The sequence below is a fragment of the Sciurus vulgaris genome, assembly GCF_902686455.1.
Source record: "Sciurus vulgaris genome assembly, chromosome: 15".
NCBI lineage: Eukaryota > Metazoa > Chordata > Mammalia > Rodentia > Sciuridae > Sciurus > Sciurus vulgaris.
Genome location: NC_136476.1, coordinates 82,283,760 through 82,417,220, shown reverse-complemented (window position 1 = coordinate 82,417,220; position 133,461 = coordinate 82,283,760). Strand labels below are relative to the sequence as shown.

General features: G+C 52.8%; 1 protein-coding gene and 1 pseudogene across 3 annotated transcripts; both read right to left on the bottom strand.

Moving 5' to 3' along the window:
* Positions 1-13,408: 13,408 nt before the first annotated feature.
* On the bottom strand, positions 13,409-16,917 carry LOC306645585 (large ribosomal subunit protein eL21-like; annotated as a pseudogene). Its single transcript has 3 exons — positions 16,912-16,917; positions 13,969-14,028; positions 13,409-13,839 (listed from the first exon to the last, which is right to left on the bottom strand). The product of its transcript is annotated as a large ribosomal subunit protein eL21-like (transcript).
* Positions 16,918-44,064: 27,147 nt separating this feature from the next.
* On the bottom strand, positions 44,065-116,614 carry LMX1B (LIM homeobox transcription factor 1 beta). Of its 2 annotated transcripts, none has more exons than XM_079112946.1 (8): positions 115,946-116,614; positions 114,954-115,140; positions 48,414-48,646; positions 46,897-47,078; positions 46,644-46,721; positions 46,432-46,498; positions 45,459-45,623; positions 44,065-45,189 (listed from the first exon to the last, which is right to left on the bottom strand). In XM_079112946.1, exons 1-8 carry the CDS (start codon positions 116,082-116,084, stop codon positions 45,032-45,034), a joined length of 1,209 nt encoding a protein of 402 aa, XP_078969072.1. In that variant the 5' UTR covers positions 116,085-116,614; the 3' UTR covers positions 44,065-45,031. The 2 variants fall into 2 exon arrangements, with proteins under 2 accessions (XP_078969072.1, XP_078969073.1); XM_079112947.1 differs by having other exon boundaries at positions 45,480-45,623.
* Positions 116,615-133,461: the final 16,847 nt, after the last annotated feature.

The window sequence follows — 133,461 nt, the reverse complement described above, 5'->3', positions numbered from 1 at the left end:
ATAAGCCAGACACAGAAGGAGAAAAATCTGTATGGTTACCCTTAGATACGTATGTGTGGCGTAGTTAGATACGTAGATAAGTGGGATTCATGGAGAACGTAGAATGGGGGTTGCCAGCGGGGGTATGGGGTGTTTGTGTGTGATGGGGACCAAGTTTCAGTTTTGCAAGATTAAAAGGGTTCTGGAGGTGGATGGTGGTGATGGCAGACAACACTGTGAATGTCCATTTAATACCACTGGCCTGTACAATTGAACATGGCTAAGATGGTTACATGGCTAAAATCCATGTTATATTATTTTATTATTTTAGTTACAAAGAAATTAATTAGGAAAAAATGCAAACCTAGAGGGGCTAAAGCATAAATAAATGAGCTGGAAATCAAGCTGCAGGATTTTCCCAGAACATAGCACAAAGAGAAGAAAAGTTGGAAAGAAAAGTTAAGATATAAAGAGACTGGATTTCAAAATGCAAACATCTATCTACTGGAGTTAATAGAAATCTTAAAAGTGACGCCTCCACCAAAAGAAAGAAATTCCCTACAAAGAAAGGAGACTAGCGGGCATCAGATCTCTCATCATCTGCACTGGATGCAAGAAAAAAGTCGAACTATGTCTTTAAAGTGCTGCTGGGAAACAGCTTGGAACATAGGGTTCTACAGCATCATTCAGACTTGAAGTTCATCTGAAGGCATAGCTGACATCCAAGAAAGCAGAGTGTGCCACTCACAGGCCAGCTGAGAGCTGATAAAAGGGAAGGAAGAACAACGAAGCCACCAGGAAGTAGTGGGCCACGTAAGCAAGGAAAGGCTAACACTCATTGGTGATTTTTAACAACTAGAGGTAGTTTTAAAAAAGTATTTAAATAAGCTGATATCACAATTTGAACCTGAAAGTGTCTGTGTGTGTGTGTGTGCAAGAAAGAATGAAAAAATGTCAATTTTCTTTTTTTTTTTAAGGTGAATCACATAAGTTCTAAGTACCTTTTTAGTAGAGCTATGTTTGGTAATGGGTACCCAAAATCTAAGAGCAAAAATATCCTTAATGATAACCGTTAGAAGACCAGATATAGAATGTGTGAGTCTCAAATTTCTAGAGGACAAAGAAAGAATTTTTTTGATCAATCATCAGAAGAAAAAAAAAAAAAAAAAAAGAGAGAGGGAAAACCAATGTGTGTGAGAGGAGTAATGAAGAAGCCATAGTTAGCAGTTATCTTTTGCTGAGTAGAAAAGTACCCCCAAATTTAGTGACTCACATCAACATCAATATGCAGAGGAGCCTCAGGGCATAGGGGGGCAGGCCTACAATCCCAGCCACTCTGGAGGCTGAGGCAGGAGGATCCCAAGTTAATAAAAAGGGCTGGGGTGTAGCTCAGTGGTAGAGTGCTTGCCAAACCAAAACTAAAGACCATGGGTGAGCTTGAGGACTTTATACTAAGGGAAATAAGTGAGTTGCAAAAGACAGACGCTGCAAGGGACCTACAGGAGTCAAATTTATACAGAGAAAGTAACATGGTGGTTGCTGGGAGTTGGGGAGGGAACATGGGGGCTTGTTTAATGGGTACAGAATTTGCCAGATGTAAAGGTTCTGGAGATTTGTGACACAACCATGTGAATCCACCTCACACTACTGAACTGGACATTTAAAAATGGGTTAAGTTTGTTTTAAAAAATTAAAATGGGCCTTTCCCTCCAACCACACTAGCGCTCGCTCACACGTTCCCTCCGTTCTGCGGTTTCCATGGAGCCAGTTTCCTACTTTCTTGCCATCTCCTCGGAATGAGCCTGGGAGCTGATGCGCACTCTTAAGATGAGAGAGAGAGGATGAGACCATCAAAATACTAACGTTCCTCTACATTGAAAAATACTACCCATCAAATGAGCATGGCTATTCTAAGGTCCTACAGTATCCAGATGAGAGACAACAAGAGAAGGCATAAACTCTAGAGTCCAAAGATCAAGATTGTAATGTCAGCATGTCACATGTTGGCTATGTAATCTCAAAACACTTTCTGAAGATTCCACTGCGTGCAAAAATAAATGTAGGTCCTTTTCGTTGGACATAGCCTGTCTACTCCTGCATACTTTGCCCTAAATCCCAGTGTTGCCATGGGCAATGTCAACATGCTGAAACCTTCCACCCCAAACAGTGTTCCTGGAACCTGTGATGAGCCAAGCCAGATTGCAGTCTGTGCACAAACAGAGAACACCTCCCTTTTGTTGTGGTGTGGGCCATATGAGCATCAAGATAGTATAATGTTGCATTCTAAGTTCTTACAGACATTTTAGTCAGCACAATTCTTTTAGGTTTTGCTCACAATCCCTTTTCCCCTAAGGTAGTTGTGTATTTACAGAAAACTGGAGAACAAAATCTTGAAAAAAAGAACAACACAGAACCATTGTTCTAGTTGATGACTGAAACATTGTTAAGAGCATTGTTGCTGGGTCTGACTCTTTCTCCCCTGGAGATGACTTTATTTTCAACCAGCATTTCTATCTTGAATCCTACATTCTAGTAGACACTAGATATTCCCACCAGTAAGCCAGACCTGCCCAGCCAGGTCTGATCCCACATTGATAATGGTCAAGTACTGAGAAACAGGCATCCTCCCAGAGGTTTCTAGAGTTACAACGAGGTTCACTGATGTGTAACTGATTACAATTCAATACTTTGTGAATCAAAGTTATCATTATGAATAACATTCCATATTGTTTAATAGTTACTCTCGAGAGCTATTTAAGTGTGAATAGAAAATAGAATCCTAGAGTTGCTTCAGAACAAATTTCTCTTTGAGAAACCCTTGTAATTACCTCTGTGGAATTCCAAATTTTCTTTAAATACTTTAATAATGAGTATCTCAATAATATAGTACATTCAGCTGTCATCTCAATTTTTCAGACTTTCTAACTTTTTCCCATGGAGGACTTTGCTTCTAGATTGGTGAAATTTAATAGGATATTATATTCCTAACTTTTAACAAAGAATTTTTATATCAGAATGTTATTTTTCTTACAATATCTTGCTTATACTACCCTTGAGTATGTTCATAAGTTAGAATTCTTTGAAATATTCTTTGTGAACTTGTTATTTTTTATTGTTAGTTTCTTTAAAGTTTGCTTTTATTGTAAGGTACAGTAAGCTGTATACTGTACGTTACCTTTTGGCAAAAAATAGTGGGGAAAATATATATAGTTTTAGAGGAGTTTCCCCTCTGTGGCTTTTCTCCCCTGGTTTCAGTTTTCTATGGTCATCCATGGTCTAAAAATAGTTAATGGAAAATTACAGAAATAAACAATTTGTAAGTTTTAAATTGCAAAAAAAAAAAATTAAAATGGGACAGCAAGATGCTGCTGAAAGTGAACATGATAAAATTAGTGCAGAGACTTTGGTCCCTGGCGCTCCTGGGCTCCACCTGGACCCCCTGACTGTGGAAGCTCTGGGCCTGGAGCTGCCCTTGACATGCCAGGAGCTCCTGTGGTCACGCCCACCTCCTTGCTGGTGTCCACTGGCTGCTACGCTCTGGGCACTGTGGTTATCGTGCAGCCACTTTTTATGACTGCAGAGATGCCACTGGTGAGCTCCAGAGCCAGGAACGAGTCCACGAGGACTTGCACTTCTGACACCCTCATCCCATTCCTGCCCAGGCAGCTCCCCTCCCAATTCCCATTAAAAAGCAAGTTTATTTTCTTTAAAAAAAAAAAAAATATTGAAAATGGCAGTTGTTGTTGGCTTAAGATTCCACAGGTCACTTTAGACTGGGCTTGGTGGGGTGGTTCTGCTGACCTGGGTTAGCCTCTATCGCTGTCTGCAGTCGCTGCCTGCCTGGCCTGGGGCTGGCTGGCCTGGGATGGCTCAGCTGGGACAGGTAGTATCTGCTCACTGGCCTCTCATCCTTCAGCAGGTTAGCCAGGCTTGTTTTCATGGCAAAGGCAGGAGAGAAGGTCAAGTTCAGAAGTGACACCCTGCTGTATCCCATTGGTCCTAGCCCGTCACAGACCAGGCCAGATTAAAAAGATGGAGAAATAGGCTCCACCTCTGGATGGGAAGAGCTGAAACGTCACTTGTAAAATGTTTCTGCCATCCTATTTCTGCTTTCCATTCATTGTGCCCATGTTCGATCACTAAATGTGCAAAAATTAATTACCTCCCCCTTTTACAGATAGGAAAACTGGCCATGATTTACTCCAAGTTCCACAGCAGGGTAGAAGTGGGTAAGGGTGTGGAATTGGAAGGTGGTCTAATTCCAAAGCCTTTCCTCAACACTGGGAGAGGGCCCTATGTGGATAATGACCCCCATCCCCACAGCCCAGCATGTGCCCCAAAGGTCTTCCTGGCCCCATGTGGAAAGGAAATGGGATATCAAGGGGGAACTCCACACTTTCTAGACAGCTATATTTTCTTAGTGGCCATTTATTTTCCAAATCAAGTGTAGAAAAGCCCAGCTTTGTCTTGGATGTACAAAAGGACAAGGAGCTTTGAATTCATACAAAGAATGTACGTAGAAATTTGTGAGATACAGCTCTGAAGGCATGGAGAGGCAGAAAGGTCAGGGACAGAGAAGTAGGAATGGAAACCAAGATGTACAAGGGTGACAGAGAGTTAGCTAAAGACCATATTTATGTATAATATGTAGATAATATATACAATACATGCATACATGTACATAGTGACATACACACATATAAACTTGCATACACATGCAACCTACACATATACAGTCAAGTAACATATGATATTTTGATCAATAATAGACCACATATACAACAATGGTCCCATAAGATTCTGTCTCCTAGTGACGTCTCAGGGGGCTGGGTTTGGGGAAGTGTACTCTATGATGTCCACATAAGGTCAAGGCATTTCCCAGAAGGTTAAGCAGCGCACATATCGGATGGACAGCAGAAATGTAGGGAGACACAGAAGAGCCTCTAGGTGCAGATAGAGAAACTGAGGAAGGGTCAGAATGTTGAATGAGAGATGGAAAAACAAAACTGAGGAAGAGACGTGGAAACATGGAGGCAGCTGCAGAGAGAAGCGCTATAGAGGTCCAGATCAAGGGAGAAAGGCAGAGTCGGCACCAGGAACCAGAGTGGACCAGATGGGAACAGAAAGCCACCTGAGGCAGGAGAAGGGCGTGTCGGCGGGAAGTGGTAGCAGAGAACCAGGGAAGAGGCAAGAGGGGGACAGAGGAAGCAGAGAGGGGCAGGCCTGGGGGTTGCTGGGCTCTGTGGTCTGCCGGGAGCCTGACACCCCAGCGTGACTGGCACCTGGCGGTGGCTGACACCCCATCACTGGGACGACCCCTGCTGCTACTGCAGCCAAGAAGCCCACTCATCTCCTTCCCACCCTGGCACCTTGCAGCCATCAGGCACAGGACGGAGGGACGTGGGTGCAAATATCCCTCATTCAGAACAGAACCATTAATGTATTCTAAAAAGCTTTTTAGCTGTGGCCTGCTCTGCATGTTATTAATTTCTTTATTACAGATCTTGTTATTTTCAGAGGTCCCTGGGGACCCATTAACAACGGGTTTTTATGGGAAAGAAGTCGGTTAAAGTGGTGGGAATAACTGCTTCTCAGCCCTGAGTCAGTAAGCAGAGTTGCACCGAGGATAATGTAGGCTGTTTTAATTTCCAAAATAGCAACAGTTCAGACATTTAATTGCAATTTTATGCCCTTTTTTCATGCTGCCGAGTGTAAAATATGTGACCAGTAATATATAACAGCTAACCACTGAGCCTCAGACTGCTCCCGCTTCCTCATCTCTCCGGGAGAGGGGAGCAGGGAGGGAGGAAGGAAGGGAAGACAGAAAGAAAGGAGAGGAGGGAGAGACAGGGGAAAGAAGACCCTGGAGTGTTCTGCTGAGCTGGAACCCGGGGAGCGCTCCTGTGTTCCTGCCCCTCCCTCACCTTTACATCTCCTTACTCTTTCTCCATCTCTGCATTGCGAATTTCTTAAACTTCATATTTTTTCCACCTGATTACTTCAATGTCCCCACAAACAGGCTATGAGCACCCTGCCAGGTGACCAGGTATGCCCATGTGTTAAGGTGTTAAGGTGGGCCCCTGCCACCTTCCCCTTCCTGCCCTCTCACCACGACCTAGTGACACTCATACCTAGTGAAATCCCCAGTGCCTTTTCTTGCGCACTTTACTCTGGCCCTTCCCCAGGGGCCCCTGGCACTGCTTCCATCTTGGTGTTCAGTGACTGTCTCTTCCAGGAGAATAATAAACTTTGCTTGCCTGAGCCTCTCCTGTCTGTCCCCTCTGATGGCCACACCTGACCAACATCAACTGAAAGAACATAGATGAATCTCTTAGCATGGCAGTGAACACTGTTTAAGAAATCCGAATGGACATTGGAACTTCCAAGGGAAAGGTGCAGGGGCCAAGGTGGTCTCAGTGACAAGCACATGTGGGGGTCCCATCTCCTGGGCACCACCAGGTTCCCTGTTCTTTTTTCTGGATCCCTTCTTTCTTTGGGTGCAGGCCCCAACTATTTAAAACCTTCTCATTTGCAATTTCTACGAGAGCGTTGTATTAGTTCCAAAATCTAATGCAGTGCCTGGCATGTGAGGAAAAACCCTTGGATTATGACAGGATTTCCATTTTCCCTTGCTTCCTGCTGTCCTGGCACCCAAAACTGGAGTGTGCACTCCTGTGTGGACCCAGCTCTCCTTTCTCTTGTGAACGGGGTACTTCTCATTAGTAATAAGCAATTCTCCAAGGTTCTCGATTTCACACAGCACCAACTGAGGGCTTGGAGCCAACTCTCTTCTCTGAAAACTGTATCTGATTCCCAGGAGAGGGCCCTTGGGCCATTTTACTACATTACTCATGTCCCTTGATCCTAGATAATTGGATCACGTCTGGACACAGGATCCAAGTTGAGTTGATCATTTTCTCTCTCCAAGCTGTTTGGAGCCTTCCTTGATGGAGCAGATTGGTCTCAATCACATCTGAAATTATAACTTGTAAATTTATGAGCTGTAGAGCCATTATATTCCAGGCTGCAATGTTCTATTGTTAGCTTAGTTAATCTGAATGCTACTGATCCCAGAATTTCCTTTGAGGGTAAACTTGATCAAAAAAAGGAATCAAGAGGCAGGAAATGGGAGGTGCAAGTGAAGGAATTGAGATTATTCTCTGATGGTCTTTCTGGTCATGTATGGTCATGATGCTGAGGTGCTGGGTGGGTCCCTGTTTGTCTTCCTTCTTCTCTGCTCCACAACCTGCTCATCTTCCTGTTCACCAGGAGCAGCTTGGGTCCAACATGAGCTGCTTTGCAGTGGAGTCACAGGGGAGTTACCTACCAAGAGGGAGCAGCATCCTGTGGACTTCTCTACAAGGCCCCCTTTGCAGTCCCACTTCAGTGGCTTCAAGTGCTTGGCTTCTTAGATCCCACTCAAGTCAGTGCCTCAGGAGGACCACTTAGTGACTTTGCCTCAGAGCCTCCAATTCCCTCTCCAGATCTTCACTACCTTACCTTCACCCACAATTATCAGGCCTACTTCCTATAATAAACCCACAACCTATAACATTCACAGTAGCTTTGCTTTCCTGACAGAACCCTAAATGATACAGTTATTGGTACTGATGATGCTTCCAGGGCAAGAGAGTCTGAAGGATGAGAATCTGGCATGGTTCTCCAATCTGAGTAGACTTAGAGGCATTAAGGATGCTGTTCTCAGTGATAAAGGGGACCCTGCTGGAGCCTGACATGTACTGGTGAAGAGCTGCTTGAATTACAACCTTTAAATCCTGTAGTCAAGGCTACAGATGGCAAGACTTTGGTTGAGCAGTTAGCTACTTCCACATAATATTGCAGTGGAAATCAAAAGTACAAGGACCAAGAGATTGGTTGGTTGCTTTTTAGTATGCTGGAAATTCTGGAGAAGATAATGAGTTCAGGGCTTTAAATTCTCAGCTCAAGAAATAGGTAAAGAACCTGAAGGCATTTATGAGTACTGTGAAAAAAACCTCAGCTCTTGGAGCTGCCAGTTGAGAGTTCTGAAAATCAAACCAAAATCTGATCTTGTAGGCAGCTAATTACAATGCCAACTGAATTCACAACCCCGGAGGGTTGTAGGTTAAAGTCAGACACCATTTATTGAGAAGGAGTGGGACTCTAAAACTTGGGATGAGGACATTCAGGCAGATTTTCATTAAGACGGGGAACTTGAATCTCTAATTCTGTCAATTTTTTGCCTGTAGATGCATCATCCTTTGCTCTCATTCTGAGATTACTCACTTCTTGCCTGGAGGATTTGTGGTGGCCTCCACTGAGATAATATCCTTGTAGGGGAATGGCGATCTTCCTCAACTCACCCTCATACCTCTTGTTGCTTCTAGATTTATAACCAGACTCAAGAACCAGCTAGCTTTGGTGATCAGGTACAAAGCGTGACTCATAAAGAGGCACTGCATACACACACACACAAAAAAAAAAAAAAAAAAAAAAAAAAGGCAAGATATCTCCAACTTATATCAACATAGGAATGGGCCCTAATGGTGTCAGATCATGGTGGATGACTGTAATGTTGAAGTTGGCTGAATTTATTGGCATGCATGTATAGGTAAAGATTCTAAATTTATTGTAGTCCTTTGAGTGTCTGGCCCACTCAATATTCAATATGCCCCTTACTGAATAAGGTTGAGGTTTTATAACTTTTTCAATCTACTATAGAGGGAGGTATCCAAGTACTTAGGGAAGCCAGAATACTGGGATGGATTATTATTTAAGACCTGCTTACCCACCTTCTCTCTCTGTCCCCCAGGAGGGCCCAGGATACATGCTCACCAAGGTGTTAAGAAATACATTAGTAAACCAGGTGTGGTGACATGCACCTGTCACCCCAGATACTCAGAAGGCTGGAGCAGGAGGATTGCTTGAGCCCAGGAATTTGAGGCTAGCCTGGGCAACATACATAGCAAGACCCCCATCTCAAAATAAATAAATAAGAAAGAGAAGGAAGAATACACTGATGAAGGGAGTCCCGGAAACTCTTAAGAGCAGTGTAGTGTCCATTTCTTGCAAGAGTGGGAAATGATGTCATAAAATTACACTCTCTGAATTCAGTGGGGACAGTAAGATCCTGGGGTAGCAGGGACCAAGTGATGGTATTTAGAAAGAAACAAAGTTAGGCATGTTTACTATAATGGAAGCCAAAGCAGCACTCAGAGTGGTCTGACCTGGAGGACACTTTAGCATTGGCTAGTGGACTGTGGCATTCTTAGGACTGAAGCAGATGGGCAGCCTGCTAATGTCTTACTTGACTTATTTAAGGAAAAAACTCTCCATCCAGTGAACCGAAGTCAGACCTGAATCAACACAACAGAGAGCCATATTCTCCAAACTAATTTCAACTTAGGTCCATTCAGAGACCCAGAACCTTTTGAATGATGGGGAGGCTTTTGAGAAAGGAACACTACACTGTCAATAAAGGTATTCTAGAACTTTTTTTAATGTGCTATAACTCTTTGTCCTAATCTTTTCTAAAGGGACCTATAGCCATTTACCAGAGTGACTGTGCATTTGGGAAAAAATAGATTGGGGGGGGGGCGTCACTGTATACTTAGGGACCCAAAATGACACTGTGATCCACCAATTAGAGAAGAGGATAACTGGTAATTAATTGAGTTTTGGCATGTGTCTGTCTCACTGTGGGCTCACTGGGCCCCAAAACGATTCTGTGGTCATTCACATCATCATATCACACCCCTCCATCATCAGGTGGAAGTGATTGTTGAGTGGATCTAGCAGGACATGTAAGTTGGATCAGCAAGTGGTTCCTACTTCTGCTGCCTTGCCTCTTGCTTTCAGCAAGTGGTTCCTACTTCTGCTGCCTTGCCTCTTGCTTTCAATCTTCAACTATAAGGACCAGTTACGGTTGGTCCCATGACCAGTTAACTAAGAACGAAACTATTCAGATTGGAAAATAAATGGTTCTGCATTCTGGAACCACCTGTAGCTGAACCACTGCAGTACTAACGCCTCACTGTGGGGTGGTTCTGAAGAGCAGTGGGGAGGGAATCCTCCCAGTGGACAGCTGGGCCGTGCACCTCATTGTCTGTTTTGCTTGGAAAGAAAGATGGCTTTCAGCCACTCATACTGGTTGATTGACTGATCACTCCCATAGATCTAGGGATTTATAAAAATTAGTTGCAGATAGTAGCTAATGTTTTGGTTGATGGTTAGGGACTTGGAAAGAACAAGATTGGAAATTGGTAACAAAGAGATCTGGGGAAAAGATATGTGAATACACTTCAAAGTGTAACATAGTGTGAAGATATTTGTGTCCTGTGAAACTGTCTTCAAAGAGAAACCTTAGCAGAGAAGGATCTTAATACTCAGGTGACAAGGTGACCAGTTTTCTGGGTCCCAGCCAACCAATCCTGTCCTTCCTCATGGGATGTTGAACAAAGTGGCTGTGCAGGTAGAGAGGGAGATTATGTGTGGGCACGCTCAGCTTCATGAATTTCCACTCACCAAAACTGATTTGGCTGCGATTACTGCTGAGTGTCTACCTGGTAACAGCAGAGAGCAATACTGAGCCCTGAGGGGTAACATTCCTCAGGTGTACCAACACCTCGTAGGGCTAAGGCAGAGTCCTCCAGAGTATGATGTGTGTTCTGAATCATTGAGACCAATATGCAGTGTAATTTATGCCATAAGCAGGATTTGAAGTCCTGGGATCAAAAGGTGGGAATGGGAACGACTCCTCTCACTATTACCCCAATGGTTCACTAACAGAATTTTTGCTTCATGTACCTGACACTTTGGACTATACTGATAAAGACCGTGGTTCCAACGGGAGGAATGCTCCCTCTTGTGGGCACACTGTGTTTCCATTAAACTGGAAGCCGAGTCAGCCACCCGGCCACACAGAGTTCCCATGCCAATGAGCCAACAGGCAATGAAGATTTACCACAATGGTTGATTGAACGATCCTGGAATTGATCAGGAGTATGGGTTTCTATTATGGGGGCAGGGAGGAATGTTTCTGAAACACAGTAAGTTTTCTGGGGATACTTCTCTCATATCTTGAAATAAAGGTTAATGAAGAATTACAACATCCCAATGCAGGTTCCATGATTTGTATGTGGTTGAATTGTATTCCCCAAGGGTCCACCATCATTGGAGGAATAATGGTATTGGGTGAAATCTTTAAGAGGGGAAGTCAGTGGGAGATCCTCAAATCCATGGGGATATGCCCTCAGAAGGGATTGTGGGACCACGATTCCTCTCCTGACTTTCTGTTTGGCTATATAAGTTTTGTGTGCAGTGTACATGTCTCTGCCATGATATGTCACAGCTGAGAGACAGGGCCCTCACCAGAACCAAGCCAATGCCAGCACCATGCCCTTGAACCACCTGAGAGTGAGTTAAATAAACCTCTTCTTCCTAAGTAGCCTATGTCAGATATTTTGTTACAGTGATGAAAAACTGACTCATACTAGGCAATAGGCAATATTGCTACTGGCATAGAGAGATGCTTGAGAAATGAAGGCGAGGGTCGTCCTGCAAGCAAGGAGACACGACCAGTTGCGTGTTTGCTGAGAACAAAGGGAATATGACATATGGAGTGGAAGAAGAAAGTTACAAATACTGACTACAGCCAGTGGTACCCATGGTAGAATTGAGAGCTGTGGTAGCTTCGAGTTTCTTCCATATTTTGATATGATTATATTGACCAATTCTTCAGAAGAGTTGTTCTGAATATGAAGAAGTTTTAGGAATATGATAATTAATTAAATTTACTTGTATTTTTCTTTTATACTTTCCTAAGAGTAATAAATGATTAACATCTATATCCAAAAAAAAAAAAAGTCCTCTAATAGGTGTTTTTAAAACGTTTTCAGTAATATCAGTGGAATAGAGGAAGGGAATTGGGGGCGAGGGAGGAAGGACTGGATAAGAATGGTGGAATGACTCTAACCTACTCTTCCTCGGTGCATTTATGAACATACCTCAGTGAATCTCACCACTATGCAGAGCCACAAGACACTAATTAAAAAAAAAAAAAAACTATAAAAAATCTATTTCAAATGAAAGCATTGCATCAGAATCTCTCAACCTTATTCTTTCTTGGCAAATGTTTTCTATACTTACCGATGACATGGCTTTTGTCTTTTATTCTATTAATATGGTATGTTACATAGATTGATTTTTATATATTAAACCAATCTTGCATTCCTGTGAGAAATCCCATTTGATCATGGCGTATTATCCTTTTAAAATGTTGTTGGTTTGTGGGTATTTTTTTTATTGATTTGGGGTTTATTAGAGTTGCAAACAATCCAAACAAGAAAATCCTAATAGTTAACTATTTTCTCAGTGAAACAATAAAATCTGGGGTAAATGAAATACATGGTTTTTCTTCTGTGAGGTGGGTGGAGTGAAGTAGGTGGATAATACACATGAACCCATGTTGTAAAATATTTGTCCCAGTGTTCATGTGGATTAGAGACAAGTTCATTACTCAGAGGGTTCAAAATGTTGGTTTTTCCTTCTTGTCTCTGACAGCTCTTTATTGCTATTCTGTCTGTAGAGTTAGCCAGTCATCCTCTTGTGTGAAGGACTCCTATGTGTACTTTTCTTTCTGTAGAATGCCTTGGTATCAGGTTAATGCTGGATTTATAGAACGCCTGGGATGTTTCCTCTTCTATTTTTTGAAAGGATTTGTGTGAATTCTCCTTTAACATCTGGCAAGATTCAGCAGTAGAGCCATCTGGTCCTAGAATTTTCTTTGTGGAAATTTTTAAATTACTGATTTGACCTCTTTCATTATTATAAATCTCGTCAGTTAATTCAATATATATATTTTTTGTACCCAGAACTGAATCAAGGGGCTCTTTACCACTGAGCCATTTCCCCAGCCTGAGATTGCTTTGGGCCTCGCTAAGTTGCTGAAGCTGGTTTTGAACCTGTCAAAGCCTCAACCTCCTAAGCTGCTGGAATTAAGGGCATGTGCCACCATTCCCAGCTAATTAAATTTTTTTAAAAAAATATTTTTTTAGTTGCCAATGGACCTTTATTTTATTTATTTATATGTGGTGCTGAGAATTGAACCCAGCGCCTCACAAATGCTGAGCAAGTGCTCTGCCACTGAGCCACAACCCCAACCCCAGCTAATTCAATTTTTAATTTGCGTTCAGTGGTTTGTGTCTTTCTAGGAATTTATCCATTTCATATAACTTATTTAATTTGTTCATGGTATTCCCTTATAATCCTTTTTATATCTGAAATGTCAGTAGTACTCTGTTTCATTTCTGATTTTAGTAATTTGAGTCTTCTCTCTTTTTTCTTCTTTTCTTCTTTTTATTAAAAAAAGTTCATAGGCATGTATTTATTTATTTTTAGATTTATTATTTATTTTTATTATTTATTATTATTATTATTATTATTATTATTTATTTTTAGATTTATTGTGCCATGAATTCTAGGGAATAGTTTCCAGCAGCTCAGGCTCCTTTCCATTCGTTCTTACAAAACGTGCTTCTCTGGGTGGAGCAGACTGGCGCTTCAGCTGAACGCAGGTAGCTTTCTCTTTGGCTTCCTTCTTTTTCTGATCATTTTCCTTCACCAGTGTCAGGAAGCTGTCTCGGCTCTTAGAATGTTAATATGCTCAATACGCACATTAATTCTCCTGGCAAGAATGGTGCCCTTAACTTGCTTATTCACAACAATGCCAGCAGCATGCTGGGTAACATTGTAGACTCTCCAGTCTTGCCATGATAACCTGTGTGGGGCATTCCTTTTTGTGAACAGTACCCATTCCCTAATGTCTACAATGTTGCCCTTCTTGAAGATTCACATATATGTGGCTAAAGTAACAACTCCATGGTTTTTTAAAATATTTTATTTTAGTCGTAGGTGGACACAATCCCTTTATTTTATTTTTATGTGGTGCCAGGGCCCCACGCATGCCAGGCGAGCACACTACCACTGAGCCACAACCCCAGACCCTCCAAGTTCTCTAAAAGGCCTAGAGAACATACATCGGTTCCTCTCCTCTTTCCCTTTTGTGTTCGTCTTTTTGGAGAATTATTGGAAGATGGCAGTTCTGGAGGAAAGGCCTTTCTTTTTTTCTTGAGCAGACATGCTAAAGACTGTTAATGTTATCAATCTTTTCAAAAAGTCAATTTTCCTTTGTATTTTTTCTACTGTTTTTATTGTTTACTGCATTTATTTCTATTTTAATATTTATTTATTTTTCTTTCTGCTTTATTTTAGTTTCTTTCTTTTAGTCTTCTTTTTCTAGCTTCTTAAGACTTCTCTAGTCTTCTTTTTCTATTTTCTTTTTTTTTTTTTTCTAGTTTCTTAAGATGAAAATTTAGGTTGCTGTTCTGATAGCTTTCTATTTTAATATAGGTATTGATAATAATACATTTCCCAAGTTTAGTATTCTGTGTTTTCATTTTAATCCATCTCAAAGTATTTTCTAACGTCCCCTGTGATTTCTTTTTTGACCCATAGAATCGTTTGTCAAATTTCCACATATCTGTGAATTTCCCCCAGGGCCTAACACATGCTAGGCAGGTGCTCTACCATTAAGCAATATCCCTAGCCCCTTTGAATTTCGTTCGATTGTGGTTAGAAAAGACACTTTGATTCCAATATTTTTAATTTGTTGAGACTTGTTTGGTGGCCTAACAAACGGCCTACCCTGGAGAATATTCCATGTGCACTTGGCAAGGGTGTGTGTTCTGCTATTGTTGAACAAGAGTGTTCTGTTGGTGTCTATTTATCGAATGGCATTTTTCAAGTCTTATATTTCTTTGTTATTCTTCTGGGTATATGTTCCAATCATGATTGAAATTGGGTACTTAAAGTCTCCAATTACAAATGTTGGATTGTCCATTTCTCCTTTCAATTCTGTCAGTTTTTACTTCATTATTTTGGGATTCTGTTATTAAATTCATTTATATTTATAATTGTCATATCTCCTTCAAGAATAGCTCCTTTTATTATTATAAAATGACCTTCTTTGTCTCTAATAACACTTTCTATCTAAAAGTCTGTTTTGTCCAATAGGATAACCACTCCAGATCTCTTTTGTTTACTGTTAATATAGTGTATCGATTTCTATTCTTTTACTTTCAACCTATTTGTATGTTTGAATCTGAAGTACAAGAGATAGTACATGGGTTAGATTGTTTTTTTTTTAACCCATTCTCCCAATCTCTGTATTTTTATTGGAGTGTCCAATCCACTTACATTTAATGTAGTCACCAATAAGGTAGTATTTACATCTGAAAATTTGCTGCTTGTTTTCTATATGCCCTTTGACCTTTTTCTTCCTCTATTACTGTCTAATTTGTATACTATTTTCATTCCCTTGTTGTGTCTTTTATTTGTTTATTTGAGTTATTTTTTAGTGGTTGCCTGAAGGATTAGAATTAATTATTTATAATAATCTAATTCATTTTAATGCCAATTTAATTATAGTAGTAGAAATTTTTCATCCTACATAGCTCTGTTCCCACTCCCTTCTTTCAGATGTTACTGTCATAGAAATTACATCTTTATACATCGAATGTATAAATACATGAATTTATAATTATTGATCTATTCAGGTATATTTTTTCCTTTAAATCATATAGGAGAAAAAGTTACAAACAAAAAATATGTTTATACTCCTTTTTATAGTTGCCTCCCTTTAATAGTGACCGTTATTTCTTCATGTGCATTGGAATAACTGTTTGGCATTCCTGTCGTTTTGGTCCTTTCACTGGAAAATCCCTTTAACCACTTCTTGTAGGGCAGGGTAGAGCTAATACTGATACATTTTCTTAGTTTTTCTTTATGTGGGAATGTCTTATTTTCTCCTTCATTTTTGAAGGACAGGTTTGCTAGATACGTAAGTCTTATTTGACTTGGGTTTTTATTCTTTCAGTACTTGGATATGCCATCTCACTATTACCTGGCCTCCTTGGAGTCTAGCGAGAAATCAGCTATTAATCTTGTTGGAGGATCCCTTGTGTGTGATGAGTTATTTTTTTGTTGTGTCTGGGTGTGGATCTCTTTGATTTTACCTGGTTTGGAGTTTCCTGAGTTTCTTGGAGGTGCATATTAGTGTTATTTGTCAAATTTGGGAAGTTTCTGGCCATTTCTTCTTCAAATATTCTTCATTTCTCTTTCTATCTCTTCTTCTGGAACATTCTCTTTACACATTTATATACTGTGACATCTCAGAGGTCTCTATATTTCTGTCTATATTTCTTCATTTTCTTTTCATTTGGTTTTCCATAGTGGAGAACCTCAATTGATCTATCTTCAAGTTTGCTTATTCTTTCTTCCACTTATTCAGATCCACTGTTGAGTCCCCATAGTGAATTTTTCACTTCAGTTATTTTAATTTTTGAACTCTAAAATTTCCATTTGATTATTTTCTATAACTTCTATCTCTTTATTGATATTCTCTATTTGACATTATTCTCATACTTCCCTTTAGTGTTTTAGATGTCATTTCTTTTAGTTCTTTGAACACACTTGAAATAGCTGATGTAGAGCCTTTTTCTCATAAGTACAACATCTGGGTTTTCATAGGAACAGTTGCAATTGACGGCTTTTTTCCTGTTTGTGGGCCCATATTTCCTCGTTTCTTTGCATGTCTCATTTTTGTGTTGAGAATTGGACAATTCAAATAATTTAATGTGGCAGGTCAGTAAATCCAATTCCTCCTTCTTCTTCCCCTGGGATTTGTTGTCATGATAGTTTTTGGCTGTTTGTTTTGTGAGTTTTCTGAACTACTTCTGAAAAATCTATGTTCTTTCTCACATGTGACCACTGAAGTCTCTGGTTAGTGGTGAGCTAATAATTCGACAAATATTTCCCTAAATGCCTGGAACCATCAAGTCTTTAAGTCTTTCTGAGTGAGTGTGAGTGCGCATGCACGCTTGGGCTGGAGCAAACCTTCATCGTTCAGACGGGCAGTATACAGCTCCACCTTCCCTTACACAATACAATGTGCACAGAGTCTCAAGGTTAGCCAGAGGCGAGAGCTTAAGTCCTTGTCACGTTTTTCCTGAGCACGTGCACACTCCTGTGCACGTGTGTGGCCTTCTTGATTTCCTGGGGTATGTCAGAACTTTTCCAAAACCCCCAATAGTCATTCCATTCCCCCATATTTTCCTTTTAAGCTTTTTGGTCAGCTTCTTTTTGTCCCATTATTGTAGCCTAAGGGACCTAATGTTCAACAATTGCCTCTAATTTTTTTTTTCTTTTTTTTCTTTTTCTTTTTTTGGCATGAGCCCCTGAAGGAAGGTTATTTGAGCTGAGTTGGGTCAAATAAAGCCAACTTTGTATGTGGGATCTTCTATGGAACCGCCAAATAGGTCAAATAATGACTATTTTCTGGGAAGGGGGCTTTGAAGATGCTCCAACTCATTCTGCCCCTTCTAATGGCTACCAGGCTGCTGGTTTTCACTGTAATTGCAGTAAGTAAAAAGGCTACTGCAGAGTTGGGCAGGGCAGATGGAAACAGGGAAGTTTAAAAGGCAATAAAGCTTACTGTTCTGACTGAGATTCAGCTATAGGACTCTTTTTTTTTTTTTTTCTTTTAAAATAAACACTCCCCAGATTGCTGCAAGCCTTTGGTTAATTTCCAGAGTTCTGAAAAAGTTGTTTCTGACAATTTTTGCTAGTGTTTTCATGGCTTTTATGGAGGAAGGAATTTTCCCGACATCCTTACTCTGCCATTTTTGCTGACGTCACCCTTTTTATTTCTTAGAGGTGCATAAAATAATAGTGTTCCTTCAATTGATGACATCTTAAATTTGATAAAATATGGTAAGCCTCAGCTATAAAACATAACTGGCCGACTAATGGAAGAGTCAAAAATGAGGTGACACTAAGTGCTAGACAATAAAAATATGGGAGACAAGGGTGACATGTGAACTAAAAGTCTTTGTCCTTATATTATTATGAAATATGTATAATGTATATTATATGTATATGTATATGTTGGCATTAGCTCAACTTCGTTGTGTTAATTACATTCAATTTTAAGAATAACTACCCAAATAATGTGAATAGATATATAACTTATAAACCCATTGAGGAAAAAAAGGAAAAATGATTGATTTGATGGAAGGTAAAAAAGAAAGAAATAAGGAACAAAGAAATACATAGTTGAGACCCACACAAACACAGAATAAGAAGTTGTAAATAATTGCAAATAAAATAACAGTCACATCAAATGTAAACAAATTAAATTCACTTATTAAAAGCTGTTCATGTTGGGTGTGGTGACACACACCTGTAATCCCAGCAGCTTGGGAGTCTGAGGCAGGAGGATCACAAGTTCAAAGCCAGCCTCAACAAAAGCTGAGCAACTCAGTGAGACCCTGTCTCTAAATAAAATACAAAATAGGTCTGGGGATGTGGCTCAGTGGTTGAGTGTCCCAGAGTTCAATCCCCAGTACCAAAAAAAAAAAAAAAAGATTGGTTTTAGAATTTAGTTATAAATGCTCTTTTCAAAGACACATCTAAAAAATGACATGGGCTGTGGCAAATGGATGGGAAGAGACACATGGTAATGAGGAGACACTAATGAAAAGAGAACCAGTGCAGCAATGTTAGCTAAACTAAACTGCAGGGCAAAAGCAACCCTAAGAAAAGAGAGTGACAAGGAATGATGAAAAGAACTTCCTCAGAACATCTGATCCTACCTGGAGTGCCCAGCATGAAGTAAGCAAAAATGAACAAATCCTTGATTCTACTGGAAGATTTTAACACATTCAAAAGCAATGGAATGGGCAGGGGTTGTGGCTCAGGGGTAGAGCGCTTGCCTCGCATGTATGAGGCACTGACTTTGACCCTCAGCACCACATAAAAATAACTAAATAAAGGTATTGTGTCCATCTGCAACTAAAAAAATAAGACATTTTTAAAAAGCAATGGAATAAGAAAAATAAATGAGTAAGAATAAAGAAGATGGGAGTCTAAACAACAGAATTAATAAGCTAATGTATCTGGGCATGGTAATGCCCATCTGTAATCCAACTCAGGAGGCTGAAACAGGAGCACCACAAGTTCAAGGCCAGCTTCTGCAACTTAGCAAGACCCTGTCTTAAAATTAAACAAGCTAATGTAAAGAACTCATGTAAAATTCTGAATGTAGCAAATGGAGAATAAACAGTCTCTTCATGCAGGTGTGGGATGTCTATAACCATCAACCCATTCTAACACATTAAAGAAGACTCAAAAAGTAAACAAGCAGGACATGGTGACAAATGCCTGTAATATAGCAACTTGGGAGGCTGAGGCAGGAGGATCACAAGTTCGAAGCCAGCCTCAGCAACTTAGGGAGACCCTAACAAACTAAGCAAGACTTTGTCTCAAAACTAAAAATAAAAAGGGTTGGGGATGTGGTTTAGTGGTTAAGTGCCCCAGGTTCAATCCCCAGTACCAAAACCAAACCAAACCAAACCAAAACAAAACAAAAAAGCCCCAAATGACTTAAAATAATTGAACTGAATTTTCAATCAAGAGGAAAGAAAAATGAATCAAAAAAAAAAAAAAGAAGTAACAGAAATTATCAACACCACCAAAAATTAGTTCTTTGAAAAAATAATTCTGATAAAAGAGACAGACTCTAGCAAGGCTAATGAAGGAAAAGAGAAAATTTTAAAGAAGGACAACAATTCAGAGACAATAGAGATAAAAGGATCATTTGGGGGTACTTTGCTACTATGCCAATACATTTATAAATTCTTATGAAATAGACATCTGAAGAATGATCAATATTAGCTTCAGAAAAAAAAATGGCAAATTTAAGTAGACCTATATCCACTTAAGAATTTAACCACAATGAAAATATCAGAACTTGGATTTTTTAAAGGTGAGTTATATTAAAACTCCAAGAAATAGATAACTCCTTTCTAAATTAAAACTGTTTCATGGACAGAACTGGAAGGGATGACCACCTCTACCTTCTTTTCTGTGGCCAAGATAACATTGCAACCAGATCTGAAAAAAACTGAGAAAACGAAAACGATAGGCCGATCTCACTTATGAACATAGACGCAAAAATTCTTTTAAAATGTTGGCAAAAGGAATCTTTAAATTTATACTAAAAATATACTAAGATTAAATTAAATTTATCCCAGGAACATAATACTGCTTTAATATTAGTAAATCTATTGGAACAATTCACCATATTAACAGATGAAAACTAAAAACAGTTTTTAATTTCAAAAGATGGAGAAAAACCATGTGAAATCATAATAAAATATTTAAACTCTTAGAAAACCCTATGTCCATGGAAAATTATATTCATGGAAAACCTTACATTTAAGTAAAACTTTTTAACTTGATCAAGTGAACCTACCAAAACCTACTTTAAAGATTTCAATGGTGAAATATTAGAAGCAATCCTTTTGCTTTTGTGTTGAAAAGAAATAAGAGGAAAGGGATAGGAAAGAAAAAAATTGATATTATTTGTGGTTTCACTTACTTCGGTTTCTCATGATGCTTAAATCAATGTATGATTTTTAAAAAATAAATAATGTCAAATTTATTCTTTCATATCTCCTTCTGCTTATTTCTTTTCAGCACAAAGTCAAAGGGATTTTTGCTTTCCTGGAGCTTACCTTCTGGCAGAGAAGGCAGATGGAAATAAACCAATAACTTAGGTCAGTTCTAAGAAGAACAAAAGCAAAGGTCAAGAGAGGAGAGCCAGGCATGTGCATCAGCTATATAGAAGGTCAGGGGAGGGCTGCTAACCAATGACATTGGAACATAGACCTGGAGGTCACACAGGAGGGAGCCATACACATCTTGGGTAACCGAGTCCTCGGCAGATGAAATCAGCCACTGGAGACATCTTTGACATGATTTTCTTCATTGAACCCCTCCACCCAAATATACATTGTTACAACTAAGGGAAGAATTTAGCAAGGTTACCAGATACAAGATAAATATTCAAAAACCAGTGGGATCCCTGTACAGTAGCCCCAACTAATTAGGACACAGAATACAAAAAGGAAAAATATTCGCTGTGGCAACAAAACCAACTAAACATAACAGAAGACATGAAGACCTATGTGAAAGATAAATCATAAATCATAAAGCTTCACTGACTTAGTAAAATCTAATCAAATTATATCTAATGAATAATATAAAAATAAATGAACTATGTTTATGAATGGAAAGACTCAGGATTGTAAAGAGAGTAAATCTCCAGCAATTAAAATTGAAATTAATTAGAATTCAAACCAAAGACCCAGAAAGGTTTTTTTTTTTTGTTTTTTTTTTGTTTTGTTTTGTTTTGTTTTAAAGGAACCCAGCCAATGATCTGAAAATTCCTATGAGGATAAAACCCAAGAATAGCCAAGACAATTTTATTTTATTTAGTGAGTTAATTGCAGTGCTGGTGATGGAATCCAAGGCCTTGCACATGCTAAGCAAGTGCTCTACAATCGAGTTACACCCCCATCCTGGCCATGAGAGTTTTAAAGTGGAGGAACAAGGGGCAAGGGAGACACTAGGCCATACTGTATTAGAGTGACACTAGCTGCTGAAACAAACCAACCCCAACATGTCTGAGGGTCAAATAGGATAAAAGTTTATTTCTGGCTTATGTAAAATCCAAAATGGATTTCTCTGATAGTGATCAGATCTCCTTTTTTTAAAAAATAGTTTTAGTTGTAGATGGATGCAATACCTTTATTTTATTTATTTATTTTTTATGTGGTGCTGAGAATTGAACATAGTGCCTCACACATGACAGACAAGTGCTCTACCACTGAGCCACAACCTCAGCCCTGGTCAGCTCTCCTTTAAGAGGCAATTCAGAGACCCAAGTTTCTTACAGTTTGGGCTTCCACCTTTCCAGGTCACCGTGCTGGTTTGTAGCAAAGGTGATGATGGGTTATGAATGGGAGGTTTTATAAGCAGTGCCTAGAAAAAGCACATGGCTTCTTTCACATCCTTGGCCAGAACTCATGTATGTGGCCACACCAACTTAGGGGGAGTCTGTGAGATAGAGCCCAGCAGTGTCCCAGGAACAAGAGGAAACAGCTGTAATGAGAAGCAAGCTAGTCTCTGTCATATCTGCCATCCATCAAGATCTCTTTTATGGATATGAGCATCGAAACAGGGATAAACAAACAGATCTCATGTCTATGGAGCACAAAGCAGAGACCAGAAACCGAGTTACCCATATGGGAAGTCTGTATATGACATGACAGCTTCATGAATCAGTGGGGAAGAGGGAGCCATGTATTAATTATATAGTGCTGGAACAATTGGCTAACAATATGAAAACAAATATAAAATAATAAATAATATATGGACGGCCATGTGCAAAAATAAATTCTAGGTGATTAAAAGCCCAAATGGAAAAAGAAAAAAAAAAAAAAGACTTTAATTAGAAGAAGGTATTAAAGGACTATTTCATGTTGTTGGATAGGGAAGATTTATTTATTTATTTGCCCACCCTTCCTTCCTTCCTTCCTTCCTTCCTTCCTTCCTTCCTTCCTTCCTTCCTTCCTTCCTTCCTTGATTGAACCCAAAGGCACTTAACTGCTGAGCCACATCCCCAGCTTTTTTTTTTTTTGAAACGGGGTCTCTGTTGCTTAGGACCTTGCTACATTGCTTAGGCTGACTTTGAACCTGTGATCCTCCTGCCTCAGCCTCCCAAGTCGCTGGGATTACAGGTGTGTGCCTCCACACCCAGTCTAGGGAAAGATTTCTTAAGCATAGGAAAGAGATAAGAGGTAGTGGTGGTGGGGAGGAAACAAGAAGAGGAAGAAGGAGGAGAAGAAGAAGAGGAAAAGAAGAGGAAGTGGGGATGTAGCTCAGTTGGTAGAGTGTCTCCCTTGAAAGCATAAGGCCCTGGGTTCAATCCCCAGCACCCACAAAAAAAAAGGTGGGGGGGGGAGGGGGGAAGACAGAAGGAAGGAAGGGAGGGAGGAAAGAAAACACCAACCATGAAGACAGATAAATTTGACTTTCCTCTCGATTTAATCATTCCACAATGTATATTTAATCATTCCACAAACATATCAAAACATAAGCTGTAGCTCCTAAATTCATAACATATACAATTAATATTTGTCATTTGAAAGTAAAATAAAATTAGAAGATAACACTTCACAAAAGTTTTTTTAAAATCACAAAGTGGGAAAAATATTTCTAAACTAAAATCTATAAAAGGTTAATATTCAGATTACATAAGGAACTTTTTCAACCCACTAAGATAAAGGCAAAAAAGTAGAAAGATGGACAAAGGGTACAAACAGTTAACATACAAAGGAGAAAATGGGAAATTTCCCATAAAAAAGAAAAGATGCTTAATTTCACTAATAATTGAAAAAGAAAAAAAAAATTAACAAACAGTGCCCCCCATCACATCCTTCGAATGTGCAGAAAATTTTAAAGTCCAGCAGTACCAAGTAGTAGCAAGGATGTGGGAAGGAAGATTCCGGAACACTGCTGGTAGATTAGTGCAATGGATTTGGAGAGTAGTTTAGAAATACTGCAACTTGGCAATGTATACATTCATAGACCCAGCAATTTCTCTTTTTAATAAATACACCTGGAATTTTTTACTATTACACACAAAGAGACATGTACAAAAATGTTCATTGCAGGATCATTTGCAATTGCAACAAAATCAGAACAGTGTGTATATCTCTCTGTAGTGGAGTACACGATGAGATTGCGGTATTTTCATACAGAGGGCTGGCTATTCATCGTAAAATCAATTAACATCAATTAACCAGGGCTACACGTATCAACATGGGCAAATCTCAGAAAATAAATGTTGAGGGAACTCAAGTTGAGAATGATTCATTCATATAAATATGCACACAAGAGGACTGTTGGCCCTCAGTATCAGCGGGTTCCACACCCAAGGATTCAGCCTAGGGAGGATCAAAAGTATTCTAACCCATATTGGTTCCTCCTGGGTGTGGGTGAGGAGGAAGGTTGGGGAAGAGAGGAACGTGAGCTCCCCTAGAGGCAAAAAGAGTTAATGTTGGTGATTCTCCAAAGCTCTCATGCGTGGGAGCAAAATAACAAAAAGAAAAACAATGACTCCCAAAGCACTTTTTCTTAGTCTTTTATTGGTGCATTATAATTATGCACAATGGCATTTGTTGTTACATATTTGTACGTGCACATAATAGAATAATATAATTTGGTCAGTTTCATTTTCAAGGACAACTGTGAAGAAATGGTGTGCTTCAAGTCCTAAATTGGGGGCAGGGTCAGGACTCAAACCCAAGTCTGTCAGATTCCCAGAGCACTGTTCTTCACTACATGCCATGGACAACCACGGGTCATTAAAGAACCCTCAGAGTGTAATCCCAAGTGGCCCCCCTTACTGCCTGCCTCTGACCTCAGCGTGTACATTTCTCCAAGCACCCAGAGCCCCGCATGGTGATCACGATGCTGGTGATGGCTTCGTGCCTTTTTTCTCACCGTTGCCCTCCCTGCCCTGCTTCCTGCCCTACCATCCACAGGCTCTGTAGAATGTGTCATACTGCTGGTTGCTTACCTCTCTGGTTCCCCCCTCAGCTACGTGTTCCCAAAGGTTCCCAACTTACTCATCTCTGTATCCTTAACTGATGAATAAATTGAGGGGGTGAGTGCATACCCAGAGTGAATGAATGAATGGTAATGGTGATGGGAATCAAATGGTAGCAATGCAGTGAAGAGAGATGGGGCGCCTGTAACCATAGTAACAGCAATGTTGCTGAGTGATAGTGCTAAGATGGTAACCATGGTAACATTGATGGTGAGGACTGTTTGGACCTTACTGGCCTCACAGCTGCCCCAGTCCAATGCCAAGCCAGACCTGTTTAATGGACCAATAAGATGGTGATCACATCTGGCAGCTATTGTAAAACTCCTGTTCCAAGACCCCTGCCCACGGCTGAGTTTCACAATGGTCGCACCCTCCTCTTGCATGACCCAGAAAGTTCAAGAGCTCATTTTGGTGGGAAGGTGTGCAGTCTGCCTGGATGTGTGAACGTGGCAGGGAGGAGGCAGTGTTATGGACAAATGAGTAAGGTGTGGTTTGCCTAAGAACAGTCTTGCTCCTGTGAGTGCTAGAGTGCTAGGAGGTGTGAAGAGGGACAGTGCGTGAGGGGCACAGCCAGATATGTGCGGGACAGTGTGTGTGAGTGTGTGTGTGTGTAGAGAGTTGAGAATGCCTCGTGTGTGACCGCAGTGCGGAGTTTCTGGGAGGGGCGCCGCTGGGGGTGGGGGTGGTGTGTGTGTGTGTGTGTGTGTGTGTGTGTGTGTGTGTTTGTGCGCGCGCGTGTGCATGAGTGTGTGTGTGCGCGCGCGCGGGGGCGGGGTTCCGGGGCGGGGTCCCTCCGTCTGTCGGTGCCCGGAGGGGGGAGCTCCGCCCCATCCATCACCCCGAGCGCAGCGAGCGGGGCGGATATCACGGTGTCACGGGCGGCTCGCCTCGCAGATCTTATCCTCTTCATTTCCGCCCGAGCCGAGCCCGCCCGCGCTGGTTCCCTGAAGGCTCCATCCATCACGGGGGGACAGACGGGGCGGGGAGGGGGGCTCGCAGACGGCGCGCGGAGGGAGGGGCGGCAGGAACCAGACCCACCAGCGGACACCCGAGAAAGGCACGGGGACAAGTCGGGGGCGATTTCTGGGTCCGTTTTCCACGTGGGGGAGGGGACGCTGTCTGCCCTGGAAGGGGACAAGCACCGGGTCCAGCCTCGGTCCCGCGGGGACTGCGCGGCTGGCGGAGGTCCACATCCCGGCGTGGACCTGGCTCTCCGGGGCTGGGGACAGCGGAGGGCAGCGTCTCTCCCCCGCCAGGGGAGGGTGTGGAGCGCGGGCCGGCACCTGGACCCTCCGGGCGCCCCGGGGCGGGCGGCGCGGGCGGGGGAGGCGCCCCGGGGGGAGGCCTTATTTCATTTCCCCGCGCTGCTGAGGTTTCTGCGAAGTGTCTCTCTCACCTCTTTAAATTTTACGGCGCTTGGCCCGTGGCCGCCGGCCCCGCCCCGGGGAGGAAGCGGGTGCCGGGTCTGGGAGCCTCCCCGGTCGAGGGTGGCCCCGCCAGGCAGGGCGCGGGTCAGGCCCGGGGCGCCCGGCCTCCGCGGGGCGCCAAGCCTGTGACCCCGCTGGTTCCCGGCCCTTCCCGAGGGCTCCCAGCGTCCGGGCCCCAAGGGCGGGGCTTGCCTCGCCGCGGCTCGGTCAGGCCCCGCCCCTTCCCCCTTCTCGGGCCACACCTCCCTCCGCCCACCCCCGGGGGAGTGTTGGGGCGTGGGGTGGGAGAGGGGCCGTGGACGAGGGAGTAAGAGGAACAGAAATAGAGACCAGCCTTGGAACCCCAGGTGACAGTCCTCAGGCTTCCCCTGAGAATGTCCCTGAGTCTGAGTCAGGGTCAAGTGTACCGGGCCGGCCAGGCAACGTCTCTGGTCCCTGGTGCTCGAACTGGCACCTGCCTGGAAACCAGGTTGGGGCTGGAGAAGAAGGGGAGAGTCGGAAGGCCTCTGAGTCCCCGGCGCTATTTCCTCGGGGGCCTGCAGTGACTCCTTCGCAGTATCAATCTGCAGAACTGGGGAACCGGACTTGGGTGTGGGCAGGAGAGGAGTGTGGCCTGGGGCAGGGGGTGATGAGGGAGAAGGGGAGCGTGAACAGGAGACAAGTGTGAACAGCGGAGAAGGCTGAGGGAGAGGGGTGTGTGGACCGAGGGCTTGAGGGAGGGGTGTGAGCTGCAGAGGGGCTGTGGGAGGAGGGGGCGTGAGCAGAGGGCTGAATGTCTGAGTGCGGTTGAGCAGGAGAGGTTCCGCCCCAGGCCAGCAGCCAGCCAGGGCAGAGTGAGGGTTTGAACACACTGACTCCAGAGCCGCCGTTCTTAGATTTCTAGTCACCAACTGGATTCCACCACAATTCCCTTCGCATTAATTCAGCCCCAGGCTGCACAACCTAAGAGCCACAGGCATGACTTTGTGACATGCATGTACCAAACAAGGAAACAGGCCTGGGAATGAAGTGTGGCTCCACTGGCCTGGGGAGAGGGCCGGTGGCGACTCAGCGGTGGTGACTCAGCGGCTCCGCAGTGGGAGACACCAGCCACCTGGGATGCCCGCTCACAGGCTGTGGGACTCTGGGACTGGTGCAGTTCAGGATAGGGGGCAGAGGGCAAGCCTGCAGCCGGCTGCAGCCTGCTAGAAGCCCTAGGGCTGAAGAAGGCTCTGGAATATTCTTTTTGTCTATTGACTGGAAAAATAATGCCCTGGATATCACACTCGGGGGAACTCAACCGCTGATGTCTTATGAGGAAAACTGGTCACCTCCACATGACCTGGTGAGGGCAGTTCTGATGGCCCCCTCTGCCTGCCCTCCCTGCCCTGCTCCTCGCTTCCCTCTCCGGTCCACGCCCCCCGTCCTTCTCACAGGCAATCCCTCACCAAGTCCTTTCCATCTGACCTTCTAAACATCCCTCAAATCTGACCCCTTCCTTCTTATCCCTGCCGACATAGCCATTGTCTTCTAGTTCCCGTGTCTCTCTTCTGTGTCATTAAAACAGGTTCCTTGCCAGGGACAACAGTGCCTTGTCATACCCTCAATACAACCACCTAAGCACTGCCCACTATTCCCTGGTTAAAGCCCAAATTCGCAGCATCTTGTTCAAAGGCCCTGACAAACCTCCCTTCTTTGGCAATTTTCCTGCTTTCCTTACCTTGTTTTTCTAGAGGGAATGTGTTTTCATGCCTCTGAGCCTACCACACTGTGGTTCCCACTGCATGGAATGCCCTTCCCTCCCTTCTCTAGGCTAAGTCCTCATCACCCTTCCAGGCTCAGCTCAAATATCCCTCTGCTGGGAAGTTTTGTAGGGGGCATTCACTCAACTGTGATCTCATGGCCTCTGTGTCCTCTTTGTCCCCTGGTGTCATAGACTGTTAAGATAATCTTGCAAATGGAGTATGGTGGCCTGTCATCCCATCTACTCTGAAGGCTGAGGCAGGAGGATCACAAGTTTGAGGCCAGCCTGGGCAACTGTCTCAAAGTAAAAAAAAAATTTAAAAAGGGCGAGGATGTGCCTTAGTGATAGAACTGCACCAGACTGATAGCTTCCTGAGGGTGGGGACCTGGCTGGAGAAAGGAACTGTTGTTGAATGAAACAGGAAAACCTAGTTTTGTGTAGGACCTAGTGCCAACCCAGTCTGTTTCTGGACTTGCCTGGACCGGGGACTCTGCAGCCACCCTAACTGTGGCGTGGATGAGGAGAAAGGGGCCAATGGTGGCATTGTGGCCAGCTTGAATGTCACTCCCGCACAGACATTCTCTTTCCTCTGAGCCCCCCTCACACTGTCCCCGAGGCTGCAGAAGACCCACCTGTAATGAGGATCAGGATTCAGGAATGTTCCACTCACTGCTTGTGGCTTTTGCATCTCCTGGCAGAGGGTGCCTGGTTGTCATGGAAACCAGAGTGCAGGAAGCTCCTGCTGGCTCCTTCCCAGGATGGGAGGAGTGGGCTGTTGCACAGTCTGCTGAGCTGGTGCTGAACGGGCAGGCAGCTGTGCTGCAGGGCTCTGGGCTGGACGGTCTCCTTCCTTCCCCACCAGGAGCTTGTGCGCACATCCCAGGGCGCTGGCCAGCAGTGACCCCTCCTGTGTTAGTCAGCTTTTCTTTGTTGCTACAACCAAGATACCTGACTAGAACAACCTGGAAAGTTTATTTTGGGCTCAGGGTTTCAGAAGTTCCGTCCATGGCCTGCTGACTCCATTGCTCTGGCCCTGAGTTGAGGCAGAACATCATGGCTGAAGGGCGGGACAGAGGAAAATCGCTAAGTTCAGGGCAGCCAGGAAACAGAGGAGCCAGTGAGGAGCCGCGGGCAGAATAGAGCTCCCAAGGGCAGGCCCCAGAGGCCTCCTTCCTCCAGTCATGCCCCACTCCCTGTTGCTGCCACCCAGTGACCTAGTCAGATTGTTGATCCATCAAATGTATAGTCCACTGGTTAGGTCACAACTCTCATAATCGAATCGTTTCACCTCTGAACATCCTGCGTTCTCTGAACACTGCCTGACACATGAACTTTTCAGGAGGTAGCACATATCCAGACCATAATGCCTCCAAAAGCATTGCTCCTTTGTGGGCAGCAAACCTCTGTTAAATACTTAGGCTCTGGAGCCAGAGAGCCTGGGTTCTAGTCCTGACTGCCACTGCTCAGCTGTGTAGTCTCAAGCAAGACATTAAATTCCCTGTGCCTCAGTTTACTTATCTATAAAGTGGATAATAAAAGCATCATGGGATTTCCACTTTGGGCAAGATCAGGGAAAGTGATCTCCCTTTAAAATATAACTAGCTGCCGGCCAGGGTTGTGGCTCGGTGGTAGAGCGCTTGCCTGGCATGTGTGAGGGACTGGGTTCAATTCTCAGCACCACATAGAAATAAATAAGTAAAACAAAGGTATTGTGTCCATCTACAACTACAAAATTTTTAAAAATACAACTAGATGCTGCATGAATTACAAAAGCAAAGCAAAATAAACCATTATTCTTTATCCATTGCTGGGCTTGCTCGAAAGTAGGAGAAAACTCGAAGGATTAAATGCCCTCTGCCAAGAAAAACATGGCAAGACAGCTTAAGCATGGAGTAGTGAAACAGGTAAACAGAAAAGTCAGGCTAAGTGTTATAAGAAACACTGTGATAAACCCGGAGAGTCTGAGCCAGAGGCAAGATGAGAGTATTGAACTAGAGGCTCCCATATTGAGCAGGAGTCTCTTGAAAATGGTTAAAGTAATCCCAGGTAATAGCAGACCCTTGGTCCAGGCAGGAGCAAATGCAAATGCATTCAGTAATGTACCTCCAATTTAGGCCTCCAGGATTCCCACAGATTAGCTTTAACAAAATATGAGCTTGCAATCAGTGATCACCAAACTACAAAGAAACAAATCAAGATGAACGACAGTTGGCAATAAAACAATACTTCAGCAATTGGAATTACTGAATACCAAATATAAAATAATCATGTAGAAAAGGTTTGAAGGAATGCAAGAATGATTGGAAAGATTTGAAAATAAACCAAATAGAAATCATGCAAATGAACATTATAATTGACAGCACAAGTATCTCATCAGATAGATTAAATAGCAGAGTGTATGCAACTGAAGAGATGTTCATGAATTAGAAAACAGATCTGCAGAAAGTACCCAGGATACAAAACAGAGAGAAAAGGAGATGTAATATGTGTGTGAAGATTAAGAAAGCAGAGGCATTGAGAAAGTTGATTATATAACCCAGACCCAATAAAGAACAGAGGCAGCAAAGGTGAGCTGATATTTGACGAGAGTTTGGCTGAGAACTTTTCACAGCTTAGAAGAGACTTGAATTTACACACAGACATATTGTAATAGACTTACAGGAGACCAAAAATCAAGAGCACTTAGCATCAATGAGAAAAAAAAAATTCTATTATAGCCATTGAGGGTAACTGCGACTTATCAACAGCCACAATAGAAATCCATAAGAAATGGGAAAATATCTTTAAAGACATTTAAGTTATTAAAATAATAATTTAAATGGCTTTAAATTATATATTTAAATAAAATTTAACTATTTAAATGACTAAATTAGACAAAATAATTATCAATATCAAATAATGAGGCAAGATAATTATCAACCTAGATATATATACTCAGTATAACTATTGTTTGAGAATAAGATAAAGTCATCTTTGCAGGGACCCAATCTGAGAGAATTTCCCACTGTTAAAAGTTTCATAAAGTACAGGAAAGTGACTCCCAAATATGATGCTGATATGTAAGAAGAAATAGTGATGAAAGGAGTTGGCAAATATGTAGATTAAAAAAAAAAGCAAACTGTAAAATAATAATACAATAATGTTTATACTATAATAATAATAATGTTGGCAAAAGGGAAAGTTTAAATACTGGATGTCAGTCGTATGCAAGTCAGAATGGTGATTGGAGTTGACATAGCTGAAGAGCTTTGCATTCTTCAGGAATTTTAGAGTCCTTAAAATTTACAAGGTCAGGGCTGGGGTTGTGGCTCAGCGGTAAAGCGCTTGCCTAGCATGTGTGAGGCACTGGGTTCCATCCTCAGCATCGCATATAAATATGTAAACAAAATAAAGGACAACTAACAAATACATTATTACAACTAATAAAAACATTTTTAAAAAATTTGCAAGGTCAGGTTTCCAGGGTAACTGTTGGAAGAACAGCAAAGGTGTGTGGCACTGACAGTTCTGAAGAGGAACAGAAAGTGGATGAAAGAGGGAAAGGCTTCAGCTTAAAACACTGTAACAGGAGAGACAAAAACCATGAAAGAGAGGAGCGGATCGAAGGGAAAAAGCACAAAGTTAGGTGGCAGATAAAAGTCTCCAAGATTTAGAAATTTAAAAATTTTAAAAGCTCAGTAGTAGTGCACCCCTGTGTTCAAAACCCACGAATGAAAATAAATAAAATAGATAAATATATGGGAAAACGTATTAAAAATGAAAAGATAAAAGACATAAATGATTGATATTAAGAATGGGAAAATAAAATTGCTATAGAGATTATAAAAAGAGAATAACCTCTATAGATTTGCATTAATATATCCAAAAACAGGCAAAATGGACAAATTCCTTGAAACATATAACTTCTTAAAGCTGATTCAAAAGAAAAAAATTAAAATAAATAAAAAATACAGAAAGGGGAAAATCTGACTCAAGAAAAAATAAAAATCCTGACTAGTCCCATAATTGCTAAACATAACTGAAGTGGTTGTTAAAATATTTCCTCATGGAAAACACCAAGCCCAGATTATGTCAAACATTCAGAGAACAGATATTAAAATTTATACCAACTCATCCAGCGAATATGAAAGAGGGGACCCTCTACAGCTGACTTTGTGAAACCATATAACCTTATTACCCACACCAGGAAAACCTCAGCCATGTGCTTAGATAAAAATCAAGAACAGGTAGCAGGATTAGGGTTGTGACTCAGTGGTAGAGTGCTTGCCGAGCATGTGTGAGGCTCTCGGTTCTGTCCGCAGGAAGGCAGGAAAAAAATAAAAGTAGAAAGCTGAATCAACAAGTATTTTTAAAAACATGACCAAATGTGTTTATATCATGAGTGTTTAGCAATAGTACATATTATATATTAATAAAGATTATTGGTAATAATACATATTATATACATAATTAGGTAATTAAAAGCATGTAAAAAATAAATGTAAAGTGCATGCATATATCCAGTAACATTAACAGATTAAAGGAGAAAAATCTATGCAAAAAAAGCATTTACTAAAAATCAGTATCATTTGTGTGGTGGCACAAACCTGAATCTCAGCCACTTGGAAGGCTGTAGCAGGAAGTTTGCAAGTTCAAGGCCAGCCTAAGCAATTTAGGAGGTCCGGACTCAAAATAAAATTTACGAAAGGACTGGAGATATTGCTCAGCAGTAGGCAATCATGGGTTCAATTCCTAGTACCAAAAAGAAAAAAAAATCAATATCTTTCAAGATTAAAATTCTTAACTGGGTGTGGTGGCACATACCTGTGATCTCAGCTGCTTGGGTTCCTGAGAGAGAAGGATCATAATCCCAAGGTTAGCCTGGGCAACTTAGCTAGACTCTGTCTCAAATTATTAAAAAAGGGTTTGGGATGTGGCTCAGTGGTAAAGTGCCTCTGAATTCAATCCCCAGTACTGGAAAAAAAATTCTTATCGTAGTAGGAATATGAGGAAATTTTCTTAACTTGCAAAATTTAGCGAAATCATACTTAGTAGAAAAGAGTAAGAAAAAAAGCATTTTCCTTAACAGAACAAGACAAGGATCTCCAGTTTTAGCCTACTGATCAACATTTTATTGAAAGTTCTAGCTAGGGTGTTTAAGACCAAAAAAAAAAAAAAAAAAAAAAAAAAAGTAAAATGATTAGAAAGAAATAAAACTACCATTACTTCCAGATGATATAATTATACACATGTATACACATATACAAATTCAAAACAATCTAGGTGATTAGCATTAGTGAGTTTATCAAAGTGGCAGGATATAAGATCAATATTCAAAATTAAATTGCTTTTCTCTACGCTCACTTATAAAAGTAAACAGCTCAGGAAAAGACACTATTTAGAACAGCAACAGAAAGAAAGCAATCTAAAAATAAGTCTGATAAAAGAGGTGCAAGACCTGATATGGAAAATGATATAACTTTATTGAAAAACGTGAAGGAAGACTTAACTACACAGGGAAATTTATCCTACTCAAGAAGGGAAAGAGTCATTAACTGCAATCTTATCAGCTCTCCCTAAATTATCTAAAGAGTGATGGTGATTCTAAACAAAATCCAAACAGGAATTTTTTTTGGTGCTGGGAATTGAACCTAGAGCCTTGTGCAAGGCAAGAACTCTACAACTGAGCAATAGCCCCAGCCCCCAAACAGAATTTTTAAAGGTGCTTTACTAACTGACTTGAAAACTGTGTGTGTGTGTATACACATGTATATAGTTAGAGTTATATTTGGAAGAACCTATCTTGGAAGATGGAAGAAACTGCCCCAAATGCATTCAGGACATTATAAAGTGTTAGTATTAAAATATTGTGGTGTTGGCCCAGGATGGACAATAGACCGATGTGACAGTAGTAGACACTCACATACATGGACGTGTCCTGGCACATGACAGGCCTGGCACTTTCAGATGACTGAAAATGATCTGAAAGTGCACTGTGAGTGCCAGGGTCATTAATTACCACATGGGAAAATGTGAAAGTGGGTCCTAAATTCATCTGTCCCTCAAAAATCAATTCTTAATGGATTAAGCATGTAAATATGAAATTCAAAACTGTAAAATTTAAGAAAATATAACAGATTGTCTTACTGACTCAAGTAGGGAAAGTTTCTGCAAATAAGACAAAAAATTAAAAGCACTAGCCATAAAAAGTAATGCTAACCTAGGCGACATTACAGCGAAGAACTTGTATTCCTCCCAAGGAAAGAAGGGTGAGGGGCGCACACTGCAGCCGGAACTGTTTGTAACATATATATATATATAGCAAAGGATCTGTATTCAGAATATTAAAAAAAAAAAAAAACCTCCTAGTAGTAAATGAGAAAAAGACAGATAACCCAAAGGAAAACTGAACAAAAGACACAAATAGGCTTTTCATGAGAAAGAAAACAGACAGAGAATATACAAATGAAAAGCTGCTCAGACTCAGTGAAGGAGCAGCAGATGAGAATTATTTAAGGAAGATCAAAATCGAGAGGCGTTGTCAAGGTTGGGCGATGATGGGAATGCTTATTAATTGCTGGTGGAATGTAAGTTAGAAAAATCACTTTGGAAAACCCTGGTTTTTGTCTGTACAGAGTTGAGCCTGTGTATAGCCTGGCCACTGAATCAGGTTATATGTTGGAAATATCCTGGCACATACTCACTGTTCGCTCCAGTAAAGAACCAGAGATGACCCAGATAGCTGTGACGGGTGATTAATGAATAATAGTGAATAATGACTAATGCAACAGTGTGGGCAAATGCTGGAAATAATCGTGAGTTAAGAAGAAAAAAAAAAGAACTGGCAGAAGACTGCACATAGTATGACCTCACTTGTATAAAACTCAAAAACAAGCAAAATTGAACAGTATAGAGTTTTAGGGAATCAGGAATTTGTTTTTAAAAACCAAGGTGATGATAAACACACAACGTAAGATATTGATTATCACCAGGTGCAGTGGTGCATGCCTTGTAACCCCATCAACCTGGGGGGCTGAGGCAGGAGGATCACAAATTTGAGACCAATCTTGCAACTTAGTGAAAATCAAAAAACAAAAAAATTAAAAGGACTTGGGGTGTACTTCAATGATAGAGCATTCCTGAGTTCAATCCTCAATACCGCAAACAATAACAATAAAAAAGATAGTGATCATCTTAGGGGACAGGGTAAGGAGACGGGAGGGATGAACTACACAGGAAGGCTCAATGATTTTGACAATGTTCTAGTAAGGTTGATGAGTTCCTACATGTTTATTTTATTATGCTTCATAACTCACACCGATTGTGCATTTTGAGTATGTACCAAATATAATAAAAATTATAAGTTAATTCCAGTTATATACTCCTTAAAAACAACAACAACAACAAAGAAACATCTAAAAAGGACAAAGAAGATTGTGAAAAAAAAAAAAAAAACTCTGGAAAAGATGAACATATAGCTGATTAAAGTAAAAAAAAAAAAAGAGGCACACCAACATTATGGTCAAAGTGGAATTGAAGGTCAAACGGCAGGAAAGAGACATCATTTAATAAATAACTGTGCATTCCCTGAGAAAGAGAAAGCAGTAAATAACCTTGTTGTACCAAACAACAAAGCAGCCAACTCTTTAAAACAAACACTCCAGGAAAAGCGACTCTCAACAGTGTGCCTTGCTATTTTTCCTGCTCAGCCCTCCTGTAGGTGATGTTGCTGGCCAGGACCCACCTGAGCAGTGCCCTGACCGTGAGGTGCTCCCACCTTCTCCAGTGATGTGGAAAGGGACATGGAATGTGGCCAGGCTCCCAGGCTGGCAGTGTGGCCTGTCCCACCCTCAGCCCCAGTTCTGCCTCTGCCTGATCCCACCTCTCGTGGGTGAGCCCCACTCTCTTCTGCCTGATGTCCCCAACTAGGATACTCTATACCCAATGCCCTTTCCTGGGAGAAGGGGGCTTTAATCTGTGACAGTGAACTGCCGTCCTCCCTTCTCTTCCAGCCATATAAAGCATCTCTCCATCTTGGGCTGCTGGCAGTGTGACCCCAGAAAGTCTTCACCACTCTGAGCTCTGCCTCTTCCCTCTGAACAGCATAGCAAGGGGGTATATACTGTGTCCATGGAGGTTGGGTTGGGCCAAGACAAGAAGGGTGTCTCTCTGGCCATCGATCCCCTCTCCTGGCTTCTCTTGTCTTGTCACGTCTGAACCGACTCCCTGGCCAGTGCCCAGGAAGCAGCTTAGTTTGGACCACACCTCTCAGCCCTCTGCTGAGTGCTCACGCTAGTTCCTCTGGGAAGAAATCTCCTCGCCTGTCCCTAAGGCCACTCCAAGGCACTCCCTGGCTTGGAGCCTGGGGTGCTGAAGCCTGCCCCGCCTCTCGGAAGGGCAGAGTTGCAGAAGTTTCCGGGCTTTTCCTGGCTTTCCTTCTAGGCAGAGTTGCTTGTTTGAACTGGTAACCCGCTCTCGGGAACTACCGCTCACTGGTTCTATGGCCTTAAACAAGCTCCTTCATCCCTCAGAACATGAGTGTCTTCCTCTCTAAGATGGGGATAATGCTACTGCCTTAAGTAAAAATTAAAGGAGATCGTGCCTGAAATCACCAGCCCCAGGTAAGTACTTGGCACATAGTGTGTTCATCACCATTTTATTACTAGGCACGGGCATTTAAATAAGCAAAAAGATCGATGCACTAAGCTGCCTTCTTGCACGCTTGAGCCTTGCTAAGTTTTTGCAGCGCATGATTCCAGTTTTCTGCCATTTTTTTGTGATGGGTAGGACCAGATTATTTGCTTTTCAGGAACAGCTCAGTGATTCCCCTTTGCCATGAAATCTGTTGCATGAGAAAACCCTTCTGCCTGTCCCTGTGGCACAGCCACCCAGTTCCAGCTGTGGGTAGCCAGAGGGGTTTCCTCCATACGTGTGGGGCCAGAGGGACCCCACGCGGGCAGATGCTCATGGCCACCGGAGTGGAGATGGCAGGGACTGTTTTTCAGTGATGATACATGTTGTCCATTGTACTGAAGATGTATTTTACATCATTAATCATTATTTTCATTTGTTCTTAGGAAATCCCTGACCACTGTCGTGTTGGGGGCAATCGTCAGAGAAAATGCCCCAACAATGCCAACTCTTAAGTACTCACTCAAAATCTGTACATTAGGTAGAATTTCCACAATCCCTACAGAGTGGGGGGCTTGCTAATCTTTGGATATGGTTTGAGCATGTCCCCCAAGGGGTCATGTGTTCAAATTTAGTTGGAAGATGATGGAACCTTCAAGAGGAGGGGCCTAATGGGAAGTACTTAGGTCATAGAGGGTGCTCCCTTGGAAGGAACTCATGTAATCCTGGAATGACCCTGGTTAGTTCTCACAAGAGTGTTTTTATAAGAGTGAGACTGACCCTCCCTGAGCTCTGGCTTCCTGTCTCATCATGTGATCTCTTTCTCCCACACACTCTTGCTATGATGCCGTCTTCCATGAGACCCTTGCCATGCTGTTTAGACTTACAGTCTCCCAAAGTGTGAGTTAGATAAACTTCTTTCTTTAAAGTATCCAGCCTCAGGTGTTTTGTTATAGTAACAGCAAAAACAGGACTAATACAGAGGGAGAATATACGTAGGCCATTAGTGTGCTCTGTTGAGAATCATCTTGGCTACAGAAATTTGGAAATATTATCACATTTATTTACTCAGTAACTGCAGTGGTGTGGGGTTTTGTCAGGACTCTGGTGACAAGTGAGAGACTCAAAATAGCTTAAGCAATAAAAGGTTTTAGTGGCCATTTATTTATCACCTCCTTAATGCCTCCATAAACTGAAGTCTTCCAGACTGCCTCTGTCCCTCTTTCCTCTTATCCTCTGCCTCTAGACTGACCACAGTCCCTAGGGCTCCCTCTCTGTGCAGGAACATTGCTGTGAGCATCTACATAACTTGTGATCCAAGAAGGTACCCAAGCTTTGCCCTGAGCAGAACACCACAGGGCAGGTATTCTGACCACAGACTCAAGCCTGGCCCACCTGGAAGGACAAGCTCTCAACTGTCCAAGATTTGATGTTTCCCTGACATAGCCCCTGTGGGGCCCCTGTCCACCTATCCACTGTCGACCTCAGAGAATGGGAGGGCTGGGGTCACAGGAAACACGGTTCCCGGAAGCTTTCCAGGCCAAAAAGCGCGTGGGAGGAGTCGCCAGAGCCGAGTCCGTTGCCCTACGGTTGTGAATCCCAGCGACTGAAAAGATCAGAATGAAACACTGACCCTGGGTCAGAGGCTCCCAGCAGTGCCCTGCTCTGGGACGTTACTTACCATCTCTAAGCCCACTCTCCTGTCCTGCAAAATGGGAAGGCTTGCATCTACTTCCCAGGGTGGGGAACGAACAGTATCACCCGTGTTAACATCCCCATGGTGTCAGCAGCCACATGGTGCCAGCATCCACATGGTGCCCTGCCGCGCCTCTCCTCGCCTCTGGCCTTTATGGGAAACCTCCGCCACGCCCCCATCTCCAGCGTCTCCTAGCGAGCGCAGCCGCCTGGGCTCTCACCTGCCTGACTCCCGATCGCCACCTTGTGGTCCTGTGGGTGACTGCAGGTTTAGTGCCGAAATTCAAAATTCAAACCAACTTCTGGTCTGTCTTGAGGATTTTGTAAGGCAGCGCGCCCTAAGGTTTGAAAAGGACGTGAGAAACCTGCCCATGAAAACGCTGCCCATGAAAAGTCATCTGGATGTTGTGTCACAGAGGGGAGATGCACCAGGGGCTGCCTGTCAGATTCTGTGCTAAGAGCTTTTTGTGCATCGCGGTTGCTGATCAGAGTTTTCCAAATGAAGAAATAGCAGCTCTTGGGAACCGGATGGGGCACACTAAAGGTTCTAAGAATTGAAATGTACGTTTTCTTTATCTGGAGAGTGGGTACCAAAGTTTTCGTTTGATTATTCCTCTTCAGATCATGTACTTTCAAGGACACATAGACTCGTGTATTATTCGATATTTCCTAGTGCGCTGACTTGATTCCCAGCTGAACTGGAGAACAGAATGTGTCAGGCTTCCCTCCCTGCCTGACTGACACGGATGTACCCTGCATGGGCACGGGCAGCGCCAGGGACCTCACCTCCTGCCATGCCAGACCTTCGGATTCTGAATTCATCCTGGGCGTGCCCCTCCCCCACTCCTGCAGCTCCCACTCTGACGCTTTCTTCCAGCTATTCCTTCTTCCTGGATGACCGTCCCATCTCTGTTTGTCCCACCTTGACTTAGCTTCGGAGGCTGAGCCCAAGTGCTCCCTCCTCCAGGAGGCATTCCCCGATCTCCTAAACATGGCTGATGAGCCCACCTGCGCTGAGCCCTTTCTGCCTTTATAGCGGCCCCCCATTCTCCACCCGGGTGGACATGGGTCATGGGGTATAGAGCAAAGAGGGTGAGCAATCCAGGGCTGCCTCCCTTCTCCAGTCAAGCTCTAGGAGTTAGGAGAGTCATGAGATTGCCTGAGACTTGTCATGAAAGTCTAACCTTTCCTGAGGTCAAAGCCAGGAACAGAATCCCTCTGCCTGTCAGTGTCTGGGGTTAAGATCTGCCTGCTGACTGGGCACAGTGGCACACACCAGTAATTCCAGCAACTCTGGAGGCTGAGACAGGAGGATCAAAAGGTCAAGGGCAGCCTTGGCATCTTAGTGAGGTCAGCCTAAACAAGTTAGTGAGACCCTGTCTCAAAATAAAAAATAAAAAGGACCAGGGATGTGACTCAGTGGTAAAGTCCCCTTGGGTATAATTCCCAGTTTAAAAAAACAAAAACAAAAAACAAAAAACAAAAAAAACTGCCTTGCAGAGAGTCTGGGGACACTGAGAAGCAAAATCTGGCCCAGATAGGGGGACTCTGAGGAGTCCTCCTCCCATGTCCTCTCTTGTACCCAGGGACTCAGCCTGTATTTCTTACCCCATCCATGCCTTCACCTGGGCTGGGGGCAGGGGGAGAAGGTGGGCAGGGGGCAGGGGAAATGGATTAGCAAGCCCCCACCCCAAGCATACTTCAGTGACAGGCTTTTAAATGGTTGCTGTAGGCAAGAGAGTCTCCACCCCGGTGAGGGCTGAAGAGTGGAGGCCCCTCTCTGTGAACCAGGCCTGGGGCGCGGACAGCACAAGGTTCAGTCAGCCTCTGCTGCGCCGTCTGAGCTGGGCCACTGAGCTGGTTTCTCTGAGTCTCAGTGAGGAACTCTGAAGATAGGAGAGCTTCCTCGTCCCCAGGTCCCTGGGCCTGACCTGGGGACAGCTTGAGGGGGTGGCAAGGCCAAGGATGTGCAGACAAACTGTGCTTCCAGCCCTGGTTCTTCCACCCTGGTTGGTTTCATCATATTGAGCTGCTCACCTTCTCCTTTGACTCTTGGCTTTCCCTACTGAGGCATGGGGTCCTGCCTCTCAGGGCTGTTAAGGGTACAAGTGAGGAAATAAACCCAAGTCCCTGGAGTCAAGCGGCTGCCTGAAGCACCCAGACTGAATAGGGAGCTCGGAAGAGGCTGAGCGTGAAGCCGCCTCTGGGGGGCGCTGGCGCTCACTGGCAGAGAGAGACTGAGGGTGGTTTGAGGAGGTTCCCACCACAGGAAAGGGGACGACTCCCCAGGAGCGGCCAGAAGGAGGGTGAGCGCGATGGAGTAGAGTATCAGGTCGGTGGACACGAGGTCCCCAGGCCTCTGGATGCACTGACATAGATACACAATGAGCTACCCATATGCAGATATACAAACATCACCAACTCGCGGACACCTTGGGGACACCTGCCTCTTCTTGCGCCCCGTCTCAGTGACCAGTGACCTGGATGTTACCTTGACTCCTCCCCTCTCACCAGTACCTCTGGGAGCTGGTGTCTTACTGCTCCACGCTGGTACCACCCCGTCCAAGCTGTGTTGCCGCTGGCCTTACCAGTTGGCCTCCCTGCCTCCACCCAGTCTGCCTCATCTCGTGCCCTCCGTGCTGACTCAGCAGCAAGCCCTGCACCTCCAGGCCTATTGCTGCTCCCCAAATTTAACTATCCTTCCAGGTTAGGGGAGTCGTGGGACTTGCCTGCCTCTGAGTTCTGTACTTGCCTGAAACACTCTCAGACATCCTTGCCACCCGTGCCCGCCATGCCAGGTGACTGCAGATCTCAGCCCAACCTGCAGCTTCTCCCAGGAAGATGCTCCTGATGCTCCACCCTTGTAACAAGGCTGGCATCAGCTGTCCCTGTCCTTGGGGCAGGCACCACCAATCCCTGGTTCTCAGCTTACCAGGCCGTTCTCAAAAATTGGTTAGTCGAATGACAGAATGAATGAATGAGTGTCAGGGGGTGGAACAGAGCCAGATGGGGAGAGTGCACCTGTCCCAAGACCCAGATGACTCAGCAATGGGCTAGGACTGGATGGAGGCCATGAGGATTGTGGGATGAGGTTGGGAGGACCAGGGACCCCAAGCCCCTCTTCTGTGACCCGCTGTCCCTGGCTAATGCCACAGGCAGGACTGGCTCAACACCCGCTCCCCAAGCAGAGGCACCACAGGTGTGTACAGGTTGGTTTATTTACAAATATACGGATGTCTCATCTTTTCTTGTTGTTTCCATTTCCTGCTTTGTGGGAGGAGGCAGAAGGTGAGAGTGGAAGGCGGGGTGGTGGCGTGGTGAACGCTAATAAATAATTTAACAATGACAAGTTATTAAATAAAATGTGTGTGGGGATGGCGGGTGGGCAGCGAGAGTCTGTACAAGGAAAACGAGGAGTGCCCGTGGCCTGCTCCCACGCCTGGCTGTGCTGCGTCCCTGCCACCCTGGGTTGGGACAGGGGCCCGGCTGAGGGGCTCGTTGGCAATGGCACCTTCCAGGGGCCACACAGAGTGCCACACCTTCCCGCTCCCCTGATCCGGGCCGCATGTGCCTGCGAGCCGTGAGCACTGGGCATGAGTGTGTGCGCATGTGACCCCCCCACAGGGCAGTCAGCCCAGGCTTCAGGCTCCGCACCCCCGCTGGGCAAGGCGGGGGGGGGGGTTGGGGGGCAGTCCTCAAGGCTCCCTGCGTGTGCAGTGAGGGGACATCCAGATGAGTGGGCAGGGCAGCTGCATTGCCAGGGGCCGCGGGGCTCCCTAAAGGAAAAGAGGCTGCCCCGCTCCCTGTGCTGGGGACTGACCCTGGGGACCTGCTCACCTGGGCATGAACTCTTCCCGTTCACCCCCGGGCCCCTCCAGGCGCCTGCCCCACAGCCTTCTCCTCTAGGTTCTGCTCGTCCCTTGGTCTGACCCTTGCAACCAGCGTCCCCTTCTCTGTGGCCCCCTTTTGTCTCCCTGGATAGCAGAGCCGCCGGGAGGTTTCCCGGGGCAGGCAGACAGGGCTCTGCTAGGTGAAGCAGGCTTCCTGTCCCTCCTGTGCACCGACTCTGTCCTCCTGAGCCTCGACTCCCAGCAGAGAAGTGGAACTTGGCTTCTCTCCAAGACTCCCCCTGTCCACCCCTCACTTTTTGCCCCTTCCCCCAGGAGACCAGAAAGTTCTTCCCTCTTCCCTTGGGCTTCCTGCCCTAGCCCTATAGTGCTCAGGAATGCACACCAGGTGGGTCTGGGGTGGTCCTGGCCACTCCCCACCCCTCCCCATGGGGGCTGCACTCCTCCATGGTGTGGGTGAACCTGCTCATCTCACCTTGCGCCAAGCCCCAGAGTGACTTCCTTCTCTGAGAAATGGGTTCCTAGCATCTGAGCACCTGTGTTTCTCCTGTTTTGCCATCTGTGTCCACACCAGTCCAGGTCTGGGCGTGGCAAGCTTGGTGTCTGGGGAGCCCTCAGGCAGCGAAGCACAGCTACAGTGAAGGAGAAGCTCAGCATGGCTGTCGGGGTGTCTGGTGAACGGGGCTCAGGTCCCTTCTGGCTCTGACAACCTGCGGGTCATGGTATGGATGTTCCAATAGCAGTTCCTAGCTAGGGGCACCAGCGTGAAGGCAGAGGAGGCCAGGGTGGAAAGAGGTGACTCTCAGGGCCAGAAGTTTACTAAGACAAGTCGGGACCCTGGTCTAGGGCCATTCCCCCGCAGGGAGGACGAGGGGCTGGCCACGTTCCCGCTTTCGTCTCTGGCTCTGATGCTCGCTTGCTGTGAGGCCCGGGGCAGGTGCCCCTCTCTCTTGGTTCAGGTTTCCAGCTATAACATGAGGGGGTGGGCTACCTGACCCATTGCTGATGATCCCTCCAATCTAAAGGGTGTGGGGAGGGCCAGGCCTGGGCACGAGTCAACTTGTGCACCTGCCAGAGGAGAAAGGGGTGGGAAAGGGGCGCATCTGCCTGGGCATCAGTGCTGGCCCAGACCTAGGTGGGCAGAGGCTGCAGGAGGACTGAGAACATCAGCTGAGGTCCCTGGGGAGGTTCTCTTTGTAACAAGAAGAGCACAGGAGGGCCGGGCCGGCTGCCTCAGCCTGAGCAGTGATGTCGAGCCACTTCATTCCCTCTGAAAACTCTGTCTGATGACAAGCAGCATGGGACTAGCCAGCAGGTTGGTAGACGTGGAGGACCCCGGGGGAGCCAGGTAGAGGGGCTGGAAGGCAGGGGGTGGGGAGACCCTGCCATTCTCATTTGCTCAAAAGTTGGACCTGGTGACATCAGGGTGGTAGCCTCAGCTGGACTTCAGATTTAAAGGCAGGGTTGTGAGCACCTGGACAAGGACACAGAGGTCGCTAGGGGCCAGCAGAGGCTCATTGAGGACCATCAGCTTGCCCTCACTTCCTCCTCTGACAGGATGGAGTTGAGGAAACCAGGGGCTGGGGAGGCCAGTGTGCCTGGATTCCATCACCCCAGGAGGACTGGTTAGGGAGCCAATGCCTCAGGGGGACAGGTTCCCCCGGCCCCCATGCCTCTGGTGAGACACACAGGTCACTCCTCTGGGTGGCAGAAGTGTCTGGGTGGGAGGGAAAGTCAGTGGTCACAGAGTTGGGTCGCAGAGAAACCCCACAGGTTGTCTGAATCAAGTAAGATCAACTGTAACCAGAAACAAGCTGTGGTCCTTCAGGTGTCTAGACGATGACTGTCTCCTCCCATCCTACCTGCTCATGGAGAACAGGTGTGGCTTAGTCATTGCATTGGTGCACAGCCGGGGAATATGTGGCAGAAGGGCAGTGTGAGTTTCCAAGGTCAAGTGGCCCAAACCACTTGCTGGATCTCAGGCCACATTAACCAGAAGGGTACCTGAAGTAGGGAAGGCCATGGGCCTGCCCAGGTGGGCAGTCTCACGTCGGCGAGAAAGTTATGGCTGCCCACACCTTCAGAGGGGACACGGGAGCCCAGTTAGGGCACAGCTCTAGGAGGCAGAGCTGGAGAGCTGGGGAAGTCTGGCACGGAGGAGCAGGGACTAGGGACAGACACACACAGGCCAACCAGCAGGAGAGGCTACTGGCATGTGAGCAGGGAGAAGGCTGGGCGGGAGCCAGATACCAGCTGGCATGCCAAATAGGCAACTTGGAGTCCCTTCCGCCTGAGGCTCTGCTGTTTGGCCTGATTCTCCCTGGTTCCAGGGACTCCAACTCTGACCTTAGAGTTGGCTGGGTCTTGGGCTGCCTCACCTGGGCCAGGTTAGGAAACACCTGGGTCTACACGTTTCAAACTCAACCGGCCTCTCCTCTTCCTCCCTCTCCCTGCCCCTCATGGCCACCTTTCCCTTTCCTGACAAGGCTAGGCTGACCCACAGAGCATCCCTCCTCCTCTTTCAGCGGTTCTGAGGGTGTGCGCATGTGCACAAGAGCATGTATTTTGCATGGAGGGGGCCTGTATATATGCATGTGTCTGTCCCTTTGGGTCTGCCTGTCACACCTGCTGGGTTCCTCCCTGCTTCCACTCCATGCTCAGGCTGGGAGGAGTGGTTCTGGGCTACCCAGGCCCTCAGAAGTGGCCCCTGTGCTCACTGGAGGGAAAGATGGGCACAGTGCTGGGCACTGGTACCCACGGCTCTCAGGTGCCAGGCACTGACTGTCACAACATCATCATCCTGGGGCTGACGTGGGGGGAGGGGGCCATGGAGGTTGGCTGGACACACAGAGGACGTTTAAAAAAATAGAGAGAATTTAAGCTTCCCAAAAAAGGGGTGGGGAGGGAGAAGGCGATGGAGTCGAGTGGGGCTGGAGGCGAGTGGCTGTCGGGAGCTCTGGGTCCCTGGGGGTGACAAGGTCTCTGTGGGCAGGACACAGCTCCTGCCCAGGCTGTGCCCATCTGCCTGTCTGGCTGTGCCCAGCAGACACTTGTGCCAGGCCCGGCTGGCCGAGGGGAGGGCACCGTATGGCTGTCTGTAGAGTCCGTGCGGGCAGCAGGCGGGGCAGCGTGGCGGCTGAGGCCAGCGTTCTCACCCCGGCCCTGTGCCCAAGCGTCCCTGGGGCCCAGCCGGCTCTCAGGAAGCGAAGTAGGAACTCTGCATGGAGTAGAGCCGGTCGATGGGGTTCCCCACACGGGCTTGCAGGGAGCCCACGTCTGAGGAGCCCAGGAAGCAGTCGCTGAGGCTGGTTAGGGAGGTATCGCTGTCGATGTCATGGAAGATGGAGTCGTTCCCTGGGGACGGAAGGGGCGTCAGGACCAGGTGCAGGCTGGGGCTCCCGGGGGCCCCATCAGCCCTGCAGGCTCTATGGCCAGAGGCCAGGGAAGATAGGGTGGCCTACCGGCCAGTGTGGAACCAAAGAGGCTGGGGCCCTGGCTGTCAGAGGGAGCAGGTGGCTGCGCTGGCCTGGGCCCCTGGGCAGGTGACTGTCATGGCCCCAAGCCTACCTGGCCAGACCGGGACAGGGGTAGTGCTGGGACAGGTGGGAGGTTGGGTGGCTTACCATAGGGGTTCATGTGGTCACCTGGCATTTGGGGTGGCGTGAGGCCCTGCTGGAAAGGGTCGCTGCTGCCGTAGGGGCTCTGCTCCATGGCCACGATCTGCTGCTGCGGCGGGGCCAGTGGCGTGTAGGAGGCCATCATGCCCTCCATGCGGCTTGACAGGACCTCTGGGGACAGTGCATTCCTTCACCAGCTGGCCTGGCGGCCTCCACAGATGTTCCCATGGGTCTCTTCTGACCTCCTCAGGGCTGCCCTGGGACCCCTCTCTGGCTCAGACCACCCGCATAGCTCCTCTTCCAGAATCAGTGTTGCAAAGCCAAAGGTCTCCCTCCCCTCCTCCCTCCCCACCTGCTCTGCCGCCCCACCCCCACTCAAGGTCCTCAGGGAGGCAGAGCCCCCGCAGACGACAGCAATCCAACGCAGCCCTGCGTCTGGGAGCTCCAGAATGCCCAAGACACACAGAAGGCCTCTGGAGGAGGGACCCAGCCCAGAGTGACCTAAAGAATCAGTGGGAAGGGGCATGCCGGGCTGGGGAGGGGAGAAACCGCCAGGTGCAGGATCCCAAAGTCCAGTCTGTGGGGCGCAGCACAGGGAGACAGAAGGCCAGTGTGGGAGACAGAGGAGAGATGGCCCACTGGGGGGGACGTGGGGGCTGAGCTGAGTGGGCCTCCCCTGGGGACATCCGGAGTCAGGAGGGTCTCAGCCGGGGAGGGACTGTGGGGAAAGGCTGGGGTGCAGCAGAACACAGACAGGGTCCAGGGCAGTCAGGGGAGGTCCTGAGACCGTCTCTCAAGGTCACTGTGGGAAAGGCAGCTCCTGGAGGGACATGAAGGACAAGACACTACCCCCTGACTGGTGACAAGCAGAGGCAGCAGGGTAGGAAGGGCTGTGGAGGGGCCTGAAGGTGCAGCCATGTGGAAGACCACGGGGAGGAGCGGGGCGGGGAACGCGTGGGGGCCGTGGCGACCCGCTCACCTTGGCCCAGCCGCTGGGAGTTCTGCTGCTCCTGCTGCTGCTGGTGCCGCCGCGCCAGCTTCTTCATCTGCAGGGAAGCGGGGTTCAGGCCTGCCCCACCCCGCTCCCCACGTGCCCCCCCCGGCCCCGCACCCCAGCCTCCCTGACCCACTCACTCCCAGCCCCCCACGTCTAGACCCCAGGAGCACCAGGGGCAGGAAGTGGCCTCTCACCTTTGCTCTTTGGTTCTGAAACCAGACCTGGACCACGCGGACGCTGAGGCCCGTCTCAGCCGCCAGCGTCTCTCGGACCTGCTCCAGAGAGAGGGAGACAGGTCAGGCCTGTGGGGACAGCAGCTGGGTGGGGACAACTGGTTGGGGGGGTGAAGGGTCATCCTGCCCACAGCAGGAGCAGAGGTGGTAGTACCTGGATGGGCAGCAGGTGAGTGGCTCTGGGTCCAGCCCCTCCCACCCGGCCGCCACTCACCTTCCGGCAGGGCTTGGACGAGACCTCAAAGGAAGCCTTGAAGGCTCTCCGCTGTTGCGTGGTGAGGATGGTCCGGGGTCGCTTGGGTCTCCGTGGGTCCTTCCCGTCATCCCCGCTGCCCTTGCTCTGGCTGCCCTGCCCCTTAGCCGGCTTCATATCCCCATCCTCATCCTCGCTCTTCACTGCGGGGGACACAACCCAGCCTGTCAGGTAGGGCAGGGGGCCAGCCTACGTCGTAGCTTTGTAGCCTCAGGTGACCTGATGCCTGACAAGCCCCTGCTGTGATCCTCAGTGCCCTTGGGACCAGGGGTGCTCCTCTCCCACAGCCCTGCCTTGCCAGCTCCCAGATGTGTACGGATGTCCACACACAGGGCAGTTCTGCTGGCCTCGTAGGGCAGATGGATGCCCTTAAGACAGACGCTGGCATCTGTGGCCCAGGCTGGCCCTGGTCTGCCCCCAACCTGTCTTGCCTTGACCCTCCTCATCCTGTGGACCTCTGTGCCCTGGGGACGTCTGCCCAGCACGCTGCTTTCAAGAGAAGTCTCCAGAGCACTAGCCCAGTGCCTGCTGGGTGATGGGCAGTCAGAGTGAAATGCAAGGTGCTTCTTTCCTGAAGCTTCCAGGGACTAAGCCCTGACTGACAAAGACATGCTCCAGATGTCCTCACGCTGAGTACTCATAGCGACAGTGCATGCTGTACAGCGTCGCCATGTGTACGCCCACACTGAGGCACACGCACCGGCTGACCCGCACAGGCAGATCAGCAAGTGGCCCACAGAAGCCTGAGCATGTGCCACTCCAGATGTCCTCCCAGACACAGGCCCCAGGGCACATGCTCACAGGCAGGAACATACGGGCATGAGACAGTGAGCAGGATCACACACATGGCGTGAAAAGCACATGTCCACCCAGCCACATGCCCACACTACAAACATGTGTGGCATTTCCATGCCCTCGTGAACTAGGCCACAGAGATGCCAGCCCCACGGGACAGCCAGGCCGCCTGCTGTCCTCTCCTGAGCTGGGCTCCCTCCTCCAGGCCTGTCTTTCTCGGATCTTGAGCCCCTGCGGAGGGGCCAGTCTCCCCACTCCTAGGCCTAGCACGAACGGGTAGTGGCGCCCGCCTGGCCTCTGCTCTTCAGTGGGAGCCTGGGCAGCCACGGGCCAGGCTGTGGTGGTGCCCTACCCAGGTGACACAGGGACAGAGGGATGAGAACTCACTACCTCCCTCAAGGCCCTGACGGTGACAAGCCTCTGTACGGGCAGATCCTGTGACTGTGGGGCCAAGGACCCACGAGGGTGCCAGCTGCCTCCACCGCCTTTCACAGAGAACATGTGTGTGTCCCCAGGGCCGGTGCATGCGAGCCGTGCACCGACGCGTGCGGCTGCGAGTGTGCGGTTGCGTTTGTGTGCAAGTGTGTGCCTGGGCAGGGTCTGCGCGCCGGACATGTCTGCTCCCAGGACGCCTGTCGCGCCGGGTGCCGCGTAGCTGTCACTGGGCCGCCCCGCTGGCTCACCGGAGTCGGACTCGTCGGGGCTCACGGAGCTGAGCAGGTCCTTCTCCTTCTCGTAGTCGCCCTTGCACAGCAGCTGGCCCTCCTTGAGCACGAACTCGTCGCCCTTGCGCAGCTGCCGCTCGCACACGCAGCAGCAGAAGCAGCCCAGGTGGTACACGCACTCCAGCGCCCGCATCACGAATTCGGTGGGTGCGATCTTCTCCATGCAGCCACTGCACTTGGCCGCAAAGAGCCTGCGGTGCACAGAGCGGGCGTCGGCTGGGCTGGGCCCCAGGCCACCGCCACAGAGTTTTCTCCCTCCTGCCACCCTGACCCTCGGCCCAAGTGGGACGGCCCTCCCTGGGCACGGGGCCATCAGTGGGAGGACCCTGCAGTCCTGCCTTCTGCCTGGCAGGCTCAGGTGACTCAAGGGTGAATCCTGGCCCAGGTGCCTCTGCTCAGGGCCCTGTCCACTCAGAGGCACGGTGGCCACTAGAGGGCAGTGTGCAGGGTCAGTCAACCTTCCCCCAGGGCCGGGGTGGCTGGTGGCTGGGGGGCGGGTGCCACCCAGGCGGGGGCGGGTGCCACCCAGGCGGGGGCGGGTCCCACCCACCCAACTCCCAGACCTACACTGCCTCCTCCCTCACCCACACATCCACCACATCCACCAAATCCCTGATCCCATCCAACCTTCCAGTCTCAGCCCCTCCCCTGCCTGAGCTGCCCAGGCCCCTCCCCAGGCTCATGGCTGCTCTAACCCTTCAACCTTCCCTCACCTCTGCCCCCAACACAGGATCTGATCAAGCTGCTTCCATGGCTCCCTAGTGCCCTTAGGAGAACACCAAGCTCTCGGCCTGGTGGTCAGGGGTCCTCATGGTCCTGCCTCTTCCTTCACCACCCTCTGTGGTTTCACAGGACAGTTGCTGTTTCTCCAAAGTGCCACCACGGTGGCCTTTTGACATGCTCTTTCCCTGTGCCTTGTTTTGACTGACATCTTATTAACCTGGTTTCAGCTCAGGCAGCGCCAGGGTTGGGGGTTGGGCAGCCAGTTCTAAGTGCTTTACACAGACATGAGATGAATCCCTGCAACAGCCCCGCGTGCAAGAGCATGCACTAGCCCCATTTTAGAGATGAAGACACTGAGGCCCCGAGAGGAGCACCGGAGCCAGACGGTGGTCAATGCTGGAGGTCGCCCCCAGCCTGGACCTGACCCTGGCTCTCCACAACAGAGTGGGTCCCACTGCCATCTCTGGAGACAACCTAGTGGGTCTCTGAGCCTCTGGCCGCTGCATGCAGGAGGGCCGAGCTACAGGCCCCCCACTGCCAGCGGCTGACCGCTCCTCCCCACCCCCCGTCATGTGCCCTGCTCTGGGGGACTCGGCTTCAGCAACACTTTGATGGAAAAATTTATGAAGAATCAAATTATTGCTGCTGGGAGGGAATTAAAACCATTTTTCATTCCCCGCGTCCCCGGGCCACGTCTGCAGGCGCCACCTTGGGAGCAGTGTGCGCATCCCATCCCTCTTTATGGCCCGCCATCGCGGGCAAGGATTACAGCTGCAATTCTCCACTAATCGGCTCTGGAACAGGAATGGCCATAAATGCAAGGCTCTGGGCCTGTCCCCCTTCCCGGGGCTGCCATCAGCACCGCCCACAGCCAGCCACTGGGGTGCAGTGGACAGGGCCAGCTGAGCTCTCCTGCTGTCCCAGCACTGACCAGGACGCTCAGCGTGGAGGCACCTTCCAGCCCGCCACCCTCTGTTCTTCCCGGTGGGCTCCTACTCATCCTGCAATGCCCAACTCCAATGCCACCTCCTCTGGGAAGCCTTCTCTGATGACCAGTCTAGAGCAAGTGGCCTCCTCTGTGCTCCCCTGAGCTTTCCTCTGGTCTCAGCTCACTCTGCCCTAAATTGGGGTACCAATGGGACTTCTCTCTGATACGTTGTCAGGAGCTAATGATGCTGAGCTCTTAACCCCATAAGCATCACAGTGGAGTGGCCACACACTCTGTGGGTACCCAGAAGCAGGACCTCGCTCCACAGGATGCTCAAAGAGGCCCCTGCATGTTTGCGGAGAGGCAAGCGCAGGCCTGCAGCGGGGTGAGCACGGGCTCACTCGCTCCAGGCAGCAGGCACCTCCAGTCCACATGCTGCAGGCTTTGCAAAGGGAACCCTGCTGGGGCGCAGCTCCAGTCCTAACCTTTGGCTGGATATTCTTGTTCAGAGCGCAACCTACTTAACTGTCCACGGCAGCCACAGGCAGAAGCCTCAAGGGTTCTGGCTGACCGGCCACCTCTGCTGAGGATTTGCAGAAGTAAATGACCATGGGGGATGCTCCTGTCCTCCCTGCATCCCTCCCTGTCCCTCTGTGTCTGACCGAGGGACCCCACTGAGGTCTTCAGGCTGCCCTTGAGCAGGCAGACCCTGGCAGTGTCTCAGTGGGTATGGCAGGGCCAGGTCCCAGGCCAGGTGGGCACATCTTGGGTGGCTCCCAAAAAGGCGACCTCCTTAGGCTGGGGAGGGGGCACGGGTGGGTGACCCGCATTCACCGTCGAATCCACCGTGCTGGCTGCGTGCAGAACAGCCGCACTAATGCCTTGGCAGCAGGGGGTGGATTGCTACTTTCTCCAAACTCATCAACACAATCTATTATTAATACTCCTCCAAAGGCTCGGTGCCGCCATTACGGAGGCAGCGCCAGCCACTCGGGGCGTCATCTGTTATCTAGATTGCAAAAACCCGGGAAATAAAACAAGCTGCGCGCACTTTATAAACGGAATGTGCCATCCGTTTGGTCTCCAAAGCATCTCTCCACCCAATAAAACATCGGGGGGGACGCATGAAATACTCGCTCCCAATTATGGGGCTGCCTTTGTCTATGTGCAGTGCCGGGGTGAGAGCTGTTAACGGGTGTGCGGGCGGGGTTGGGGGCACCAACGGGTCCCCTCCTCTGTGAGCCCCCATTTCCTCCCTCTGTTTCTCCCACTCTGGAGGGACTGGTGCAACCCGCCCCCAGGAGGTGTGAAGAGGCAGGCCAGCCACAGGCAGGAGGCCCCACAGTCAGAGGGACATGGGCATCACACTGGCTCCCCCACTTGCTGACTGGTGACTGGCTCTCTCTGAGCCTCAGCTTACTTATCTGTATAATGGGCTCAACACCACTGCCTGCTTCTCAGCACAGAGAGGCACTTTCATGGTCAGTGTAAAACAGCAGGCACAGAGGGCAGACACTGGGGTCCACCCTGGGCAAATAGCTCCACTGCTGAGCTACATACCTACCCTTTTTAAAGTTTTTTTTTTTTTTTTTTTTTTTTTTTTGAGACAGGTCTTCCTAAGTTGCTGAGAGTCTTAGTCTTGCTAAGTTGCCAAGGCTGGCCTTGAACTTGTGATCCTCCTGTTCCGGCCTTCTAAATCACTGGGATTACAGGTGTGTGCCTGGCAAGTTGGGTGCATTTAAAGCCTTTTCGATCTATGCTGGTATAAAGGAGGCCTTTCACCAATATCTGCCCCTCTTTTGTCTCACTTGTATCCAGAATGCCTTTGTGGGTCACCCCTACTGGGTCTCCGATTCCTGGAGCCTTCCTGACCCTGTGAGGTTTTCCCCTCCCAGATCCCGTGGCCCCTGGGTTCAGGGTTGACCCATCCAGCTTCTGCCTGGCCTGATGGTGGAGCAGCCCTGGCCTCGGGATCTGTGAATTAGCATTCCTGACGAGCTGTCACCTCAGAGCAGTCACTGCATCAGCTCCTTAAGTCCCAAAGGTAGCTTAAGGAAGGAAGAGCCACCTCGTCACCACCTTACAGATGAGCACGCCCGGGGCAGGGGGCAGGCTACTCACTCCTTCAGGTCCCACCCTCCCTCCCTGCCCTGTGAATCCCAGGGTGCCCTGCGCTCTGGGTACTATGCCTGAATCTACGGACTTCCCTGGGAGGGGCCTGATGCACCCCAAAGGCTCGTTACTCAGAAGGTGGAGCTGAGCACTCAGGTTTTTAAAAACTAACCAACTGGACATCCCCACACGCACACACATGCGCACATCTTCTGTGTTGTTGCTGTTGCTCTCCTGGAGGATCAGCTGGGATAGTGGAGGAAGACATTCCATCTGCAGGGACCCCCTCCCTTGAACAGTCCCAGGCTGTGAGAGCATCTCCAACTCCTCTTCATTTTTATTGGTTTATTTGTTTAATGCTCAATTTATTAAACTCATAAAGCTAATAAACAAAACTCTGAAAACTGTTTTTTTCAGGCGCATTTGAACATGGATTACGAATCTGATTAATTTCTCCTAGACCACGGACGACTGCAGAGACGCAGGAGGAGGGTGGCTTCCTAAAGCCTGAGGGCGCTTCTGATGGAGCGTCTTCACCGGTCCGAGCGTCCAGGCAGCGAGCACCGGGCTGGGGTCCTGGCTCTGTCACTCCCTAGGCTGGAACCGTGCACAAGCCCCTTCTCTTGAGCCTCAGTGTTCCCATCTGGGAGTGAGTAGGCCTGACAGGCTGAGGCAGGGGACGGGCGCGTGACTGCTGTCAGCATGTATCCTCCCTTCAGGGTTCCTGCGCCCACCCACTGTTCTTGCTAAGTCGATGCTCCCTATCTCCTCCTCAGGGGATTGCCATTTGCTTACCCCACCACTGCACTTTACAGTTGATGCAGCCCTTCACCAAATTTTCAGAATAACCTCACTCCACGTTCATCCTCCACTCTCAGTGGGCCTCCCCGGCCCCCTACTTGCCAGCCTCAGTGGTGATCCCCTGCCTCCTCTGCCCTTCTAACCACCATACTGCTCCAATCACTGGGTGCTGACTCTTCTTATCCATAAAAATAGGTTTGGTCTCGCCACCTTGCTACAGTTAGAAAGCGTCCCCCAGAAGCCCCGTGCTAGAAGCTTGGTCCTCAGCCCGAGGTGCTCAGGAGGCAGTGGCACCTGTGGGAGGCAGGTTAGGGGAAGGAAGTTATTGGGGGTGTGCCCTTGAAGAACATGGGGACCCCAGCCCCTCCTTCCTCTGTGTTTCCTGGCTGTCATTAGGTGAAGGGATCTTCCCGCCACCCACTCTCGTGGTGATCTGCAACTTTGTCACAGGCCCAAAGCAACAGGGCTGCGCATCCGTGATATGAAACTTCTGACTCCCTGAGCCAAAAGGATACATCTTTCCTTCTTGCAGGTTGATTATCCGGGCATTTTGTCACAGCCACAGAAAACTGACTAACACATTCCTCAAGTCAAATCAGACTTCTTACCCCTTTGCTTCAGGACGTCCACGAGCACCCAATAATGCCAAGGTAAGCCCTGAGACCCAAGGGTGGCACTCAAGGCCCCACCCACCCCTGCCACCTGGGCTCTAGCAACCAGGATTTCCATTACTCCCAGAAGGGAGCAAGGCCCTCTGGCTCCCTTAGCACTTAAAATGTCATGTGCGCGCGAGGCCTGCCTCTCCTTTGCTTCTTGGCCAACTCCTTCATCCTCCAAGGCCCATTTTCAAATGGGCTTCTGTGAAGCCTCTCCTGATGCTTATGGTTCCAGCCACTCTCCAGCTGGGTGTAAAACCCCTGCTAACCTAGAACTTAGACACTGGGTATAATCCATGCCCCCCACCCCCAGCCAGGCTCTGGCATTGAGGTTAGGGAGTGTTTGTTGAATGAATGAACAACCTCGTAAGATAAGAAAAGGGCAGCCTGATAGGACAAGAAAATATTTAACACTCTGCTTCTAAGGACTTAAAAACACCACCAGGTAAGGAGATAAGTGAACTCGCCCTCCTTAGCCCTCACTCCCTTCACAACTACACATCTTGGAGTCCATTTTCTTAATCTTTTATCACTGAAATTCCATATGTGGCTCCTGGTGGGCTAGTAACCCCTCTCCCCACCCCGCACCCTCATTGCCAGTGCCAGGGGAAGACCCACGGTGCATGTGCATAACAAGTGACTTCCCGACCAGTGATTGGACTGAGCCTGGGCTTCGGACTCAAGTGGGCCAATCAGGACCTGTGTCCTGTGTCTCTTCCTCCCCTGCTCACTTAAGAGCTGTTGGTCCCCCCATTCAGGTGTGCAGCTTTCCACATCTCCAGCACCTGCTGGGTCACAGCCTGTCTTTGAGCCTCAGTTTTGTGTTCTGTAAAATGGGAGTGTTGACCTGCTCTCTCTGGGTGACTGAGATGATTTTTATCCTATGTGAGGAGGCTTGGCTCAGTGCCTGCCACAGAAGGGGTCTGGGCGGATATGTCTGTCTCTATTCTGACCGCAGTACTGTGATGTCTGGTGCAGGCTCTGGAATCTTCTCTCTCTCACCACCAATTTCACTCGGAAGCCCCCCGATTTCAGGGCTGTATTCTGCGTATCTCTGTGTAGATAGAGGCGTCTGTCAGGCCCTCGACCCGGGTCACACGGGGTACTGGGTGGGTTCTGGACCTGGTTTCCTTCAGGGCCTCTCCCAGTCCTAGTGCCACAGCCCCTGGGGCACTGTTGCTGGAATCATGCTCCTGCTTCCACGGGGCCCTAAGGCTGGGCCACCGGAGTGGCAGCCCCTCCGTGTGCACTGGTGACATCTAGAGTGGCCCAGCAAGAGCCCTCAGAGGCCGACTCTGAGCAGGGCTCCTGCAAGATGCCTGGGCACCACCAGGCACCTGTCATCCTCGGGGAGCCCGCGGTGCTGTGCAGTGTGCACAGCAGGCTGGGAGGCACGGAGAGGCACAAGAGCCCATGGGAGGGCTTCCTGGAGAAGGGGACGGGACAGAGTTAAGACCCTGGCTCTGGAGGGGAAGGGAGTGAATCTGATTCTCAGCTCTCCCACCCACTAGCCTGACCTTGGGGACGAACTGCCAGTGCCCTTGTCTTCCCTTTTGAAAAACAGAAGCTCCCAGCGCCCAACTTCCAAGGAATCACCGGTGAAATTACAGGGTGGTGGCAGAATCCAGGGTGGACCTGCCTGACGCGCGTGGGGCAACAAGAGTTCACGCTAGTGTTAAGGTTACCCTGCGGTGAAGCTGTGCAGCCTGCCACGATGCCACTAAGGACGAAGGGCAGCTCACGGGAGCCCAGGGGGCAGGACCCTGGACGCTCTGAGGCGGCTACTTGAGTCGGTCTGCCTGTCACTAGGCAGAGGGGCGACCGGCCTCCTCCCTGCCAGACTCGCTGACATCTCCCCCACGTGCCTGCCGCGTCCTTATCATTCCGGGCGTAGCTGTTTTTTATTTTGAGACAAAAAGGGGCCTGTTGACGGGGATCCAACTCAAACCAGCTGCAAACATCTGCTTTGATGCGGCAGCCGGGCGGCGGCGGCGGGAGCCGCAGGCGGGGGCCCCGGTGCGCGCGTCAATCAGCGGCTGGAATGCGCGGCGTGGCCGCTGCTCGGGGCTCGCTCGGTGGCTGCCGGCCTCGCAGGGCCTCGCAGGCCTCCGCGCCTCTCCTCGCCGCGCCGGGGCCGGGCCTGCAGCGACGCTGCCCAGGCGGGCGCTTCCTGCGGGCGGGAGGCAGCAGACACTGCGATGCCAGCAGCCCTTTGATCCGCGCCCGGGCGCAGTGGGAGCCCCCAGACCCGGCTGGAGGTCACGCGCCGGGGCCAGGGAGGGACGATCCCGCCGCCGGCTCCAGGTGCCATCCAGGGGCTGACCTGACCAGATGGGCACACATTCAGGGAAACCCCCAATACTTATTTAGCACCTATTCTTACTGCCAGGAACTGTGTGGGGGCCAGGCAGAGAGCCCGGCGCAAAACAGACAGTCCACCCACCTCCTGCTTCCCTCCTCCTAGGCGAGGAGACTTGTACCAGGCGGAGCGGCAGCTGTGCTCATCCATTTGAAGGAACAGAACCATAGTATTCAGAGAGAAACAGTGGCCACCATGCCATGAACAAATAAGGCAGGAAAGATGGGAGGGGATCATGATGTTAGAGAGGACAACCAGAAGCAGCCCTCGGACAGGACACCTGGGCAGAGACAAGGGAGGGTCTCTGTGAAATCTGGGGGAGGGGGACCAGACACAGCAAGTGCAAAGGCCCTAAGATGAGTGCCCCTGGGGAAATGCAAGGCGCCCCTGTGGTAGGAGCAGCTGAGCAAGCCCGGAGGACCAGGAGGGAGCAGGGGGTGAGGCCCAGCGTGGGTGGGCAGCAGGGAGAGGCTGCCTCAGATCAGGCCTCAGCAGGGGCAGTGCAAGAAGTGGCCCCCCAGTGCATCTGGAAGGTAGGCAGGGGCCCAAGAGGATGCCGGAGAAGGATGCAGGTGTGGAAGAGTCCAAACCTGGGCTGCTTTCTAGAAGGTCAGCCTTATGGACGTGTGCATGGACAGCTGCCGATGACAGTCTGCAGCTTCAGGAGGGGCGGGCTGGGGAGACTGTGTGCAGGCTTCCGGGACACAGACACCCACACGGACACATGCACACTCCTGCAGACTGGGTCACTGTGTCCATGAGGCTTGGACACGGGCTCCCATCTTCAGGGAGTCCCATCCCTGGGGAGTTGGGTGGGGTAAGGCCCAGACTCTTCTCCAGGAGTCGCCTCCATCTGGAGATGTGGGACTTCTCTGGGACCAGATATCCTCTGGTGACAGGCAGGACCCCTCCTGCCATCAAGGAGACACAAGGGCCCAGGGCAGGGGCCGGGGGGCATCATGTCCCTCTGACCATCCTCTGGCGCTCCCCTCCAGTTGAGCTCAGGACGCTGGTCCAGGTCAGAAGAGCTGCAGAAGAGCCTGGTGAACAAAGCCACAGAGGACAAACAGGTGCCAAGCTGGGGTCTTTAGCTACGTTCTTTCATCAACCTTTGGGTCGATTATCTTTACTAGCAAGTTCAGTTCACTTGATGGTTTGCTTATTCACTCAGCCATCTAGCTTTTATTGAGCACCTACTCTGAGCCAGGCTCTGGTCCTAGGGGAGGTGCTTTCTCCTCCCACTTGCCCATCAAACCCCTCTGAGCTGATCCAAATTCCGTCCCCCATTCTCACTGAGGTCCCCAGCTCCTGGTTGCCAAATCTAGCGGTTATTTTTTGTCACTATTATTCACTAAGATTGAGTGTTCCCTACGTGCTGGCTTGTGCTTTCTCTGCACATGGACCTTTCGCCCCTCAGGCCCTGAGAAGCAGGCAGGCCACTCTCTTTGCTAGAGAGGGAAGTGGGGCTGGGAGGATGCAACGCGACTGCTGAGCACGGCTGAGGGGGTTCAAGGTTGACGCTGGGCTCCAGAGCCCACGCCTGTTCTCCCAGCCTCGCTGCTTGGCTTCCTGGGCCTTCCCAATGCTGAATCCCTTTCCAGCCTCAGCCTCCTCAGCCTGCCCACCTCCTGGATTGGCTGCACTGCTCTGGCAGCTCAGAGCTTCTGGGTCCACGCCCTGGGCCAGGGTGCGGAGGACACGGGGAGGAGTCTGTGGCCCCGCAGCCTAGGGCTGACAACACAGATGGAAGAGGAGAAACCCCACACCACGCCATGCCGAGGCCATGGGATTTCTCTCTGGGGTTCTGCCTGACCAGAAAGGCCCATGTCCAGAGCTATGTGCCGGGGAAGGGAGGGGCTGGAGGAGGTGCAAACTCAGCCAGGTGGGGGCAGTGCTGGGCCACAGGGAAGACTTGCGGGTGACTTCAAAGAGTTCGGAGGATCCAGGGGGGACGTGGTGGGCTGCGGCAGGAATGGGGCTGTGCCCAGTCCAGAGTCGCCTTTGAGTAGAAATAGAGAGGCCATTCTGGGATGGAGAAGTTGAAAAAGAACAAGAGCAAGAAGAATGTGGAGGTCATTTCTAAGGTTTGGGAGACCTTAGGTCAGGGTGGAGCAAGGTGAGAAGGAAGGGTCAGGCGCTGAGTGTTGGGCTGGAGGGGAGAGGTCAGACCTTTTTAGTTCCCAACTCATCATCCATCCATCCATCCCTCACACACTCACACCCACCCAGCCGCGGGCCACCCACTTACCATCCATCCATATATCTATCTATCCCTTTATCCACCTACACAGCGTCCTCCATCCGCTGTCTACCCACCCATCTCTCCATCCATCCACCCACCCACTTACCCTTCCATCCCTTTATCCATCCATCCATCCATCCATCCATCCATCCATCCATCCATCCATTCCTTTATCTCCATCCAACCCTTCATCTGCCCATCCATCATCCATCTACCCATCTGCTCACTCACCCATTCATCCATCCTTTCACTTACCAACCTATCTAACCACCCATCCATCCATTCCTCCATCCATCTATCCATTCCTCCATCCATCCATTCCTCCACCCACCCACCCACCCATCTAACCGTCCATCCATCCATCTATCCATTCCTTCATTCAACCACCTATCCTTCCTTCCTTCCTTCCCTCCTTCCATTCACGTACCTACCCACGCATCCGTCCACCCATCCAGCAAGTTCTTAGGCACTCTCTCTCAGCCAAAACCTCTCTGTGACAAGGCCCCTCCTCTAGAGAGAACAGATTCTATCTGCCTTTTAAAGCTTTCACTGTCTTACAAGATTTGCTGATCTCGTTGGCATCTCCCAATCACCCGTGGTGACTAAGCTGCCAGGTGATGGGGAATCAGTGGGGTACAAGACGCTATCACAACCACAGGAACATGTGCTGAAATGGGGAAGGAAATCTTCCAGGGAAGAGGTCCCAGCAGGAGCAATGCAGGGTCCCGCTGGAGCTTGCAGGAGTTGCCCAAGCTGACATCTTGGCCCCTCTGTCCTGGCTTCCCTGTACACAGACTAGTGTTTTAATTAGGGTTCCAACTTCATCCATACACTTCCTTTGAACAGGTGTTTTCTGGAACAAACTCCATTAGAGCAATTTAATTTTTCGATCAATTTTCTTTCTAGTGTAGTTAAATAATTTCCAACTTTTTCCATTTTCATTTTTATTTTACTAAAATTATTTTCATTGAGATAAATGATTTTTCATGAAAATTTTTTTCCATTACCTTTGCTCTACCATCAGGCTTGTGCCCACAGTGGTCCTGCTGACTGACTCTGGTTAACATGCAGCCAGTGACACATTTCACCATGACTAGTCTCACTGCCGTCTGCTGCATTTTACACTGATGTATATGTGTATTTAATTGTGGGTGGACACGACGCTTCATTTTATTTTTATGTGGTGCTGAGGATCGAACCCAGGGCCTCATGCGTGCCAGGTGGGCTCTCTCCCACTGAGCAACAACTCCAGCCCCCGTCCTGATCTTTTATTTTTATTTTTATTTTAGTAAGTTAAATCTGCCCCGGACTGAAGCATTCCACTATTGCCATCAAAATCACCAAAATTCTCTATCACAAATTTTACCAGGCAGTTGAGGAGAACATGCTCAGTGTCAAAACAATAGGGTCAAGACAGCCTTGGGGCTGTCACATGGTTGAGTACAAATGTCCAGCTTCCTTTGGGACCTCAGAGCATAAGTGTGCTCCTTTTTGCCCTTCAGAGACTCGCAGCAGAGACGCGTCCCTCTCTTGGTTAGGCTCCCTGTGGGAAGCGTCTCACCCTCTAGTCACCCTTGGGAGTGCACCTTCGTCCACGTGGCCCTTAAGGCACAGGGCCCAGTACCTCGCTCCTCTAGAGGAAAGCCAGCCATCTCCTCCCTTATTCCCCACCCTATTCTCCTCTTAATGCAGACAAGCCTCCTCGCCCCATCATGTGCCCAGGTGGCACACGCCAGTGCTCCTGCTTGTTTCAACCCAGGTTCTGAAACTGGCATGATTCTACCAATGTCACACTCAGGAGCCAGCCCAGCCCAGGGATCGGGACCTCACTGAGGTCTCCTGACCGCCTTGGGAGGGAGAGTCTCCTCCTCATGCAGGTCACCCGCTGGAGAGGCTAAGCCAGGCCCAACCCTGGACCAGCTTGGCAGGTGACCTCGTGCCCTCTGGGGTTGGGGAGGTGCCTGGGACTTAGGAGCAAGGCTCCCAGGTCTGGAAGCCTGACACTGCGGCTGGTCTGTGGCCTTTTGCTGGGACACAGAGTGGGTGCACAGGACATGTGCCCCAATGGAGCCACCCAGAGGCCTGAGATGGACCTGAGAAGTGGGTGCAGGCCAGGACCTGGGCTTTGCCCTGAGCCGAGAGCAGCAGGGCGGAGTGGGAACCGGAGAAGAGATGCTGAGGAGGCAGGTGGGGGGTGTGGCGTCCTCCCCCTCTTCCCACCTACAGCAGGACCCTCGGCCAGGGAGGGAGAAGAGGTTGTGGGGAGCGCATCCCCGTGGTTCCCCAGGCCTGGCGCCCCTACTGGGCAGGGCGCGCTGGCCACTCGGCACCCCGGAAGCCACTGCCGCCACCGCCCACTTAGTGGGTAACTGATCGCCCAGCGCCCCGCCCCAGCCGGCTGCCGCCCGCCCGAGCCGCTTAATCACCGCCCGCCCGGCCGCATTAGCATAGTAATGGCCTTTAAATTGAGCCTCTTTGTTTTTTAATTAAGCTCCCAGCAGGTACAGAGAAGAGCGATTATTGAGGAAGCTGCCAGCGCTAATCGCCCGCAGTCATTTGACAATTAAAGAGCGCCCAGCGTTAACCCTTTCTCGGGGCCGAGCAGTTCCCCCAGCATTTATCTAGCACCGACTGTGTACGGGCCCACCTTCCCATTGGGATCTGGGGACCCTGCCCCTAGCAACTCAGAGAGGTCGTCGCCAACACCCCCATTTTGTAGAGGAGCAAACTGAGGCACAGAGAGGGGAGGTGACTTGCTCAAAACACAGCGTGGGTGTGGGAGAACAGTTCCGTGGACTAGTTACTTTGGCAATCCAGCTGCTGGGTCTTCACGCCCTGCGTGTCCTCTGCTTGAAGCACCTTCCCCCTTGCAGGTCCCTGGCAGTCCTTCGAGGCCCAGGTGAAGCTTCCCAACCCCCTGGGGTGTGGAATTCCCAGGCATCCTCCGCCCTCTACTTCTAGTCCCCAAATGCTGGTGTGGCGCCCGCTGTGTGCCAGGTGCAGTGCTGGGCACTGGGGACGGCGGAGGACAGCTCTGCGGAGAAGGGCGACAGGCGGATTCTCAGACAGGCACGATTATTCCTGATCGGCCCTGCCAGGGGGTGTGGTGGCGTGAGAGAGAGAAGGCCCCTTCCCGGAAAACTGGGCTGAGACAGGAAGCAGGGAGAAGGCCGGGCATGCGCAGGAAGTGCGGGAGAGGCCCAGGGTGCGAAGGTCCAGAGACCCCGCAGGCACTAATCAGAGAGAGCTGCGGGGGAGGCGGGTGGGGTGGAGCCCCTGGAGACTGGAGAGCAGAAGCCAGGAGCGTGCAGGTCCGGAGACCATCCCGTCTCAATTGGGGGATACTGAAGGGAACCCAGGGCCTACTACTGAGCCATGCCACCCCCCAGCCCTTTTAAAATGTTATTTTAAGACAGGATCTTGCCAAGTTGCTGAGGCTCGCCTCGAACTTGTGATCCTCCTGCTTCAGTCTCTGGGGTCCCTGGGATTACGGATGTATTCTAAAAATTTTCATTAAAAAAAAATTCATTTTCGAATAGGTAATGCATCCCACGATTTAATACTGAAATGTACAGAAGGGTGTTGTCTCTGCTTCATTTCCGGTCGTCAGGTCTCCTCCCCGGGGTCCACCGACCCATCTTGGAGCCGCCTACCGAGATGTGTGACGTGGACACAAGCTGTGGGACCCCACTCCCCCCCACACCTGGGTTTTCCTTTTTCTAATGAGGCATGGTTGAGGGTTTTCTTCCCTTTTTTTTTTTTTTTTTTTTTACACCGACACTAGCACACTCTGGCTCTCTTCTGCTTCTCCTCCCGGAGCTGGGCAGGGGCCACCTGGGCAGGGCGTCTCTATCAGGGCGTCTCTATTGCTGGGCAAACCTGAATTTAACCTGCACCCCGTCCATGGCCTGTGGGCCTTTTAAAGGAGTTTTGTCTTTATCTCAAGAGCCCTAGGAAGCCATGGAGAGACTGAGTGAGGAGCGGCTTGAGCGATTTCCATTTTTAAACACTCGCTGGGGCCAGGGTAGGTGGCGTGCATCGGGGAGTGGGCACGAGCTGAGGGGTCCTGTGGCGCCAGAAGGTGAGGCCCAGGGGTCCTGGCTGGGGTGCGGGAGGGGGAGCCGGGGGAGGGGTGCTGGAGAGGAAAGGAGGCTGTGAACTGCACAGGGCTTTGGGGTGGAGGAGCGGGGTGCCCCATCCTGACCCCCTTACATGGCTGAATGGGCACCCCATGGAGATGCAGACGGCAGCCGCCTGGTCCTGCCTCACTGACGCCAGCAGCATCCAGTTCACCACCAGGTCCAGATCCCCCCAGGTCAGGCTCCGGATGCCTCAGAGGGGACCTTGGGAGCCTGGCTCCCCCATGTGGGCCCCACCTCTGCCTGATGCTGCACAAGGACCTGCTGCACATACACACACATACACACACACACACACACACACACACACACACACACACACACGCTTCCTCCATCCCAGACCCTGGGCGGGGCTGGTGTGAGGAAGCCTATTCCTTCCCAAACACAGGGGTGCTTCCTCAGGGCGTGGGGTGAGGGGGACTCTGGGCAGAAGGACATATCCCGTCCCTGGGTCACTACAGCAGACTCCCTCCTCTGACCTGGGCTCCCTGATGGAGGTGGTGAAGCAGGCTGTCTGTGTCTGGAGCTCCTTCAACCTGGCCCTGAGCCACTGTCCCTGACCTGGAGCTAGGGGTGCCCACTCAAGAGGAGCTGGGGTGGGGACAGTGCAGGCAGCGAGGGGTTAACAGTCCGCCCACCCCCATCTATCAGCTAGCATCTCCCAAACAGACAGACAGACAAGGCAGCTGTCCAAACAGGCCTGTGTACCTGGCCACAGCCACAGAGAGGACGGGCAGCGCTGTTTACTCTGCGCCCCTCCCCTCCGGCCCCCTCCTCACTCCCCCCCCACCCCACACTCAGGCAGACCCATCCCCCACCCCCTCCCCCGGGGAGTGGGAAGGTTCCCAAGCACTCAGGGCCTGGCTGCAGGTCTGGGCTGAGTCTGGGCTGAGCTGGTGGCTGAAAATGACTGATGGGTCCAGCTGGCCCACAGGGCTCACTCTCAGCAACGTCCCTGAGGCCCCCTCTGCCCAGAACGGAGCTGCCACAGGGCCCTGGGCACCTGGGGAAGCTGGGTGCCTGCGGAGCCACCTCTCCAGGCACATTGGAGATAGGTCCGCACACAGCAGGTGCTCGGGGCTTCCCCATCCACGCCCCAGCTGCCTGCACCCTCTTCCTCAGGGCTCCCTGCACAGTTCCCCTGCCATACCCGACACAGCTGGCACAGATGGCCACCCTCCTCCACCCCTGCCTGAGTGGCCCTGGGCTCCCTTCTCCCGTCACACCTGGCCTGTACTTGGGCTGCCATCCTGCTGCTGTGGGATGCTCAGGTCTGGCCCTCCTCCTGGGTGAGACAAGCCCAGGGCCACAAAGCCTAGTCCCAGCATGCCATGCCCTCTCCCTTCCTCCATTGGTGGCCGGTCACCCCCAAGGTCCCCCCGGAGGTCCTATCCCTTAGGAGGACTCTTGCAGTGTCAGGGGCTCCCTCGCTCCGTGGCTCTGGACCTGCCCCAGCATGGCCGGCACCTCCCACCCAGGTGCCAGTGCCTGTGTGTGCCCGGCTCTGGGCGGAGCCGTGCATGTGTTATCTCCCCCAGTCCTGGAAGGGAGGCGGCGGGGAAGCGATTCTTTCCTTTCCACAGATGAGAAAAGAAGCTCACAGGAGCACCATGAAGGCTGCATGCTGAGACGCAAAGCGGCAGAGTCCCCAAAGGACAGGTCTGCGTGATTTGGTAAAGGACTCAAGAGCCCCGCGCAGCTCAGGAGCGGAGTCCCAGGGCTGTCCTGGCACAGGCGGGCAGTGAGAGGCACACGACTTTGACAGAGTCCCTGTCATATGGACCGGTGAACGCCATCACAACTGGGCACACCTGCCTCACAGCTGGCACTGTGGGACGGGTTCCAGGGAAACACCAGTGCCCCTCCCCCCAGCACCTTCCACGATCTTGGTTGGGCTCATTCGGCTGGGAAACGCGCAGCTAGGATTCTGTCCCTGGCAGTGTATTCCCCCCACGCCCCCACCCCCGCCAAAGGCCAGGCCCTGGATGGCTCCTGGGCACCCCCGCCCCCGTGTGACATCTTTACGGCACATGCTGGGCCTTCCGAGGCCTGGATGGGGCGAGGGGAGGCAGGACACCTCTCAAGTAACGGATTGTAAATTCCTGGGCCCCAGCTCTCCATCCCTAACAACCCCCTCCCAGGGCTCCAGCGCCTGTCCCTTCGAAGCCAATTTAAATGAGGGGTCCCAGACCCTGGGCCTAAAGCATTCCAGACTCGGGAGAGGGGGCAACTATTGTTTCTCTGGGAAAAAAAATAAAATAAAATAAAATAAAACGGGTTTCTGCAGTTTCTAATCACTGTCACATGTGTGGTGCCGTTCCCACCACGGACAGCCCTCTACAGTGTGTGAGCGCCTCTGGGGCACCACCCTGCTCCCCCCAGAGACCCTGGGTCCTCCCTGATGCAGTGGGAGAAGATGAGGTGGGGACCGCCACGTCCTGTCGTGCTGGACACTGGCTCTAATTTAACCCTCCCAGGAACCTCACAGGGACTGATCACAGAAGGTACGACCGAGTTCCTTAATCAAGGTCATAGTCCACGGCATGGCCCGGCCGGGATCTCCTCAGACACGCAGGCCCCATGGGATCTGAACTCCATCCTTCTGACTCCAGAACAGGAGAGCCCTGCCCTGCACAGTGTGGCCTCTGCATGTGATGACCAGCCACTGCTCCTAGGAAGGGCCCTGGTCCCAGCAGCCCTGCCCTGGGCAGGTCCCAAACGGCCGCAGCTGGGGCCTGGGTGCATGGAGGCCGGTTTTTAATAAGGAAGATGAATTTACTTGGAAGCCCCGTCCAGGAGTGGGGGCGATGGGGGCTGCCGACCTCAGTGCTCCCTGCCCTTCTGTGGGAGGGGAATGGAGGCCAGGCCAAGTGGCCTCTTGCTGGCCGCTGGGGGCCTGGGCTGTGGGGGGCCATTGCCCCGGGCCTGGAGGGAGCTGGCTCTGCTGGCTGCTCGCTCCCTGCGTAAGCCCACAGGATATTACAGCGCCTTTGTGTTCCTGGTGACCCAGCTGCTGGTTATTGAAAAATTCCACCGCTCGGCACAGGGCAGGCCCGCTGACCCCTCATCCCGGGACGCGCCTATCTTTCAAAAGATACGGGATTAGAGAGCCAGACCCGACCCGGAGCAAAGCCCCGTCTGGGGTGTCTGTGTTTTCGTGGCCTCTCGGGATACTGGCTGGAGTGGGCTCTTGGCGCAGGATTTAATTAGTTGGAATCAGCCTGCGATTACTGCGGCGACTATTTACCCAGCCACTCGGCAGTCTGAGCCCTACTCGGAACAAAGATGGGCCCCTCGGCCCGGCTGGCCAGGCCAGGGGCCCCAGCTGAGCCTGGGCCCAGCTGCCGGGCGGGCGGGGAGGGCTGCGGGCCAGCCAGGCCTTCTGCTGGAGCACCTCATTTAGCCGATATTTGTGGGTTTTCGCAATGCAAAGCATCTATGTGGGGCTTTTAAAAAATTAAAGCATCTTGAGAAATTTATGGCCCATTTCCGAGTGAGGCCCCTCCCCCAGCTCGTGGCTCAGCAGCGGTGGCCAGGCACAGCGGGGTTTGCAGGGGTGGAATTGCAGCCTGCTGAGGGATGCCCCGCTCTGGGTGAGTTGGGGCTCCACCCGGAGGCTGCCGTTGCCCCCATGCTGCCACCGGGTAGCTCCCCCTGCTCTGCATCTGCAGGCAAGCTCAGCGTGGCAGTGAGCATGTGCAGGGAGGAGTCTGTGCGCCCGGCTCCTGAACGCATGCCTACCTCATTCACACCACCGGCTCAAGGCAGATCCCACCCTGTGGTACCCAGGTTCCAGGTGTGCAAATGTAGGCGTGCACACGCACATGTCAAATGCCATGGTCTAGAGGTCCCTACCTGCACCCACCTGCATGTGCCTGCCGAGGCACTACGTGTGCATGTACCTGTGCTCAGGCAGGTCGGCCACACATGGCCACCTGCCCATCCTACTGTCCCAACCATTTACATGTGGCCCCGCACACAGCCTGCTAACCCAGTGTGTCTGGACCCGTAAGCACACATGCTGTCCACGTGCACTCCAGGCACATGGGCGTGTGCCACCTCAACCAGGATGGCACATGTGTCCACTATCTACAGGCTGCTCCCTGGGCATGCTCCCACATTCTCTCACACTGGGGACCTGGTCCTGCCAGCCTAGGTACCAGGAGGCTGAAGCACAGCCTAGAGACGCTCTCAGGAGCTCGGGTTGGGTCAGGGCCCTCCCAGGGCTGGGTTTGCAGAAAAGCTGCTGGGTCGAGTCCCAGGGCAGGGCTGGGTCTGGCCGCTATCAGTTAGGCAGGCTCTGCCCCAGTTCCCTGCCAGAAGCCCTGACCCCAGCCTCCTCAGAAGGCTTCGTACCTCTTACTTGCCTCCTGGACTCTACCATGGGCACTGTGGGTCCTGTCCTGTGTGGGTCCTTGAGGATCAATCTGGGGCCAGGGGCAGAGAAGCAGGCTGCCCAAATTCAAGACAGCCCTTGGGCTCTGATGGTCAACCTTTCTGCCTTGACCTTGAGGCAAGTGACCGGAGTCCTAGTCCCAGAGCCACACCATCTCACAAGTGCACAGACACGCACAGGCACACAGCTGTAACACCAGCATGCCTGTGTACACACATGTGCAGACACAGGCACACGTACACAAGGGGGCCAGAGGCCACCTGCCCACAGGGGGAAGCACACAGGTACACGCAAAGATGCATGCAGGTGCCTGGAGACACAGGTGTGCGCTTGTGCTGAGCACGTGGGAGATGCTGTCAGCAAGGACACAGCACACCCTGGCCCCCACCAGTGCTGTGCAGGGGGTGGCGCCCAGAGACACCAGGACAAGTGTGTATACACAAACACACACACACAAGGGCACACTGTGCCCAACCCCAGGGAAACTGCTCAGAAGGCTGAAGGTCTGCCCACCTGATGTGGCTACTAGGTTATTGCCAGTTGGGTGGGAGGCCCCAGGCCAGAGAGCAGTGTGTCACTATGGGTCCAGGCTTGGTGACCAGGTATAGGCCCCTGACTTGCCAACTCCCCGCAACCCCAATCTGCCCCAGTCCCCATATTCACATCCTCACTGCTGTCCCCTCGCCTGCAGGAATCTGCTCCAGGCCTCACGCCCTCCTCTGTCCCCTGCAGATGACTCTGACCTACTCCTGCCTCCGGCCTCCCACCTTCCTGCCTCGCAAACCACCCTCTTCCTTGCCCCTCATCCTTTCCTGCCTCCTGCCCTCTTGGCTCAGTCTCAGCTCAGGCAGGGCTGGACCCCAGTCTCTGTGTCCATCTCTAAATGTCTGACCAGCATTTGGGGCCCTTCACATCCTCCATGATGACGCATGCACAATGGCCAAGCAAAGTGGGGCAGGGAGAAGCCTTTCCCAAGGTGGGACGCTGAGCACAAGCCCGGGGCTCCCTGGAGCTTCTCTCTCCCATGGCCTCTCACCCCCTGTCAGTACCCCCCAGGGGGCTGGGCTGTGTGAGGGTTAGGGGTTGAGAGGAGAGAGGAGGGGTCTCCTGGGTCTGGAAGACCTGGATTCAACTCCTGCCCCTATTTGTCTCAGGTGACTTCGTCTCCAGAGCGTGGCCTCCTTGTCTGTGTGCTGAAGTGTGAGCCGCCTTTGTGGGAGTCGGGTGAAGGCACCATGAGGTGGTGAGCATCGGGCTCCCCAGACAGTGACGTCCACGCGGTTCCAAGCCCGGCTCAGCTCTGCCTCCAGCCCAGAAGAACCCCAGAGGAGCTGTCCCCTGCCACTGAGGTCCCTGCAGACCATGGTCTCTGTGAGTCTCTGACCTGGAGCCCTGGTACAAAAGCACTTCCTGGCCACCTCTCCCTCTGTCCTCCTCTCCTAACCTGCTGGGACCCAGGTCCCTCCACTACTCTACCTGTCCACCCCAACCTCCCTGGCCAGCCACCTGTGGAAACCATCCACACCCACAGGCACCAGGTCCTTACCTGGACTTCCTTCCTCCATCAGCCTGCCTCTGTGGCCTCCACAGAACAGCCACTGAGCTGAAACCAGACACCTTCCAGACTCCAAACTCTGGTTCATTGGTTTATTGAGTCAACTGGCCCGTTTGTTGAGCAGCTACTATGCGCCAGGTACAGAACAAGGGGACATCTCAGCTCACATCCTCCATAGTCATTGGCCACGCCTCTCCATCCCTTGGAAACTCTACAAAGGTAAGTGGCCCTCCTCTCTCCCCTGATCCTCCACCTGCTCCTAAATGCCAGGCCCTGAAGGTTCAGTCCTCTTGTGACTTGATTGTCACTGAAGCCCTCCGACCACTGCCCCCAGTGCTGTGGCACCAGACTACCCCTCTTCCTCCTGGGAAAACAGCCTCCCAGACACTCTGAGGGTGCCTCAGGGCAGACAGCCCGTGTTCATGATGGCTCCTGTCAGGCAGCATACGTGCACCAAGGTGCAGGCACCAGCATGCTCGCTGACAGTGACGGGCAAGGCCCTGGCCATAGCCAGGCTGCAGAGGGCAGCGTGGCTAAAACATCAGAGCTCACCCATTCCTGGGACCTGCTGTGGTCGCAGGACAGAGGAGGGAAATCCGTGTGCACCAGGTGGGCAGATGGCCTCAGCACGCTGCTAAGCAGAACAGCAAGTACAGAGTGGGGGAGCAGGTTGGAGGGAACACAGGTCCCCAAAAGGAAAACAAAAACAAAACTCAACACCGTGGAGGTGCCCAGAACAGGGTCCTAAGGAACATGCTTGCGAGCGAAGCCTGGAGCAGCAACCCGCCGTCAACGGACCTCTGGGGAAGGGGAGGGGGGACGGGGAGTCCATCGCGTGTCCCTTCCTTCTGCTTTGCTGGAGCTTATTCTACAGTGAGCAGGAGGCCTTTTATAATATCAGAAGGAACAATATGAGAAATACGAAAAAGAAGGAAATCTAAGAAGAAAGAAAATGACCGGTTTGTCATTTCCACCTGAGCTCATCTTGCTCCCACCAGCTTTTCCGGAAGGGACAGTACCATCCTCCAGAGTTGAGCTTCAGGACCCGGGAGACCTCCTCCACCCTCTTCCTCCTCCATCCTGCCCACGCACACCTTGCCCTGGGCACCCACCCCACCCCGGCCTGAAGCCAGCCTCCTTATTTTCTGGGAATGAAAATCCAGCTGCAACTCACAACCCACAGGAGAGAGCAGGCGACTTCTTTGAGTGGCTTCTGGAGTCTCAGGGGCTGGAGCCCCTTCCACAAGGGCTCCCAGCACAATGGCCTGCTGCCTACCGGGTGCTGTCAGTGTGCCACTGCAGAGACTCCCTCCCTCCCTCTGTTCTCTCTTCAGGGCTGGGATGGAGCCCCGGGGCCTGGAGCATGCTCCACCACTGAGCTCCTCTGCCTCTCGCTGCCTTCCCTGCCGCTTTCTGGAAAGGGTCTCAGGGCTCCAGCTGCACGAGGGTGCACTCTGCCTGAGCTGGCCACGCATGCCTCATCTGGCCAGCCTGTCTCCCGCCCTCAGCTCCTCCAGACCCTGAAATCGATGCTGGCTTTGCACTTTGCCCTCTTCCTGCCCCACGGTGCTGTGGCTGATGCTCTTCACCCTTTGCCCCCAGTTCCCACATCTTCTTGCTGTCTCCAGAGCACCCTGGCCCCCAGGAGATGGGAGCTGAGCAGCAGACCCAGGTTCAGGCCCAGCCACTGCCTCTCCTCAAGTCTCAGACCTCAGTTTTCCCATCTGTAAAATAGGGCAGAATAATGGCTACCTGCAGGGTGTCATGGGACTGCTGAGATGTGGGCATGGAGCCTCGGCCCAGCGACCCCGCACCATCCTGGGACCCAGGGTCCCTCCCCCACCTTTGTTCGGCTGCACACGCAGCCTCCCTCTGCTTGCATGCGGCCGTCTGTTTTGGTCGGCATTTGCATTCACCCTGGAGACAATAGTGCGGCCCTCAGGGAGTGCCCAAGCCCCCCTTGCTCATGCAGGGGACACAGCTGAGATGCCCCGGGCTGGCATGACCAGCCCCACTGAGAGGCGGGTTACCCAGTGGCTGGTGGGGGGCAGCTGGTGCCTGCTCTGTTCAAAGGCCAGCAATTCTCCACGGCTGGTGAGGGGCGACTGGGGGGGGGGTGTCACGCAGGCCTCGGCCTCCAGAATCAAACAACACCCAGGGGCAGGGGTGTCTAGATCAGAGACCGCCACCCTGCCCTTGCAGCACAGCACGGAGAGCACAGGAGGGTCAGAGAGCACAGGAGGGGCCTTTGCTTCCCTGGCAGGAAGGGTCGCTCCCCTTCCCCAGGCACTGTCCTAGAACAGCCCTGCTGACCTGACACTGACGGGCGGGTGGCCCGCGCCGGGCCAGCCTCTCCTCCGACACTCAGTAAATACTCAGTACTGCATTAAAGCAATAAATAGTCATATTAAGGAAACTGAGACTCAATTTAGCCACGAGAGTCGGGAGCAGTGGTTAGCAGAGCTGCGGAATGTCACTGCACAGCCAGCAGCCCCGCCCCTGCCATCAGGGCCCAGCTGGAGGGGCCTGACCGGGCGTGCCAGGCTGCACCCCTCCCCCCAAATCAGGGTGCCATGAGCAGGGAGGGGCCCTGGCTCAGCGGGTAGCTCCAGGGAGCTGGGGGAAGCCAGGGAGGCACCAAGGCTTGGGGGCATATCCCCTGCTGAAGGGAGGTCATGACAGAGCACCAGCAGAGAGAAGACAGTCCCCAGCGGGACGGGCTGCTGCCCGCGGGGCGCTGGGCACTGCCAGGCCTCATTTTGTTTAGAGCTTCATCCCCTTGAACAAGGTGGACGCCTTCACCCCCCCATTTCACAGGTGAAGGGACTGAGGATGGGGAGGCAGATGACTTTGGTCAGAGTCAAGAAGAACTCGCCAATTCCTGTATTGATGAGGCACCTAGTACAGCCAGGTGCAGTCTCGGGGACATGTCCTTCCCCTGCAGAGGGGGAGACAAGTGTGGAGGTCACTCCTCTCCACTCCTTGCCCTCTGGGCCTGCCCATCTGATCAGCGAGGGCCTGGGCTGGGCTGGGCGGACAGCCGGACAGCCGGGAGCCTGGGCCTGTGACTTGGTCTGCAGAGTTATGCAGGCAAAACAAACAAGCCTCCTCTGTGAAGGGCCGGGGATTGTGCTCATTGCCATGGAAACCACACAGAGTGTGGGGGGGAGGGGAGCATGACTTTTGGCTCCCTTTACAGATGTGAGACCCCCACAGCCTCAGACCTGAGGCTGGCCGTGGGTGGCCTGGAGGCTGTGGGTGGGGGCAGGGGTGGCTGGACAGGCATCTTCCTGTCCTTGGCGTCCCCTGAGCTGAGGTTGGGTGACAAGAGCCTGGCAGAGGACTCAGACCTGGGCTCTGTGGGTGCAGCTGGCACAGGAGGGCAGAGGAGCCCTGTCAGTTGGAGGTGCCAAGAGTATCAGGCAGAGATAAGAGCAGCAGCTCCACCGCCTGGCTGAAAATAGCCCCACGGGGGAGGCAGAGAGGGGACTTCCCCAGAGGCCTGGCCTGTCGCCCCCGCTGGGTGGGTGGTCTGGTCCGGGAAGAGCCCATTTCCCAGGCACTTCCACCGAGGCCAAGAACAGGGCCAGGCTCCAGTGCACTGTCTCAGAAAGGCGCTCGGGCGCGCCGTGTGCCGGCCTTGTGCCAGGTGCCGCCTGGCAAGTGCCCTGTGGGGCTGGTCGAGTCCAAAAGTAACCAAGACGTGGGGGATGGTAGCAACAGCTGCAGTCATGGGTGTTGGTCGTGCACCCGCTACGCCCAAGCCCCAACCGAGACATCTCGCGGTTTCATGTTGCCTTTGAAATGAAGAGGGAATTCTTCTTATCCCTGTTTTACAGATGAGGAAGTGAGACTCACAGAGCTCGAGTCCCTTGCCAAGGTCACACAACTCTGGAAGTGGCTGAGCTGAGATTTGAACCCATGTCTTTCTGACCCCAGAGTTCTTAAAGCGTAGGTTGTTTAGCTGAGGCTGGTAAGGCTCAGAGGGGGCCTTCACTGACCCCTGGTCATGCAGCACGAGCCAGGACTGGAACCCAGGTTTTCTGACTTAAGATCAGGGCTCTCTCTCAGTCCCCAGCACGAAACCACAGCCAAGCCCATCCTCCTGGCCAGCAGTATCAGGATCATATCTGTTCTTCTTTGCTGGCAGCCCTGCCTCTGCCCCAGTCTCCCTGGTGTCTGCTGGGTACCGTCTGAGCCAAGGGCACAAGGCTTTCTGCCTGCCCAGAGTGGCACAGCCCCACCTGGAGGCAGCCCAGGCCAGGGCCGGGGGGCTGCCCTGTCTAGACACCTTTCGAAACTCGGCAGCGGTGGCCGCTCTCGTGGGTCTGGCCTGGCTGGGCCCAGCAACAATGGGCCCTCTGTGCCCAGCCTGGGGCCTGCTCCAACAGGCCGCCCCCCAGCTTCCAGCCCAGCCCCACACTTCCGCCCTCACCTCCCCAGGCCCCTGTGCCCACCCTGGGAGCAGGCATCCTTCCTCCTGCGGGCAGGGCGTGGGGGTGCCCGAGCCAGGCCAGGGAACTGGTTCTGCAGAATTCCCAGGGCTGTGCTCAGGCTGGGCTGGAAGCCAGGAGGTCTCTGGGCAGGAACCAGTCCCTGCCACTGCCTTCAAGGAAAGAGGATCCTGGCCCCACTTCACAGCAGAGGAGACTGAGGTTCAAAGGGAACTCCCTGGTGAGGATCACTGGGAACCAGAAGTCAAGGGTGTTTCTGGGCAGAAACAGCAATGGTCAGTATTATTCTGAGGCCACCATCCTCCGAGCAGGCCCGTGTGCCAGGCCATGCAAAGCTGGACCCATGGCCCCTCTTCATCAGTGGCATGCCAACGCATGGAGGGGATTATCCCACTCATGCAGAGAGAGGTAAGGACACACGCACGTGGCCACACAGCTGGCAAGTGGCAGAGCAGGGGCTGGTCATGCACCCAGGCAGTCAGACCCCGGTCACCCTTTCCCCTGAAGGGTGCTGAGGTCCAGGCTGGGGTGGGGGTGGGGCTTGCTGCCCTGCAGGTGTCCTCCGTGCCCGGTGGGCCTGGTGCTGGAGCAAGGCCCCTTCCCGCCGCCGTTCCGCCTCCACAATCCCCGCATTGTTGATTCATTAGTCAATTTCCCTGGAAGCACCAGCTGTTCGGAGGGAGGGGATGACTGATGGAGGTGGCCAGGGCTGCGGGGACCCCTGGGCCGGGGGCGCTGGGGGCCTGCCTGGGCGGGGCAGAGGTCAGGCCTGGCCAGGTGTCCTCTGCATTGACCACACCTTGCAGGGAGCCCTGGGGGCCTGGAGGATAGTGTGGGACAGGTCCAGACCCTCCCACCAGGGTCTGGTATTCCCAGGTGCCTGCTCAATGCAGGCCACGGCCCGACCACAGGCTGGCTGCCGCAGAGGAGCAGCAGGCCCCACAGAGCCCCAGAGCCCCAGAGCCCCAGAGCCCCAGAGCTCCAGGCTCCCGGCTCCGGCAGGCCCAGCTGAGCTGAGGCAGTGGCAGGGAGAGGGCCGCCCCGTCCATGGCTCCTCTGAGGCCTTCTCACCATGGCCTCCAGGGCTAGCCCATTAAACCTGCTCCGCTGCCTAATAGACAGACAGCCACCATGTGCTTCGGCTCAGCCTCAGTGCCCCCCACACGGCAGCCTCTGCCTACTGCAGCCAGCCTGCCCCACTGGCACCCACCCTGCCCTGCTGCTTAGAGCCACCCTGGTGCTGAAGGAGCCGCTGGGCAGAAGCCAGCTAGACCTTGAAGGTGGCCTGCGTGATTCCACACGGGCCTTGGGGCTTGTCCTGAGCGGGATGCTTCCATTCCCGCCACTGCCCTTGCCCAGCCTATGTCTTCGTCTGGATGCTGCAGGGCTGCTTCCGGGAGGATCCGCCTGTCACAGGCTCTGCTCCATTTCACCAGTGCCCCGTGTGTCCTCATCAGGGCACCTCTCAAAGGGCCCCGGCACTACCTGTTGCTCGGTTGCCACCCCATCCAAGAGCCCCAGCAGGCCTTGACTGCCACTGCCCGGGCCCCCGAGCTGCTCAGCGACCCCTTGCGGTAAGGAACGGTTACGACCCACATCGCCCAACAGGCTCGGTAGCCACCTGGCCCGTCCTGTTTCCAGCCCCTCTCTGGTGTTTATCAAGTTTTAGTCTTTGACACAGCGCTTTGCAAACTTTAAGCCTCGTGGGTATATATGGAGGTAAGTGCGTTTACAAATAAGGAAACCAAGGCACAGAGTGGTTAAGTGACTTGCCCAAAGTTTCACAGTAGTTTGGCTGGGGTTGGACTCTAAGCCATCCAGCCCCAGCAGGGCTATTCACTGTACTGTTCACTCTGGTGTCACAAGTCCTTTCTTGGGCAGTTCCAAGCAGCTCTACATCGACCACAGGAAGCTCTCATTGGCTGCACACTGGTTGAAGTTCACCTGTACGGCCAGTGTAGATGCCTCACACAGCACAACCTCTGGGGCCAGGGTAGACAGTCTCATAGGGGACAATCTCCAGGGCCACTGTGCACATCCTCACACAGAACGTTCTTTGGAGCTATGCCAGTGTCTGCAGCCAGAAGAGCCAGCAGGGCCCCTGCCTGCTCTATATGGAAGAGGCCGGACAGGCCAGGGCCAGCCTGCTGGGCGAGGCGGGTGGGTGCCTACGGGGCTGGCCCAGGCCTGGCCCAGCTGGGGCTCAGGAGGGCCTCCTGGGGCAGCGTGAAATTGCCATTCTCTGCTCAGAGGCTGCTGCTGGAGGGTGCCTCCCCGGCCCAGCTGGAGGAGGGTCAGCAGGCGCCCCTGGACACGTCCTGCCCTGGCCCAGGATGCTCCTCACCACCTGCCCAACACTGGTGGCCAGGACAGGAACCAGACGGGCCTGGGGCAAGAGTTGCCTGAAGCTGTCATTCTCTGTAGGGGTAGGGGGTCCATTCAGGCCTGTGACAGGACCCTTCTGGGACCAGACAAAAGACACTGGCTCCCAGTGGCAGACAGTAAGAAGCGTGGTGTGTCTGCAGGTGTTCGCATGACTCTCTGTGCACACATGAAAGAGGGGAGGCCCTGACAGACCCTGTCACAACATGGTGGCCTGGCCCGGGAGTGTGTCCCTCGGCTCCTGACAGGTCCTGTGTCCCGGGCCCAGGGGCTGGCCTGCCCATCCCATATGGGGCCTCTGGTGCCTCCAGCTCCCAGCCTCAACTTCCCACCGCAGCCAGGAAGTCCTCTTCCCTCCCTCTCCACCAAACCCCACCTGACAGGGCAGGGGGTTCTCCAAATTTGGATGCCTCCTGCTACAATTAATGCAAATGACTTTCCCAGGTTTGGGCTTGATAATTTGATTATTTGTTCAGCATTTATCTTAAGCAAAGTGGATGTCAAATAACTGGAAACTAATGTGGTAAAAACCATTTATAAAGCTGCCTTGTTCGGGGGCCCTCCCCTAACCGTTTATGACAAGGTAATAATGCTGCCGCGTGCGTCCGCCTGACTTTAAATTGGTTACTTAGCGGCATGATGGATGAGGGGCGAGGTCTCCTTCTTCTGAGGAGAGCTCCTGATTTCTGATCTCATTTTGGAGGATAATGAATTATATCTAATTAGTCCTTCCCAAATCTAATCAGGAGGTGGGAATTTGGACAGCGGGGAAGGGCTGGCCGGCACAGGAGGGCAGGGGGTCAGCAGGCCGAATCTGAGGCAAGGGGGCTTCGAGCCCACTTCCACACCCTGGCCAAAGGATCCAGGCTTCAGCCTCCTCCTGGATCCTGTCCCCCAAGCCCCAAGCCTGGCATTTGCAGGTTCACCTGTTCCACTCCCTTGGCTTCATCTCTCCTCCTTCCGTATCCCCCTCTGCAGCCCAGCCCCTAAAAGAGGCTTCCCTCTTCAGGGCTCCTGACCTCTGCACTTGGGAGAGACTCTCCCATTTGGCTGTCAGGGCTCAGTCCTTTGGTCCTCTCCTGTCATTGCTTCCTTTGCACTGTTATTTTTCCTGAGCAAACACCTATGGGTTCTTGAGCGATCCTTCTGTGGAATCTCGGATCACTGGAGTGCTAGGCCTTGTGAGAGCTAACCACTAAATGAAGAGCATCTCTCTGGGTAGACATGAGCCTGAGCCAGGAGGAAAAGATAGATTTCCCACTGCCCCTCTGGGTGCTCTTGTGCAGTGAACAACCTACACATCAGTACATAAGCAGCTTGAGATGGCTTCACAAAACTGGCAGCTTCCTGAGGTTCCCTTACTTATCTTTGGATGTTCCATGCTTAGTAGAGTGTCCCACACCAGCACGTCCTCGCTGGTTGCTTGCTGAATACCTACCTGATTGACTGGATCCATGTATCAAGTTCCTCACTGCTAACACTCTGACCCAGGAGCCACAGGACCAAGGCATCCACGTCCAGGTCCCTGTGGGGTGGCAAGGGCTCCACAGTGAGAAGGCCGGGCCACCTCTATGATACTTCTGTGATCCATAGCCCAAGGGTCCCTTCCCCACTGATCCTGGCCCAGATGCAGTTAGGTGGATAAGGGGACCCTGGCCATGAGCCACAGGGGGTGGCCGTGCGGGAGCCTACGTGGCATAAGTGGAATTCTGTGTGCAGAGAGCCTAGTGTCTCGTCAGACTCCACGGAGCCTTGGTTGCTGCAGGTCTGCGTCACGTGACCCAGGCACCTCCAAGCGGGCGCGTGGTGTCACACTTCCCTCCTGATCTGGTCTCAGGTCCCCTGTGTGGAGCGGCTGATGCCAGCCTTGCTAGGGAGAATGTTGCTTCCTACCCGCCTGGGTGCTCTGCTTGTGCTCATTTTCTACTTTATTTAAAAGAAAAAATAAAACCTCAGAACAAAATATAATAAAATATTCAAAATACTGCACTTATACCGCTTCAGGGTGGCCTGGGGTCAGCAAGCGGTCTGGGGGTGGCCGCTGCCTCCTCCCCACCGTGCCACGCCCCTTTCCTTGGTGATGATTAGCTCTGGGGTGGAGGGAGGTTCTGGGGACAGAACATAACGCCCCCAGGCATGGCCACGGCGGAGTGTGAGGAGTGTCCGGTGGGAAGGCCTGGGGTCTCTCCCACTCTGGTTCTGCACAGGAGGTGACTCTGCCCCAAGGGCAGTGGGTACAGGCTGGACACTGCCTGGTGCCCACAACAGAGAGAGATCCCACCCACCGCGTCCACCACGGCCGAGAAGGCTGCGGTTTGGAGCCCTGTGCAGGGGTCCCTGCAGCCAGGCTCCTCCATCTACCTGCCCCAGGGTCCCAGAGCTCCTTGGAACAGCTCATCCCTTCCCTTCTCCTGCACCCGGTCCCTGGCTGCCTTCTCCAAGCAGCGTCAGATGCTGAGAGCACAGGGAAATGGCCTCCGAGGATCTTGCTCAATATTTCACTTCATCGAAGGCTTAGCGAGAGCCTCCGATGGGCAGGCACCAGCCACGCTCGGGGATTTGACACCTGCCCATTTTCCTTTCTCATATAAGACACCTGCAAAAAATAAATTGGATAACAGAAAAAACAAAACAGAACTCTCCCAATGCACTCATCAGCCTCCTGCGGCCAGACAATGAGTTCCTGACCTCATCCTGTTTCCCCTTCTGTCCTGGCTGCTAGGAGGCTCACAGCTCCACTTAATCCCCTGTCTTCGTGAGATATTAGCCCGGGCGTTTGATTTACTTCCCCCACACGCTCTAGGGACTGGATCCCTGTGCTTTTATTTTTAAGACGCTGACTGGCTCTCCGCCCCTCTTGGAAGCTGCCGCCCACCAGGCTATCAGGAAGTAGCAGGTGTGCTTCCCACGAAGGGACCCACCAAGTTCCGCCAGCAGCCCTCAGCCAGGACTCTGGGCATTGCTCCTCCAAAGCACCACTGTCCACGAGCAACGCAGCAGCTGTGGACTTGCAACCACATCAAAATCCACTGAGGGGCAGGCATTAAGATGGTGAACCTGGGGCTGGGCAACGCTCAGGGGTAGTGTTGCCTAGCATGTGCAAGGCCCTGGGTTTTCGCCCCAGCACACACTCACACACATGCACACACACACAGCCTAACTGGTGAGTGTAAAGTCCTGTGACCTACACGTAGAGCACAACCCAACAGCAGCATTAGGCCCCGCTGCAGCTTAGGGTCAGAGGACGCTTTGCCCCAGGCCCACCAGCCCTCCGCATGGGTTGTCTGAGCCTCCGCCCCATGCCAGGCACAGTTCTGGGTGCTGAGAATATGCTGATGGGCAAAACTGCGCATGCTGCTCCTTGATGCCTGTCCTGGAGGACGTCTCTAGCAGGGACAAGGCCACCACGATGCTGGTCACCTCAGAGGTCCCTTCCTGTCTGTCCTCTTGCAACAGAATGCCTGTGCTGGGCAGGGGTCATGGCCCCGCTCCCTTGCCCTGCCCAGCACCCTCATCCCCAACCCCTCCCAGACCCCTTCTAGAGGGGTGAACTGGGGCCACCAGGACACCTCGGTCTTCCCATCTAAGTGGGCTGCCCCTCAGAGCTGGGCCGGAATACCCTTTGGGGCATCTCTGGGGACCTTGCAGAATCTGATCACACTAACATGAAAACACAGCTCTTTATCCAGTCAATCCACTCATGTCGCCACCACATCCCGCACCAGGAAGACATAAGCCCTGCCCAAGGTCACACAGCATGGAAACAAGGTGTGGGATGGGATGTCACAACTGTCCCTCCCCATTCCTCTTCCTGGTGCCCATGTGACCCTGTGGCAGGCTCAGGGCTTGGCAGCCAGGGTGCTAGTATGGCTCCTCAGTCTCCTAGAAAGGCCCCACTCTGGAATGTGTGGCCACGTCTGGGCAAGAAGAAGCCAGTGGTCCCTCCCTCAGCACACCAGCCCCGATGGTCTGTCCCACCCTGAGTGGGCACAGCAAGCTGACCCACTGCTCCCAGCCACGCACTAGACTAGGTGCCTGCTCCCAGCTCCCAGTGCTTGGCCTGGCCAGGCCTCTGCTGACGGAGTATCCAATGCCTCTGGGGAAGAGTAGAGTACAGAGTTGGACAATGCCGGGTCAGAGCTGGGCTGGGCAGGCCAGTCAAGGGGCAACCACCCTGGGCAGCATCTGGGAAATCCACGGGAGGAGGAATGGGGGGCCCAGGGCCTTGGCACAGGGACTGCCCCACAGGGTAGCACCCCGGCATCCCTGCGATTTGCTCAGAGTAGCCAGCAGGGCCAGGGCCAGTGAGTAGTTCTTATCCTAGGACGGTGGAGCCCTGGGAGACGGGGCATGGCAGTGATATCTGGGGGGGAGCTGGGGCCAGTGCAGGGTTGGGGCTGGTGGGCCAGGTCTGCAGGTACACTGGAGAGGAAAGGGGCAGGAGAGACAGGGAGAGGGGCCAGTTCCAGGGAGTGAGATGAGAGGTGCCAACACAAGGCCCTGACAGCTTGGGGCCTGGCAGACAGAGGTGCCCCAAGATGAAACCACACCAGACAGCAACCCAGGGGTCAGGGACAGGTGTGTGTGCAGGAGGGCAGGCAACGGAGGGACCCCAATGGGGCTGGAACTGCTCTATTTCCTATGTGTAATGGACATAGGACCAAAGAAACACACACGCACACATGCGCACGCACACATACGCACACGCGCACAAACCTAAGTGTGGACTGCATCTTGCACTGACTTTGACATCCTAGTTGTGATGCCGTAGGATGTGTTACCACTGAGAGAAACTGTGTAGAGGGTACCAGGGAATCTCTGTGTTATTTCTAATACCTGCACGCAAATCTACAATTATCTCAAAACAAAAACTTTAATTAAAAATCATCTACTTGAGCTTGGCGCAGTGGTGCATGCCTATAATCCCAGGGACTCCAGAGGCTGAGACAGGAGAATCTCAAGTTTGAAGTTAGCCCCAGCAACTTAGCGAGACCCTACTTCAAATAAAAAATTAAAAAGGGCAGGGGATGTGGTTCAGTTGTTAAGTGCCCCTGGGTTCAATCCCAATATCAATTGATCAATCAATCAATCAATCAATCATCTACTTGAAAAAACAACAAGGAAACTAGAGTGCTGGGCTGAGGCTCAGTGGTAGAGCGCTTGCCTGGCACGTGTTAGGCACTAGGCTTGATCCTCAGCACTGCATAAAAATAAATAAATAAAATTATTAAAAAAAAAAAAAAAAAAAGTAAGAAACTCCAGGGGCATGTGTCTGGGCTGGGGATGGACGTCAAGCTAAGTGGATTCCTGGAACCTAAGACCCAGGGCCCACAACAACTTTCCGTCCCTGCCTTTGGTCCTCCCGGCTTTCGCTGGGTTTTCAGTCTGGCCTGGCCCCTGGCCCGGCCCACCCTGAGCAGGCTTGATGTGGCTTCTCCCTCAGCACCCCACTGGCCCCTTCTCCACCCTGCTCCGGCCACATCTCATCTCCCTGATGAGCCAGTGAGTGGACTGACCCACTGTCCTTGGTTCCCACGGGCCCCAGTACCTGACTCAGGAGAGGACACAGGTGGGCCAGCAGGGACCAGCATCAGGTGAAACTGAGAAGTGCCCTGTCCAGTGTTAGGCCCAGATCGGAGCCCCATCTTTTTGAGCCCTGCCCGGGGCAGGTCTGCTCTGTGCCCAACCACACCCACGAAGTCAGGCATGGGGGAGCCCGACTGCCCCAGAGATGCATGGCGTGGACCCCGGCACCCAGACCCGCCCAGGCTGCCCCCCACCATCCCCACCTGCAGGCCCCTTCTCTGCCAGGTGCAGTGATCACGCCCCAAACAAATCCCAGCTGATAAGGAGACTGCCTTTGAAGGGAGCCCTGCCCTCCTGGGATCAGATAAGCAAGCCCAGAAAGAGAAAATCCCGCTCTTTCTCCTCAGCCTCCCGCTGCGCTGCTACTCAGGAGCAGGGGCTGCCTGGGGGCCTGTGGCCCCCTCCCCGCCGCACCCCTCTCAATCATGCCCAGATCACAGGCACCTGACAGGCCGCTCCTCCGGTTTGGGTTTCAATCCGGGGAGCCGCAGCCGCTGGCAGTCAGGCTGGGGCCCCTACACCTGGGTCTGATGGGCCTCTTGGGGAGGGGGAAGCTTGCCTGGAGGGCCGTGGCTGTAGAGACCCCAGCTCGTGCATCATTGCTCCTCAGAGACCCCCCTGGCAGGCACCCTGGCTTGAGGTTCTGTCTCCATGGTTATTGTAGGGTCCCCAATAACTGGACTGTGGAACCCTCCATCCAAGGCCCTGGCTTGTAGGTCTCCCACGTTGAGCGTGCAGGAGCCTCAGTGCAGGCCCAGCTCCGCGAACCCTGGCCTGCTGGATCCTCAAGTCGGAGGCCCTGTGACACGGATCCTGTTCTCAGAGGCTAACTGAACACCCCTTGTTTCTGAATTCAGGTCTCCCACTGAGAACCCTGGAGGCTTCAGAGGGGGAGGCAGACCTGGGGGGGAGACCCTGGGGAGCCAGGTCAGGCAGGCAGGCAAAGGAGCAGCTTCCCACGGCCCTGCCTGGAGCTGAGGTGTAATTAGAGGTCTCAGGTGTGTGTGTTGTGGGCAGGGAGGGCTGGGGGCCTTGCTTTGTTTATCCTTCACAAAGACCCCTAGCAGGGGGCCGCTGGCTCCCCTGAGACAGCCCTGCATCCCACCCCCTGTACCTGCCAGCTGTCCTGTGAGCGGGATGGCAGCCCTCAGGCCTCCTGCACCACATGGGGACCAAGAGGCCAGGCTGCCCGGGAGCCTGGGGCTATCGGAACCCCCTCCAGTCCCTCCTTCCAGGTGCCTCCCCCACCCAGCTGACTCAACAGAAAACCCCATGATTTATTTATGCCCAGGAGCAGCCTGGGCCCAGGATGCAGGACGGAGGAGGATCCATTCAGTCCTGGAGAGCAGGGAGAGGGAGGGAGGGAAAGAAAGAGGGGGGAGCGGCAGGCCTGTCGCCTCCACCCTGGAGCCCCAGCCAGGCCCGTGTCCCCACATCCCTACGTCCTATGGAGTCCTTCCCCATCACCGCCTCATCTGGGCCTTAGCAGACCCAATTACTTATAATAAACAATTCCGTTTATCTTTATCAGAATCATTATCTAAATTGGCTACATGACACATACTGTTCTCTAAGTGCGCCCCGGGGAGGAGGGGCCATAAAAGCCGGGTTCTGCACTCCGTAATTATCCCTCTATGGGCCATAAACCATTACACTGGTGTTTAAAATAGGTATGGCGAGCAGTTTCCCAGCCACCAAGGGCCGCCCAGGGCACCCACGGAAAAGATGCACTGGAAGTTCTGCTGTGGCCGACAACTTCCTGCTGCTCCCGGCCCTAGGAGACCCCTGCAGGACCTAGGCTGGACTGTCCCTGGGAAGGGCGCCGTGAGAAGGGCAGCCGAGGAGCCTGCTCTCCCGGGCCCTTGCTGGGGCTCTCCTGCACCCTCCTGGCACAATGATGTCCTCCTCCTGGAACAGCAGCCGCCCGCGCCTGCTGCTGCTGCTGACTGGGTTTCCTGGGCTGTTTGCAGAAGCACCTCCACCGCCGTGGGGCTGGTCTCATCCTCCCCATCCCCAGGGAGGGCCACATCAGCATCTCATCCATGATTAAAACAAAACAATACATGGGCCACCTCCTCGGAGTCCCAGCCTGCCTTTCAGGAGAGAGTCAGAGCTGTTGCTCAGGCCTTGGCCTGCGGAGGCCTCTGCTCCCTTTGGCTGCTAGGAGGGCTGGTGGCCAGATCCTGTGCTTGATGTCGGGGACAAGCAGTCAACTCCTGGCGGGGCAAGAGACAAACTCTCCATCTGAAGCCACCTATGCCCAGCCCTCTCCCATGGACTCAAAGGTTTCCAGCTGTTGGGACCCACAGGGACAAAGGGTACCAGTGCTGGACCAGCAGGGCTCCCTCTGGCTGCTGCGTGGGAGAGGATGAGCAGGAGCTCACCGGCCAGAAAGGGAAGCAGGATGGTCCCTATAGCAGGCAGGCAGTGCAAAGGTTCAGAGGTGGGAGGCAGCTGTTTGAGGACCGTGCAGTGCTGCAGTGGACCACAGGGGCTCTCAAAGGGAGGCACCCAGAACAGCTGCCTCAGCATCACCTGGGATCTCCTCAGAAATGCACATTCTTGGGTCCTAGCCCAGATTGCTGAGGAACTCTGGAGAAGAGGGAGTGGCAATCCAGGGGTTTCCAAGCCTGCCTGAATCTGAGAAGTTGGTCCTGGAGCACTCAGAGGGGAGGGAGTTTGGGGGACACAGGGAGAAAAAACAGGAGAGAGGGGCCTCTGCAAAGTTCCTAGAGGTCATGAGTTCCTAGAAGAAGGCTGGAGCTCATGCAAGGCTTTAAGCAAGGGAGGAATAAGGTCAGATACTAAGAAATTCAGTGGGAGCCAGGCATGGTGGCACACACCTCAGCAAGTTAGCAAGGCCCTAAAGTAACTTCGCAAGACCCAATCTCTAAATAAAATATAAAAAGGGGGCTGGGGATGTGGGTCAGTGGTTAAGGCCCCTGAGTTCAAGCCCCAGCATCAAAAAAAAAAAAAAAAAAAAAAAAAAAATTCACTGAGACCTCAGCAGGGAAGAGGAAAGGGGACATGTGGTAGGCAGAGGGGCCAGGAAGAGGCCAGGCAAGGAATAGGCAGGCCTGGGTTTCAGGGGAGCAGGGAGTCAAGGGGATGAAGAAGAGGACCGATTTGAGTGAAGGGGAAGGGGTCAGAGGCCAGGATGTAGGAGGTGAGGCAGAGGGAGGCCCCCAGGAAGACACAGGTGGCTTTGCCCTGAGAGCCCCACAGGATATGGGAGCCTCTCCCCAAGACAGGGAGCAGGAAAGCAGGCCTGGGTTCTGGATAGGTGGGTGGGACCTCGGCTTCAGATGGTGCGGACTAGTGGGCAGGGGGAAGCGGTGGAAGGCCGAGCTGGCACAGCTCCGCCAGCAGGCGTTGCCTGTGTGCAGAGGAGGCTGCAGGAACGGCCCCTCCTCCTAGTCGTGGCCCAACTTGCAGTTCCTGAGGTCACAGCCTCCTCAGTTTTGTGACCCTTATGGGCTTGGGCAGCCTTGTGAGCCCTGGTGCCTCCCACCGGCACCTAGTGTCTCCCTGATTCCAATCAGCATCCTCAGTGGCGGAGCACCCACCCACGCATCTGTCCACCCCACCAGCCAGCCAGCCAGCCACTCAGCCTGCTGAGCCAGCAAGGCCCCTTAAGTTAGTGGTCTTTCCCATCTCCTCTTGTCCCTCAGTTAGCACATTCTACAAATGAGGAGATTAAGACCACGAGAGAGGTCACCTGCCCAAGGTCACATGCACACAGGAAGGGGAGCTGAGATTCGAAGCCGGGTCCTGCCCCTACCACTCCATGGAGATGGTGCTCAGATTTTTCTCCAGCTGCAGAGCCTGGCTGGTTCTCTCAGAACAGAAAGGAGCCAGCGCCTAGGGAGGACAGACCCACAGGCTGGAACCTGACTTCAAGGGAGGCCCTGGAGCCTCGAGGCCTCCTTAATGCGCCCATAACTCATTCCCTGGGTTCGCTAATGCTCCTGGCTATTAGTGCCGAGCACAGCTAAGCAAACTACAAAATATTCCTCCGACTCAACAATCAATTTCCATATTGTTACAAATGGAGTCCATGCCTGCCACGGTTCATTTTTCTTCAAGGTCCTTCTTTTCCCTCCCCTTTCTCTTTGCCCAGTACAGTGAGGAAGTCATTATGAGTGTTATGAATTTCGCAACGTGCTGAAAAAATAAAAATGCACACTGCATGGAGGCTGAGCCACGCACTGGAGAGCCACCTTCCCCAGCATCCAGAAAGCTGCCAGGATCAGGAACACAGGAGAGGAAGACAGTGATGGGGGCAGGGGCAGGTGTCGGATCTCTGGGGAGAGAAGTCTGCATCTCCATGAACTCACCCAGTCCATGGAACTGCCATGGGCCGGCTGCTCTTGAGCTGCAGATTTCCCAAAAGAACACTGTGGGCTGCAGGAGCCAGGTCTCTGGGCCTCTCCAAGACGCAGCCTCCTGCACAGGCTGAGGCTCAAACAGCTCGGAGCAGGAAGTGCGGGTTCCACGTGACCTCCCAGCCTGGCTCCCTGGAAGGAGCTCCGGGTGGCAGACTTCCCCTTGCAGGTTCACAGCACTTCAGGAGCCCCTGACCACTCCTCAAAGCGGGCAGCTGTGACATGCAAAGGATTAAACGACCAGCATGCAGCCCTCACTGTCCACAGTTGGGACACAGACTCCAACTTGCTGGGCAGTTGCGTCTGCATCAGTGTGTTAGGCCCCCTGGTCACGGAGGAGCTGAATGAAGGCACCAGTGAGGAAGGAACCGCCCGCGAGTCAAAACCGCGTCGCCAGGAGTATGCGCAGCACGATCCCGTCCTGTCCAGAAGTCATGCGCGGTGAAGGTGCAGAGCGATGTCTGGAGATCATTCCGCCCGCTACAGTTTGGCTGCAGGGACCCGGCCTCGCTGGGCCACGGGGAGGGGCTTTCTGTTTGTTCGCAGTCTGTTTTTCGAAGTTTCCCTAGCATGTATTGCTTTGGTAATAATGATTTTACAAAGGATATTTGCCCAAAATAATGAGCTCACTGGTTTCCTCTTACATAAAACCATCCCTGGCCTGCCAAAGCGAATGCGTTAGTCCCTCCTTTGAGCAAGCGCCCCTGAGCCTTGCCTCTGAAGCTCTTGGAGCACATGACGCTGCGGCCCCGTCAGACCATGACCATCTCACTGTGACAAGCTGGTGATTCAGCTCAGCCTGGCGCTCTAAGCCAGTGCAGGGCCTGGCAGAGCACAGAGGCCAGCGAACACTGGGTGATGAACCAGGGTCCCAAGAGCCAGGCTCTGCTTCTCCACCAGAAGGGGAACCGGGGACTGCGGGGTTTGCCTTGCAGACGTGCCCACTGTCCTGGCACCACAGAGGGTCCCACTGCACCAGCCACCTGACCTTAGCTGCCCCTGGGGGGCGGGGAGCCCACCAGGGAGGCCCCGCCTGTAGGTTTCACCCTAGCGTCTTCACTGGTACGGCGTGGGAGCTCAGGGCACGCTGGCTGGCCACTGGCAGGCTGGCTGGCTGGCTGGGAGGATGGTGGGTGGACTGGGAGGGAGGTGGGTGGTTGGAGGCAGAAGTCAGCACCCATTCCAGCTCCTCCTGCACTCCTTCCTTTTGTCCACAATCTACCCTGGGGGTCACCTTGTCACAGTGGAGCAAACAGGGTCTCTCCCAAACCCCAACCATGCTGAGCTTCCCCCCCCTCCCCCCGCAAGCCACCCTCCGCACTCCCTTGCTTGAAACTCTCTATGGCCCCCTTAGGGCTCGGAGGCAACTCATAGCCTGGACGTGGAACCTGAGGGTTCTGAGGGGCTCCACCGCCCCGGAGGGCCTCCTGCAGCGCCTCCTCTCCCTCTCCTCCCCAGGGCTCTGAAGGGCAGGGCTTCCCCGCCTCACCCTGCCAGTACCCTCTGACTGCAAGAGTCTGCACAGTGGTCTCCTCCGTGGGTCTTCCCCTCCCAGGGCACCCCACATGGTTTTCCAGGTTGTTCACTGAACAAGATGCTCATCAGAGGGTGAGTGGGTTGAAATCCCCTGCTAATGCCCACAGAGTGGGCTGGGTTCCAGATGGCCCATAACCTCCAGGGTCTGGGCATCCCTCAAACACAGTAGGGGTCACGTGGCTTTAGTAACATCAGCATCCTTGTCTGCTGCCCTTATAGGGCTAAGTGCTCCCCAGCAACAGGGTCCAGGCTGGAATCCTCCCTGAGACCTTGCACAGTGCCAACCAGGGCCAGAGGAGATGCTGATGAGGGGTCTGGAGAGAGGTGCCCCCCTGCTCTGGGGGAGACTCTTCACTGGGGACTTCCAGTGAGGTGGGGCGATGGCCAGATGAACACAAATCAGGAGCGGGAAGCACATGGGAAGCGGGTGCTAGGGAGAGTCCCCCCTTGGCCCTGCCTGCGCCTGGTTGGGGTCCCCAGGGGTCCCTCGGCGCTGCAAGGTCTGTCTTGCTTGAGGGAATTCCCTGGGAAACATGCCGCCCATCTCCAGGAGCACCTGACTTGGAAAACTGTCTCCAGGAAGTCCCTCCGTGTCCAGGAGCCCAGCCTCACGCCCTGCAAGGGAAGGGGTTCCCATACCACAGGACAGGAGGCCGGCTCCAGGGGGGCCTGGCCCTCACCCAGGTGCCACAGCTGGAAGGGGCAGGGTGGGACTGTCGCCCAGGCCGGCGGGCACAGAGGTGTTCTCCTGGCCTGTCTGCTGCCCTCGGAACACTTCGCCACACAATCCCACAACGCAGCGGCCAGATTTCAGAAAGGCCTGCCCCCACCCAAGGGAAGGGGGCAAGTTAGGTGGGGAGGGTGTCAGGGTAGGGAGTGAATGCTGCCTTCTCCCTTTTCTGGGCCTGTCCCACCATCCTCTGTTCACCATTAAGCCTAATTGGCGATGGTGACATGGGTGGAGCCAGGTGATTATAGTTCACCCAGCAAACAGGTTCTCAAGATCACAGTTTCTGGACTTCTCTCCCCATCTCGTTTCTAAGCCTGACAGCTACTGAGCCAACAGGGGAGACTCCGCAGCCCTGTGGGGCACATGCAGGACCAGACCCAGGAGGCCACAGCTGGTCCAAGACCCTGCTGAGCCTGGTTACCCGGCAAGGTGAGAGGACTCCCACCCGGCCTCCAGATGGCCCTCTGCCTCCGGGCCTCCACTATTCTCAGCTGTAGGGCAGAGCTGCCCAGGGCTCAGTCTCCAGCTGACCAGACCCATTTTCAGTTCCACGCCTTCCTGGCTGCAAGACTTTGGCAACTCACTTGACCCTTCTGAGTGTCTCCTCATCTGTAAGTGGGCAGAAAAGTGGTGTCTGCCTCCTAAGGTCACGGTGACTATTCAATGAGAACCCAGTGCCCAGCTTGCAGGGGTGCTCCATACAGGCGCATGGTACTGTCTCCAGAGACTCCCTCCCACTCAGGAGCCCTCCTCCCAGCAAGTACTGGAGAGCCCATGGACCCTCACAGATGAACTCTGTCCCACAGCACTTTCCTGATAGGTGACTGCAGATCCCAGGATGCCTGGGATTGTCCTGGTTTACACTTATGGTCCTCGCATGATCATTAATAACATCCCCTTTCACTCTGAAAGTCACGTTTTGGACAATGCATGATATGGTCCCCAGCTCAGCTATTCTATGCCAAGGACAAAAAGGATATCACTAAGTCTCACCGACAATCCAGAAGTAGGGATTATGTTCCCCAGTAATGGAGGAGGCAGCAGGTTCAGAGAGGGTGTGTGATTTGCATGAGGACACCCAGTGAGTGGGAAGTGACTAAGTTGGCATCACTGGTCTGTGTGACCCATGCCACTGTACTATCCACATCTCTCAGTTCTGTTGGTTCACTCAAAAGATGCTGTTGAAAACTCAGAGAGAGGAATTTGGGACCCCCGGGGGCAGACAGAGGCCCTGAGACCCCAGTTCTTTCTGCAGCTGTCTCCAAAAGTACACACGGCCCTTCGCCCCTCCACAGACGGTCACAGAGAGCAGCCCAGCTACCTGGAGAGCCCCGGCCCCAGCTGTGCACACAAGTCAGCCTGACCCGGGATAACAAGCTGTGAAGATCTTATCAGGCCTGATGCTGACACCGGGGCTGCCCACCACAGCCCCTGCTCCCCGGCTGGGAATCCTGTGTTCTCTCCTAAGTGGAACATCAGATTACTCAGCTCTGATTTCACTGCTGATTGGAGTGGGGTGGCCACTTAACACCTAGACTCAGGGCGAGGTGGGAGGGGCCTGCAGAAGGGTTCCTGTCCACCCCCAGCCTCCAATCCACGCCCTCTCCTGTCCTGGGGCGGGGGTTCCTGAGCGAGTGGCAGGTCAGTCAGTCTCAGACCTCCAGGATGAGGTGGGGACTCAGCTGCGGTGACTCAGGAGAGTACCTCTCCTCCCCAAGCACCCCTTCATTCGTTCAACAGACCCTCCCCAGTGTCTGAGGGAAGGGTGTCGCCCCCCTCAGTGAGGCCAGACCTGATACAGCCGTGTGCCAGGACTGGGGCAGGTGGGGTGCCAGGAGGCAGGGCCAGCCTCGTGAGGCACCCTGCAAGGCCACCTGAGGGGTGACCTGGAGCAGTGATGAGCAGAGGCTGCCTGAGGAGACGGCGCTCTTGGTGGTGAGGACAAGGGCACAGAGGTGTGGAAGATGTGAGGGTGCAGGGAAGGGAGCCCCGGGTGGAGCTGAGGGAGGAGGAGGAGGTGGAGGGGAAACTGAGCCCTGGATCACCTGGCATCTAGACGGCAACCTGTCCCTGGGTGCCAGGAGGTCTCAGACTGGGGACTTCACTAGCTTAGGCATGCAGCTGTCCTTCCTGGGACATGTGTGCTGCCCCCACACCAGGGTCAGAGGTGTCGTAGCAGCAGGCAGACTGTGAGTGGGACAGACTGAGTCCCTGTCCTGCCAGGCCTCCTGGGCTGGCTGGGGACACAGGGATGGACTTAACTGCCACGGTGTCAGATGCCATGAGACAGGGGAAGCTCTGGTGTGGGACAACTAATCCAGCTAGGAAAGGGCAGTGTTGCGGGCAGTTCTGAGTCTCGCTAGGATTCAACAGGAAGGGGTCCTCTCTGAACCTCAGTTTCCTCATCTGTAAGACGGCTCTACCTCCCAGGGAGAGTGTGTGTGCAATGTTCTGCCCAGGGCTTGAGCCGTTGCCATGATGGCGCCTTGTGTGAGGGCCAGAGCTGGCTGGGGCTGGTGTGGTGGGCAGCAGCTGTGTGGAAGGACTGGCCATGGGAGAGACAGGGAGATGGTGAGATGAGAACTGCCCAAAGGGAGGAGCAGCTGGTCCCCTTGGCACAGCACTCTCCCAAAGCCAGAACCTACCCGAGGCCTGGCCAGCAGCCCGGGGGAGCCTATGGAGGGGACGGGCTCCAGGACAGCCACTGTCCACAGTGTTAGCACTGGAGACCAGGATCATACACCTGCCTGGGTTGATATTCTGTCCTGCCACTAGTTCTGACCTCAGGCAGGTGGCAGAGTCTCAGGCTGCACCTCCGTGAAATGGGTACGATAATTCCTGAGGATGCCACGAGCTGGTGTCTGCAGGGCGCAGGGTGGGCTGCTCAGACATGGTGAGCGCTCTCCATGGAAGGAGGTGTGGATGAGTCCTGGAGCCCGGCCCAGCGCTCCAGGAAAGGGGGTCTTCTAGGCCACACACCCTCTGGAAGGCCTAAGGGGTTCACCAGAACCCCTCACCAGGCCAGGCTGCCTGAGGAGCCCAGTGGAGCCCTGGTACCTGGGACAGAGAGACTGAGCCCTCCTGCTTTGGGCTGTTTCCCCTGTCACTTCCAGGGAGGCACCTGAAGAGCCCCCTGAGCCTCTGCGGACTCCTTTTCCCCAGGTGTCTTACAGCATCACCCTGCAGGCAGCCCCCAGGAGGAGGCGCTCCCAGGAGCAGGCTTTCTGCCTGGCTGCCCAGCCAGGAGACTCCCTGTTGTAGAACAGGTGGCTTAGTTTGGGATTGCTGCCCCAGAGAGGTGGGCAGTGTCCCCATGTTCTGAGGACCTCAGTGTCTTTTTCCGGTCTCAATCTGGCCTGAAGAAACAACCAGCACAGCCTCTGGGAACTAGGTCTGGGATACCAACCTGCCCTGGCCACGCCCCCGTGCCTACCCTGCAGGAGCAGGCAGGGACTGCAGCGGAGGCACCCCTGACCTGGAACTCGGGGGAGGACATTGGGCGGATGTGGAGAGGCCCCACAGGACTTGTCACAGATGACAGGCATGTCACAGAGGCACCCACAGTCCCAAAGGCCTGGAACTGGTGCAGCCCCTGCCCTCTCAGATGCAGGCCACAAAAACTGGTGGCACTGAGAGGTTGACCTTCTTGCCTGTGCAGTTGCCCAAGACTGAGCAAGGCTGTGACCTGAAGCTACTTGGAAAGGTCCTGTGACAAGACCTACAGGGCACAGAGCTCAGGACAGCTGAAGTAAAGGGACGCCTGCTGGCCCCTCTGCCTGAGCCCTGGTGACCACGTCAGCCCTCCCACACCTCAGCCCAGCGTGGTACCCCAGCCTCAGGGACCTCCACCCCAGGGCGGCACACACCTGGCCTGGGCTCAAAGGGAGATCCCCTCAACACGCACATCTTTTAGAACACGCAAGGGTGTGCGGGTATTTTCCCCCCCTCTTTCTATACATTAGGCTTTAAAATCTGGGCCATCCCGCCACCCGCATTAACTGTGTTAAGGAGGAATTATAAAAAGAAATCAAATTTCCCATAGCATTTGAACGCCATTAAAATGCCAAACAATAAACTACCAGGCTGCAAATTAGATCAGTGGAAATATCAAACACATTGAGGTATAAAATCCATAATTGCATTTAGTGGCAGCCGTCCCTGGAGAGGCCCCTGCTAAAGATCACCACAGCCCCACATATGAGAAGCTATTGACAGAAGAATAAAAATCGACAGGCCAACCAAATAAACCGAGCAGGCTTCATTAAATATTCAGCAACGGAAATTTGACTATCCCAGGCCGCTCCCCTTGGTCCCATCCGGAGCCCTCCCGGCCCCAGCTGGGGGCTCAGCCCCTGTCTGTCCCAGTCGCCAACAGCTTGCATAGGCAGGGCCATGAGGGGGTCGCGGAGGCTGCTGGGAGGGGGACCAGGCTGCAGCAATAACAGGGGGCTCCACCGGGATTATTATTGTTGGGCGGGTGTTATTAGCTCTCACCCCGGAGTAGGTGGACCCCGAAGTCTTTAATTAGGTCATTACAGGGTAATTTCCAGGGAGGTTTTAACTCCTCAGCAGCTGTAGAGTCTCCAGCCGGTGCAGACTCGCCGCGGGTGGAGAAGGGGCGGAGCCGGTCCGGGAAGGGTGGGCCAGGCTTTGTTCTAGGCTCCTGCAGGCTCGGATCACCTGTCCGGGATCCCACTGATGCTGGGGCCGGCAGACCAGGAGCCCCGGGCCGGGCCCTGGGTCAGGCCAAGCGGAAGCCCAGCCTCGCAGAGGAAGGCGCCTGGCGCTGTCCGGCCGTAGCGGCTCCCCTCCGCTTTCTCTTTTCCTCCCTGCCGTCCCTCCCTCGCTCCCTCCCCCGTCCTTTCCTCTCCACTCTCCTTCCCGCCTTCTCCCGCCTCCCCGCTCCTCCTCTCCGGGCCGCTCGGCCTCCTCCCGCGGCTCACCTAGGGCGGGGGCCTGGGGCTCCTCACCTAGCGCCCATGTATAATGCATGCCGTGGAAGCGCCCAATAGGATTAGGCACCTCCGCCCGTCTTCGCGGGGAGAAAGTTTATGTAAATGACTGATGACAGCGCTATTGTGTGAGGAATATCAATGGAGTAATTACAGTTACATCGGGCGCCCGCGCCGCCGGCCCGTGTTAATTTTTCACCGGCTCCCCCGGGAGAGATCGCGGCGCGCTCCGAAGAGCACAGCTAATAATGGGAGCTCCGAGCCGCCGCTGCGCCGCGCGCCCCGAGGTCTTTCTGAGCAGACTGCTAAGCACTGGCTGTCTCCCCGGAGAGCCGAGAACAGAGATAAAATGATTAAAAACTGCCAAGCGGGCCTGGCAATCACTCGCTCCGCTGTCAGCTCGAGACAAGACAAATCTCTGCGATTTTTCTCTTCCCTCCTCTCCCTTTGTGAGCCCCCGAGCAGGGACACGGGGGGCCGGGTGGGGTCGGGGTCAGCTCCCCGGGGAGGAAGGGCCAGGGGCAGGGCAGCCGGAGGTGGCGGGGCAGGCACTGGCCTCCTGGGCTGGGGCAGGGGCTGCGGAGCCTGGGTTTTGAGCAGGATCCGGCCGCCTGCCTGGCTCCTCCCAGAGAAGCTCCTTCAGGGCACACCTGTCAGGGCACACCTGTTGGGGGATATGAAGGGACACACCTGTGAGGACATACCAGCCAGGACACGCCCACTGGGGCACACCTGTCATGATCCACCTGCCAGGGACACCAGCAGGGAGGGGCTCTCCTGGGCTGGGGGCTCCTCAGGCCCAGCATTGCTGCCATCCTCCTGCTTCCCCAGACAGCCTGGGTGCCTCCAGACCCTGAGACCCCAGCCCTGGCAAGATGATGGGACCCCTGGCCAAGGACCCAAAGGAGATCCTTGGGTGGTGTGGGGCCTCCTCCCAGGGCTTGGGTCCCACCTGGTGTCCATCCCTCTGGCCCTGAAGCTAAGCCCTGGTCCAGCACCTGAGAAAAGAGAGGAGGAGGGGAGGGGAGAAGATGCCAAGTTCCCACCTCAGAGAGCCTGTCGTTCATCCTCACACCGCCCACCTGGGGATAAAGGTGAGAGGAGGCTCCAGTGGAAACTTGGGCTGGATCCCTGGAGCCTTGGCCACGAGCAGCACAGGCCAAGAGGGCCTATCTGCTGCTCTGCTGGTCACGCCCACCCGCAGGGCCCACGTGGACGTGCAAGCCCCTCATGCGCTAATGGCCCACCATGGCTGACACCACATGGACACCTAGACCCATACAATGTCCCCAAGACGGACATGTGTGCCACACAGGTGGAACTGCCTGTCTGCCCACTCTAGGAAAGGCACGTGCCAGACACCCACACTGACACCGTAAGCCTGTGCTCAGGGACGTGTGACGGTATGCACGTTCAGCCATGAGCAGAAGGTGGCATGCAGGCACATGCCACAGGCATACATGCACACAGGCGTCTGTCCCACTGTATTCATTGGCACATGGGTGAACATGCCGGGGTCCCCAGGGAGACACAGAGCTTGCCTCTCTAGATGCTGTACAGCGTCGCCCCCTGTGATCAGCTCGGCCACAGTAGGCTGGGCAGGGACTACTACCAGAAAGCAGGACGACTTATAACAGCAGTTTGTGCTGGTGGCCTCTGGCTGGGCTTGGGGTATTGAGGCCACTGTGCCAAGCTGGGCTGGGCCAGACCAGGCCTCCACTGCCTGCACTCTCCCCAGGGTCCCCTGGTTCTGTTCCAAGCTGGACAGAGGGGCTGCCACCTCGCGCCTTCTCACGTGCGCACACCGCCCCCCCCCAGACACCCAGGGACATACCGCTCATCACTGATGGATGTGCAGATGTGGATACCTGGTGCCTACTGACGTTTGTCCACACGGGTTCACTGAGTCCCCGCCATGGGCCAGGCACTGAGCTATGTGCTGGGTAGGAGCCTGACTCAGGGCACAGGTCAGGGTGGGGCTCTCACCAAGCTCCAGTCTGCTGACACCCACGAGACCCCCATGCTCACGGGCACACCCTTAACTATGACCTTGCAGCACCCCCTTTCGCACATCCACAGCTCCTTCCACTCTCCCAAGGAGGGTCCCGAGGCCCCGCCTCCCCCTGCAATCCACACAGCCCTCAGAGTACATTTCCTAACCTCAAATCTGACACATTTGTCCCCTGCTTAGAATTCTCCCACGGCTTCCAGGGGACCCTGGAGTAAAGGCCAGCCTTCCCACACGGCCTTCCAGATGCGGGTGATCTTGCCTCTCTGGGCCCTTTTGTGTGCAGCTGTGCCCGAAATGTGCCCCCTTCCTTCTTTCCCCAGATAATTCCTCTGCTCTGGCTTGGACAGCTCTTCCTCCAGGAAGTCCTCTGTGTGAGGAGCCCTGTCCCCAGGGAGCACTTCGTCCACAGGAGCCATCAACAAGCTAATGCTGGACACGTTTCTCTCTCACTGGCTAGTGAGCTCCATGGGGACAGCACTATGTCTGCCTTAGCACCTGGGACAAGGCACATTGTCATCTCTTGGCAAATACTGCAAAGGAAGGAGGGAGGAAGCCCCAAGTGGGTTCCCAAGTGAGATGAGGCCTGCAGAAGGGCCAGGCAGAAAGGGTCATGGAGGGGAGAGCATGGCATGAGGGAAGCCCAGGAACCAGGGGCCATCAGACGACACTTAGAGAGAGGCTGTCATTGCTGTCGCTCACTGTCCCCAGTGCTCATTTCCAGGCTGCAGGAGTAGGATGCCTCCCTTCTGCTCCCACTGAAGGGCTGGCATCCCACAGGGGCAGGCCCTGGCACAGAATGCTGGGCTCTCCTCTCCTGGCCTCCACGAGCAGCAGCTCATGGCCCTGAAGGGGTACAGCCCCTGGTGCTATTCGCAGTCAGGCCTGACCCAGTCCAAGTCACCCACCTCCTGGGTGGGTGACCTGAGAGCAGCTCCTTCACCTTTCTGAGCTCCAATCTTCTCTGCAACTTGTGAGCCTTGAACCATAGCGACACAGCAGCTATTGCTTCTGTTTGCTAGAAATCCTGGTCTGGGTTTCTAGAATACTTATTTTATAGGTGAAGAGACCGAGGTGAAAGGCAGGAAGTGATGGAACCAAGGTCAGGGCCACCAGTCCCTGAAACACACTTATTCTGTTAACCCTCAAGGTCACCTGCCTGGCTGTGCTGTGTCACCGGTGAGTGCAGAGAATCATCAGCACAGTGCGGACAGCCCCATGCCTTCACCCAAGCAGAGCCCTCAGCTGGAGTACCCTCACCATGGCATCTCTGCTGCCACTGGCTCTCCAAAAGCGTCCTGTGTCTGCCTCATCCCCAGGGCTGTCCGTCCAGCACAGCTCCCGTGGTCCCAGCTTTTGTGCGAGTCCGAGGTCCCTTCTCACTCCCATGGCAGAGAACGGTACAGGAGAGCCAGCGGTGAGAAGCAGTGGGCTGCGCGGGCAGCAGACAGCGTGGAGGACACTCTGAGCCTTGGTTTGGGTTCAGCACTCAGCCTCCTCGTCTGTAAAATGGGAATTGGGCCAGGCGTGGGTGTGCCTGCTTGTGGAGGGTGCTGGCACTTGGGACACATCTGCAGGGCTGCAGGGCACAGCTGCCTGGGGCTGAGGGAGGACAGCAGGGCAGAGGAGGGGAGGGGGCACGTGCGTCCAGTGGGCCAGGGGCTCTGGGCCTCAGTTGTGTCTCGCCTACACCTGGAAGCCCTCCTCCTTGCCTTTCCTCACTGTCCCAGTGACCCCAGCTGACAAGAGCTCTCCTGCCCCAAGGAAGCACTCAGCTCTGCGAGGACCCTTCCTGCAGCCATGCCTCCGTGCCTGGCACGGCCTCACCACCCTGCCTTCCTTAGATCTGTCCCCTGCGGAGTTCCAGCTCCAAGAGGCTGAGGCCAGGCGGGTCACCTCTGCCCCAAGAGGCAGGCAGGAGGGAACAAAGGGGTTGAGCATGGAGGGCCCTCCTGGGTTCCTCTTGTTGGAAATTCTTACTAATAACAAAAGGGCTGGGCGGGGCTCAGGCAGCGCACCTGCCTGGCGAGCACAAGGCCCTGGTTCTGTCCCCAGTGCTGCAGGAGAGATGAGGGCTGGCGTGTAGGCTAGTGGCAGAGCGCTGGCCTCACAGCACATAGGAGGCCCTGGGCTCCTTCCCCTCCTGTTGAGATAAGTAGGTAGACAGCAGACAGACAACAAAAATGACCACAATAACAGGCTCTTGGCATTTTGGGGGCAGGGTGTAAGCTTTGTGCTGAGTACTTCACACTCTCCCTTCATTAATCCCAACAAGGATCTAGAGAGAAATGGCTGTACCCATTTTACAAATGGGTAAACTGGGGCTCAGAAAGGTTGAGGGACTCGAGACAGTGGCTCATGGTGTGGCCTTAGGGAGAGCCCACAGCCCAGCATTCAGGGAGTTAACAGGGCTACTGTGGGAGGCAGGCAGCCAAAGAGCTCAATGAGCACCTACTGCGTGCCCAACCTGCTCCCTGGGACTTTGGGTGTCTCTGGAACGCCCAAGTGAAATGGGGCACGGTGTTCTGGATGGTTAAGGCCTCTCCTTGGCACTCCAGTCACTGCCAGGCAAGGAGACTTTCCAGGTCTCTGGTGTTCTGCCATGAAGCCTCTGGAAGCCCCCTTCGCTGTCATCCTGCCAGTCAGTGCTTCTCCTCTGGGTTTTCCTGCCCACTCCTCATCCCGAGGTGTGCCAGGCTATGATGATCCTGTTCACCCTGGGGTCTTGGTATCATCCCAGTCCTGCCTGGAGCAGAGGTCCTTCTGGTTGGGTGGGTGGGCCAGGCTTTCTTCCCCACCCCTGGCTTCCTCCAATACTCTGAGCACCCACTGTGTGCCAGGTGCTTCCCTGGGAGCGTGAGGGAACAGGGAACCTCAGACCTACTGGTGGAGTGGTAAGCTGTGTGATCCTGGACCGCTGTTCCCTCTTCTGCACCTCAGTTTCCACATCTCTGAAATGGGGTAGCAGATCCTGCCTGAGACGCGTCAGGGTTTAGTGTGATAATGCGAGTCCTCAACTCAGTGGCTCTAGAAATACAAAGCAAAGCCCTCTACTTCCATCAAGCCGGCATCACATCCAGAAATCCAGGTAGAGAGTACACAGCTGTCTCAGGGGAGGGGAGAGCAGGAGGGAGGCTGTGCTGGTGGACCCCCGGCCTTTGCCCTTTCCTGCCTCCTGAGGGTACTGATGTTGCCCAGTCATCCCACGTCCTAGGCTTTCAGGGAGGGAGAGAAACCCTATCCCAACAATCCCAGGACAGGCTGGGTATCCTAGCTGCCATCCTCCAGATCCAAGGCCTGCTGTGGTCCCAGCCACCGTGCTGCCACATGCTGGGAAACAGGCCAGATGCCAGGGAGCAGCATGCAGGAGACACAGATGAGGCTGAGGAGGTGGCTCAGGGGCAGAGCACTTACCTATCATGGTGACGCCCTGGTTCCATCCCTAGCACCCAATCCCCCAAAAAAGACAGAAAGACAGCCCCAGCTCATTCATTCATTCATTTGCAATGACATGATACACAGACACTGAGCACCCACAGACTCTGTGGGCAAGGCTGCCAGCGTCCAGGGCAGATTCTCAGACTTCAGTGAGCACAGGTGTCCCCTGGGGCCAGCGAGAGATGAGCTGCACAAGCTCCACCCTGGGAGCCCGAGTCTGCCGCGGACCTGGGAATCGGCATGTTTAACAAGTGCCATGCAGCCCAGCCTGAGGGTGGCGGGGGCATGGGGCCAGGGAGGCCCCGCGACGCTGAGACTCCAGGCCAGCCTCGGAAGAGGAGGGCTCTTCTGGAAGAAAGGAAGGTGAGGCAGGGGCGCAGCTGGCAAACTTCGCAGCCGCAGCAAGACCTAGATGTGGGCAAGCGGCAGAGACGGGGCTCCCCGGGGCCACCTGTGCGAGAATGGAGGATTCCAAGGGGGCGACAGCAGAGCATGGAGCCAAGCCAGGCCTCCTGAGCACTGGTGTCCTGTGTGACTGTGCAGGCTGCGTGCCCATGAGGCCACATGTCCTCCAGAGACCCAGTCAGATGGGTCACTCTTGCTAGAACCATCAGGGTGCTCAGGACCCCAAGGCCTGAGCCAAGCAGCTTCCCACCTGGGGGTTCCAGCCCCTCTAGCTCCAGCCCCAACCTCTAGGTCTTTCCCTTGCCCTGTTCCCTACCCTCAACCCTCAGACCCACTGGTGATGTTGGCGTGAATCTGTCCCCTCTGGTTTACTTTGTTGCCCTTGTCTCCAAGGTGGCAGCAGCCACCTCCTGCCAGTCTCTAATCCCATGCACGCGCCACCAGCATCATTTCCATAAAGTGACTCTCTAGCTCCCGTCACTGCCCTGTCCAATAACCTTCAATGGCTCCCTATTGCCCACAGGATAAAATCTAAACCCCACAGCACAGTTACTAGCCCCCGCCTTGATCTGCAGGCTCACATCCCAGCAGCTCTCATCAGCCCCTCCTGCCAGACTGGCTGTCCCAGCTCACCAGGCTCAGTCCAGATTTAACCCGTAATGTTCCACTACCAGCACCCCACCTGGAACGCCCTCCCCGAGGCATCCCCAGCTCCAGCTCCTGCCTCAGGGGCACCTGCCCAGGGGGGCCTAGGATGCAGATTTCTGCTGCCCTCTTATGCCACAGCCCCTCCCCCCAACAAAAGTAGCTCACATTGACTAGTGTGGCTCTTTACAAACCTCAGCTCTTACTGGTCCCCACAACCCTAGAGGGCGGGTTCTCTGATTACCCTCATTTTAGCAGTGGAACAGAGGCTCAGCGAGGCTAAGGAACTTGCTGAGGGGCACACAGCTAAAAACAGCCCAAGCCTGCCCACCTAGCTCCTGACTTCTTTCAGTACTGAGACCTACTACGCCCTGTTCCAGCCAAGGCCTGATAGATATAACCAAAGCCATATACCTGCTAAGCCCCAGCATGAAGGACTGTGGAGCATCCAGGGGAAAAGCAGCAAGACCCACACTCCCAACAAGAAGACTGCCCTGCTCTCTCCTTTAAATGCTGTCGTTGCCTGGAGGCAGGTGTGTGGTTCTTAACTGACTTTAAGAGAATTAAAGCAGAGAGAGGTAAAACATCGAGCCCAAGATCACACCGCCAGGAAGCAGCAGAGCCTAGATTTGAACACCGAAACCTGGTTAAGGAGCTGGGAGAGCAGCTCAGCAGCAGGGCACTTGCCTAGCTTGCATGAGGTTCCGGGCCCCATTGTCAGTACCACAGTGAATGAAAGAATGAGTGAGTGAGTGAATGAATGAAAGAATGGCTAAGGTTTGGGCCTCCTAGAAAATCAATTGTGGGGTCACAAAACCCAAGAAGATGCAGGTTGCAGTGGCGCATGTAGTCCCAGCTACTCAGGAGGCTGAAGGAGGACTGCTTGAGTCCAGGAGTTTAAGACCAGCTGGGCAACCCAGTGAGACCCCAAGAAGAGGTGGACGTCTGCAGGCCGGGGACTACCTTGGCATCAGCCTCATGCCCACCCCAATACACCCCACCCACTAGCCCAGGGCCCCCCCCTCCTGTTCTGGAACCGAGTGCCAGACCCTGGGTCACCACACTCCCTGTGCTCAAAGGCAGGACGTTTCCCTTCGCGATTGCTATTATTTGCCGTCACTGCTATTTTAATGTAAATCTTTGACGTTGGAGGAGATATTTTTCTATACCAGGAAGGCATGTCTGCAGGAGGGTGGCACCTCTGTGACTGGTCTGAACTCTCGCCACGTGGGACTGCCCGACCAGTGGGCGGCCAGCTCCCTCCTCCTAACTTATCCGACTGACAGCCACAGGGGGCTGCGCCCCGCCCACCCCTCTGGCTCCAGGCCTGCGGACTGGAACCAGACCTGGAGGAGTGGACAGCGGGGGCACGTGGGAGGGAGCTGAACCCTCACCACAGGCCCCTTTGCAGTTCAAAGTGACCCACTCAGGCGGCCGTCCCTTCAAAGGGCAGACAGCGCCTGCCCTGAGCTGGGTACCGGCAGGCCGGAGCCAGGATGGCCCTGTGGGGGATGGGGGGAGATGGCCCTGTGAGGGCAGCAGTTCTCCTGTCCTGGGGTGGGCAGCTCACCAGGTCCCTGCCCTGAGGGCCTCCTCTATCCTGAGCAGGAGGGCGGGCCCCCCCCCCCCCCATAGAACAGCCCTCCCCCACGAACCTCCTGATGTATTTGCAAAGCACCTGGGGTCCAGGGGGTGGCCACGTGCAGCCGCTGATTCAGTCTGAGAAGCAGCACCACAGACCCAGGGCACCTGAGTGTGATTCCCTTTAGCTGCTTCCTGGTTGTGTGACCTCGGGCAAGTCACTGAAGTGCTCTGTTTTAGTTTCTCCGTATGTCAAGTGGGCGGAGATGGGATGATACCACGCCCAATTGGCACAAGGCAGGTCCCTCCCCCAATAGCTAACATGCTCCACCCACCACGGGACTGTAGTTCCCGCAAGTGAGGCCCAGGGAGATGTGGCCTGGGTGTTGCCCCACCCCCAGGTTCCCTCAGGCTGAGGAGTGATCAGAGAGCTGGTCCATGCTGTGCAGTCCCCCACTAGCTATGTGACCTCCACTCTGGCTCTGATCTGTCACCTGGAAATGCAGGTTAAACACGGTGCTTTTAGGAACACTCACAAGATCTGGGGTGGACAGGACTGAGCCCCACACCTACGTATAACATGTGCCCTGTAGATGGTAGTGTTTACCATCTGAAACGGTGTGACTTTGGGAAAATTGCTGCACCTCTCCGGTCAAGTTTCGACGTGGGCAAGAAGTGAAGTGATACTAACAAAGCCTGCCCCCAGGACAAAAAGGAGACTCGGTGAGATAATCCCCATCACTGGCCATTCATTAGGAGCCACATATTCAACACTGCAGAGGCATTAAACTCAGCAGGAGGCCAGAATCTGTCCTCCACAAGGATCCCTGAAAGTTTTCGCATGACACAATGCCTGGGCTCTGCTTGCAGTTCCACTCGCTTGCTGCGCGACCTTGGGCAAGTTACTCAACTCCTCTGTGCCTCTGTTGCTGTTATCTGAAAATAACAGCAGCACCCATGTCATGGTGTCATTAAAGAATGGAAAGTACTCCAAGTTGTGCCTTGAGGGCGGTAAGTGCTAATCCAGTGTCCACTGGGGTTGTTGCTGCTGCTGCTGCTGCTGCGTGCTCTCCAGGCCTGCCCTGCCTGTCAAAGCCTCATGCAGCTGGGCCCCCTCGTGCAGCTACCGAGAGGTGCCCCTAGTACCCTGCAGATCGGAGGCTGCTGTGGGCTTCCTCTCTGGTCTGTTTCCCTAGCAGCTGGAACGCGTAGAAAAAAGCTCCCAGCCTGCTGGGCTTGTCAAAGCAGGACTGGCTTTACTGGAACCAGGTTTGGATGGTAATTTTGCGGTCATAACAACTATTTTCTTTACATACTGCTATAGAAAGGGAAACCCCCTGCGTTTCTTTCTTTTTTTTTTTTAACCTAATTGAAGACACTATCAAGCGTAAATATGCTGGCGTTTTTAATAAAAACATGATGGAGGAAAATATTCAAAGCTCAATAATCAGAAGCAATTTGCGTGGTGAGCAGAGATGTGTCATATTCTGCCCCCTCCTCACCCGGCTGTGCTCTGCGCCGGGCTGGCAACTTCAGACCTATGGCAAAAATAATGAACAGCAGTGAGGCTTGGAGATAGCCTGAGAAATATCCTGGAAAAGAAAAACAGATGCCAAAGAGTGTGGTGCAAAAGTCATATTTCATGCCTGACTTTAGAGAATGTTAATAAGGATTAGAACCATACTCCAACAGAACAACTATCAGTCAAGGCGGGGTAATTAATTTTGCTTCAGATCTCTGCTCGAGAAAATGAAAACAGCGAGCCTGCTTTCGGGGTACAGCGGTGCCACGGCCCGAGATCAGCCGAAGGAACTCCCAGAGCCACGTCCTCAGCCCAGCCGGAGCACGGTGGTAGCTGGTGGCCCTTCCTGATTCATCGTGTGGATTCGGGGATCTTTTCTGAATGGTAACATTATCAAATTCTTTCCCCCCCCAGTATTGGCTAATAAATATGATTAAGATAACACATCCCAAACCACATGTCCTCAGCTCGGCCTCCAACATGTGGAGGACAGATGTGTCTTCCATGCACAGATGACCCAGCGGCTGTTCCCCTGAGGCAGGGACCCCAGGAGATGGAGCTTCAAGAGGTCCCAGCAGTCCTGGCAGCCTGCTGTGGCCCTGACCAGGCTGCTGGCCTCCCCATGACCTATGCAGAGAGGAAGAGCCAAGTCCAGAGTGTCTGGGAGTCAGAGATTAAAAGGATGGAGGGAGAGCAGACGAGGCCTTGAGCTCACCTGGCCCTTGTCCCTCAATGTTTCAATTTAGAACACAAAATTCCCAAACCCACATGACCCAGAAAACGCTCAAAATCATTTGGTTGTTGCGGCCACCTGTCATCTCCTCTTAGAAGTCAGGTTCCTGAGACGTCAGCTCAGAGAGGACCGAGGCGGCAGTGTCACTGCCAGAGGATTCTGGAAAGAAGCTGGAGCTGCTGCGCTGACACCGAGCTGGGCAGTGTGCAGAGGGGTCCTGCTCCCGTCCTAGCAGTCCTGGCTGCGCCTGGCCTCAGTTTTCCCACTGCTGCGAGCTGTAAGATCTTGCAAAGTCTTCCGCTGGGACTTCTAAGTTGCCCAGGCTGTGCTCCTCCTGCCTCAGCCTATGGAGTTGCTGGGACTAAATGAGGGAGCCCTGTTAACTAGGGCATTCTAAAGCAGCCTGAAGTTCCCGTGGGCGTGGCCCAGCTGTCCCATCATTGTCTCAGGGTCCTTGGAGGCCCCAGAGATGGGGCTAGGAGGCCTGACTTGCAGAGGTTGAGAGCCCAGCTCCAGGGCTGACCAGAACAGGCAGCTGGAGCAGAGGCCAAGCCTTGGGGCTGAGCAGAGCCCCTCCCACTCTGACCAAGCAGGGCCCCTGTCCCAAAGCAAGGTATGAGTGAGCCAAGATATAAGTGAGCCACCTTACCTTTACCTTGGGGCTAAGAGGAGGAAATAGCAAAAGTCCCTCAGTTAGCCCAGCCCAGGACAGGCCAAAGGGGTTAGGAGGACAGGGAGGGCGGGCCATTCTACCAGAGTAGAGTGAATGAGGGAATGTCAGGGTGGTGAGGCCTCCCAAACCCATGACAGCAGGGCACAACCCAGGAAGGACACTGGGACCAGGATGAGCCCCAGCTGCCTGCAGGGCAGGGTGGGGTAAACCTGGCCATTTGGAAGAGGCGGAGAGGGAGAGGTCTTTCCTTTCTGACCAGTCTCTGCTTCTGACACCACTCTGGACAAGCAAGGAGACCCTGGCTCCTCCAGAGCCCAAAGGGATCAGATCTGCCTGGCAGAGGAACTCTCCGTCCTAGGTCTGGAAGTCGCTGACTGACTCATGCCGGTTGTGGACCCGCATTAGAGCTTATGCGGTGGCCGTCCGACTGCAAACACGTGAGGCCTCTGTCCTGTTCCTGGTGGAGGAGCCAGGGCCACGGGTAGACACTGTGAGCCCAGGGTGCGGCCAGGCCGCTGATATGAACCATCTGCGTTGTCTTAGGCCGCCCCTCTGCCCACTGTCCCTCTGAACTCGGCCGGTTCCCGCGGGCCGTTTGATGCTCGAAGGGTCACAGACCCCCGCACACAAATCACTGCCGCGGGGCTGGGGGTGGGGCGGAGGCGCTGAAACCTAATCTGCAAAGTTTGCTCTGCCGCAGGCTTGCTCCTTCCCTCGCTCACTCGACGCCCCCCACCCCTTTCCAAACAAGGCTTATTTTTCTTGCCAAAAAAACAAAGTTGGTATCAAGTGTTTCGAGGGAGAAAGTATCTCCCCTGCACCCCCCGCCCCACTCCACCACCCAAAGAAAGGGGCCGGTCGTTAGCTGAGCAGGATTGCAGAGGGGTCGCCGGGAGAGGACGGTTGGGAGGTGAGCTCTGGGCTCCATGCCCATGCGTCCCCTTCCCAGCTCCCACTGGCCCCATCCCCTGCTTAATGGCGCAGATTCGGACTGTCTCTGGCCCTGCCCTGTCCCTCTCTCTGGTCGTCCCCCCCTACCACCCCTGCCCCGCCACCCCGCCTGGATCCGGCTCCCTCCATCCGAGCTCCCAGTCCCAGCTCGGCGGGAGATGGAAGCATCACTTCCTGCCCCTTCTCCCTCCCCATAAAACAACCCTTGCCTGTCGCTTTTACGAGGTGACACCCTGCTCTCACCCCGATCCTCCCAGAGCCTGGAGTCCGGGCTCAACCCGGGAGGAGACCGTGTGCAGTCAGGCGTCCCCGGAGCACAGCCAGGGTGCAAAGGGATCCTCGGAGCACAGCCTAAGAGCTTTAAAAGGAGGCCCAAAAGCCGGGTATATTAGAGGCAAATTCCTCCGAAGGTCCCCCTCCTGCTCCGTTGACTCTGAGGCCTTCGGGCTGAAACCCTGGGAGCCGTTGGGGGTCTGTAGGCTAATGTCCCCGGAGGGGCGCAAAGCGGATCCTGGGAGCGCACGGGTTTCCTTTGCTGGGTGTTGGTTTTGCTTTTGGTTTTTTCAGCCGGTGCATCGACCCGGAACCAAGCGTTGCCGCTTCTCCGTAGCCCGCGGCTCCCCACTGTGCCCAGAGGCGAAGGCCGGTGGGTGTCTAAAGTCCATGCCTCCCGCCCCCGCGGCGCTGGATGGAGTTCTAGTCGTCCAAGCAGGCAGCTGGGGCTTGGACACGGCGGAGACATCGAAGGGTGGGTTGGCGGACTGGGCTGAGTCTGCGCGACCCGGGCGCCGCCGGAAGGACCTGCAAACGGTGGGATGAGGATGGTGGCAACAGCAGTGGCGAGAATAAAAGGCGCCACCGCCCCGGCGGAGAAGCGGGTTTCCGCAGGGGTCGAACAAAGGAATTCGGCCTCTGAAGAAAGGGGCCGAGCTCGCAGCTGGGAATAGCAGCCCTGGGGACCTGCAGGAGTGCGAGGGCTGCGAATTTAGTCCCAGAGGTCCAACGAAATCTGCCCCTCAGAGGACCCCAGCCTGGTATCTCTATACACGTTAAGCCGGCTTTGATAAGGGTGGCGGGTTTGCGTCCCCAGCGTCACCTTCCCTGGGAAGAGGGGACCGAGTGGGCAGTGTGTTCATCAGTGCAAGCAAAAAAGAAAATAAGAAAAAAAAATCTCTCCTCGGTATTCTCCGGCCTGGGGGGCTACTGTCCCCATTTCCCAGACGCTGCCAATTGAGGCTCCAGCAAAGCACCCCCATCCTCCACCCTGCCGCAAAGCCCTGTGGGCTCCAGAGGCCCAAGCACTCTCCGAAATGAAAGGCTCCGGGGGGCTGCAGGGCCCAAGCCCTCTCCTCCCGCCACTCTCGGAAGGGGTGGAGGGGACACGGTTGTAAGGTGCTCGGCTTCTTTTCTCTGCTTGACATGAATAAGGGGATTAGGACGGCAAGTTTCCGTCGTTCACTCCGTGGGACAAAAGGTCCCGCGGTTTGAGCGGTGCAGCCTCTGATTAAACGACAGAGCCCTGTCACTCAGCACCATCCTAGGTACTTGTGTTCCTGACATAATCTTATTAGAAGATAAAACCGGCGAAATCCTTTTCATAATGAAAAGTTACATTTAATGGCTGGATTCGCCCCCACTCCCTCCCAGACCCTGCCCTCCTTCCCCCGTTGCTGTTGGATATGGCTCGCCTGTAATTGGCATTTAAAGCACCAAGTCCAGGAGAAAAACGGGGTTTAGGGTTTTTGTAATCCCCCTAAACTGTCTTTGTTCGAAATCTCCACAGATACAAGTCTGTTAAGAGTAAATATTTGTGGATTGATACAACCACATTTCCCCCCTGCAAACCAAATCTGAAAAAAACCCGCAGCCGCCCTCGGCCCGGGCGCACGAGGAGGGGGCTGGGGTCCATCGATATGCGCTGGACTCCGGGAACTCGGTTTTCGGGCCGCCTGTTCTCTCCAGGAGCTTGAAGACTTTGCACATTTCCCAGGCGGGAAAAAGGTCTTAGACTTTTTTTTCTCCATCCAAATTTCTGTTCCCTTAATAAACAAACCTCACGAACATGCTTTTGGGCCTGCCTAAGGGGGTCGGCAGGAGGGCCTGGGGAGGGGCAAGGGCTTTTCTCAACCCGGAATGAAAATTCGAACTCTCGCCACCCGCCCCGCTCCCTTCCAGCGGGAGCCTGCAGTGGCTCCGAGGAGCAACCACTCCAGGGCCTCCGGACGCCCCAGCCGGCAGGTCATCCCGAGACCAGCCCAAGAAAGCCTCCGAGTCGCCAAGGAGCCCCCAAAAGCGAAGAAGCCCGAAGACTGCGGCGGGACCCCGGGCTCCCCGCTCCAGCCCAGCCCGGTATCGAATTCCTTCATAAATCAGCGGCTGGGTGAAAGGGCTCCGCTTTAGAAAGGGCAGGACCGTGTGCGCGTATTAGAGCGCGCGGTTCCCAAATCCGGGCTAAACCCCTGGTGACACCGAAATTCATCAACCTCCCCTGGCGCCCCACGCTCCGCCAAAGGAGCCCGGGAGCCCTAAGCCTGTGCACTGTGCTGCCCCACTCTCAGGAACCGCAGAGGAGACAGCCTGGAGGAGGGCGCGGGTGGAGACTGCTGAGAGCCGCGGGCCTGTGCGCCCGGGCGGTGAAGGAAGCTCTCCCACGCGGGAAGGCTGTTATTCTAACCGTGTTTCTCCTTTTTTCTCCTAGCTGGCCCTATAGGGGGCATTCAGCGCCAGAAGGCAGTGACCTCTCACCTGCCCTCATCCTTCCAGGTGGGCACTTAACGGGGAATCGGAACTGTCCAGATTGGGCATCTGAGGCTTCCAGGAGATCAGGAGTAAGGAGTAAGGAGATCCCAGTGGGGCTGGGAGTTAGACACACCTGGTGGAAATTATTTAATCTCCTCAGCCTCAGTTTCCTCACCCATAGGTAGAGCAGGAGCAATAAGGCCAGTGAACTTTGCAGGCACTCACCAAATGCCAATTTCCTTTCCTTTCTGTTTGCACTACTGTAGCCTGCCCCTCTGGGGTAATGCTGTGCTCCTGCAAGTTCATGCTCAAGAGTCTGCTGAGAAAAAAATGGGACCTGTGCACCTCAGTAGTTCTGGGAGACCATCCACAGGCTGCCTCTGCTGCCAAGGAAGCCTCTGGCAGCCAGACCTGCCCCACTCCCTTCTCAAGGGAAGAATTCAAAACAGAGGACCTGGACCTGGATGAGGAGCAGAAGGGTGGGCAAGGCCCCTCTGGAGGCTTGTTCTGGAGGGTTCCAATTCTGGGCCTCCCACTCAGGGTAGACAATGCATTCCTGCCTGGCCTGGCTGCCTCCTGCTCGGTTCCCCACAGGAAAGAAGACGACTGAGTGCCCCAAACAAGCTGCCACCTTTGGGTTTATTGCACTTTATTTTCAGAGCACTCCTAGGAGATTGGAATTATTGCCCCCATTTCACGAAGGTGGAAACTGAGGCCCAGGAAGAGCTGTCAGTCCATCCCTCAAGGACCTTGGCTGTGTCACTAGGAGACAGCTGTGACTGCCAACAAATTTACTCTTTCTTTAAGAAAATGTGCCCCGCCCAGGGCCCTTCTACTTGGAGGTCAACTCCTCGCATCTTGATCTTCTGATCTCTGCAGCCTTAGGCAACTCAGACCTGGGCTAGTGCCCACACTGGACAGCCCAGTAACTATAGCAATCCTGGCATCACATGACAGGAGTCACCGAGTCCCCCCTCTCCGCAGCGCAGCAGGCGCAAAGGAGGAGGGAGAAGGGGAACAGCAGTCACACCCAACTTGTCCCAGCACTACGCTGCTCCTCCTCTCCCGTCATCGCTGCCGAAGTACCAGCACTGCAAGGCGCCCGCCCTGGAGGAGAGACCCCTGGCGGCTCTGTGTCCCAGCACACTCAGCTACCTGGCATCTTTCTTCCACTACCCAGCAGCTCTGTGACCTCCACAGTCTTGCCAGCCCTGGTGGGCACCTCTGTTGCTCTGGGCAGCGCTCAGAACCCTTGCTGCCCAGCTGGCAACCTCCCCACAGTTCCTGGGGAAGCCTCTCATAGCACCAGCCCAGCCAGGAAGCAAACATCTTTGTTTCTTCTGGAACCAGACTCCAGAAACCGGGCTTTTTCCTCAGCAGCACTTCCCCCAAGTTCACCAAGCACCAGGCCAGCCAGGTGCTCTGCCATCAGCCAGTACACTCATCTAGGGCCAGTTCGAGCCAGGCTCTCAAGACAAAGCCTCCCCTCCCTCGTGCCCACACGACCTGAGACCCCCCTCCCCTGGCAGAGCCCTAGGGTCAGCAGGGCAGGTCCAGGGGCTGCCAGTCAAAAAGCCGAGATGGATACAATATTGCCCAGGGAATAACAAAGGAAGGGCTCACGCAGAAATTTATTTGTACTGATCAGGAGAAGCAAAAGGTAAAGGGCAAGGAGGAAGTGCTGTCAGCCAGGCCTGAAACCCAAGAAAGTTGCCATTCGGAGCACAGTGGCCCCTTATACCCCACCGCTCCACACCACAGCAGTAGTTAAAGCAAACACAGGCCCTTCACTGCCCCGTCAGTTACACCTTCCCCCCAAAATTACACAAACTTTGAAACATTTTTCTGGGAGAAGATGGATGTTTCAGGAGACTTGAGGTCAAGGCTGGACTGTTTAAAGTATATTATTAACAAATAAACATTTACTGCAAAAAAAGGAAAAAAAAAGAGAAAAACTCTATAGGCCACCAGGGAACCAAATCATGTTGCTTTTGGCATCAAATGACAGGAGACATTTATGACATGAATGGAGAACACCAGCCGGCCGATGAAATGGCAAACGTCTGCCACTTTGCTTCCTCTGCCTTTCTGAATCAACTTTTTCAAATATGGTTTTCAGCCTCACCCCCTGGCTACCTCACTGCCACCACCTCCCCACTTCTGGCTGCAGTGGCAATACATACATATATAATTTCGGTTTTGCTCTTTGCTGCCATCAGCACAGAATCTGGGGATTGGAGAGGGTCCGAGGAACTTCCAGCTGGGTCAGCCAGAGAGCCAAGGGCCTTGAGTCCTGGCACCCCAACTGACTGACAGCTCACAGGCAGCTCCTGGGATGGGTGGACCATCTCCGCCTCCTTCCCCCAGGCTGAGGCCTGATTGTGGTGTCCAACAAATTGGAAGTTATAACTCATGTCATTCAGAGTATTCTCCATCCTTCTGTGTGATGCCAAAGGAGGGCTGTTTTCCCTGCTTTCTCCTCTTTCTTTTTAAAAAACTCCACTGCCACAGGACAGAGACGGTTCTAGTCCAACATGGTGCAAACCTCACAAGGTCACCCAGCTTGAGCAGGAGAGCCCCTCTGACCTCCTGGGATAGTGTTCCCCTACCCTTGAACTCTCATCTCCTTCTGAGAAACATCCAGATCCCTGGATCTCTCACCTACACCTCCCTCTTCTAGATCTCACCATCACCAAGCTCAAAGTGTTGGTTGAGCTCTATTCTGTCATTTGAATCACAGTAAATACAAACAGTTCTTCAAATATGAAATCATATTATTGAGTATGCATTTCCAAGTGATATGTAGACACAGAAGATGCCAATTGTTCCCCAGTGGAAATTCTGTTGCTTTGGGTCCAATTCCATGCCCCCAAGGAGGAATGAAGCAGCACAGAGACCCCCCTGTACCTGACCTTCCCGTTAATGCACTCATTGCTGGCATCTGTCCTCATCCTCAATCAAAACTTTTCCCACCTCTCTTGAGGTGCTGGAGAGGATCAGGGATCCCTTGAAGCCTCACCAAGTGTCCTTTGTGGTCCCCACAGCCACCCTGCAGAGTGATGTTATCATCCCCAATTTGGTGATGGAGAACCCAGGCTGAGAGTGGGCAGACACTTAGCTCTGATCAATAGCCACTGAGTGTTGGGGCTGAACCCAGCTCTGACTCAGAGTCTGAAATTCTTTTCATGGTGTGTGTGTTTTGGCGGGGGGGGGGGGGGGGGGGGGCAGGACCCTCACGGTGCCCTATCAGGCTAAGGGAGTGGCTTCCCCAGGGATACACCTCACCTTCCCTATTTAGAGAGGGTCAAGACAAGCCCCGCACTTCAGCTGCACCTTAGGCATGGAACCTGTCCTAGTCTGGTACCTGTCTTTGAAGACAAGGCATTCCCCCGCCATCACTATTGTTATAATGGCAACAATAGCAGCAATATTTTCCAGAGTGTTCATAATATGCCAGGCGAGATGCCAAGTCCTCTGGAGTACCTTATCTGGAGTCCCTATAAGAATACTTCCCCCCAGGTGGCTAAGCCCCAAGTACAGAAGAGGATCCACTAGGTGCCAGGGTTCTGGGCAGGAAGGAGTTGAGAGTAGCCAATTGTATACCCCAGAACAGATCCTCACAATTGACTTCCCCCATTTGAGAAAGATTCGGCAAGCAAATAAGGTCGCGCCAGCCCCAGCGTGGTGAAGAGAGGGTGAGCCGGGAGTCATGGTGAATAATGCCTCCGCTGAGCATTGATGACTGCAGCCTGCAGCCTCCGGATCGCCTTCCTGTACATTCTGCACACAGCCAAGGCACTGGGATTAAATGCAGAGACGCCCTCTAAGGGGATAGAGGGGCCCCCAGACTTGGGCTGGCAGACCTCCCCTTCTGAGGTCCCCCTCCTTGGTCCCCCAGGGAGAGCACCCAGCAGGTCTTTTTGTCAGGTAAAACCGTGGCTCCTTCTTGCTAGCCCCTTGGTGTCCAAGACCCTCTCCTGGCTGTGCACAGGGGTGTCTGCAGTCCTGAATTAGTCCTGTGGGGAGCCATGCTGGCTGGGGTGCCCACTAGGAACCGCGTACTGCTGGTTGGTGAGTGGCTCCCTGCAGTAAGGTGGGTGGGAGGCCTTCCAAACTGGGAAAAGCAGCAGCCAGAAAAGGCTGGCGTCTGGCTTTGTTCCCCTAGTGCCACACCGGCACACTGCTGGGGCTCCACTCGAGGTGAGCCTCCCAGGAAGGCCCTTCCCGGTGTAAACACTTCCAAGGAAAGGAATGTGCCGGGAGGAGCGGTTGGGCCACGGGAGCCACCGCCAGCTGCGGAAATTTTGAAAACACCACCCCAGGACTCAGAAGGCTTTTGGTGAAACTCAGTCAAGGCCCTAATGCCCCTTTCTTCCGCGGTGGGCTGGGGGCATCCTACTTGGGCAGGCGAGCCCAAGGGCACCCTGGCGGACTCAGCGGAGCCCGGTACCGGGAGCTGCTGGAGGCTCAGCGCCTGGCAGGCCTGGCCGCGGAAGCGCGGGTGAGCCTCGGCTGCCCAAGTGGAGCCCGGCCAGGGCAGGAGCCCCGCGTCCCTCCCGCGCACTAAGGCTCCGGCTCCCACACCAACGAGGCTGGGTCGCCAGACCTGGGCGCTGTATTACAAGCGATTAGACTCCATTTTGTGACAGATTTTTGGACTCTCCCACCGACCCTCCCCGCTTCCGGAGCCTCCTCCAGGAATTCACCACCTCCTCAGGATAGAAAGCCTTTCCAGCGAGCGACGGACGGACGGCAAGAAAAGAGAGTTACATAATTCTTTTGGCCAAGGAAAAAAATGTTGGTGGGGGGGATGTTGTCATTTTTGTCTTTCCATAACCCCGGGTGGAGGACGTGGAGAGGTGTTAGGGGTCCCGCGGAGGCCGGTTTCCTCCCGGTTCTAACCGGGGTTTTGTGTTCAAAAAGGCTAGGCTGACGCTGATTTTTGTTTTGTTTTGTTTATTAGAAGGAACCCCCCCAAAACAGAGGAGAAGGAGACTTTAAGTTACGAGTGAAAATGCCCAAACTCGGCGGCCGCAATGTGCTTTGCTCGACTAGGCCGGATGAGAGGGTTTTATCAAATGCTACTAAATGCGCCCAAACGTCCATTAATCACCCCCGTGGTGCGTAAAATAACTTTGCGCGTCTGGGTGCCCGGGATCTTTGAGAACAAATCGAAAGGAGGCACAGACACAACTAAAAATGGCAACCTCTTTCTAAGGACCGACCCTGCCGGTCCTCGCAGCCGGGTGAGGTCGCAGTTTTTCAAAAGTTGGGCGGCCTGGGGGTGGTGGTGTTAATTTCCCCGTACTGCTGACGCTCAGGCTCAACAAAATGAAGAAGGCACGTTTCTGCGCCCACTTGCCTGGATTCCCGTCTGAAAAGCATTTGCGCACAGATGAAATAAATATGCATCTGCGATTCTCAAAGAAAAAAAAAATCGTGAATAAAAATATTTTTATTGTGTATAGAACACTGCTTTCTTGTGAGCTCTCGCCTGCTTGACTGCGCTTACTCTCCCTGGTAAACGCTGTCTCCAGACTCACTGGGGAATTTGTGCCCAAGATTGTCTTGATAACCCCCACGCAGCCACCCCGCCCCAGCACAGCCGCAGCCGCCCGGCCTAGTGCAGATACCTAATTGGCATTATTAGAAGAAAGAGGAAGACGTAGGAGGAGGGGACTGTGAGCAAAGAGAATAATGCCAACCCCTCCCTCCCGCAGGCTTCAGCCTCACAGGACCCAGACTCTCAGCATTGGGACCTGAGATTTCCCTTTGGACAAAATTCATTTCCAACACATGGGACTGCACTGAAGACGCAGGCTCTTAGGGAACTTTTTTCTTTCCTTTTTAAAATAAATATACATTGGACAAAGCAGTTGCAAATGTTTAATTGTTTTGTAAGATGAGGGGGTTAGTTGGCTCCTCGCTAAGGGAATATGCAGCTCAATGTGACTTTGCGGTCCGTGCCTACAGAACTAGGGGGCATGCTTGCTTTCTTTTGAAGAGAAGCCCTACCATGATTATGGGGATAAATATGTACAAGAGGTTGGAAAGAGTCTTTCCAATATGTTTTAAAAAATTTAAACCACGCAAATGTTTCAGAGACCCATTTCTACTTTCCCCAGCCTCCTGGCCCCACATGTTGAGTTGCTGAAGCCAGTGGCTGAGCTGGGTGTAAGTGGCACTGCCAGAGCCAAGTGCAGGGTCAGGCAAGCAGAGCAAGGCCAGGGGGACAGGGTGTGGGTGGTTTGGAGGCTGGTGCACCCTGTGGAGGTGCCCCCAGCCATATCTACCTCATTATATTTGTGCTTTATGCCCAACTATGGGTGAAATAAGAGGCGGCCTTTCCCTCTCCCAGAACTATGATCAAATCAGTCCAGGGCACCATCCAGCAAAGACTCAACCCATAGCCCTGTGCTCAAGTCTGGGTTACTCCATACAAAGGGAGAGGCCTCAGCTGCATTTCTGTAGAAACTGTAAAAGAGCTGAGGCTGTGTACAGACCCCTGTACACAGTTCCTGCCAACAGAGCCCTCAGTGAACAGGAGCAAGGTGCCAAGAGCAGCTCCTGCCTGTTCCCCAGAGTAGGGAACTGGTCAGTGCCTTCAGAGTAGGACCTGTACCCTCTGTAGGACTCTGGTGTGCAGCTCCACTATTTCCAGGCCCCAGTCAAGCAATTGGGATGCTCACCTCCCCACCAGGCTCTGGATTTTGGGACAATTCTTGAGCAGAGTAGGAAGGCTACACTCCTCACTAGGTACAGGCAGCCCAGCCTCTCCCAGAGGCTTGGGCACACACAGCCCTCTTTGAGCATCAAACCACCTGAGCAACCTACCCACCCTAGAGCTTCATCCAAGATGGCTTTCTGGGCACCACTAAAAGTTCTCCCAGGCACCCACAGCTCTCTGCAATACCATTCTAGGGGCCTCCACAACTCTTTCAACTCTGGCTCCTCACTGCCTCCCTTTCAATCCTTCTGCATGGCACAAAACCCAGCAGGTCAAAAGAAAAAGCCTGCATTTACTCTCTATCCTCCATCTCTAGCCATATAAATCCACAATCACAGGTAAACACAAAAGTCAGTAGATAGGGCTGAACCCACACTGGCTTAAATCTGAGGTTTGGACTATACCAGAACAGAGCCCACCACCTCTCTCCAACACACACTGTAAGAAAGGGGCAGTCAGGGGATGTCTGATTTGGTCAGCCGCCCCCCCCCCCCCCACACACACAACTGGTAGTCTTGGACTGCAGCTTGCCACCTCCTGAGATCCTCTCTCTAGACTGCTTCTCCAGCCAAGGGGGAAGGGGGAGCAAAACTCCCGCATGGAACGGTTTGCAGAAGATGAACATCATTTCTCTCCATCAGGGACTAAAAGGGCAGCCAGGGAGCCTGGCAGGATGGGGACTTTCACGGCTGCTAAGGCAGCTCAGTGCCCAGTACACCACATCCCTGCTCCAGAAATCCCAAACCCCCACAAACCCGGCTCTCGGGCTGGGGAAGCACACCTCCCGAAAGCAGTGCATTCCTTTGAAATGCAATTCTTGGTCCCCAATTCAGGCCTCGGTGGGGCCAGGCCTCTTCCCCGACCCCCGGCATCATATACGCCAGTTCGCCTTGGGCCTTGTCTTGTACCCCACCTGAGCGGCTCAGCACAGGTTTCCGGGGAAAACGGATGATATCTAAGGGCCACTCCACCAGTGTCGACCGGTGTGGATGGTCCGCCACAGCCCCCAGAGCCCTCGGAGCTGCTGGGCCCAGCGGAGCGCACAGCCGGCAGCGCGGACTCGGGCCCTGCCCGGCAGGGGGCCGGCCGGTCTCGAGTGCCGGGCGGCGGCGGGGAAGGAAAAGGACGAGAGGCGCTTACTGTTGGTAGTCTTGTTTGCAGTACAGTTTTCGATCCCGGAAGTAGCAGCTGGTGGTGAGGGCTTGCTGACACGCCGCGCACTGCAAACACTCCTCGTGCCAGGACGACTCGTTGACTCGCATCAGGAAGCGGTCGGAGATGGGCCGCTGGCAGCCCTCGCAGACGGCGGGATGCGGGCAGTCTGAGCCTGCAGCGCACAGGGCAAGAGCCGGGCCATCAGCGCAGCCCGGCCCAACCCCGGCGTCCCGGTCGCGCGGTGCCCGCAGCCCTCCACTTCGAGGGCAAGGGCGACCCGGGAGCGCCGCCCGTTGCCTGCGGTCCCCCAGCCGCCGCGCCAGGGTTCGGGCAACCCCAGCCAGTGAGTCCCAGTCCGTGGGCTCCGACGCAGAGAGGCCGCGGGCCTCGAGCCTTGGCTCGGCGCTGCGCTCTCCTCTTTTCCGGAGATTCAGCGCTTGGTGTTAAAATAAGCGAGGAGCACGACGCAGGGTGCCTGGCTGCGACTGGGACAGGCGAGGTGAGATTGGGGCACACGCTGGCTGACACGCCCCACAGTGGCTTCGTGATCTTCTGTCCCCAGTCTCCCCCAAACCTGTGGTTTGGATGACCCACGGGACTTTTTTCTCCTAGAAGCTCCCTCTCCTCGGGCGACCTGGCACTTCTCCCAGGCTCGCCAAGGTGACTACTTGGTTCCTCCATCACCCCTGTCACCCGCTGCCTACCCTTGACGGGAGTAGCAGCTCTAGAACCTAGGCCCAGGGAGGATGGTGGGTGGAGGCTGGAGCTGTCCTGTCTCCTGAATGATGTCCCTGAACACTTCTGTCCCCTCATGAAACCTGTCTAGGCGTGCTTGTTGCCCCTCTGATATCAGTCCAGTAGTCCTGTCCCTGTACCTCCTCCCCATATCTGTACACCCATTTCCTTCATCCGTTGGCCGCGGACGACGCCCCTGTCCCCTGCCCATGACCACTCGGACTCTATGACCCCTCACTCACCCAGCAGCACCCCTAGAGTGGCGGGCCCGGGGCGCAGGGCGTGCTCCTCCATTTTGATGCCGTCCAACATCTTGGCGCAGTCCGTCTGCCCGCGAGGGAAGCACCTCTCCAGCGACTCGGGACCTGTTGCTATATCCATGGGACGCGGGGCGCGCTGCGGACCCCGCTGGCCGGGCTGCTCGCCCGCCCGCCCTCCGGTCCGCCGTTCGCCGCCGCCGCAGCCCTGGAGCCTGGGAGGCGCGGCACCCGCGGGGCTGGGGCGGGGGCTGGGGCTGGGGCTGCGGCTGGGGCTGCGGCTGGGGCCGCCCGCTGCCCCAGGCAAGCGTGGAGCGGCGGCGCGCTGGCCCCGGGCCCCGGCGTCGTGCGGGCGGGCCGGGGCGGCTGCAGCCCGCGCCGCGCTCTCCCGGGCACTTTCAGCCACGCGCGCCGGCTCCTCTGTCACCTGCTTGTCAGCCCCGGAGCCCGGCTGCGGCGGCGGCGGCAGACGGAGCCGCGGGGAGGAGGCGGCGGCCGCGGCGGCGGCCGCGGCGGGCGGGGGAGGGGGCGGGGGTGCAGGGGCGGCCCCGCGGGCTGGGGGGGCGCGGGAGGCGCAGCGGGGTCCCGGGCGGGGCGCAGCGGGCCGCGGGGCTCCGGGCGCGCTCCCCGCACTACTCCAGTGCCATGGTGCGCCGGAGGAGCGGCTCGGTTTAGAGCTGGGGTTGGCGGCGGAGGGATACTCCGGCCAGGAGCCGCCTCACCCCTCCTCAAACTTCCTGACATTTGAACTCATTGGTGCGCCTCGTATCCCTGCGCCGGGATGAGCCGGCGGCTCCACGTCAAATAGTGCCGTCGCCGCCCCCCCGCGGGAGGGCTCCCCGCGCCCCCGCCTGCGCCCCGCGCTGCGCCTGGCCCTGAGCTCCAGCGCGGGCTCCTCGGCCCGGCTGGCCGCCCCGATGGTCCCTCGCAGAAATTTGGGTCGCCTTTGAAACCAATCCTCTGCCCCACCCCCTTGAAAAATTGATTTGGGAGTTGGGGAATGGCGGCTTTCTTTTTTTTTTTCCTTGCCTTCTTTATTATTAATATTTTGTAAAGCTCCAGTGCTAAGAGGAGTGGCCCCGAGCAAGGCCAGACTGCGCGGACGGCGGGGAGCGCAGCGGTTCCTCCGGGGTACCGCGCCAGCCGGCAGCTGCCGCCCGGGGACTCCGACAGTCAGCAGAGGTAGGTCGCAGGGGCTAAGTTGGAGTCTCCCGGCGGCGGCGTGTGCCCAAGACCGCTCCGTCCGCGGAGAGGGCTGGCAGACGGGATTGAGGGACCGAGGCGAGCAAAAGAAAACTGGTGGCTTCGGCCTCGCCAAAGGGGGCCCGGCCCAGGGAGCGGGAGTGGGACCGGGTTTCGGGTGAGGAGTCGGGAAAGCTTCATGCTGGCAGAGTCCGGGTGGAGGAGTGAGCTGAAGGAGGAATTGGGGCCTCGAGATCGAGAACTGGGGATACTGGGTAGGCGAAGAAGGTCAGGCCTGAGTTCAGGAGAAGAGTTTAGAGGATGATTAAAGCTGGGAAAGGGGGCGAGAGCAGGGGCGGTCTAGGCCTCCCAGGCGTGTGAGACGCGGGTGGGGAGTGGTGGCCCCAAGGTCCAGAGATGAAGGCCCGGGACTACTCGTGTTCGGCCACCCCAAGGAAATCAGGCTGGACACTGGGAGAGGCGCCCTTTGGCTGTGGCTGAGGATCCCAGTTAGGGGCCGGTAGCTGGGCAGGTCAGGAACAGTGTCCTGGCCAGCTCCGGCACAGTGGGCCTAGACATCGCCTAGAGAAGGACCGGCGAGACCAGGCTGGCGACTCCCGCGCTTGTCGGGCCTGGCAACACCTCTGGGCTCAGGAGGCCAGTGCGTCGGGCCACAGGGCATCATGCTCGGGCTGTGGCCCCTGGGTCCTCACGAACGCACTCCTAGTCCAGGAACAGTAGGGCAGCCCAGAGGCAGGCGCGGGCTTCGGGGTGAGTCGCTGCAGGGCTGCCCTAGCCCCTCCCGGAGAGGAGCAGTCGCGCGGAGCGGGGCGGGGGCGGAGGGCATGGGGGGCGGGTCCCCTGACCCCGCTGGAGGCGAGAGGGCGGATCGGATTTGGAACCTGCGGGAGGCTTGGCAGAAGTGGCCCCTTGTGCCGCGGGGCCCCGCGAAGGGGCCCGGCTTTGTCAAGGATTAGAAGCTCCCGCCCCACCCCAGTACCTGCGTGTGTGTCGGTGGGTGTCTGTATGTGTCTGAGTCGGCACTCCCCCCTGAGGTTCTTACATACGTGTGCACCCTTGTCTCTGCGCACATATTTTTGTGTCCTTGCGACTTTCCGGGATTCAAATGTGTGAAACCGTATCTGATTGCTCTGCATCCTTGTGTGTGTGTGCAGATCTTCAGATCCTTTTATGCCTCTGAGTCTTAGGTGTTTGGGTTCGTCTTTGTCGGTGTCCCTGTGTGTCTGTGTCACTCTATGCGGGTGCCTACGTCTTTGTGTGTGTCTCATCCCCTGTATTGTGTGTGGAAGATTTTTCTGTTTTTGTGTATCTTCACGTCACCTTTGTCTGGCTAACTCCGAGTTCTTGAATGATTCTGTTTCTCCTGGAGGGGTGTGTGTTTGTGTGTGTGTGTGTGTGTGTGTGTGTGGCTTTGTGTCTCCGTATATTTCTAGGCGTCTTTGTGTGTCTGTATCCGGGAGGATGCATAAGTAGATGTGGAGTTTCCCTCACACGCCCTCGGTCACCTGTCTTTGCTTAGCCATTGAAACCCAGGTGATGAGCCCCGAAGTTGGGCCTGAGCCTGGGCGGTCTTCTCCGGACATCTGAGCCTGGGAGCGCCACTGCCGGGAAAAGCCGGGCGGACTAGGCTCCAGCACGCAGAGCCTGGAGGCGCGGATCCCCGCGCGGGGCGGGCGGGTGGACCGGGCGCATTCTGCCCTCTGCTGGCCACGGTGCGTCCCTGCAACCGCCGCTGGACGACCGCCTGTAAGTGAGAGTCCTTGTTCCAGGCCCAGGGCCAGACCCAGACCCTCGCCCCTTCCAGGGCGCACTGATAATCCTTCCCCGTTACAGGCCCAGCGGACTCACACCGGCCCTTCGACTCCCGGCGCAACGTTCCATCCCCCTCCTGTTTCCTACTCTCCACCACACCATCCCTGTTCCCTGCCTCTTCCTCTGCACACCTCTCCTGTCCTCCCCCCGCCACCCCCCAACCTCCAGCTGAATGGAGGCCCCTGTGACCAGGCTTTCGCGGCTTCCTTGTCCTTCTGGCTGGCGAGTCAGGGTCTTTGATTGTGTTCAGGGGTGCGTTCCCACAGCGACAGCCCCAGCTCTATGCCGTGGCTGATGTGTCGCGGGGCGCACAGATTCTTGCCTTTTCTCTCCGGGCTCCCGTCGGAATCACAGCCCACGCCACCAGGGCCCACTTGGGGCGGGCTGCCAGGGCCTGCAACTGAGTCGCGGTGCTCACTCGGTGGACAGTAAGGCCAGGCTGCCTTCTCTGGTCTGAGTGAGGGTGTTCAGTGCACAACCCTGGCCCCTTCTCACGGTGGCTTCTCGGCCCCAATACACTCTCTGCAGGCCTTCTTCCTTTCCCTTTGTCCCTCTCTCTGGGTTCCCCATCACCCCGGCTGAGTTGGCCCTCCCAGGTCCTCCATGGCCACACAGAGGCCCCAGGTCTCTGCCAAGCACCTCCAGGGCTCCTGTGCCTCCCGATCGCTTTCAAGAATAAGCCGGCAGCATAGGGGCCTAGGCCCAGAACCGCTCCTGTGTTGAAAGGCAAGCCACACCTGGCCTCTCCAGACCCGGCCTGCCGTGAGCGCTGGCCTACTGGCCGATTCCACCCCGAGCCCCTCTAACCCTGTCGTGCTGTCTCGGACCGGGATGCCCTCGGGCTCAGACTTCAGCGGCAGAAACAGCTGGGGATTATCTCCAAGACTGAACTGGCGACTTGAAATAACTCTCAAGAAACAAGAAGGCTGGAGGGAGACAGTCTTCTCCCAGTCTGCAAGCACCGCCTCTGCACCGAGCCCTGCCCTGTGCCCTTCTCTTTCAGCACACTGCCTCGGCGCAACCCACCGAAACCCGCCTCCTGCGAGCCCGGCTGGTATGGCGCTCCCCAAGGATTCCACGGCGTCCTGACCCGGGCTGTCGGGGCGGTTTTGTGCTTCTGACCGGAGCAGAGTCTGGAGTACCTCCCAGTTTACAGCCCCTGCTGGAGGCGCGGATCCCGGAGGGGATGGAACTCCGCCGCCAGTCAGCAAGAAGCGCACCAGGAGCTTAGAACGCCGGCGTTTCTCCGGGCTGCCGGGGGACTATTGGTTTTGCCGCGAGAGTCGGCCACCCTGGGCCACGTTAGGAGCTGCTAGTTAGGATTTGACCCGCAATGGGGTGTGCTGGAAGACCCACCCAGACGCTGGAAGTGGAGAGAGGACACCCAGGCGCAGATGTGGAGTCCTGGGAATTTCTGAGCCAACAGCAAAGGAGCTCCGTGGTCCCAGCTGAGCTTGACCCAGGACATATGGGTCAAAGGGTCAGGCTATCATAAAGTAACCTTGTCCCCACTTTCCCACAACCCAAATGAGAAGGTCCGTGGTCTTCCTGTCTTCCCTGTGATGGGCGGTTGAGCCCTGGAGAACCTGAGCCCCGGTCTTTCTGCCTCAGGGCTGGGAACTGGTCCTCATTCTCCGCGCTGGAAAAGCCTCACTTCCGGGGTGTATGGGCAACCAGTGGCAAGGAGACAGTGTGGGCTCTGGGTGCTAGTGTGTGCCTGTGTCCAGTGTGGGGGATGAACAAACCCCAGCCAAGCCCCTCTGCCCTCCTCACACTCCGTCACAGATCTAGGACTTCTCAACACAGGAGCTGACTCCTTGGTCATGGGATTCCTCCTTGGTGTCAGGAGATCAATCTCCCTGTGCCCGTATTCAGAGTGACTGCCCTGGCTGGGTGACCCAGAGCTGAGGTCTCCCACTGGCCAGGCAGTGGTTAGGAGCGCTCTAGAATGGGCCTCAGGGAGTCCCCTAGGTTTGGCTCAGGATGTGGATGTGGAACCTCAGAAAAGTTTACACCTCTGTACCTCAGTGTTCTTGTTTGTAAAATGGGCATAGCACTCCTCCCACAGTGTAGCTGAGAGGATGAGGTACAAGGGCTTGCCCCATTGCCTAGCACATAGTAGGTCTCTACGAATATTTGTTGAATAATTGGATGGATGGGAATCCTTGCTTTAAAAAAAAAAAAAAAAAAAAAAAAAAAAAAAAAAAAAAGCACAGTTGCCTCCACCTCCTGCAGCTAGGGCCTTAAGACAGACCTGTGCTAAGCTCAGCCACATCCCTTCCTCCAAGTACCCAGCATAAGCAGTTCAGTCTTTTCCCCTCATCCCACCCTGGAGCCTGGGGCCCAGGCTCCAGGGCAGCTGCTCTCATTCTCTTGGAAAGATTAGCATGAGGGGCTTCAGCCCATCGCCTTGAAAGCACAATGTGGGACTCTCAAAGTGTCACTTATCGTTATTTTTAGCAGGCTCTTTCCTCAAGAATCGATGGATTTCTTGCCAAATGGATGGGCTGGGTTATTTCAGCAAACCATCTAGAACCAGGGGCTTCCCTGACCCAGGACCTGAGCCAGAACAAAGAGAAGCCAAGGACTGTATTTGGAGCCATAAAAGCCCTTAGAACTCTAAGAATAACTCACAGAAAGACATTTTATATGAATTGGACACAAATTCACAAAAACCAGAGCATTCATTTGTCTCCACCCCAAGGGTCCATAGCTGGGGCGGGGCGGGGGGGTGGGGCTGGGTGTGAATGGGGCCAGTGCCCGTCCTATTTGATCTTTATCTTAAATCCACTTCAAAAAGCTGCGGCAAGGCGGGGTTGGAGGTTCACCCCTTCCTGTAATTATTTGGTGTCTAGTAAAGTTTTTATGAGTGTCTGTGCAAATAAATGTATCTGACATGCATTTGTTTTGGCTGGTGCTGCCTGATGGAGAGGTGGGTGCAGCTTCAGAAAAGAGGGGCCCACAGCCCTCGGGATCAGGCACAGGGGTGGAGCTGGGCACCACTGCAGACCACCACCCCTCGGAGAGCAGGTGCTCTTGGGTTCCTGGGGTGCTGTACGTCTCGTGTGCAGCCCTTGGGTTTGTGGCATGGGGTGCTCAGGGCTGGAGTCAGGCTTCGTAGAATCCCAATCTGGAACAGAACAAGGCTTGCCTTTTAATGTCCACTGGGTATTCATAAAGTGGAATTAATAGATAAAGGTGAGGCTTTTGGGGGGTATCATCTCATTGAAATGGCGGAGTATGCCTGTTTCTTTCAACGTGAGCTCAGCATGTCTGGTGGGAGTCAGGAGGTGGAGTCTCCAGCCCTCTCCCTGGGCAGGCCAGAATGGCATTCCTTCCCTGTGCTTGGGGAGGAGGGGGATGGCCCATGTACACCTGCCCCCAAGAGCGAGGAGCCAGCCAGGTTCGTGAGGGGCTGAGAGCACCATGCCCTGTCTCTGGTATCTGCTGGTGCTCCAGGATGCAGCCCACAGGTGTGTTCGGTTAGACTCACACTGTCTCCTAGTTCTGCAGTCTTTGTTTGTTTTAAAATAATTACATTTTAATGTATAATATGCATATATAAAAGTGCACAAAACTGAATATTATAAAGGGGACCCACCCACATCACCAAGCCCCAGATTAAGAGAAATGTTTTCGGCTCCCCTCCCAGGCACTACCGGCTCTCTCCTCCAAGGAAACCACTATCCTGGTTTCGGTCAGTAGACATGAGTTTTGCCTGGTTTTGAATTTTTTCGTCTGAACGCCTTCCTATACTTCAATCATGGAATTTTGCATGAAAAGCTGAAATTCTCTCCTGAATAATCAGGGCTCTGATGAGTTTGGACTTTCATTTCCAGCAGGGTACAGATATCCTAGAGCAGAATCATGCCCCTCTGCTCCACCTTAACCCAGGCTGGTTACCCTTCCTGTTCCTGTGTCCTGCCCGGGGACCTTTGTGTTGGTAATGCTTGCTCTAAACCTATGGCTACTTTCCTGATCTTTAATTTGTCCCCAAGTGGAATCATTGTATGTTCACTGGGGAAGTGCTTCTGGAATCTTCTCTCATCTTAGTCCCTCCATCAGCATCAAGTACCCTCTGAGGTAAAGATCATGAGACCTTGTAACAGGTGAGGAAAGAAACACCTCAGAGAGGTGAAGTCACTTGCCCAGGGTCACACAGCACTGTGAGAGTCAGATTCTGCATTTGAACCCAATTGGCCTAACTCCAAACCCCTGGCTCTTGTCACTTCCCCACATGACTCCCCTGGGCATCCAGGCCCAGGCGTGAACAGTCCCCTCCTGCCTCCTTCCAGCAGGGAGGAAGCTGGACTTTTTCCAAAGGAAACGCTGGGAAACACAAAACCCCAAACAGAAAGCAGGGCAGGGATGGTTCCCAGGCCCTGGCTGCCTGGGGGGATGCGAGTCTGGGCTGGGCTGGTCTGAACTGGTGTGGCCTCCCCAGATGCATCAAGGGACGGTGGCATCATGCCATTGCTGAGTGTCTACCACTTTATAGATGTCATTCCTGAATACTCAAAATGTGCCTGTGAGGTAGGTAGTTAGCCCCATTTTACAGATGAAGAAACTGAGGTTTGGAGAGGTAGACATCCTGCCTTAGCCTACAAGTTTCTGAGTGGCTAAGTTGGATTTTTAAAAGAGATTTTTAAAAAATTTTTTTAGTTGTTGGTGGACCTTTATTTTATTTATTTAATTTATTTATTTATTTTATTTATCTATTTATTTATTTATTTATATGTGGTGCTGAGGATGGAACCCAGGGCATCACACATGATAGGCAACCGCTCTGCCACTGAGCCACAACCCCTGCCTGCTAAGCTGGATTTTCAATGAACCGAGGATGTCTTCCCTGCCTTCGATTTGTGCTACCTTGGCTCCACTCTTGTCCTTTGCTCAGTCCCCTTAGCTGGACCACCTCTACACTCCTCTCGTGGAGCAATGGCCAGGCGCTTCCTCTTGGGTCGCAAAGATTCTGGGATCTGGCTGGCCTGGCTTGTGGCCAAGTTGCAGGAGCCACTTGGTAGTTCCCATGGCCTCAGTTTTCTCATCTGGAAAGTGGGGATGGTTTTACTACTTTCTATTGCTATTTGGGGGTTCAGCAAGCCTATGGTCTTTTGAATCTGGAAGAATTGTCAGTGCCCTAGTAGAGGGATGTGCAAAGGTTCTGAGGCAGGAAAGAACTGGATCCACCGCAGGTCTGTGTGGCTGGGTCATCCCAAGGCTGCAGTGTGGCTGCAGGTACAGGCAGGAGTCTGGCCACAGGGCACTGGAGGTCAGGGTGAGGAACGTGCACTTGGGCAGTCAAGTTTGTTTTCTAGGAAGATCTCTGTGGCTGCAGTGAGGGGTGAGACCATAGGCCGGAGGCCAAGTGACGAGGCCCTTGGGTTTCAATATCCCTTTTGTATGGAATGAGGCTGGGCGGTCCGCAGAGCAGACCTTATCCCCCAATTTCCCATAGAGGTTGTGTTTCCAGATTCAGGGTTTCATGTTACACAGAGTTATTCTTTCTGGAATGTGTCCCCCGAGCAACCCCGCTGGACCCTCTGCGGAAGGAGGGGCTCCTGTGAACGCAAGATGCACATGTATGCAAAGAAGCGCGGTACCCCAGCCCCAGGGCTTGGCGGGGTGTCTGTCCCGGAATCAGTCCAGCAACCAACAGGCACAGCGGTGCCTGGAGTTGGGACGGGCTGCGAACAATAACAGTAATAATGAGCACCCTTTACTGGGGACTTGCTATGCCCAGTCCTAGGTGACGCCTCTGACATCAGCGATCCCGTGGAATCCTACGAGTAGCTGTCACTGGGCCCATCATCAGACAGCAAAAGCCTTGTCCATGTCTCTGAGCCGCAGAGCTGCTGCCCTCCACCGTCAGCCGCCTTCGAGGTGGGTGTGGTGGCCTGTTGTGGAGCTCCGCGGAATCCGGGCATCGCTGCAACTGTTGCCAGTGTGCAGAAAAGCCAAGAAATTCCACCTCTGGGTCCCGGCCTCCACCTCTGCTCCAGACCACACGATCTTGCCCAGCAGAGTTTTTCTCCCTGGAAGAGCTTGGCAGTCTGGGCTTCTCCAAACCCAGCAGAAGCCTCCAAGTCCAGGCTTCTCCAAATGGCCTCCCCCGGCCTCATCTCCGCCTCCCTCCCTTCGCTCTCCATGGGGCTCGCCAAGCCTGTTGGCCTCATTTCAGCTTTTTGGGCGGCTTGGAACCGGCTGCTCCCCAGCCTGGAAAGCTCTAGCCACTCTCCTCTCCTCGCTTCCCCCTGTTCATCCTTCCTGTGCAAATGTCACCTCCTCCCGGAAGCCTGCCTTCCCGTCCCAGCTAGACCCAGCCGACCTCTTCCATATCCTTAGCCTCTGGCATCTCTCTTCAGGGTGAGAGGGGGTTACCTGCCTTCTTCACCTTCTGTCTCCTTACAGTCTCCAGGAGGAACCCAGGAAGTATGAAGAAGGAGTGAGACATCAGATCCAGGAATAACTTGGGGGAAACTTCCCCACTTTGTATTCCGGCAGCAACGGAACGTCGACGGTGTGCGCTCTGTGCTGGGTCGGCCCGGCGCTCTACAGTGTCTCTGAGCCTCACAACAGCCTTAAGAGGAAGGTGCCACTGCTGTGTCCGGGCTACAGATAGGGAGCTGAGGCTCACGCAAGTGGAAGCACAGGCCCAAGAGGGACCAGCTGGTGGATCTGGAATTTGAACCTACGCCTCTCAGAGGCCAGGCTCCTCCTGACTGCGTTCATCCGTGGACAGTGATCTGATCTTTGCTGGCTGCAAAGGTCCCAGTGCTGCACATGACCCAGACAGAAGCCTGCCTGGGTGGTTTACAGCCTCCCTGCCTCCAGCCTGCCACGTGGGCTGTCCCTGTTTGGGCTCCCTCTTAGTGGGGGTCCTTCCCAGGATGCAGGCTGACACAGGAGGTGGCGGCACGTGGCCCCTCCTTGCCCTGCCCAGGCAGTTTAGAACTCACTCACCAGCGGGTACTTGGAAAAAGGAGTGTGGAGGAGGAGAATGCCACTCAAGCGACTTTTGACACCGAGAGGTGACAACAGAAAACATCAGAAGCACAAAGCCCATCCTGAGCTGCCAAAGGAGCTTTCCAAAGCTTTTATTTATACGTTTATTTGCATTTTTGTGGTGCTGGGGATTGAAGCTGGGTCCTCGTGCATGCTATGCAAGTACTCTACCACCAGCTGTACTCCCAGCCCAAGGTTTATTTTTATTTTTTTTAATTATGGAAAATTTCAAACTTGTATAAAAGTAGAATGACGTACCCATCACCCGGCTCCAACAATTTTAACTCATGTACAATCTGGTTTTATCTATATCTTGGAACGCCAATACTCTTATCCCAATAGATTTTTTTTTTTTTTTTTTTTGCAGTGCCAGGGAAGGAACCCGGGGCCTCCTACATGCCAGGCAAGTGCTCTACCACGGAGCTACGTCCCCTGCTCCCAACAGATTATTTTAACCCAAATCCCACTATAACATCTCATCTATGATGATTTTGAAATATATTTTTAAAAAGATAAGGAAATTAAAAAGAAAATAGCCATGGTATCATTATCACACCTGGAAAGGTCATCATCAGACCTACCCGAGGCTTATGTTTCCCTGTCTGTTTCACGAACTGTTGGGCGTCTTCTGCGGAGGCCCGTGGATTCTCCAGCCTCTGCGGAGGTTGGGGTCTCCCCACCCCGGCCCCTGCCGTTCATTTGTTGGAGAAACCCAATTGTTTGTCCTGCAGCGTTCTGCCAACCTGGATCTCGCTGCCTGTATTCCTGTGGGGTCCTTTAACATGTTCGTATGCCTCTGTATTTCCTGTAATTAGATCTAGAAACTTGATCAGATTCAGGTTCAATTTTTGGCAACGATTCTTCACAGGAGGTGCGGAGTCTTTCCGTCAGGAGCTCATAACGTCTTGCTGTCTGTGTGCATGTGAAGGTAGCTGTTGCTGATGTTCGTTGCTGAGCCTCGTTATTTCACTCGGGATTACACAACCCCACTGCCCTGATTCCATCTTTCTTTTTCATTTATTAGCTAGACTGCTTGAAAAAAGGGCAATGTGTCCTTATTAACACTTTTTTTCTTTTGGTGCCAGGAATTGAACCCAGAGGTGCTCACCTACTGAGTCACATCCCCAGCCCTTTTTATTTTGAGACAGGCTATGTTGCCTCAGGCCTCACTAAGTAGCTGAGACCGGCTTTAAACTTGCAATCCTCCTGCCTCAGCCTTCTGAGCTGCTGGGATTACAAGCACACCACACCTGGCAAACCCCCTGTGATCCTCATGACATTCAAGTGTTCCCCTGGGCCAGAGAGGACTCCTCTGGGTTGCCTTCTGAGGCCTTTGGCCCCAGTAGGCTCTGCTGGCTTCTTTGTTTCTGGAATAGCAAGTTGCTCCAGACAGATCTTATACATTTCAGCTCCAGACAAGAAATCAGCATTTCTCAAAAGAGCCTTGGCTTCTTTGACTGAGGAACGGGTTTAGAGACCACAGTCTAGGTTTAAGCAATGCTTTCTGCTATTGGGTTGGTCATTGTTTCTGGGCATCTTCCTTGAGGAGAGCAGGAATTGCATTGTCTACTCCGGCATTGGGGTTCCAACCCAGGAGTGCTCTGTTACTGAACTGCATCCCCAACCCTTTTAATTTTTCTTTCTTTCTTTCTTTCTTTCTTTCTTTCTTTCTTTCTTTCTTTCTTTCTTTCTTTCTTTCTTTCTTTCTTTCTTTCTTTCTTTCTTTCTTTCTTTCTTTCTTTCTTTCTTTCTTCCTCCTCCTCCTCCTCCTCCTCCTCCTCCTCCTCCTCTTCTTCTTCTTCTCCTCCTCCTCCTCCTCCTCCTTCTTTTTTTTAATCTTGAACAGGTCTAAGCTGCTGAGGCTGACCTTGAACTTGTGACCCTCCTGTCTCACCCTCCCTGGGATCATAGATGTATGCCACGGTGCCTGGCCGGAAATTTAAAAAAACAAATTTTTTTTAAAAGATGAACTACATCATGAGTCATGATTGCCAAAAATGGGAAGCAATCCAGATGTCCTTCAACAGGTCAGTGGTAACAAACTGTGGTATACCCATACAGTGGAATATTATTCAGCTATAAAAAGAAATGACCTTAAGTGCATATTGCTAGGTGAAAGAAGTCTATCAGTATGATTCTAATTACATGATATTTTAGAAAAGGCAAAATCAGTGAGTAAAAAGATCAGTGATTGTTGGGTGTTGGGTGGGATGAAGGAGGGTTTATCCATCTATTTGGTGGAGCATGGGATTTTTAGAGCAATGAAACTATTCTTCATGCAATAGAGCAATGAAACTATTCTCTACCCATAGTTTATTTTTCCTAGTTTCAGTTATCCATAGTCAGCTATAGTCCAAAAATATGAAAAGGAAACTTCTTCAAATAAACAACTCCTAAGTTTTAAGTAGTATTCCATTCCGAGCAATTTTGTGCTCAGTACGTAAATCACCCTGGGGCCAGTGTATCCATGCTGTATATGCTACCCTCTGGTTAGTCACCTAGTAGCATGGTGATTATCAGATTGCCTGTCATGGCTTTGCAGTGCTTGTGCTGGAGTATTGTCACAATGCCGACCTCAGCCACCCCGCTTCATCTCATCACTAGGCGTTGTTTCATCTCACATCATCACAAGGGTGAGCACAGCACAGTAGGATATTTTGAGAGACCACATTCACATCACTTTTATTACAGTCTATTGTTATGTTTGTTCTATTTTAATTAAACTTGATCATACACATGCGTATAGGGAAATAATATATTTATGTACCTATATGTACATATTTCAGTACTGGCTGGAGTTTCAGGTACCCAGTGGGGTTCTTGGAATGTATCCCATGGATAAGGAGTCACTAGCATATAAGGTGGATACGTATCATTATATATTTGTCAAAACCCATAGAATAAAGAAGACAAGATGAACACTAAGGTGAATTCGAACTTCAGTTAACAACAGTGTATCAATATTGGCTCATGAAGTGTAACAAGTTTATGGATGCAAGAAGTTAACAGTAGGGACAGGCAGGTAAAGGAGTATATGGAAATGTACTTTATGCTCAATTTTTCTGTAAACCTAAAACTGCTCAAAAAATAAGCATATTCATTTATTTTTAAAAATCGTGAGTTCATATCAACACTTCAGGACTACAGTATTTTTGCCTCACTTACATGTGTGTGTCCTTTGTCTTATGGGAAATGACTATAAGACACTCATTTGCTGGGAGTCACTTAAGACGGACAGCAGGCCGAGAAAATACCAACCCACTGTCTCCTGGTCCATTGGGGCTGCTCTAACAAAATACCATAGATTGGCTAATTTGAAAGCAACAGAAGTTTATTGTTCACAGTTTTGGGGGCTTGGAAGTTCAAGAGCAAGGCAGCAACAGGTTTGTTGTCTAGTGAGGCACATGCAGGCTCTGCTTCCAAGGCAGGGACTTGTAACTTCATGTTCTCGTGGTGGAAGGGCGAAGGACAACCATGCTCACTGAGGCTTCTGTAGAAGCCCGTCGATTCATGAGGATGGAGCCCTCCTGACCTGGTCCCTCTTAAAGGCCCCACCTCTTGACACCAGGTTGAAGATTAGCTTCCAACATGGATTTTAATGGGACTGACAAAACATTCAGGCTGCAGCACACCAATGCTATTAACTTTTTTTTTTTTTCTCTTGCAGCTGAGTCAAAATTCCTGTGTTCAGTCACTTGGAGTAATTCTTCTCTATGGGGCTGTGGCCCCAACTTTCCAGAAGTCAGCTTTTTTTTTTTTAATTTCTTGGGCTGGAGATATAGCTCAGTGGTACAGCGCTTGCCCAACATGTGCAGGGTCCTGAATTCAGTACCCATTGCCACCAAAATAAAAAACTCAATATTTAGAATTTCTTTTCCAACACTTTACATCATTTTATGATATTTAAACTATGTACCTGGTCTCCAAGCAGCTTCTAAAAACAAGGAATATTATGTATAGTCTTTCTGTTCTTCTACCTATACCCTTCCTCTAATTTGTACTGCTTTGAGTTTTTGGTTTGTACGTAAGTCCATTTTAAAGTTAATAAATGCTTCTGTACTTTTTAGATGAAAAGTGAGAATAATGTAGACACTCTTCTTCAAATTATAAACCAAATTTCCTTCTAGTCAAACTCCAGATGTGTACAGAGGAGGGCTGAACTCAGACTTTGTACATCATCATAACCTACCCCAATTTTTTTTTTTTTTTTTTTTGGTGTGTGTGTGTGTGTGTGTGTGTGTGTGTGTGTGTGTGTTGCTGAAGATCAAACGCAGGGCCATGCACATGTGAGACAAGCAACTCTACCTCTGAGCTACACCCCAGCCCAATCTACCCAACTCAAAATCCATTATTTCCACTGTGTCACAAGAGTCTAGTATATTTCCAGGTATTGTATAAAGGACTTTCTACATGTTAATCAAGTTTGCAAACAACCCTGTGAGGTAAGTATTACCTTCATGTTTTGCAGGAGGGGAAGCTGGAGTCAAATAAGCTGGGATTTGAAGTCATATATCCCAGGTACTGGGATACAGAGATGACCCTGGGGTCCTGACCTCACAGGGCTCACATCTAGTGGGCCACTCGTGCCTGGGCAGACAACAGAGGTTTTAAACCGTGTCTGTCTGTCTGTCTATCCACCCACTGCACAAAGAGCTCCTCAAGGGGATCTGTATCTGATCCACTCTGATCAGAGGCCCAGCCCAGCAGAACTCAGTGCTTATTTGTTGACTGAAAAAACAAATAGAGGAAGAGGAAAGTCAGAAGGAAAACAGAGGTTGAGATGGTAATGGAAGCCTTATGCTTCTTAGACTCAGAAACCTTTGTAAAAAAATTACGACTTTTTTTTGGGGGGCGGGTACCAGGGATTGAACTCAGGGACACTCAACCACTGAGCCACATCCCCGGCCCTGTTGTTTTGTATTTTATTTAGAGAGAGGGTCTCACTGAGTTGCTTAGCGCCTTGCCATTGCTGAGGCTGGCTTTGAACTCTTGATCCTGCTGTCTCAGCCTCCCGAGTCACTGGGATGACAGGCAATGCAACACTGCAGCAAAAAATACAATGAATTTTAAATTATGAGCATAATGTACTTCATTATAGAAAATTTAGAAAGTATATACAATATAAATAAATAAAAATAAGAATATAAAAATAGGGGCTGGGGAGATAGCTCAGTTGGTAGAGTGCTTGCCTTGTAAGCACTAAGGCCCCGAGTTCAATCCGCAGCACAAAATAAATAAATAAAAATAAAAGATAAAAAAAACTAAAAATAACCATAATACCAACTCTGAGAGTTAGTCGTTTTGTTCATTCCTTTGGTTTTCCTTATATAGGGCTAGTCTTTTCAAAAAAACATTTGGATCATGATATATACATGTATATATATTTAATCGGCAGTTTGCATTCTTAAGAAGATCACTAACAATATATCATGAACATTTTCCCAATTGAGCATCCCTTTAAGCCTAAGTGTCTACTTAGGGTGTGGATTTAGTTTCACCAGTGATGTTATCCTTCACCGTATAAAATAATTATAAACTCAAGATCAAGACTGAAATTACAGCAGGAAGAATATTCGGCAGCTCTGGAGACAGAGCACTGTTTCTTAGCTCTGATTGTGTAACCCTTCCCCGGCAAATGCCAGGAGAAGGCAGAGAGGACATTAGCCGGAGGACATCTGCCATCCTCAGGCCTTTAATTCTGGGAGCTATGCTCTCCACACATCCACTTTCTGGTCTCTGCAGGTGCCACCAGCATTCCCTCGTCTGCAGGGATGAGCTACCATGCGGGCATTAGAAGCTGTGATTAAGGGAATCAGACCTCAAGCTCAGCCCTGCTCCACTGAGTGACCTTGACGAGGAACTTCACCTCTCTGCTGCAGTCCCCTCATCTGTAACACAGCCAGCAACTGCACCCACCTCCCCAGGCGGCTGTGAGGAGGCCGTAGCACAGGGCCTGACCCATGATCAGCCACCAATAAATAGCTGTTATTATCATGAACTGTGTTTGGAGCTCCCTCTCTTCTTCTAGCTGCGCTTGCCATTTGCTGGTGTCACGGCTGCTCTTGACACCTTGTCTTGATGGAGGGACAATCTGAGTCTTGTCAAGTGCCTGTGGGCTGCCACCATCTTGGTGGGGGTGCTGGGCGTGGAGTCTCAGGGATACCCTAACTCCAGTTAGGCACCACCGACCCACGGACAGGGGTTTATGGTTCTATTTTGTTCCAAAATGAATCAAAATACTATACAAGTAACCACAGGAAACAGAGTCATGCAGTTAATAAATTTATGTCGTTGGAGTTAGACAATGCAGGTTCGAATCCTGGCCACCTTATAGTTTGATTTTGAACGAATTAGTTTCCATTTCTGAACTCCAGTGTCCTCACTAGCAAGTTGCAAGTGATAATTGTGGCAGATGGCTTTATTTTATCCTCTGTTCAGTACCATGACTCTGATTTTATTTTGGCTGTGGGAGAACCAAAAGTTATCCAAAAGAGTGACTCTCTGGGCTTTCACTTGGAGCTCATCTCGCCCCTGGCCTTGTGGCTCTGAGGAGGTGAGCAGAGCCCTTCAGAGCCACCCCACTCCCAAATGGGGCTGGATGCCCAAGAGCAGAGCTGCCCCAGAGGAGATGGAGCCGAGAGAATCCTCAGGTCGGGGACAACTCTTGGGCTCCTGCATGAAGTTGATCCTGGTTTTCCATCGATATTAGCTAATTAATCCTTTTTCTTTGCTTAAGCCAGTTTGAGTTGAGTGTTTTGTCACTTTCAACTAAAACCATCATGCCTGAAAAAACAATGCTTCAGACCAAAAGGTGTTTTGTTTTTTTCTTTCCAGATTTTGCAGTATTTGCATATACTTTACCCTAATCCCTAATCTGAAAATCCAAAATCCAAAATCTTTTGAGTGCCATGTCAACTCTCAAAGAGTTTTGAATTTGGGAACATTCCAGATTTAGATGTTCGGAATAGAGTTTCTCAATCTGTAGTACCTGTGTTCCTGAATTGTTACAAGGATTCACTAAAGAAACAAAGCGCTTGATGGGTGATTGGCACAGAGTAAGTGCTTGTTAAATGATATTTATATTGCTGTTATAAATTTAATGACAAAAAAACAAAAAAGTGAAGATAAAACAAAGAAATAGGGGAAACATTATTCTTAATATCACTTTTTAGGGCAGGTAAATATTTTGAAATATTTTTCTTCCAGACATTTTCACATAATGTATGATTTAGTGTATATACGCCAAATGGGACCATTCTGTTTTGTAACCTATTTCACTTGGATATAAATCAAACACATTATAAAGATTTATTTATTTATTCATTTTGGTACCAGGGATTAAACCTCAGGGGTGCTTGACCACCGAGCCACATCCCCAACCCTATTTATTTTTTATTTTAAGACAGAGTCTTGCTTAGTTGCTTAGGGCCTCACTAAATTGCTGAGGCTGGCCTCAGACTTGTGATCCTCCTGCCTCAGCC

Bases quoted from the DNA above. Each gene is read 5' to 3' on its own strand.
- LMX1B (XM_079112946.1), bottom strand. From the start codon at position 116,084: ATGGATATAGCAACAGGTCCCGAGTCGCTGGAGAGGTGCTTCCCTCGC. The intron at 115,141-115,945 runs GTGAGTGAGGGG...TGTGCGCTGCAG, and splicing joins CACTCTAGGGGTGCTGCTGG to GCTCAGACTGCCCGCATCCC. The intron at 46,722-46,896 runs GTGAGTGGCGGC...TCTCTGGAGCAG, and splicing joins CGTCCAAGCCCTGCCGGAAG to GTCCGAGAGACGCTGGCGGC.